This window comes from Pogona vitticeps, chromosome 2 (genome assembly GCF_051106095.1).
Source record: "Pogona vitticeps strain Pit_001003342236 chromosome 2, PviZW2.1, whole genome shotgun sequence".
Lineage (NCBI taxonomy): Eukaryota > Metazoa > Chordata > Lepidosauria > Squamata > Agamidae > Pogona > Pogona vitticeps.
Window position 1 is genome coordinate 293,518,124 of NC_135784.1, and position 144,179 is coordinate 293,662,302.

Sequence of the window (144,179 nt, forward strand, 5' to 3'; positions counted from 1 at the left end):
ATCTATCTATCTATCTATCTGTCTATCTGTCTGTCTATCTGTCTGTCTGTGTCTGTCTGTCTGTCTGTCTGTCTGTCTATATATATATCTATAGATAGATAGATAGATAGATAGATAGATAGATAGATAGATAGATATAGATATAGATATAGATTTGATTTATATCCCGCCCATCTGGTCTCGTCGAGCACTCTGGGCAGCTTCCAATATATCTATATATACAGCAAAACATAAAAATATTACACATACCTAGAAGTCTGCATTCAATTAGAACACATAAAATAATAGAACAAATAAATAAAGAAAAAGAAAGAAGAGTTAAATATTGACAGGAGGGAAGACCTGAACATATAACCATGTTTTTAATTGACTCTTGAAAGTGCGCAGCGTAGGGGCCGGACAAATCACCGGAGGAAGGTTATTCCAGAGGCGAGGAGCCACCGATGAGAAGGCCCGATTTCGTGTCCTTTCCTTCCGGGCCTCCCTCGGCGTTAGGCCCCTCAGCCTCACCTCCTGGCTCATGTGGGTGATCCGAGTAGATCTAGGTGGGAGCAGGCGTTCCGCCAAGTATCGAGGTCCTAAACCGTTTAGGGCCTTATATGTAAGCATTAACATTTTGAAGTCAACGCAGAAACGGATGGGCAGCCAGTGCAGCATGGCCAGAGTAGGAGATATGTTGGTATTTTCTCACTCCAGTAAGGAGTCTGGCCGCTGCATTGTGCACCACTTGAAGTTTCTGTGTCAGCTTCAAAGGAAGCCCCACGTAGAGCGTGTTACAGTGGTCTAATCTAGAGATTACGAGCGCATGTACTAAGGTAGCGAGCGCCCCCATGTCTAGGTAAGGTCGCAGCCGGGCAATCCGCCAAAGATGGAAAAAGGTGGTGCGGACTACAGGGGCACCCGCCCTCAGAACTTCCATCATATATACAGTACTATATACAGTATCTATATCTATAAGATCAGTGGCAAAATGGACATCGTACTGACAGCAAATGTTCCATGTGGAAAAATTCACATGGTCATATTTGCATGTTTATGAAATACTACACACTACAGGTTCTTCCCATCCTATGGGACTTTCTATCATAGGAAGCTAGACTGGGTCCTACCCGTCAGCAGCGAAATACTGTAGCAGCTAACAACATGATGAGAGTTACATACAGGTATGGTTTTGGTTCAATGGCTCCCAACCTTGGGTCCCCAGATGTTCTTGGACTAAAATGCCCAGTAGCTGTGCTGGCTAGGATTTCTGGGAGTTGTAGTTGAAGAACATCTGGCGAACCAAAGTTGGGAAGCATGGTATTAGCTTCACTGGAGCAACTGGAACTTACTTCAAAGGGGAAACTCCTAGGATTGGAGTTAACATGCATGTTAAAAACATAAGATAAGCATTAGTAATATTTACCCATAGTTTGAGTGTATGAGGAGGGGAGTGTTATTTCCAGAACAGTGAGATGAGGCTGTGCCTATGGGTTTAATGATTGCCTTTGAGTGTGAACATACTGTATGTCCAGAACCCACCATAAATTAGGTCCACTATTCTTAGTGAAGAGAAACATCACACAGTTCAAAAATAGTAATGTAAAACTATTTTTTTAATTGAAAACACACCTACAAAGTAATATTTCACAAACCAGACTGGGTATACTCAGCTGCCAACCCAGAATGGGTACAGAAAGGAGAGCATTCTGTAGTACCTGATTTCTGTAAGAAACAGAGTTAGTGTAAAAAATAATTGAAAAATATGACATGCTTTTAACACATCCCCCCATCGTTATATCACAGAAGGATAGATAACCTTTTATATGAAATCTTTGTGGTGTATTTCCAAAAATAGTATCCAATCAAAAGCAAAAACATAATTATAAAGTTACTTCAAATAATCTAATACTAACCTTTGTACACACATATTATATCTCTATAAAAATATTTCTAGTTACACATCAGAACGTATCTGTTTGTAATCTAGTTTTCTTTTCTGTTAGCACAAATAAGAAACAAATAAGAAAAAAGGAGTATCCATTACAGCATTCAGGCAGAGAGATTATTTAAGAGCTTTGCATTGTTTAAAGCAATAGTCCCCAACCTTGGGCCTCCAGATGTTCTTGGACTTCAACTCCCAGAAATCCTGGCCAGCAGAGGTGGTGGTGAAGGCTTCTGGGAGTTGTAGTCCAAGAACATCTGGAGGCCCAAGGTTGGGGACCACTGGATTAAAGCACTCTTGGTTCCTGAATGCACTGGGTTAACTCCTAACAGGTTTCTATGAAGAAGTGCTCAAGGGAAGCTAGGTGAGTAGGATTCACTATTGCTTCACTGTTACAAAAATGCAGATATACGCAATCTGACACTTTCAGAACAGTCTTAACATTTCCACTTCACATACAGAAGTGTACAAGTCAAACTATACAATACATCGAAACAGTATCACATGCTTTCCTTCTGGTGATGTAATTCCTTCAAAGCTCCATGCCTCCGCAATCAATTTGAAGATGGTTACCTCTCATGACCGATAATAAAACATAGCTGATCTGCAACCCATGGTAAGGTAAAGAGATTTTTTAAAAGAGAATCCCACTTCTAATGATGCTGTAGCTATTTATAGTTTGACCCTGTGCGTCTGCAGGAATTATTCACAGATCACTCTGTTGAAAGCATGATCCTGTATGTGTTCCATAAGATCCAAAGGTCATAGACCTATTGGCAAGTTCCCACAATGAAAAAAGGGGCACCAGAAGCTGTAGATCTGAAAAAGGGGGCTCATGAATGGCGGGATCCCTGGCATGGAGTGGAACCACTGCCACAGCATGATGACCTATCAAGCGGGCAGGTAACAGAGCTAGAGCAATGTGATTGTTCTAGTTCTGGGGCTTTGTGAAGTCTTGTTTAACAAGGCCACAGAGTGTACTGCATTGGGACCACTTGCCATCTGTACATGCTGATGAACTTCCACAGTGCCAACATAGGAGGGAGAAGGGAGGCTGCAAATTTATTCAGTAGGGAGGTTCTCCCACATCTCTCCTGTGCCACTGATATCCCTCACAAGAACACTTTTGCGCTGATTTCTCATGGAAACAAGGGTATGGAATCCATGTGTTGCAGAGAAGACCTTTGTGGTACAGTCTTAGCTGCACATCTGACTCCTGTAGCAGTTAGGTGAAGGGTTAATGTGTGTAAAGGAAAACAAGTTCCCTCCACTAATGTCTTTCTATTCTTTTTGAAGACAAACATTTCTTGCACACACGAGAGCACTGAGGCACACAGGGATCTCCCATGTATGCAAGGTCTCCAGCAAATTTAGAAATGTAGCATCGCAACGAACAAGGAAGCTGAATGTTCTTCCAGTTCTGTAGTTCCATAGAAGCACTCATGGAGTTTCTCAAATTCACAGAGTTTTTCACAGGGAGAGAAACTTGCTTTTGTTAGTTTATAAGTGACTCAATTAGACTCCCCATCATTTGGCCATTCTATAGCCATACAAATTTCTGGGCTGCTTTCATTCTTAGCATTTCCTTTCATGCTCTCCATTATTGCCGAGTATGAAACTTTTTAGAAAATGAGTTTCTCACAAATTAGAATAAACCAGCCTTGGTAAAGTAATGTGTTCCCAAGAGGTATGAAGGAGAAGGTTTGAGAAAAGTGCAATTCAAGATATGCATATGCATGCAGGAGAGAAAAGTGCTATGGTGTGTTGGATGAAAAATGAAAATTCAAGCTTTAGCTAAGCATTTTACCACTGAAGTAGGAGGAGTTAATATTGCCTCCTACTTCACACCAACAAGTCACTGGGAATCCAAACTACAATATTGAAATTCAAACAGTTGAGAATCTCAATCCCAGCCATTTCCCCTTTTCTCCAGTTATTTTGTCTCAAAATGCCATTATATAAATCACAGCTTGGAAGTGTTACTTTCTGTGGACTACATTTCCCAGAATGCTATCCAGGGATTCTTGGATTTGTAGTCTATATTTCCAAACTCTGATTTTTCCAGTAGATTGTGCAACACGTATATACCTCTCCTGTCTGGCTTCTATGACAATGAACATAAAATACATATAAAATTTTCTTTCTTCCTAATTAATCTGGGATTAAACTTGAAGCAGACAAAAACAAATTACAATATTTGATCATCACAATTTTTAAAAAACCAGCTTTACTTCCTTAAGACCTATAATATTCCTCTTTTAAAATCCTCTCCTATATTTTCAATATGTACTATGCATTTTTTGCTATGTATATATTCTTCCCTCACCCCCTCCCACCAAATATTTCAGCACCACATTAGTTCTAGTTTTCTAAAAGATTGCCCCATCTTCCTTCCATGGCAGTTGTTACCGGAAAATGTGATAGGGGAGTGGAAATTTTTTTCCTTTGCAACTCAGATTAAAATGCGTTTACAGTGGGGTCTTGACTTAAGAACGGCTCGAGTTAAGAACATTTTGACTTAAGAACCACTCTCATAGGAAAATATTGACTTGACTTACATACTTAGATTTGAGTTAAGAACTGAAAAAACCCACGTAGGAGGCAGGGAAAGTGCAATATTTGAACTTTCAGTTAACTGTTGGTCAGTGAAAAGGGTATCTGTCTGCTTCCTCACTCCTTCCAGCGTTTAGAGAGTGGATTGGGAGTCTTCAGACTGCCTGGTACTGCCTGGACTGTATTTTCCCTGCCTTCCCTGAACCTTTCTTGACCTAAGAAAAAAAGAAACAAAATATCCCCCTCTAGTGGTCGAAGGCAGAATAGCAGCTTCCCATTAGTTTCTATGGACGGAAAAGAGCAGATACGGATCAAATGGTTTTCAATGCATTCCTATGGGAAATGCAGATTTGACCTGAGAACTTTTTGACTTGAGAACCGCCTTCCAATACGGATTAAGTTCTCAAGTCAAGACCCCACTGTAGTAACAATTTTCTTGGTTTATGTACAGAAGGGAAATGACCAAATTGAGTGGGAAATCATCCTACCTGAAAGTATTCCCTACCCTCTACAGTTCTAGCATTACATAGAAATGTTGCTGAAACCTGTGAGATACTCTGTGCATCCAGCTGTCTACCACTGATTTGAATTGTAGCAGGGATTTTCAGAAGTATATCCTCCTCTTAAAGAGGTAGGAGTGAGGACTGGTTTGAAATGTTGACTGCTTTATGATGTAACTCTGAATCATAATTCAGCACTACCTGCTTGAGTGCAAAGGAGCTCACACAAAACCATGGGCTTGTACACTTCTTTCTCATTTCTAGTCAGTTGCTGAACAAGCCAACAAGATCTCTGTGTTTTTCTTCTCAGACGACTTGTTTAATAGCTACATTGCTTGTTTTAAATCATAGTTTCTGGTCTACACAAAACAATAAACTAGGAACCTGCTAAAGGAACACTGAATTCCAGTTTATTTCTCTTCCTTGTTAGGCAAGAGAAAGAAAAGAGAGTGTGGTGTGCAGGTGTATTTGTTCTCATACATGTAGTACTAAATTACGATCTGGTGCTATGTACAGGTATGGCCTCATTGGTTTGAAGCATTGACTGCCCAAAATCCTTTCAATACACCCCAGAATGCCAACTTTCACCCTTAGATGGCTAATTTTAGAAGGCATTTTACAGCACTGAGAAAATGGTGAACAGTTAAGGTTATCTCTATACCACAGATTTAAACTGGCCTAATAGTCTCTCCTGCCAGGGAATTCAATTCAATCTGTGTTTGTCAGAAAAGTGGTAAGAAGTGTTCATAAGAGTTCTCAGTGCCTTGACTTCAGTGAAGAATCCATGAAATGGATGTATATATATATTCAGCAGGGAATGACACCCTTAAAAAGGATCATCTAGACTCCCAACGTGCACAGAAAGTTGAACTGTCAAATTCCCTCACTGTGCAACTATAAATCTAGGTCAGACCTACACAAGTTATGACCCTTGGCGAAGTTGAATGCAACTCATCAGCCACGTATCAGTCTGACAATCCTCTAATTTTTGCAAATTCTGGTAGGCAGCCAAAGTGGGCAGTTTCTCCAGCTTTCAATAGGCCATCGTGCTTGGCTGGTGGGCTACATTCAGCACGTGCTTGGTCCACACTGTGCCAGCCTACTCTAGGGAGATCAACAGAATGTTCTGAATGCTTTGATAATGGTGTCCAATGAGAACGAAATCTCTGGTAGCTATCTTGAAGGCCCACAGTGATGTGGTACCCACAGTTTACTATCCCTCAGAACACTTGAGGGATGAAGACATAGTTCCTGATCCAAAGTGCATGTGTTTGTTTCCACACACATACATATACACACACACACACATATATATTAAATCTCTGGTCCTGAAAGGACAATGTGCATGAGTAGCAGTACTTGTGTTAAGTAGCAGTATTGCAGTCCAAAGAAATGTAGTGTTACACATACACAGAGATATTTGTGAGTTCTTGATCTAGGGAGTCAATGGGACTTGAAGGTGCACAGCACCAGGAATTATTGTGCTCTTCCTGATCCTAAAATATCCCATTGTGTGGAAATAAAAATGTAATATTGCCCTCTTTTGCCCTCCCAAATAAACCCCCAACAATAATATGTATCCCTACTTTGACTGTTTCACTGATCATAAAATACGGAAAAATATGTTTTAAAAAAGAATACCAGATTTGCTACTCGCTTCTCTAGGAAATAGCATCAACTGTAAAGAGTTGATTTGCCATGCAATCCAATGCACCTCTATTCCAAAGTAAGTCCCATCTGCTTGAATGGTGCATACTTTTTGACAAGAGGCATAAGAGTGCAGTCTTAGTGGTGTTAAAAAGGCATAACCATAATTTAAACAAAATAAACCCTTTACAGAATTCCTCTGCTTTGCTTCTTCAGCTTTAAGTGCGACCACATTTATACGGGTAAGAAACATGTACACATTAATATTCTTGCTAATTTGATTACAGACTATTTTCCATCCCTAAGGATGTAACATCACAATTTATTTATTTCTTAGGGACAGAATCATGTACTGCAATCATTACTAATTTAGACTATTCTCCCTAAGGGCTTTAATTAGAATTTAACAAGACATGCCAAAATGTTGTCATTCCACTTCTCTGTCCTCTTGTTCTGCATAATGTTGAGGTAAACACAACATGGCACCTGAGGTCATCTTATACTTTCCCAACCACCACCACGTTATTTACTGTGTGAACTGCAGAACTTAGAAAAGTCACACTTAAGACATCAAATCTGCAACCTCTCAGCTAGTACGGCCACTGTCCACGCTGATGGAGGTATTTCTGGGAGTTGCAGCCCCAAAAAGTAACTTTTCTAAGCTCTGAGGTTGGCGATAAAGCAAACGGCATGATGACCTCATGTTGGGGCATGGTGCCTACTTAGCAGTTACAAGAGGACGCAAAGAAGCCTTTTTGTGTTACAAACCTCCATGTCTCTCATAATGTCTAGTTAAACCCCTAAATCTTTTCAGTGCTCTGTTTGGAGAGAGGGGGGGAAAGCGAGCAAGAGAAGAATGAATGAATGAAATACAGGAAGGATCGGACAAAAGTGTGCACTTCCCATATTTCTAGTGCCTGGTATTGTAATTCTTCTGCCTCACATCTTGGTTTCGCTGTCCAAGGGCTTTTCGTTCTCATTCTCTTGCGAGATCAGCTGGTAAGGCTTCTTCATTTCATTCTCTTCTATCACAGAATTACCCATCTCAGCATCCTTGCTCCTCAGCTCGTGCCGTGATAAGTGTTCTACAATCCCAGCACCAATCGAATCTCCCAGGACGTTGGTTGTGGTGCGCAGACGATCCCTATAGGATAGGTTGCAATTTAGATAAATCAGGCAGAGCAATTGTTAGGAAACAGCAATTGCATCACAATACACATACGTAAATAGCCTTTCAGTAATATTAGGAAAGGAAGATGCATTCTGCAGTACAATTTAATCTGTGTTTGTGTTTTGTGTTTTGTGCTACAGCCCTGAAAATATTCATAGTATGCAGAACTCAGCTGAGAAGCAAATCCAGAAAGCATGGCAGAGAATTAAATGGCAGGTCCAGAATGTCAAAATATATATACATTCTGTTGGGAAGTCTTTGTGTGTATGCTACTTTTTACACAATATAAACAAATAAATGCCATCAACACAGATTGCTCTTACAAACAAATCTCTGTGGAGTTGCATCAGCTGGAGCAATTCATCATGTAACAAATTTTAGATTCTATTTGCTAAAACATTTGTCCACTGTGTTCTTTCCAACATACGGAATGGCAAAAACACCATAGTGAGAGATATTGTGATTACATATATATCTTAAATAGTTTTACTTGTTACCATTGACTCCTTTCTTTAAAGAATGGTGCACATGGGGCCCTTTGCATGTTCCCCATCCCAGTAGCCCCATGGGGTTGGACTGATAATCAGAAGCCGACACACAATCATCTACCAGACTTCTTAGCTAAACAGAACCTCTGCTCTACCATGCCAGCTTATTTTATCTAAAATGTGGGGGGAAAAAAACTCTGAAAATTCTGTCCAATGCCCGTGAGTACTATTATTATTTTAAAGAAAGACAATGCATTATAAAGGAAATTAAATGAATGACTAGTCTAGCCCGTTCCATTTTATAATGCACCTCATATTTCATTCATGAAGAAATACTCACAAAAACCAATCCACAGCAATGATAAGAGTGATATCGTCTGTAGGCAAACCAACAGATGTCAATACAATCACCATAGTGACTAGGCCAGCCTGAGGAATTCCTGCTGCGCCAATGCTGGCAGCTGTAGCTGTGATACTGTTCAGAAAAAGGAGACATCAAAAACAGTCACATGGTGTGTTTTTTCCCCCCATTTTTATAACATCCCAAGAGTCTTTCAAGCAGGTGGTTTGGAGCTAAATGATGTGCTTCCAATGATGTTTCTCACAGTCAAAAATGTCACAATGTCCCATGGGAAAGACTGGCGAATAAGCTCAAGAAACAATCAGCAACGGAGCCATTTTAATTAATAAACGAGAAAATATATTAATAAAACAAAGGCAGCACTTGTGGCTGAAACTATGTTCATAGCATAAGCCAAATTATAACTTTCAGTCCATTCCTCCCTGGCAAGTGTGTTTGTGTGTGTGCCCGTACCCTGGTTTGGTGCATGCACGCATCCCCTGAGAATCACTGCAGATTCTCATTCTCTTCACCAGTGAGGGACAGACTGAAAGTTGACTTGGCTTACACGGCAAACAGAATTTCAGTCATTAAGTGTTCTACCCGTATGCAATATAAACACTGTATCTGTCAATTAGGAAAACGATCACAAAGAATTTCTCAGCTATGTAGAGAACAAGATATCCCCCACAAAAACAAAACGAGTCTGAAATCACAGTTTCATATTGTGCCTAATTCATATTGCACCTAATACACATACAAACAGCCATAATACATTGATGAATGCATATGAATACATATGCAACCCTTTCATAGTGGAGCAGCCCATCTGGAGGCCACAAAACAGCCATGTCTGCAGGCAATGACATTAGCCATAGTGGGAACTGGAAGTCTGGGCAATGTATCTCTTAACTATTTAGAATTTTATTAAGGTCATGGAGGGGGAAGCCTAAATGGATATGGAAGGCAAGCACAGACATCGTGTGTGTGTGTGTGTGTGTGTGTGTGTGTGTAGACTTGCAAACACAATAAAAGCCCTAATCCTTGAAATGAAAAAGTAGCTTTAATATTTTCTTTCAAATACTTTCTTTCTTTTCATTTTCTATTACAGTAAGAGATCAGAGCCAAAATACTTCCCCTCCCCCTTTTAAAAATAATATGGCCTTTACTCACAATCTTCTTGATTTAAATTTGGTTAAACAATGATTAACTAAGAAAAAACGTAGTAGAGTTCTATAGCCCTACTGATATGTACCTGGGAAGTCAATTCCTTGTACTCAATATTGCCTCTAAGTAAACATATATGGGATTGTGCTATAACATGCAAATTAACCTGGCTGAAATTTGCTGTCTTACTAGTGATAAACATATAAATGATGGATATTTATTTATGCTACATTTCACTTTCACTTTCTGGCCCTCCAGACGTGCTGGTCGACATTTCTCATTATTCCTGCCAACATGGTCCCCTAATCCTTTTTTGGAGCGCGGGGGGGGGGGGGGGTTGGATAGGCTCTGGAAGCTGGTGGGAAAAGGGGGCAAAAAAAGAGACATCATCTCTCAACTCCCTTGTAAATAGTATCTGGATCTCATCCTTAAGGTGTGCACATCTCGATGCTTTAAGCCATGGATGCAAGATGATAAACCTCGCCTAGAGATGAAACATGCCATGCTCCTCATCACAAGTACACTTAGTGAAACAAAAATGTGTTTTGCTCCCACACCATGTGAAAAACTGTTCCTAGTTTCACTATTCAATAGACACAACTCAACCCTGCACATTTTTGAAAGGTTTACAAACCTGATTGTGAGAATCTGTCCGAAGTTTAGATCCATGTTATTAACCTGTGCAATAAAAATGGCAGCCAACGCCTCGTACAATGCTGTGCCGTCCATGTTAATAGTTGCACCCACAGGGAGCACAAATCTTGTAATACGTTTATCTACACCATTATTCTCTTCTAGACACTTGAACGTGATTGGTAAAGTGGCAGAACTAAAAACCAAAAAGAGGTGAAAAATTCAGAAAGAGAACATTACTGTACTGGAATAAAACCCCCAAACACTTGATATAGACAATAATGAAAACTTTTTGTTACCGACAACATGAATATTTGTTTGTGTGAATGAACCACTCAGAGCAAAACCACATAAAGAAGTCTCCTGAAATTGCCCAGAAGACTATGCTTTTCTGTAGAAATATTTCATACACTAGCTATGAGTCTATGCCTTCTAAGCTGACCTTTGCTCTCTGAATGCAATTACAGGGTTATCGTTTGCAGGGGACACTGCATGATTTTTAATCAGGAGTTTCAAATTTGCTTATAAATTTATTTTAAATTGTTTCAACTACTGATCTTTTAAACACTGTTAGGGCTTAATCATGCCTTAATATTAGCATCTTAATTTATCATACTTTTAAACATGCATGTTTTAGCTGTTGTGCGCTGCTTTGAGCCCCTTTCCTGAGGGGGGGCTTTCTCTGTGAAAGAGTGGGGTAAACTGCTCAGGTACCTTTTCTTTCTTGGGGCAACTCTACAGATTTAAAGTGTTTTCAAGCTGTGGAACTGTACCATACAGCTGTGTAACTGGTCCCTCTCTTCTTAGACATTAATTAATTAATTAATTAATTAATTAATTAATTAATTAATTAATATGCCACCCACACTACCCAAAGGTCTCTGGGCGGTTTACAACAATTAAAATACAATACAATTTAGAACAATTAAAATACAATTAAAATATATATAAAAATGCCATTGGACCCACAGCTGATATTATTTCAATTAAAAGCCTTCTGGAACAGGGAGGTTTTGACCTGGTGCTGAAATGTCATCAGTGTCAGCGCCAGACGAATCTCAGTCGGGAGGGCATTCCATAGTCTGGGGGCAGCTGGCAAAAAGGCCCTTTGTCTACAAGCCATCCCTCTTACCTCCTTGAGGGACGGCTCTTTCAAAAGGGCCCCCTGGCTAGATCTTAACTGCCGGGTAGGTTCATATGAAAGGAGGCGGTCCTTCAGGTATCCAGGGCTCAAGCCGTTTAGGGCTTATATATTATTATGATTGTTGTTATTCTTCTTCTTATAGTATTTATAATATCTGAAATGCTTAAAATGCTTGGTAATATTGTCCTGAAACAAACATGTGAATCATTGATTTATACCTAGTGTAAATGATGAATGGGAATCAGAGAAAGGATCACACTGTGAAACTAACAGAGGAAAAATACTGTTGTAGCACTAAAACAATTTGCAGAGCCTTGAAGAAGAGGCCAGACTCTTGATTTTTGCTACAATGCACCACTGCAGATAACATCTTCATAAAGCACACCCAATGAATTTAGCAGGGTGAGCTGGGTAGTCTGAACAATTGATAGATCATCCACCCTTAAGACTAGGGACGATGATGACAATAACAACAATAGTAACAGCACCTAGAGTTCAAAAGGGGGACCATTGTAAAGTGATGAAGTTATATACTGTATTTGCGTAGACAAACAGAATGTAAGTGATCTAAAAACAAAAAAAGAGGTAAATTTCTGCCTAAAGGCAACTATGCCTTGATGAGACTCTTCCTACCTTGAAGATGTTCCCAAGGCTGTGATGAGAGCTTGCAGCAAACCTCCAATAAAGACCCAAGGGTTCCTTCGAGTAATGAAAAAGTAGAGCAGTGGGAGAACAATAACCGCATGGATAAGCAAGCCAATGATCACTGTAACTGTATACATGGCAAGCTGACCTCCAATCACACCCATATCTTCCATTTCAACAATTTTTCCAGCAATCAAAAACAAGATACCAAGGGGCGCATACCTATAAACAAATCACAGAGTTAGTGCATGATGCGCAGCTATCCAAATGCAAGCCTATCCTGTGCAGAATTATACCCTACATGGAAGACATCCATTAACTACTTGCACTCAGAAAATCTCTGCTTTATTCCAATGAAATCCAACCATCCTAAACATGGTCAAACACGGTCAAGATTTCAGTTGAATATTAGGAAAAACATGCTAACTGTTAGAGCAGTATGACAGTGGAACCAGTTGCCTCGGGAGTTGGTGAGTGCTCCATCACTGGAGGCATTCAAGAAAAACTTAGATAAGCACCTGGCACATATGTTTTGATTGTATTCCTGCACTGAGCAGGGGGTTGGACTTAATGGCCTTGTAGGCCCCTTCCAACGTCACTTTTCTATGATTCTAAGAATATCAGTTTGGGATTTTGTCTTGAGAGCCTTATGATTGAAAAGATGTCTACAAGTGTCTCAACCAACCAGTCAATTCGTTTACTGAGAGTTCTGTCAAAAAAGACGTAGAGAGCAGTTTTGTTGCCTCCTAAGGATGGTGTGTCTCATGAGAAAAGAAGACTCCTTGGAAAAGACCTTGATGTTGGGAAAGTGTGAAGGCAAAAGGAGAAGGGGACGACAGAGGATGAGATGGTTGGACAGCGTCATCGAAGCAACCAACATGAATTTGATCCAACTCCGGGAGGCAGTGGAAGACAGGAGGGCCTAGCGTGCTCTGGTCCATGGGGTCATGAATAGTCGGACACAACTAAATGACTAAATGACGAAAATGAAGGATGGCATGACAGCAGCATCCAACACTTACCACATAATTAGTGCAACCAGTCGCATTATAGCCTCATTAAGGCTGTCAAAGAAGTCTCTCAAGGCCCGTCCTTGCTCCCTCATGTTCCCAATCACCAGGCCAAAGCTGATCGAGAACACCACGAGTCCAAGTGCGTTCACTCCGTTTACAGCCCCTGGAACAGGGATCATTTCTTTTCTCAAGTGAGTTAGGTTCTCTATTGCTTCTGAAACATTGTTGATAATGCCGTCAAGGAAAGATGTTTCGTTAGAATCATGTGCCGTACTAGGAGCGCGTTCCTCATAGTTGGTTTTGAACTGTCAGAGACAAGGGAAAGGATAGATATTGCTCTTCCATATTTTCCAGGTTTTCAATTGCAACTTTGAAGACAATTTATTCGAAGCCCCCTGGACAGATGAAAGTACAGTAGGACCCCTGTATCTGCATGGGATTCGTTCACAGCCTCCCTACTGATGCTGAAAAACACAGATTATAACAATTGCTGTTTTAATAGCAAACGCTACACATATAATGGTCTCTGGCTCCCTCTAGCGGGCAGTTCTGGTAACCTCATCTTTAGAAATACATATTTCTATGACTTTTCCTTTAATATTTTTAATATTTTCAGACTGTGGATTAGTAAATCAGTGGATACTGATCCCATCGATATGGGGGTCCTACTGTAATCTAACTATTTTTACTTCCTAGCATTCTAATTTTTATATATGTTTTGTGTAACAACAAGGTTTGCCTCTTCTCTGCATTTTGCCTTTGTTGTAACAATATTTAATATTTCAGCTATGCAATGCCCTGCCTTTGGATGTCCAAATGGCTCCAACATCGCCAGTCAGTGCCAAGTTAAAACGTGGCTGTTACTTAAGTGCTTGGGACCTAGGGAAATCACAGCTTGTTTTTTTCTAGTCTGTCAGTTTGTGGGTTCCAATTTAATTAAATTGTTTTAGAGTGTTTAAATAGTTTACATTAATTAAACCACTTTCCCCACTGATTATTTATTAACTCCACTTACAGCATATTGTGTTATATACCAGTTAAGGCCCACATGTGCTTAGCAGTACGGATATAGCTTTATACCGTGTTTCCCAGAAAATAAGACAGGGTCTTATATTAATTTTTGCTACAAAAAGCTGCGTTAGGGCTTATTTTCAGGGGATTTTTTTTTCATGTACAACAATCTACATTTATTCAAATACAGTCATGTCATCTTCTGGTCGCTGCACAGTGCTGCACAATGGTGAAGGGTGGGGTTTCACTTAATTGGGTCTTACTTTTGGGGTAGGGCCTATATTATGAGCATTCTGAAAAGTCATACTAGGGCTTATATTCAGGTTAGGTCTTATTTTCGGCGAAACTGGTTATTTACTGTCAGACTTATATTACTGAAGGCTCCATTATACAAGATGCCGATTTCTCATCTAGAAGCAGCAAACCTTTAAGAAAAAATAGCTGTTAGTTTATTCTAACAGCAGCCTCCCTCAGGCATCATTTGTCAAATTAATATCATTTTGCTTTGTAATTGGGAGAGAGCATAGTTTTGTTTGTGAGTTTTATGTTTCAGGCATGTAACGCTGAAAGATTTGTATGCCTTGATGGATAACACTGTAAAATAAGACCAAGCAAAGATTTCTCTTCATGTGTGACCCAACCTTATGACAGAGGCAACAAATTAAACTTCCAAATTTTCAAGCTCCCAACGAGTTAACAGACAACCCTGGGTGTAATCTAGAGATGTCAATGCTCCTATGTCCTGTCCTCACAGGAAAAGATGAAGAATTGCATCGTGATTTTTCTCACTACCATAATGCTGAGAAATTTCCCGTCCTTTTAAGTAAGAGTTCTTGTATTGGTAACAATGATATTTTACACAAATATTTTTGAGCAAAATTGTGCAGTTCGCACAAATTACATATACAGTGGTGCCTCGCTTAATGAGCGCACCGTTTAATGACGAATCCGCATAGCGACGCGTTTTTTGCGATTGAAAAACCGATCGCATTGCGATGTTCTGAATAGAACTACGCCACTAAGTTATCATAGTAAAATGCAATCAGTAAGTCATCATGTAAAAAGAAGCAGAGAATTGAAGTAATTAAAAAACCAAAAAAAACCCCAAAACATTAAAATAATAATAAAGAAAATAATATTTCCAAGATAATAAGTAAAGCCAGCAGCAAGAAAAGAATCTCAAATATATATATGTCTGGTAAGTACTACTTATTTTATCACCTGCTTACTAAAACAGTATTACATTACAAAAAGCAATCACAAAAATATCTGCAGGAAAGGAAGAATATAAAAAACTCAGATTATTTTTCATTCAATTTTCTTTGGTTCCTGAGATCTCAAAGCATGCAATGAATTCTAGGATACAGTACATTCTCTCTTTTAGTGATATAACCTACTAATTTTTACCCCATATATTCTGACTGGCTCAGAATACAATGTGGCCACAAAAATGATTTATGTCACCTAAGTGCAATAATGCATTTCTCTTTTCACAATATCAGCCCTGCAGAAGAGTGAAGAAGCTACACATAAGACTTATGTACTCCTTTGAAAGATAATCTACTGTATTCTCATTTGAAAAGAACAGCTGGCTATTACCTGTTTAAAGCAGGCTTCTACCAAATTTGGTGGAAACATGTTTCTGTGAAGAAAAAAATACAACAATTTGAGACTTCTTTGTCATCTTTTACAGTCACATCAAGATCAAATGGAGAAAGAATCAACTTATTTCAACACCTCAGGAAAATAAAATGGCACATATTTTTGGTTTATAGAGTAGAGAATACACCTTTTTGACACTGGGCACAATTGAATGCACACTGTTAGGAAGAAAGACACATTGACATCAATTGCATTTATGCCATACCTAGAACTGGGTTACATATTTACTGTCCATAGGAATGGCATTAGCTACTCTATACCTGGTTAGCATGTTCTCTGTGTGTGTTTGTGTATACCAGTACTGTATTTACTCTGACTTGCAGCAGCTTTCCAGATGCTTTTCTTGTCACTATCTTCCTAACTGCTTTAATGTGATATGCATCAGTCTGGGACTTCTGTAGACAATGTATGTACAGTATCTTATATGGTGTCAGTGGTATACTACACAAGCATCAGGAGATATCCCCCCTCTCATCTATAAAATACACAATGGCTAAGATTTAGAGTCGACCCTTTAACAAGATTATTAATAGTAGTTCCATACAAAATGTAATCTAGGTTATAATACAATGCTACCTATTTCTTGTTAATCTTGGCAATTTCCCCCCATAACTTTTGAACTACAGCAATCCTGCTACTCTTTTTTTGGTCACAGTCTATCTCAGTACGATAGCAAAACCATACTATTAATCTGATTGTTGGCATGGAGCATATAAATTCAGAGAAATAAATTTCTGCCACAGCACTGGGGCTACAATTTTTGTGCTATTTGGAACACTCCTAATTGCCCCATTGTGTGGATGTTTAGTTTGCACTGAAATAGAGCTGTAGGTGGTGTTACGTGAGGTGATCATCTTGCGATGTATTTTCTGGGTTGTGGCACTGAAATGGATGACAAGAACCCCCCCCCTTCTCTGTTTTCATCTTCTCTACCATTTCAAGATTTAAATACATTTTCCCATTGATGCAGCTCTATTCTAGATAAACAAGATACATCGGCAATATTATGTGTACTCTGGTAGTTAGATGCATCGCTGTTTCACTATGTCCTTTGCTTTATTTAACAAACCAACCAACAAAAGGAAAGTTGTTGTGGCCCATTGAATGGTGGCTGGGGGAAGACAGGAAAGGGGGCAGGAAGAGTGACATTAATTGGAAGGGGGACAAATCGGAGTGACCCCAAGACCTGTCTGGGCTTTTCTCACTGCAGAAGAAATTTCAATCGGAGTGAATGAAAAGGTTGCTCAAGTGAATTATAAAGAAGATCCCACTTAACGTAAGAATCTTTTTAGGGTGAACCAGACTGCTCCAACTTCCCTTGTCTGGACATGCTCTAATTTTGCAACTAGTATGTAGCTGGTCATTTAATGGGCACGTATCCAAAGGGAAAAAACTGTCTGCATGGTCACCCTTCTATAGATAGTTTTTCCCTACAAGATTCTATCCACAATTAATAATGACACTTATTGTCACCACATGGTCCGAGTAGACATGGTCTAGAGGGGCGGGGTATAAATTTAATAAATAAATAAATAAAAAATAAATTATTGTGGTGGCGCTGTGGGCTAAACCGCAGAAGCCTGTGCTGCAGGGTCAGAAGACCAGCAGTCGTAAGATCGAATCCACGCAACGGAGTGAGCTCCCGTCACTTTGTCCCAGCTCCTCGCAAACCTAGCAGTTCGAATGCATGTAAAGGTGAGTAGATAAATAGATATCATCTCGGTGAGAAGGTAAAACGGCATTCCCTAGTCACGCTGGCCACGTGACAACGGAAAACTGTCTTTGGACAGGTGCTGGCTCTACGGCCTGAAAAGCGGGATGAGCAACGCCCCCTAAAGTCGGACACAACTGGACTGAAAATGTCAAGGGGAACCTTTACCTATTGTCTACATCACTCTTCTACTGTATTAGTGTTTTAGAACCATGTACTCACAAATATTGCGAGGACATGGTTTGAAACTCCAGTGCCCAAAAAGCGTATGGAAAGAGCTCAGTCGGCTCATAGAACTGTCTTGTAAATCATGGTTGCTTTTATAAGGTCCAACACTGAAGAGGAGCTACGGTTCATCTCTAAGAAACCACAGACATTTCCAAAATAGATATTTATAGGCTCAATGATGGAATACTTACAACAGGAGGGGAGAACTTGTGGCCCTCCAGGTATTGTTAAACAACAACTCCCATCATCTCTCATTGTTGGCTAGGCTGGCTAAGACTGATAAGAAGTGTAATCCAGGAACACCTAGAACATTGGTCTCCAAACTTCTTGTTATCATGTCGCCTTTTTCATTTCCGAGAAACTATCACACCCCCATCTTTCTTTTACCACCAATTTCAAACCCCTCAATTTTAAATTTATTCAGTTATTTATTTTCATTTCTTTGCCACCTTTCTCCCAATTAAGGGACCCAATGTGGTTCCCAAATAATTAAAACCTCAATGAATTATGAGACTAAAAAAAACAATTAAACATATAAAGCTGTTTTATTTATTTAAAGTCATAACTTAAAATGAAAAACACACACCAAAACATAATAAAATATTATAAATAAATTTTAAATAAATGTTATGAAGAGATATACTATTTGTGAATATTTTTAAATTAAAAATATGCACAAATAGTATATCTCTTCATAAAATGTAATGAAATTTTATTAACTGTAATTCCTTTTCATCAATACAGGCATATTAGAATAATGTTCCTGCTGTGTAAATAATACTAAAGATAAAATAGGAAAAAATAGCTTAAATGTTTATTTCTTACTTTTAACATATGGAATACTCCTTCTTTATATATCTCCCAGCACCAGAATACAATCATGTTTTTGACTATATTACACTCACAGTTTCACAATCCTGTAAAAGATTTTGAGTTCTCCAGAACTTGTTTCAGTCTAGGTGGCAAAATAAAATACCACAAAATATTGTGGAATTGTTGTTGCTCCCAAGGTTTTGCCTGGTAGGTTTTAGATTTGTTGTATTTTGGCTAGTTCTGTTTTTATAATTAGGAGCAGTTAGATGGCTCAAAAAACAAAGCAAAACAAAACAAAAAACCAAGAGCAAGCCTTCAGGTTCCACAGGAGGCTTTGAAAGGATGGACACAGTTATTCTGCAAACTCATGCCATCTATCACTGGGTGGCACTTATCTTGTTTTCAACCTGATCTGCCTAATTAATTTGGGGTGTTTCATCATGAAATAGTGAAGAAATATTCAAAAAATCAAACAGATCAATAATTCATGTTAAGGTCCAATAAGGGAGGTGGTGCTGTGGGTTAAATCACAGAAGCCTCTGTGCTGCAAGGTCGGAGGACCAGAAGTCGTAAGATCAAATCCACGCAATGGAGTGAGCTCCCGTCACTTTGTCCCAACTCCATGCCAACCTAGCAATTTGAAAGCATGCAAATGCGAGTAGATAAATAGGTACCACTTTCGTGGGAAGGTAACAGTGTTCCGTGTCTAGTTGCACTGGCCACATGACCATGAAAACTGTCTACGGACAAACGTGGCTCTATGGCTTGGAGACAGGGATGAGCACTGTGCCCTAGAGTTGGACATGACTGGACTAAATGTCAAGGGGAACCTTTACCTTTACCTAAGGTCCAACTGGGTCAGCCTCTCAGCAATTAAAACATTTCAGTCATATAACGAGCCAGTGATGTTTAGTGGCCATTGGCCTGGGACTTCAGTGATTCAGGCTCAAGTCCTGATTGAGCCATGAAACTGACTTGGGGTATTGTGGCCCCTCACATTCTCACTTGACCCAAGGCCTATGGGAAGGATAAAATGGCCAGGTGTGTTTCTGGAAATACAAATTATATTCATTTAATCTATTTCAATAAATAGATAAAATGTTCATAAGGATATTTCCTTTCCTCCTTCCCCAAACGATCAGGACTCAGGTTGGCCACCAAACCTTTAGTTTTTTGAATCCTTCCTCAGAATTCTGCTGATGTTCTGCTCTAGCACACTCCTAAATTTCATCATATTTCCTCAGGCAGCATCTTACAGACTAGCACATGCTCCTGGAAGAACTGAACTATTGAATGGGATAAAAAGCTGAGTGCAAGAGGAAAAGGAAACACAAGTCATGTCAGTGGACAGCAGGGAACCACAGCCTTGGCCCCACTCTGCTGCCTTGTGTACACCCCCACTAGAGAAGGCTGAGTGCCTCCCTCCTCTGCTCTTTACGGCAGGGTTGTCTGTTTCTTGAGGCCACATTGGTTGGAGGTGACACGTGTGTGTTTTCTGCATGGGCCTGTGAGTTATGGGTGGGCCGGGCCAACACTGCCCCTTTTCTTCACTTCCTTGTTCCCATCTTTTTTTTCCCACCTCCCCACATTCCCTGGGTATGCCTTCACATTCACTCTTCAGTGTCCTTTCTTCCAGATTCTCATGCCCACTCTCCAGGGAAGGTCCTGCCCAGTTTGGAAAAAGTAATTTGAGGAGCTGCATAATTCCCAATTCTGGCTTATGAAAACGACTACCTTACAAAATATATCGTCCAACCTCTCCAAGACTGGCAGCGTTACCTTGTGTTTTCATGCCGGGTGGGGAGGATGGAAATCCCCACCTTGAGGGCCACTAAAGAAATTCAGGTTATCAGGCTCTTAGTAGGTTTGGAGTGTTTTTAGCAGCCAGGGGAAAGTCTATATTCCTGTATAGTTTGCGCTGCGACCAAACAGGCAGATGGAAGAAGAATAGACGGATCTGCCCTGTTTCCACCAGCCTGCTCACTTGCGGCCATGCAACTTCCTCATCAACTATGGTGAACAGTTGAGTTCTTAAAACTACTGTCTTATCTCTATGTTATAAGTTACAGTAGGATCCCCTTATTCAAGGGATCAGTATCTGCTGATTCAATGATCTGCAGTCTGAAAATATTAAAACTATTAAAAGGAAAAAAAAATAAAAAAAATGTATTTTCTCATTCATTACGACAACTGGCCATAGGGGGAGCCAGGGAGTGTGCTATGAAGAATACAAAGCATGGTCTTGGGCTGCTTAAGACCTTTCCTTCTGTGAGCATTTTCCTGGGAGGCGGCAGGAGGCAATGGCTCCTCCTCCTCCTCTTGCTTGTTGGTTTACCTGGAGGTAAAAAAAAAATCAGTATGTGGGTTTGAAAGTATCAGCCCGACGATCTAGGTAGGAAGTGGGACAAGGCCGTCTTTAGGGCCAGCTGGCTTTGACAAGCCACTCAACATGGAGGTGAGCGGCCCTCCTGAGGTGGCAGCAGCAGCTTTCGTTCTCAGCCCTCCCTTCGTGTAACCGTTGCGTTTGTGTGGATCAAAGCAAAGCAAAAGAAAACCGTGCTGCTTATATATCGCCCATAGTGCTTCAAGCACTCTCTAGGCGGTTTAGAAGTTAATTATGCAAGCTACACATTGCCCCCCCCAGCGAGTTGGGTACTCATTTTACCGACCTCAGAAGGATAGAAGGCTGAGTAAACCTTGAGCCGGCTACCTGGGATTTGAACCCCAGGTCGTGAGCACAGTTTGGGCTGCAGTACAGCGGTTTAACCACTAGGGCCGAGATTCCTGCGGGCTCCTTTGCCCCGAGGACTTGTCTTGACCTTCCAGATCGTTGGTGAGGGTGGGGAGGGTGTTTGCTACAATCCCTCTTTTTTTTCAGCATCCCAGGAGGGTGGTGCTTGGAACCAATCCCTCCTGGATATGGGAGGGTCTTACTATACATCCTAATATTCTAGGATGAAAGTACCATAGTGAAATAAATGACAGATACATCTAAAGGTACCCTTGTGATAATTATATATCCAGGTATATCCCATCACTAACAGCAGGTGTGAAAAAGTATTGGAACCGTAACTCACACCAATAGAAAATGTGGCCTTACCTGATTAAATCCAGAAAGGCATCGGCCGCTGTCACTTGCACAATCTTGCCTTCTCGGTGCATTTTTTCCTTTGATCCTTTCCCAGGATGGATTATGATCACCATGATTATTCCAATAAAGACAGCAATGACTGTGGTGCTCATGTAGTAGACGACTGCTCGGAGTCCCATCTTGCCTGATGCTTTGCTGTCCAAGGCAGCAACTCCTAATGAGCGGAAGTGCAAAGTTAGTGTGTACATCTCAGAGAACTGCGAAGAGGGTAAAGCAAATGGTTTTCTGTGGAAAGATGACTTATGATCCATCTTATGTGTTTTTAGGTAGAATACTGTAGCACTGTTCTTTTCTCCAATCCTTTACACCTCAAATACAATACGACCTCAAACTGGTGTATGAACAGAAATTGCACAAAGTGGTATGTTTAAAACTATTATGATACTACAACAAACTTGTGCAAGATGGCACCTCCCAGATGTGATGGAACTCTAACTACCACCATCCCCAACCACCATTCCCATGGTGTCTGAGGACAATGGGTGTTATAGTCTAAGACCTCTGGAACATGCCAAGCTGGGGAGGGCTGTGTTAAAACATCCAGCCACTTTTGTTTTGCTTAACCTTACTCTTATTACCAATATATATCTTCCTCTTTAAGTTGCAGTTTTAAATAAGCACATTAACCTTTATATAAAATGTTCAGACATGGGTTCGGTGTGATATATTTACAATATGAGGAGCAGGAAGATATATAAAAGCTTCCTACATGAAGGAGAGTGAAAAACAGTTTGAACCTTTGGCCTCTCTTGGTCAGACCAAAATGGCAAACTTCTAAGTAAGTGGCCAGCAGCTTTTGGTCTCTGACCCAGACGTCACACAGACTTTTAAAATGAGTATGGTTTGTGAAAATAAGAAGGAGGAGGAGCCATTTTGATGTTTTCTTTCAGATTCAAAGCATCTGCTGTCCAGCAAACCAGGGATACATCAGGGTGGTTGGCATAGCAACCTGTGAAGCCAAGTTCTCTTTTATCTTAGGGTTACAGTAGGCGATAGGAATGGGATTTTTTTTGTAATTCCAGGACTCCTAGCTGCACAAACCTCCACAGTTTGGGACCACGCTACTTGTAGTAGTGTCTTTTCCCCAATCTCATCAGCCCAACCACCAGATCCTCCCAGGCTATGTTCTTCCATATTATCACTCTGAGGGAGGCTCTAGAGTCTTCCCCATGGAGTCAGGCCTTCTTCGTTGTGGCACCAATTCTATGGAACCAGCTTTTGGTGGAGCTACAGCTGGCCCTCTCCCCGCTAACGTTTAGAAGACAGAATAAAATGCTGCTTTTCAGGGAGGCCTTCTATAACAATGTTGTCTGATCCTGTGCCTCTGTTTTTAGCTCTTACAGAGAACAGTGCCTTGAACCATTGGTGCTTTGATGGTTTTTACATTTTTAAAGGGTTTTACACATTTTACAGTTATTTGTCTTTTTAATTGTTTTGAACCCCCCAGAATAGTGCAGTGAAGTAATGGGGCAGTATATATAACTAATGACATAAAGTAAGTAATCATATAGAATCCTCTAGGCAAACTTCTGGGACTGGAAAAGAGAGAGAAAAGAGACGTCTTCCTAATCCCATTGCCTGTTTCACTACATATGCTCAGCTAGGAAGCAGAAGGGAACATCCTTAGTCCCACTGCTCATAGAGAGTCACCTCCCTGATCCATAGGAGAGTAGTTTAATGAGAGGCTCCCCTATAGAATCTAATGGTAGTGAAGTTATCCATTCCATTCTGTATCTTTTTTCTTACATGGGTAGTGGTGTTCTCATGGCCATGTTTCAGGGCTGAGTGAGTGAGAGATAGTGCAATTTCATCAGGGTGCCCAAATTTCTAATTTCGATTCTGTCCTTAATATAAAATTTGAAGTCCTGTTAGACTCTTTAACGTCAACCACAAGCCATGCTATCATATATCACATAACAAAGTTTTAAAGAACGACAACAACAAAAAATGAACAAATAAGGGTAGAAACTTTGAATTCCAAAGTAAACGCATGTGAGAAATATACTTCTAATTATTCATTCAAAAGCAGAAGGAAATGGGCCTAATAGCCTATAGGTAAAACCAATAACAACATAATCCAATTAATATCAGCCTTAACATACAAATATTGTGGGAAACAAGTTGACAGGAGGGAATTTTATATATATGAACAGTATATACAAGGAGAAAAGGATGGCCCATGACCAAATAATGATATGACTCATTTGAGCACCAACCTGTACTCCAAACCCAAGGTGAAGGACTCACCTAGATAAAGAGAGTACAGTTGCAGGCCCTGACACTACCTCTGAGCCTGTTCGCCAAGAATTGCTTGAGCCAGAGACCCCACCAGACTGGGCCTTTAGGGATAGCACCCTTGGATAAGATGCCTCCAAGGGACCATCAGAAACCTATGCTTCAGAAACTCGTACTCTGTTGTGCCTGCTCAAAATTGTAGGTAATGCCATCAGATGGGAGTTAGCAGACAGGTGGAGAAGTGGCAAGCTGTCAACGAGACGTCTACTCCTAGAAGGGTTTCACTTCTCAGGAGGCACTTGGAGCTTGTTAGAAAAGGTTGGCTCAATTAGTACATAGAAGTTCTCAAATGCCGCCCAGAGACCTTTGGGTAGAGTGGGCGGCATATAAATAAATAAATAAATAAATAAATAAATAAATAAATAAATAAATAAATAAATAAATAAATAAATTTGAAGATTGAAGCTCCATTGTAGAGGATAACCATCTATGGCGTTCGCCCTTGTAGCCCCTGCTTGTCTTTCCCTCACAAAGGCTCATGTCGCGTTTTCCTATCACTGCCACCAGTGGATTACCTCAATCCACACTATAAATAATGTTTGTCTGAACACTTGACTTGTGAGCAGAAACAGAACTTATTGAAGTGAAGCAGACTGAATAATAACAAAAGTTTCTCAGATAAACATTATATACAAGCAAATCATCAACAGTTCTCTCAGTACATACTTTTTTCTCTTGCTATATCATTACCACCTTCTCTACCTATTTTCTTAAACAGTTTTATCTCTCTCAGTATGTTCCCTCTCTCTCTGACTAACCAGCCCTATCTGACTCCTCCTTCTCTTGCCAAACCTCATGTAGCTGCTGACTCCGCCTCTCCAGTCCTCTCATAGACTCATGCAAATCAGCTCATGACTATGAATGGCATGAGTGACGTTGGGCGATCATCACACAATCTATGCTGGGAAGCCAACTCTACTGTTAATGCTAGTGGCAGTGTTAATGATTAGTGATGAGCACGGCAAAGATTTTCTTATTAGTTTCATTTCAGCTACTTTCAGAGGAATGCCTCTATCATTATCATATTTTTTGTGCTCCAGACCTTTTGTTTTATACAAAAAGGAAAACCTCTTATAGGTAATTTGTTTTGTGTTTCCTAATTTGTTTCTCCCAGCACTCCAAAAGTCCTACACAACCCTTTAGAGCTATTTTTAAAAGGATGGGCATGGCACTAGAAAACTGATATCATCCAAAAGGAGGCAACAGTACAACCAATAACAGCATATACCCACACTGCCACAGTCACACATTCCACTCTTACACCCCAACACAGAAGCAAATAAAGCATTCCCAACCAAAATATACCCTAAACAATGAAGAAAAATAGCAAAAGAAGGATTCAATATAGAGGCACAGAGGCAGGCAGCACAAACCAAGATAGAGGGTACCGGGAGCTCAGCAGCACACAGTAGTCCCATCCATATGAACAATTACATCAAAGAACACCCCTTACTGGGTTCCAACCAATCTAGGTCCTTTTAGAGATTCAAAAGCCCACTCCCCCATATATTCTCACTGGTTGCTGATAGCAGCACTCATGATGCTGCTGGATGGGAAAGGATGAAAAAAAGCTACACAAAAGAGAGAACATGACAGAATCATGAAATGCTTTTGCATATCTCTTTTGTAATCATGACTCATTTGTGTTTTAGAGGCTTCCTTTCAGCACTCAACAAAATGCCATGAAACATGGAAAAAAGAGACCCTCTTTCATGTTGCTGATCTTTCATTAAAGCAGGAAATACCCATGGCTGTTAATGACCAATGTTACTAAGTCTTTAAGGTGTTACAGGGCATAATGTTTCATGGAGATGCATTGCAATATTGATAAATGCTCCTATTTCTAAAATAATGATAATGACAATGATAATAGAACTTATGGAGCTCAAAGGGGCAATATGGTTCATTGAATCCAGCCCCTGTCAAGAAGGCACTCTGGGGAATCAAACTGTCAACCACAGCACTGAGGTATCCAGCAGTTTTTAAAGTTCCTATAATGATTTACATCTCATCATTGTAAGGCATATATGTATTTCAAGGCAGCATATGATAGTTAAAATCCCAAGGAATATACAATAGCTAAAATCATTGTGCTACAAAATATCACAATAATAAATGGATGTGCCTAGATAAGGAGTGCCTTTTCAGTGGTGGAATCCTATCTGTGACCTGTGTACCTCAGGGAGACTCATCTGGTTCCCACATTAACCTTTCTGGCACCAGGTGAAAATTTTCATTTCACCAGGTGAAAATCTTCTTATCCTCCTAGCCATTTTAATAACAGTTTTCCTGGCATAACAATCTTTTACTTTGTTGCTGGTTTTCCATCATCATCATCATCATCATCATCATCATCATCATCATCATCATCATCATCATCATCATCATCATCATTCAGAAAGACCAGGCACAATCAATCAAAATCATAAAAACATTGACTGGTATTGCATAACAAATATAAGTTTTAATCAAAAACATAAGTATCTGTTAAATATCAATGTAGTCTATATATTGTTTCTCATGCTGTTTTTTTGTAGCTCTGATGATGTTATTTCTGGAATCTGTAACTGCTTATAATACTGTGTGAAATTTCTTGATATTGTTCCCAAAGCCTGGATTACAATGGGGAACAATGAGATATGTTTCATCCATAAGCGAGATGTACTGATTGCCCAATCTCTGTTTTTAAAATTTTTTTCCAATTCTTCATTTTCAACTCTGGCATTCCCAGACATTTCTTTGTTCTATTACTACTACGACTGGTTTGTTACGTTTAAGGTGTCTATCAGCTTGGATCCAGAAATCCCACAAGATCTTGACTTCCTCATTATTCTGACACCTTCTCTACCTGATGTTCCCATGGGTTTTTGAAGACTGGGAAGTTATTTTTTTTCCAATAATGACCAGAGCATGTCTAATTTTGTAATCTGCTTGTACAATCTTTGGACATTTGCAAATGAGGTGTGACACAGTTTCATCTTTTTCTTGGCAGAGTTGACATTTGCTGTTAGCATTAATTTCTTGAATTGTAGCTTTTGTAACATTAGTTTGGAGTGGTTGTACTGGTGAAGCAAAAATGAAGCTTTCGGTTTCTTTTTTCCTCCTGTGTTACTTGCTGTATTTGCAGTAATCCACAGCCTCCAATTGTTCATGGTAAATATCTGTCCACATCACTTTTTGGATGTAGTGCCTGATGCATGGACATTATTTTTCATGTTTTTGGATCCAATTCTTCTAATTCATTTTGGATTCAATCTATTATTCCAGCTGGGTATCTAATTACTGGAACTGCCCAGGTGTTTATAGTTTTAATTGTATTTCCACCATTTAATTTTGATGTTAAGATTTTCTGTAGTTTTTTGATATCATTTCCTATTCCTTTCTATCAGTTCTTTAACTTTTACATGTAGGATGTTGTCTGCTTCTAGTATTCCAAGGTAGTTATAATTTTCATCGTTTCGTTTAGTCATTTAGTCGTGTCCGACTCTTTGTGACCCCATGGACCAGAGCACGCCAGGCCCTCCTGTCTTCCACTGCCTCCCGGAGTTAGGTCAAATTCATGTTGGTAGCTTTGATGACACTGTCCAAACACCTCGTCCTCGGTCGTCCCCTTCTCCTCTTGCCGTCGCACTTTCCTAACATCAAGTTTTTTTTCCAAGGAGTCTTCCCTTCTCATGAGATGGCCAAAGTATTGGAGCCTCAGCTTCAGGATCTGTCCTTCCAGTGAGCACTCAGGGTTGAATTCCTTTAGAATGGACAGGTTTGTTCTCCTTGCAATCCAGGGGACTCTCAAGAGCCTCCTCCAGCACCACAATTCAAAAGCATCAATTCTTCGGTGGTCAGCTTTCTTTATGGTCCAGCTCTCACTTCCATACATCACTACAGGAAAAACCATAGCTTTGACTATTCGGACTTTTGTTGGCAAGGTGATGTCTCTGCTTTTTAAGTTATAATTGTCATCATTTGATAGTAATTTTATAATATCACAATTTTTAAACTGTATTCCATCTAGTTTTTGCATCTTGCCAGGCTGTATAGACAGAGCTGCGTATTTGTCAATTCCAAATTTTATTTGAATATCTTCACTAAATATTTGCACTGTGTTTAGCTGTGATTCTACCTCCAAGGCACTTTTTGCATATAGTTTTAGTTCATCCATGTATTATTGATTTTTCTTGCTTGTTCTGAAATATGGTAGCCCAATCCAGTTTTATTTAAAATTACTGACATGGGGACTAGTGAGATGTTAAACAGTAATGGTGGCAAAGAATCCCCTTGCAATATTCCTCTTTTGATTATAACTTCCCCAATTTCTTCACCATAGGCCATTAAGATAGTTTTCCATTTTCTCATGTTTTTCTTGATAAACTTCTGAATATTTTTGCTCATCTCAGAAATTTTCAGACAGGTATCAATCCAGCTGTACAATAATGAGAGTCAAATGCCTCTTTAAAGTACTGTACAGTATATCCAGGCCACGTTAAGATTTGGTTTTTGTCTTTCTGAACTCTTTAGTATCATGTAATCAATAAGCAGCTGATCTTTCGTGCCTCTGGACTTTTAAAAGTTCATTTTCTGTTCAGTCGGGTTTAGGAAGTTTTCAGTTAAATAATTACATATTGATCTTGCAAGTACTCCTGTGAGCAGCTTGAACACTGTTGGAACTCATGTAATTGGTCGATAATGACTTGGTTCATTACCTTTGTGAGGATCTTTCATTATCAGAAATGTGCAGCCTGTTGTCATTCAATCTTCAGTTGTAGAATTTTGAAGCAGGTAATTAAATTGCAGTGCTGTGCATTGATGGAGATTTGTTAAATGCTTTAACCAAAATCCATGCTGCTCTTCTGGTCCAGGTGCACTCCAGTTTTTCACAGTTCACTGTCCTCCTAATCATTCCAGTTGTTATCACAATATCATCCATATGTTCTCCTTGAGTTTTCTTTACAAATGTCTTTAATTCATGAGTCATTTTTATTATGTCCAGTTGGACTTTCCCAGATTTGTTTCCAAAATTTTAGAGTATCATCTTTACATGCAGTATTTCTTTTGCTCTATATTTCCTCCTAGTGAATAATTGTTGGTTATTTCAAAATTGTGTGTTTTCCCTATACTGTATTGTTTCAGGGGTCTATCATATCTTTAATTTTTTTTGCTGTAGTTGTTAACTGTTGGTCCATAACTGCAACAACTCTTTTCCTTTCTAGGCCATATCTTTTGCATAGTCTGGCTTTTACTTTTATTTTTAAGTTTTGACTCTTTCAAAAGTTTTAAGTTGCTGATGTCTGCACATTTCAGCAAAGCCTGTGTCCATGGACGAGATCATGATAATGATCATCATCATACTTCAGTGTTCCTCTTTTTGTGGCTAGTTTTACTTGTTTTTTAATGTACTCTAGTTTTCAGTATGGTTCATATATAATATTTTAAGTGATTTTAATATTTTTGTTATTAGACAGTTTAAAAGTATAGTAAATAAATGGAAGAAAATAATACAAATTATTTTACAGATGTAACATTTTTAAAAGGCAATTAGATGAATTCTCAGAGAAGCCTATTATTAGCAATTAGCTACTGTGCTTGGAAAATTAGCTAACATACTGTGACATGCAGATGCAGCAAAGCCGATTGGTGCCAGGTATTAATTTGTGCCATGTTTCCTGTGTTCTTCGTTGGAATGATGGTGTCTTAAACAATGGCAAGCTCCTCCAGTGTCAGACTTTAGGAGCAGGTTGCAATTACTTGTAGGATCGCGGAAAGCATTTTGTACATGTTCTGATGCAGCCTTATCTTCCAGTAATACGTTCTTCCCCTAATTCCTTGGCATTGAAACCAGGTCCCACAGTAAGACTGTCCGGGCTCCGAAAAAGCCCCAGACATGCTGCTCTTCAGGCTGCAGGTCTCAAACTCAGCAAGTCTCAAGTAACAAGAAACCTTCGGCTGCCCAGCTCAGCGGCACATTTCCTGCTTCTCACATCTGCCAGGGCAGGGCCCTGCTGTGGGACCTTTTCAGAGACCAATTTAACTCTTTGCATTAGCCCACCTTTTTTGCCCACGGTACTAGAATGTGCCACACAATATGCTTTTTGAAGGGAAGCTATGGGAGTAATTTATCTTCTTTATGTGTGCTAAGCAGAGCAGGAGGTAGGGACTAGCAGGGATTCACAGCAAACCATAGAACAGTGATTAGTAACAGCTGACAGCCCCAGACTAAGGCCCTTTCTCTTGGGCTGCCTAATTGTGTTGCCCGAGGACAAAGGAGGTACTGTCCTGGTGCCCAGAATCAGAATCACAGGAGGACAGAGAATAACAGCACAAGAATTTCCAGTAACAAAACACAGCTGATACCTGCTTAGGAGAGACATGAAAAGACCATCTTTTTGTGTGTGTGTGGATGAGACATTTAAATCAGCATGTTGTTCTGTAAGAGGGTTTTGTTTTGTTTTTCTCACTAAAAGGTTTTGTTTCCCATTCACAAAAAACTCAGTGACTGGAGCGAAGGCTGCAGTCAGTTCCTACCCAAGGCTGTCTACTCTTGAGAAAAAGAGCCCTGAAGCTGATGGTTTTGCTGTACCGCCTAATGTTAAAACAAGTGTGAGGCAATTACTCTGGTTTAATGAAGGGCGAGTTCATCACAAGAACTTCTTCAGCCAAGCCATCCAATCTCTAAGGGGACAGAGCAATTTACCACAAAAATGAATGTCCTTGTTAAAAGCACATCTGAAGCAAACTTTTGACACAGGAAAAAATAACAAAGAGTTGAATCTGCTTAAGACACAATTGATTCTATCATTGGTTACCATATCTTCCACATAAGATTTTCTGGCAGAACTACAGCAAATATATATGGATTTTGTGCAGCCAGGCAATATTTATTTATTTGTTCATTTGTTTGTTCATCCATTCCAATATTATTCTGCTCCCATTAGTGTCACAGTACTACTCTGAGTTTTGGTTACAACTCATAAACAGAAAACAAAGATAATACTGATAATGCCTCATATTTCTAAAGTGGTTTTCGCTGTGTGCCATATACATTGGCCCCACCCATCCTTAAAACCGACCAAGCTCAATGCATTTTATTTATTAGTTACATGTATACCTCACCCATCCTCCTATTACAGTGGGGTCTCGACTTACGAACTTAATCCGTATTGGAAGGCAGTTCTCAGGTCGAAAAGTTCTTAAGTCGAATCTGCATTTCCCATAGGAATGCATTGAAAACCATTTAATCCGTATCTGCTCTTTTCATCCACAGAAACTAATGGGAAGCTGCTATTCCACCTTCTGCCACTAGAGGGGGATATTTTTTTCTTTTTTCCTTTTAACCTAAGATGACTTAGCTTTTAAAAAAAGGAAAAAAAGAGTTCGTAACTCGAATCTAAGTTCGTAAGTCGAGTCCATATATTCCTATGAGAGCGGTTCGTAAGTCGAAACGTTCGTATGTTGAGCCGTTCGTAAGTTGAGACCCCACTGTAGATTGAGGTGCCATTTATCATCACAGCAATCCTGTGAGGCAGATCAGGCAGACAGTGGTAACAGATGAGACAACAGCTTTGTCATTAGAGGTGGTACATCTTTAATATTTATTTTGTGCCAAGTTGCTAATTAACATATTCCTGTTCAGTCAGTGCGAGATGTGGGGTTATTTTGCAAGTTAACTGAACGGACACGAAAACTTTAAAGCAAGGCATATTTGGAGGGATAATGACTTATCACTCTCTAATTGCAAAGCTGAGCACCTTGTCTATTTCTGTTATGAGAGAGCATCAATGGCCTTGTCTCTGTGGCAGCGTGATTTCTTGTGAGTCAGGTCAACACTCTAATTACTATACTACATTGGTTCTCCACCAAAGCAGTCCTATTGGAAGGGCAATAAGCAGAGATTCGAAGTTATATCAGATAAAGAAATAACTCTCCTCCCAGAGGAGGAGTCAGGGAAAACCTGATTATTTTGCTAACACGCTCTTTAGAAAAGAAATTGCTTGCTGTACAGATGAGGAATATCCTTATACTAAAGATACCTTAAAATAATCATTAAAGTGAGTTTAGCAGTATTAGCCTCAGAGAACCCAAAATGTAGACTACATCCTCCCCCCAGTTATAGAAACTCGACTAGCTGCCGATCAGTTTCTAGGCACAATAAAAGTACTATATTTTTTTCACTATAAAGCCCTAAATGGCCTGGGTCCAAGCTATTTCAAAGACTGTGTCTCCCCTTATGAGCTGTCTCAGGTGTTAAGATCATCAGGAGAGGCTTTATCTCCCAATCCCACCACCTTCCCAGGTGCATCTGATGGTGACAGAGGAGACAGCCTTCTCTGTTGCTGCTCCCAGACTTTGGAACTCCCTCCCACAGGAGGCCAGACTGGTGTAGTTGTTGTTTTTAGCTTTAATATTGCCTTTTAATGATGTAATCTGCCTTTCTGTACTCATTGTTTTCAGCTTTAAATATTGTCTTTCAATGATGTAAGCCCCCTTGGGCCCTTTTTGAGGAGAAAAGCGGGTAAAAATATTATAAACAGACAAACAGAAAAACAAATGAGTCTGTCTGGACAATAAAAGGGTTGATAATTAGTAAATCAGACGTTTCTGATGTTCCTTGTTACAGTATTAAATTCAATAGCTGGAGTTATTTCTCCATTGTTTAGACACAAGCTATAGCAATGATAAGCAACAGTGTGAACTTTGGCAATGTCCAACTCCATGCCTTTTTAATAATATAATAATTTATTACTTTGCTTTTAACTTTGTTTGTTTTAATACTGTAAGCTGCCTTGGATCCTTATAAGAAAGGTAGGATATAAACAAACAAACAAACTAGATAAAAAAGAACATTCTGTTCAAATTCGGGGCACTGTAGGTTTAGATATGAGGAAGGGCCTTGAGGTTGAGCCCCCCCCAAAAAAACACTGCACATTTTGCAGTCATGGCAGAAGTAACACAAAGCTTTTAAGTTGCCACATGTCCAAATCATTCCACAGAACAGGTATGTGGAAACAGCAGCTTCTAAACCATTTTTTGGGGGGACCAGACCCCTATGAAGCCTCCTGAACCCCCCGAGTTCAAAAGACTGAAAGCAAAGATTGCTTTTTGCATAATGGTGCCGTCCCCTCATTGCCCCAATTTAAAACTAGAAGTGGGCATCCAGTCATTTGGACTTTTTAAAAAACCTTTGGCCACTTCTGGCCCTATCTGGGCCTTGTGCAGCTTGCAGCATCCCTTATGCCTGCCAAAGCTGCCCACTTTTTCTGGTACAGAATGGGGGCTGGAAATATTTCTCCTGATGGGTTGGCTTCCTCCCCATCTACAAAGTCCTCGTGACAAAGCCACAGTTGCTGCCAGATGCCAGGACACTATTAGCCCTGGTGGTTTATATGCTAGCTGCCTTCCCCGCTTTGGTGTCCTTGAAAAAAATTTACCATAACATTCCTTCCACATTTGTGACCTGTGAATGGCATAGAAAATTGAGGCGTCAAGCTTCATTCTAGGCCAGATCTTACAAGTTCTTATATCTCTACTAAACCTGAAGAAGGAAATGAAAACCAGTAAGGTGGCATTCATTTGAAATTGAAGCCATGGAGTTTTTCCCCTCTAGCTGTAGGCAGGGGTCAAGGTATTACATAAAAACCAGATTTCCAGGTCCACAATCAGGCATTGCATTCTGACATCAAGAAACGAGGGTCAGAGTTCATGGCCTCACTGGGAAAAAAAACGCTGGCTGGTAGAGGGACAGCAGCAATTCTGCCTCTAATGAGAGATGAAACTCAACAACCATTTCATGATGCTCCTTCAAAGGAAATTCCACAGTGAAGGGTAAGGGAGTTATGACCATGATGGTGTTTGTTGTCTTTTATCTGTCAAGCGCAATGAGACTGGAGAGAAGCATTTCTGGAACAACAGGGTGCAGGAAGTGGAGAAGAAAATGAACGCTGAGGACAAAGCACCAAACACAGATATCGACACTTTATGGTTAAATACACTCATGGGGGTGCAGGATAAGCAGACATAGTAGCCTAGTTGCCATGGGTGGGCAAAATAAGTTGAACAATAATGGGTAAAAATTAGAATAAAGCAGATTTTGGCTATAGTTCCTAATGATAATAGCTGTTGAACAGTGGAACAGTCTTAGTAAATGGTGAGCTTCCTGTCACAGATAAGTGTTCTCAGGCTTGAAGCCTTTGTTAAGATGGAATGCTATAGTTAGAAGTTTCCTCCAAGGAATTGTGGGTTAGGCAAGAAAAACCCCAAACTCCTTCTGAACTTCTGTGATTCATAAAATTTGACAAGAGACAGTGAAACGTCTCTTCAAAACACCAATTGGGCAAGCAGATGCATGGCATCTGGAAGAAAATCCTTCTAGATCATGGAAATTATATTCATTTTTTATCCACATGTGCTTTTCTTCCAGCAAGATAAATCATGGCTATTTCCCCCTATTTTTTTATTCACATTGTTGCAAGACTTTGATTTATATTAAGTAGCCGGCAATTTACAATAAAGAATATAGTCCTAGATCAATCTTCCCAATTAGCTACCTTTCAGAAGGGCCGGACTATAGTGCCCGTCACCCCATCCAGCACAACCAGTCCCATCACTGGGATAAGACTAAGAGTGGCAGTCTTGGAAAATGTCAGGTTGGGAAAGCCCTAATTAATGTTTAGCTGTGCTAAGGAATTTGATTTCAAGGGGTACTCTTCCAGAGGATGAACAAATTGCAAGCATTCATAAGATTTATTAATTCAACTATAGCTGACTCACTAAAATTTCAAAACATACCTATACATGAACAGCACCCATAAATTCTTAAAGTCTGAATAAAATCTATGACATTATGATGCAGGCTTATTTCTCCTGAAATTTTGTTTCAATGGCCCTTAAGCCCTCAGTTACGACTATGAATATCAAAGATCTCTCTCTCTCTCCCCACCTCTCTTTCTTTTTCTCTTTCTTTGTCTCTCTCTCTCTCTCTCTCTCAGACATACATTTTCTCATTCTTGAAAGGGGAATTTTGATACTTTGAGAGAATTTTGATACTTTGAGAGAAAAGATTTTTCTACAAGATTTTTCCCATTTTTCATCATTAGGCACAAGAACAAAACATCTATGTAAAAACCCTGTAGTTCGTCTCAAAACCTTGTACTACAATTAATCTTGTCTAACAGTGAAAAAACACAAACTCTTGTAAGACTGAAATAAGCAGAGATTGACGTGTGTACTTGGAATGCTAAATACCTTCTCCACCTTTGTTTCAGAGTATGGGGCTGTCTGAACGGAGCAGAATTTCAAACAACTTGCCTTCCTTTATATGCGTGCTTTACGAAGTTTATGTCAAGGAACCTCTTCACAGTGTAATGGATACCAGGGGGTGCCCTCTAGGGTACACATGCAGTGAGACTGGTCCCATTTGTCTCACCGTGGCCATACATACCAGTAATGAAGGATAAGCTATAGGGTCAGAGTCAGTATGTGGAATATCTGCCTAGCTGCCTGCATCCAGTGCCCACCAGAGGCCAATCATTGATATTTGCTCTAGATTCCATATAATGTTTCTCCCTCTGTTCCAATCAGCACAGAGCAGCTGAATCTGGCAGCCTCCATTTTATTTTCCCACAGTGCCCTAGACTTGTAACCTTGCTACATAAGGGACAGTGTAGTAAATTTAAATGGTAGCTCTCTGCAGCTCAATACTGATCAGGATTCTTCTCCTGTCAACTGCCACGCATAATTGCCAGGACTCAGTTCTGTACGTTCCACATAAATCTAATGATGTCTATAAACGGAATCTTTTAGATCAGCGGTCCCCAACCTTTTTAGCCCCGCGGACCAGCTGGGGAAGGCGGGGCACCCCCTGTGCTTGTGCGCATGTGCAAAGGGCGGCGTAGCACTCGTGCCGGCACTTGCACAGGCACAAACAGGCTGTGCAGGGGGGGAGTGCATGCGGGGGTGGGGAGAAGTCTCTCTCTGCGGCCCAATCTGGCTCAGTCCATGGACCCGCACCGGGCCATGGACCAAGGGTTGGAGACCTTTGTTTTAGATGAACCACAACAGATCAACTGAGTGTAAGTTCAAGAGAAGATGGCAACAGTATGGAACTGTGATATTGTTGTTTTATATAAAGAAATCCAAAAGCAATTTAGCTGCAAAACAAAAATGTGCTATAGGTATCCAGATAAACCCACATGATGCAACCAACACAACCAGGTGTGTAAGCTTTATAACAGAAGAGAGTGTTAGGCCCTCATTTTTCCCAAGGACTGAGAGAAGTACCAGGATGCTGGATCTGATACATAAAGATTTTCGTCACTATGCATATATTCCACCGTCTTTCATTACTGTACACTGTCCATTTCCAAAATGTATAGGGAAATCTTTATCACCCAAGCATGTTTCATTCTAGTTCAGGAACATACAGTAAATCACTAATAGTTCTCACACATTTCAACAGGCAGTTCACATTGCGAAGTTCCAGTTCTTTTCTCTTAAGTTTTCATGCAATTGCTATTAGTAACTTGAATATTTCTATTTCATCTAGAGTTATAAAGAAATCATTTTGATGTGTTCAATGACTGGTGCACCTTAAGTCAATTATCTAGTCATTTGATTTCTGTTCACAATTATGGGCCATGCATTCTTTCTGTTGAGGTCTTGGGGAGCCTTTTTGGTTAATGTACTCTTCCCTCAGACACCACAAACACTCTTGGGAACTTCGCTATACAAGAGAGATACAAAAGCATCGAAGCATTCACCCAGCAATGCAGTCAGTTCAAAGCCATTTAAACTTAAATTATAAAACACTGTTAATCCAGCAAGATTGCTTTTTACAATCTTGTTTGTTGTTAAGATGGAGCTGTATGAGTTCCCTAATAAAAATTGCCTCTGGAAAAACCATAGGCTCTCTCAGGTGCTTTAGCATCTCTTTGGTATTTTCAAAGGTTTTAATATACAGCACATCATCTATTTATCTGTAAGACTGTGAAATTATCGCTTTATCTACAGAATCCTAATATTCCCCTTTAATTTTGGTCCGTGCTTCTGTTGGTCTTTGTAAACAATCATACACATTTAAAGCTCTGAGGTCAAACTGCAGACGTTTTTCCATTGAGAAAAATTCAGAGGTGTTAACTTGGGAAGTTTAAAACAAATTGTGTGATCAAGACCAAGACAAAAGAGAAATTTTATTTCTATTTCTGATCAAGTTAATTAAGAATCTCAGAAAAGAAACTGCAGTTCTTTCTCTGCATTCACATATGGGGTTAGATTAGGCATCCTTCAGTCTCGAGAGATTATGGTAACATGCTCTGTATGGAAGACTTGGAACAGCATCTAGTGTAGCTGAGAAGGCCAATTTGAGAGTGACAATCCCTTCCACACTGAAGACAAATCCAATCTGTCCCCTGTCCAGATCCCTGATTTTGCTGCTTTCATCACTTTCTCTTTGCCTCGGCCTACTGGACAAGGGTCTCTTCAAATTGGGAGAGGTCACAATGTGCTGCCTGCCTCCAGGCTGAACACTCAGATGTCAGGATTTCCCATCTGGTGAGGTCCATTCCCAAGGCCGTCAGATCCCACTTGCAGAGATGCTTGTATTGCAGCTGTGGTCTCCCTCTGGGGTGATTTCCCTGCACTAATTCTCCATACAGGAGATCTTTTGGAATCCGATGATCAGCCATTCTCACAACATGCCAAAGCCAACATGAACGTCACTGTTTCAATAATGTATACATGATAAAAATTCCAGCTCAATCTAGGACTACTCTATTTGGAACTTAGTCCTGCCAGGTGATAACAAAAATCAGTCGGAGACAACGCATATGGAATATGTTCAGCTTCCTCTCCTGCTGTGCACAAAGAGTCCAGGACTCTGCAGTACAGTGGGGTCTTGACTTAAGAACGGCTTGAGTTAAGAACATTTTGACTTAAGAACCACACTCATAGAAAAATATTGATTTGACTTACATACTTAGATTTGAGTTAAGAACTGAAAAAAAAACCACGTGGGAGGCAGGGAAAGTGCAAAATTTGAACTTTCAGTTAACTGTTGGCCAGTGAAAAGGGTGCCTGTCTGCTTCCTCACTCCTCCCAGCGTTTAGAGAGTGGATTGGGAGACAGTCTTCGGACCGCCTGGTACTGTACTGCCTGGAGTATTTTCCCTGCCTTCCCTGAACCTTTCTTGACCTAAGAAAAAAAGAAACAAAATATCCCCCTCTAGTGGTCGAAGGCGGAATAGCAGCTTCCCATTAGTTTCTATGGACGGAAAAGAGCAGATACGGATCAAATGGTTTTCAATGCATTCCTATGGGAAATGCAGATTTGATCTGAGAACATTTTGACTTGAGAACCGCCTTCCAATACGGATTAAGTTCTCAAGTCAAGACCCCACTGTACAGAAGTGTGCTCAGGACACAGGCTCCATAAACCTGGATCTTGGTATATGCTATCAGCTTCTTATTGAGACATACTGTCTTTGTGAGTCTTGGGAACATGGTAACTGCCTTGCCAACACGTTTATCCAGCTCAACATCTAGGGAGAGATTGTTGAGCCAAGGTACACGAAGTCATGAACAACCTCCAATTCTTGCGTGGAGATGGAATAGAGGGAGGTGAGTCCACACCCTGGCCCATGACTTGTGTTTTCTTCAGGCTGATTGTAAGTCCAAAGTCTTGGCAGGCCTTGCTAAAATGATTCATGAGCTGTTGGAGGTCTTCAGCAGAGTGGGCAACAATGGCTGCATCATCAGCAAAGAGGAAGTCCCACATGCATTTCAGTTGGATTTTGCTCTTCGCTATCAATCTAGAGAGATTAAAGAGCTTTCCATCTGATCTAGTGTGGAGATAAATGCCTTCTGTTGCAGTTCCAAAGGAGTGCTTCAGCATGACAGCAAAAAAGATCCCAAACAGGGTCGGTGCGAGGACACAGCCCTGTTTCACTCCACTTCAGATGTCAAAGGGATCTGATGTTGAGCCATCAAAAACTACAGTGCCCTTCATTCCCTCATTAAAGGGCCTGATGATATTAAGGAGTTGGAGTGGGTGTGGAAAGAAGAAAAAATACAAACAAAGACTCAGGACATTTCATAAGCAAGATCAGCACTGTAAAACTCAACCCTGGGGACAGGCTGATTCATTTTGATGTAATATCCCTGTTCACTAAGGTACCAATAAAGGACATCCTGACACTCATACAGCAGATCTCTCCAGAAGACATCAAGGCCCTCTTCCAACACTGCCTAATGACCAGCTATTTCCAGTGGGCTAATGAATTCTATGAACAGACAGATGGAGTGGCCATGGGGAGCCCCCTCAGCTCGGTTATAGCAAACTTCTACATGGAGCATTTTGAAAAATTGCCCTGGCCTCGGTACCCCTCGCACCCACAGTCTGGTTCTGATACATGGATGAAACCTTCGCAGTTTGGAACCACAGTGAAGAAAAATTGGAAGAATTTCTCAACCATCTCAACAGCATCCACCCAAATAAACACCATGAAAAAAGAAATAGAGGGCCAACTCCTGTTCTTAGATGTCATGGCCCTACGTAAAACTGACCTCCGACTGGGACACAAAGTCTACAGAAAACCCACCCACACAGACCAGTACCTACACAAAAACACCAACCACCACCCACAGCAAAAAAGAGGCTGAATCAAAACACTGGTAGACCGTACAAATTGGAACTGTGAAGCTCAGTTTCTCAGCACTGAACTCAATCATCTGACTTGGGCCCTACAGGCAAATGGCTACTCCAAAAATGAAATCACAAGAGCCATCAAACCAAGAAAACAACACTAAACTGAAGAAGAAAAACAGCCACCCACAAATAAAGTATTTCTGCCATACATCAAAGGGGTAACAGACCGCATGGGGAAACTTTTGAAAAAACACAACCTACAAACAGTATTCAGACCAACCACAAAATACAACAAATGTGACAGTCAGCAAAGGACAGAAGGGACCCCCTCACCACTGCAGGAGTATACCAGATACCTTGCAGTTATGGACAGGTATATATTGGAACTACAAAATGAAGCATCCACACCAGAATCAAAGAACATGAGAGACACTACAGACTAAAACAACTGGAAAAATCATCAGTAGCTAAACATGCCCTAAAACAAACTGGACATGAAATTCTGTTTCAAAATACTGAAATACTGGACAACACCAGCAATCATTACGTCAGACTGCACAGGGAAGCCACCGAAATCCACAAGCACCAACAGAACTTCAACAAAAAAGAGGAAAGTTTGAAACTCAACAAAACTTGGCTCTCAGCTCTCAAAAATACAGCGTACAAAAGGTCAATGAACTCTACCCAGCCACAAGGACCAGGGATCACTGCACACAAAAGACCAGCTAATGACACCCATCAACCACAGTGACAGATAATCTCTCCTTCTTATCACAACAATACACCTACAACAAGACACACTAATCACCCATCTACAGAAAAAGACAAAAGCCCATCTCACAGACATAAATACTCCACTCCCAAGCCAACTTCACCAGAGCACAGAGTGCTGTCCTCTGAAGATGCCGGCCACAGAGACTGGCGAAACGTTAGGAAGAGCAACCTCCAGAACACAACCAAAGAGCCCGAAAAACCCACAACAACCATTAGATCCCGGCCATGAAAGCCTTCGCGAATACAAAAATACAAACACTTTGAAAAACAATACCCTAAAGCTATCTGTATATATCTCTGGTCTCTAGGCCCACAATCTGTTGCAGAATTTTGAATATCTGGTAAAATTCCCCTTTTCTAGCAGTAGAAGCACAGAGATCCCCAGAGTCTAACCTTTTTCATTAACTGACACTTGCAGTTTTAATAATTAACTCTGAGACATCTGTAGGAGAAAGAATGAAAACATGTTTTACTTAACAGTTGTTCAAAATTAAAGATTTGTGTATGCGGCTTTCTTTACTGCACATGTGCTTAGTAACCAACCAAACAGATCAACTGCAAACAAAACACTGCCACCAACCATGAATACACTCAACAGAAAAGTGGGGTCCTCTTTGAATAGAAAGGCTGGAAGGAACGATTGGTTAGTGCTGGACAGACAATCACACCAGCCTAGAAAAATCCCTAACAGTCACACAAACTATATATAGCATGCAAGGTTGCAAATAAAACTCTAACACCAACACCTAGTATACAATGGTTCCCAACAGATCATGTTTTGCCATAGATTTGCCGCTGCCTCTGTAAAGCTAGACAACAGAGAAACACGTCTATTATTTCAATCCTTCTCACTTAAGTTCGGGGATTGTTGGTAAGTGAGTGGAACTTATTCGTACCTTCTTTCTGCAGTTCCAAGGCTGACATTTGGTTTGCAAAGATGTTTCAAAATGTTAACATTTGTGTGCACTTAATTAAAAAGAAATGCAGGAGACCATATTTGCCAAGCAACAATACATGAAAGAAAAGAGGTTTTTTTAAAAAAGGCATAATATTATTGTTGGATGTTGGAGTCACAAAGAGCAGATGAAAATATACTTTAAGACACTGCAAAGTCTGACTGCAAATCATAATAGTCCAAGCCCTACCTAAATAGCAAACTCTCTTTTCCGCCACCCTCTCTTTTCTTTTTAGAAATCCTTTTGTTTCATGTAAAACAGGGCTCAGTGTAGCTAAAAACTTCAGTGGAGGACTCTGAATTAATTTTTAAGAGTGTAGGTTAAAATAGCACTATTTACATCGCTGGAAGCTTCCAAGAGCAGTAGAGTTTGTGCTGGTCTATCCATCTATCTATCTGGCTGAAAATAACAATTTCTGGACCTAGTGTGTCTGGAGGCAAAAAACTGTCTCCCAAATCTGCTGAGATGAGATGGCCCACTTCTGGTTTATGTAATGCCAAAAAAAGGGCATAAAACACATTGGTGGAGCATATATGGCATGACCGCGCAGCCATATTATTTTAGCTCTAAAAATTATTTTGTTTCTTTGGTGCTAAGCTTCTAATGAATGTTCCTAAGAAAAAAGATCATGTCAAACTACGTGTCAGCTGAAGTCTAGCTGGTGCAACTATGCCATGTAACGGTTGATGATACCACCACCTAGCATCATTAATCTTTATTTTAATTTCATTTAAAACTTCCTATTCCTCCCCTTCAGGTTCTGTGGCTCTGTTGGGATGCAATCTGCCCAGGGGAAGCCACTGTGATCCTTTGGATGGAGGGGAAGCCTTTAAAATCCCTGTTGGTGGTCCTGCTCTCTATTTGTCTGAAGAAGGGAACTTGTCCACAAAAAGTTCACACTGAAATATAGCAACTAGTCTATAAAGTACCACAATGTTTTTGTCTTTTTCTCTTTTTTCTTTTTCTTTTTTGTTTTTTACCTGTTATGCTAGCACAAGGCTAACATAGCTACCTCTTCTAAAGCTACTGTGCTCTATGCTCACTGATAACTTTGTCCCATAGCAAAAATGAAGATTCTCAGGTCATCTTGACAATGAAGGACCCAAATGTCTCCTCGGGGGGGGGGGCTTGTGGTTCAAAAGGTTTCACCACGTGCCCTTTTAGCTTAGCAAAACCTTGTAGATGTAACAGCAGGCAAACCAAATTTGTGATATAGCAGATTATCTTTGATATTGACAGCCAGAATTTGCTAACTCTGTCCAATGTATCCTGTTCTCCTGAAGTGTTAGGATTAGAAGGTTTCTTTATAGCAACAAATGTGGTTCTTATGTAAATAAACCAGGAGTGAGTACAAGGAGAAATTCTCTCTTCTCAAGGGTTAATGCTATGCTGATGGAAGGGAGTTTCCACAGTATACCTCATGACCAAAGGTGATGTCCATGTAGTGCTGGAGTTTTAGAGTCCATGGCACATACACTTCTGTATTGTAATTTTTACAAGGGTTCAAGGGAGAGAACATTGCACCCAGTTCTCCTATAGTTTCCTGGTAAATCAAAAGTAGACCTTCTGGAAAATATGTCTAAATGGGAATAGCCCTTTTGTCATTAATGTCACAAGTTTTAAATATAGAATAATCGATATTAGATGGAAGATTCTCACAGAAGTTCAGTCTATGCAGTAGACTATTTTGATGTCTAAACGTGCGTGTGTTCTTTACAACCAATTGATCAATTAATGTTTGACCTTAAGAAAAATAATCTAAAAGGGTAACAGTAGCAGTAGCAAAATGCAGAAGGAAATTGGTGTAGCCGTGAGAAGGGAAAAAAATCACTTGGTACCTGTTACTAAGCTGGATACAATGAGAGGCAAAACCAGCATCTGCAACATTCTCATTAGGAGTTCACCCGGGAAGGAAAAGTACTTCACCTCTCGATAGCTGAAGTGGTACGACCGAAGACCAAATCCAAGGATGACGCCTAAGAAGAAAGAAGAATCATGAGACTTCTGTCTTAAACAAAAATTGCATAATTACAGAGGTTCTGGGCAACTATAAATGAACAGAGAGCTCACTGAACTACACAAGAAAATGAGTGCATGCATGCATGCATGCATGCGTGCATTCATGTCTGTCTGTCTGTCTGTCTGTCTGTCTGTCTGTCTGTCTGTCTGTCTGTCTGTCTGTCTGTATGTATGTATGTATGTATGTATGTATGTATGTATGTACCGTGTTTTCCCCAAAATAAGACAGGGTCCTATACTGTATTAAATTTTGCTCCAAAAACACATTAGGGCTTATTTTCAGGGGATATTTTATTTTTTTCATGTACAATCTATGTTTATTCAAATACAGTCATGTCATCTTCTGGTTGCTGCACAGGTGTGGAGGGCAGGCTAACATGCTAAAATCACCAACAAGTCAGATAATAAAATAAATGTTTCAAATGTGAACGCCAAGATATAACAGTACTTTATAATACAATTTAAAATTATAAAATGGCAGGGCAATGGTATAAAAAAGCATAAGAGGTTGCCACCAAATGCTTCTCTGAACAACTCTGTCTTTAGCAACCTTTTAAAGGTAGGCAAGGAGGGGGCCAGGTCAAGCTCGACCGTTCCTTGGTTCCAAAGTCAAGGTGCTACAGCCAAAAAGGCTGTGCTTCTTGTTGAGATTTCCTGGCCTCTTTCGGCATGGCCACCCAGAGCAGCATTGCCTATGTGGATCTGGAGGCATTGGCTGATGATCTAGGAAAAAATGCTCCATCAAGTAATGGAGTCCCAAACCATGAAAGGCTTTATAGGTGAGCACCAAAACATTGAACTTGATCCAGGACATCACAGGTAGCTAATAGAGGTGAGCCAGAACTGAGATGGTGTAGTCAAAATTGTCCAGACACATTGCTAGCCTGGCAGCTGCATTCTGTACTTGTTGAAGTTTCTGGGCCAGCCTTAAGGGAAGCATTGCAGTAGTCAAATGACTGCATATTGGTAGAATGCTCATGGCTTTCTGCAAGGATTCTGCAGAACTATAGGTGCGTGAGAGAATTCTCTTTCAGAATACTCTTTTACTGTATTTTACAACTGTAGTTCCCAGGGTTCCTAGAGAGATGGAATGGCCATTAAACCAGGTTATCTGTGTGCAAACATGCCCTGAATTGACTTGTGTGAGATGGGAAATCCTGACATAAACTTCAATTTCATTGATTTGCACTTTAATGGCCCATCACTGAGGACCAGTACATGTTAGTCTCCTGCATGCAAAACCATGGATTTTCTTTTCTGGCTTGTCTGTGGCAGTTTCTCGTGGCAAGTAGGTCATCTGACTTGTTCACCATGGAGAGATGTGAACCTTTTGCACATTCGTGCGGCTGCCACAAGCTGGGTGGTCTTGTGCGGCTGCCTGGAAAATCCCCAAAATCACATCCATGCCAAACGTACAGCTTGCTCCTTTTTTACTCTGAGTAGAAGAAAATGACTGTAGAAGAAGCAATTCTATTTTCAAATTGGAAGGCTGTGTGCATCAACCATATGCCGACGAAGAGCTAAATCCAATTGTTAGTCTCAAGTACAGTAGACCCATCGAAACAATGGGACTCACACAAATAGTGACTTAATAATTAAGAGCCCCACTAATTCAATGGATCTACTTTATTTGGAACTATCCATTGGATTTAGCCCCAACATTGCAATTCTATACAAGCCTACACAGAAGTAAATCCTATTGAACTCAAAGGGACTTACTCTTCAATGAATAAATGTAGGATTGCAGCCTAAGGGTGGATTTAGTTGTGCAATCTTGTTGAGAAAACTGCTTCCAAAAGTATGAGTAGAATTTAGCATGAGGGCCAAATTTAATTTCTAAGACATCATCAGGAAAGGGGGGCACATTTTGGTAAGGGGTAGGGTGAAATTATACCATCTCAAATACCCAGAGACTGGACAGTCAGCACAAAATGATCACACACATTAAGTTAATTGTCAATAATATGCAAAATCTAATTAAACTGCTATGTTACTATCTCCAAAGCCTTATCGGACTGACAGTGATATTTTTCATACATTATTTGAATCCCATCTTGCCCCAGTTTGAGTTTTGAAGAAAGGGAACAGCTGCACTAAATTTTTGAAAACCTAGTTTTCCATCCACCAATAATCATTATCTTGCTTCACTTTTTTACTCCCTCTTCATCTCATCTTCTTACTCTCCTGTCTCCTTTTAGTTTCCATTAGGACTCTTCATCAGGGTGGTCAATGCAAAGTGAGAAACATGAAGTCTTCCTGCAGTTACACTAAAGTTCTTTTAGGGACTGCCAACTTAAAAACAACAACAACTTTGAGATGCAGTTGTATCAAGTTTCACCAAAGGGGGTGCAGAATCAGTGTTCCCTCTCAATTTCTGCCAACAAAGGACTGCTTCTGTGCTGGCTGAAAGTGGAAGCTCCCCGAAACACAGCAATTCCTGTATCTGAAAATCTAACCTAAATTGAACTTGTATCCTTAGCATGCATTTAGGATGATTTTTAGACTTTTCTGTTTCTTTATCTCCTCTGGCCTACCATACCATAAACTCTGTGATGAACAGCCAGTGTCCTGGAGGAGTGGCATTTTTAATATTTTATTATGTTAATACAGATGTTATCTGACCCTGGTATCTGGATATTGCTCATGGACTAAACACTGGTGTATTTTTTCTCTTTGCACATGAGGCAGGTCAAGATAAAGAAGAGGGGCCTTAGCCTGTGAGGAAAAGTGCCTTCTCTCACTGAAAAGTCACACTGGGGCATTTGGTTTATTCGAATATAAGTGGCTGCAGAAGCCAGAGATAAATGCCTTGTGCTTGCAATTACATTTGAAGTACCTGTAGGTGGTGCAGTTCAAAGAAACTGCCTTAAGAACGCTCTTCTTCCCAATTACTTTCTCATCTTGCAGGTCAAGCTGTTAAACACCCCCCCACAAAAGGACAAAAAAGACTGCAGAGGGGGGAGCTGTTTTAATAAAAGAAATGGCAGCTTAGGGGAGCAGAGGCTTTGCAGAGAGGTGAATACTAGCACAATGCATGTGTATGCACACTGTTCCCCCTTTTCCTCCCCCTCATTACTCCTTACCCTCTTTCACCGCACTCTCTCTTGTGCTCCCTTTGCTTTCTCCTTCCACTCTTTCCCTCATCTTCCTCTACAGATAAGCCCCACCTCCCCATCCACACATGGAAAAGCCCTATCAAATCTTTCTGGAAAGTAATATTACTAGTGTTAGGAAGGGGAGTAAAAAGTATTTCAATGTCAAGAATGGCATGTACAAAAGTTTAAGTGGAGAACCACGTGCCCTTGGCTAAAATGAAGCCCCCTATAAGGAGAGGCTCTGGCCAAATGACCTTGCTGTTTCTGACTCTCCTAGGGCCTGCTCCACATCAACACACAAATCTAACAACACACACTTCATACCTTGGCTTTCAAGATCAGTCAAATCAACCACAGTGTTTCAAGGGTGTATCATCGCCTTTGTTAGTTAATTAGAATTTGGATAGATGGATTACATTATTTGCCGCCACAAATTCCAGCCTAATTTCATTATTTACATAGAGTATATACCCCATTTGTCTTCCAATGAGTTCAAGGCAATATGCATAGTCCTTCTGCTCCTCCCTTGGTCCTCACAATTTAAAAAATGGCAATGTTACAAAAGGTGCCATTTTAAAGAATGGCAATCCTAATGCATTTTGTTCATGCACAAAAGCATTGTAACATAACTCAATAACTTAGTACCTTAGTGGCTTTGCCACTAGTTGGGCAGGATTGAAATATAATTATAAACTAACTAACTAACTAACTAACTAACTAACTAACTAACTAACTAACTAACTAACTAACTAACTAACTAACTAACTAACTAACTAACTAACTAACTGATCCATTGACTGACTAGTTTTAACTTTTAAGAACCCTTACTCATCTATGTTAGCTAATGTACTGCTTAACCGATAAGGGTGAGATCAGACAACAATACAGGATTGCATTGGACTGTGCCAGGAAGGGTTGCTTTGCTGGGTGTGATCTTTAAAGCAATCCTTCTGTCCACACGTGATCTGGTCCTGATTATACCAGTCCAGTTCCCAAAAAAGATCAACCCTGCCACTGGACCAAAAAGCCTGGATTGGACACAAAGGAAGGTCAGACTGGTTCCTGCATGTAATCTGGTTGCTGGAAAATAGATGGAACCAGGCCATGCCATAGGCACTCCAAAAAGCAAGCAAAATCATCATCTGATCACACCCTCATTCAACTATCATACATTAATGCCAAGATTTGGAAATAACTGCAAATTTTCACTTTAGGTTTTTACTGCCATTAAACCTTAGGAAAGGTTTTTCAGCCATTCAGAATGAGAAGAAAGGAGGGGAAACTGCCCAGCAATGATGCCATGGAAAGGCACTGTGTTTTCTTACAATGGGGAAGGGGGAACTCAGGATTCTAGATGGAAACCACAGGGGAGTCAGAAATGGCATGAGGTCAAAATCTGCTGGGAACATTTCTGGCACAGAGTTTTAGGCAGCACAGATGGGAAAGGGGAAAAAGCTCTATCACATTAGAAGACTTCCACCAGTGCAAAATTCAGTTTAACCCTACATTTTCCAGAGATGCTATAAGCACTCAACCAGGCAGGATTTTACAAAGGAACAGAGGGCACTAGCTCTATGTACAGTGCACTGCTAGAGTGCTGTGTTTCAAGGGGCACACAATTATGGCACTGATGTGCGGAACATTCTTATGTTCGCCTTCACAAATACATTCTTATGCTTTGTTCATGTGTTGTGGTGTTTTCCTTTTTTTAATTAAACAAACATCCAATCTACACAACATAAACCTAAAATACAATTACATACACATGAAACACCAGTGCCACCTTCACCCTCAGGGCTGGTATTAACAATTTATTTTAAAATTCATTCAGTCCATTTTCTCTCCAAAACTTCATTGTTTCTTCCCCCGGCATATGACCCTTCCCTCTCCGAAATACATATTCCAAGAATACACTCCATATTTTCTTAAAATCATTATTTTCTGATAGGCCTCTTCTTATTTTCATATCACATATCAATTTATTATTAATTGCCATATCCCATAATTTTCTATAGGAAAAGGTTCCCAATGACATTTAGTCTAGTCATGTCCGACTCTAGGGGGTGGTGCTCATCCCCGTTTCCAAGCCATAGAGCCAGTGTTTGTCCATAGACAATTTCTGTGGTCACATGGCCAGCACGACTAGATGCAGAACACCGTTATCTTCTCACCCAGGTGGTACCTATTTATCTACTCACATTTTTACATCCTTTCGAACTGCTAGGTTGGCAGGAGCTGGGACAAGCGACGGGAGCTCACTCCATCGTGTGGATTTGATCTTACGACTACTGGTCTTCTGACCTTGCAGCACAGAGGCTTCTGTGGTTTAACCCGCAGCGCCACCACATCCCTATAATTTTCTATACCATTCCTCTAATTTAAATTGGTCATCATTTTTCCAGTTTCTTGCAAAAATTAACCTTGCTGCCGTAACCATTATTACAATTAAATCCTTATTTTCTTTCAACATTTGATCTTTCTTAACCATGTTCAATAAAGCCATTGACAGGAACATTTGAATATTTAATCCAGTTATTTCCCTTATTTCTTTAAAAATTTGCATCCATTCTTTCAATCTTACTTCACATAACCACCACATATGTACCGTAAATATGTCCCCTTCTCTTTTCTGCACGTCCAACATAGTAATGATACATTGTTATTTCTTATATTCAGTTTTACTGGCGTTAAATACCATCTCCATATTACCTTATAACAATTTTCCTTTATCCTTAGAGACATGTGCATCATAATTCTTTGGTCCCACATTTTATCCTATTCTAGCTGACCCAAAAAATCCCCACACCCAACAATTAAACAAACAAAAAATTACGCGAAAGGCCATAAAATGACAGTCTAGGTCTGGCCAAAGAAAATGGCCTTTCCCATATCCTACTGAACTGTCCCTCCATCACAACTGGGATGTACTGTACATTAAAGCCTTCCTCTGTGAGCTCCTTTGGAAGGAGACAACACCTTAGGTATTTTAGAGCTAAACTGTTTAGAACTACTAATAAAGCAGAAGATGTGAAGAGCTTGCAAAAATGATGGGAAGAAGCTGGTTCTAATCTACAGTTCTTAATTTATAACTATAAATAGTCTGTGAAACATTCATAGAAACAAAGTTTAGGGCTGAGTAAAACCTCGTATTGAATCACTAAAAAGGTACAAACTAGACAGGACTTCTATACTGTACTTTCCCAGAACTCATCATTAGGCAAATGAAGCATTCTAAAACACTTGAAAAGCCACCTTGATATCAATCAACCCAGAACTTCATTTTTAACTCTCGTCAAGAGAAACAGCAGAAGAGAGACTTCTAAAATTTGTTGTGGTCAATTAAGTAACTTCACGGGTTTTACAGATACACTCAATAAACAGGAAAAATCAAACATTATTTAGGCCATGTTCACAGATATTGTAAGATCAAGCAGTGAGCTGAATGGATTATTATCAGTCATAAAATGTTGATCAAGGCCCTAGGATTCTGGAAATGCAAGGAGCTCTGGAAATGCACAGTCACTTTTCAAAAGCACCAAATATCCAAATGTGAAAAGCTTACAAGGAGCCCAGTCCTTCCTGTTCTTGAATAATCTGTTACACAAGTGTACTTCACAGAAAAATAGGGATGCTTACAAAGCACACATGTACTTAAACAGCATTCATTTGGTTTGCATTTGAATACAGATCAATGTAATTCTTCATACTTCCTAAACTAATGTGTGACCTGGAGCATAATTATCCTTCAGTTTTCACACTTTTCCAAATTTTACCATACAGTTCTCCAATTAAGCCAATGCACATAAACATGTTTGGTATTTGGGAAAAAAACCCATATAAAATGAGTGCACTGGAAAAACAGCATACAAAAGGCATAGGAATTTCTTGCAAAAATGCATACGAGGGAATATACTAGGGAACACAGTAAACAAAACTGTGCAAAAGTCTGTTAAAATATATTATGCGAATATATGAGATATTTTCAAAAATCCCAACACTGAGGCAAAGGAGACTGGAATGAAACTATAACTGAAAAAAAAATGCAGACATCATAGAGATGACCCAGACAGCTTCATCAATCCCTCATAGTATTCAAAAAGCACTTCGCGCATGGCAGAATTAGACCTGAGAAAATGAGATCTGGAACAGCCCCTTCTCAGTAAGAGTTTCAGGTTTCCAAATAATTTGTGTGCCCTTCAATGAAACAAAGCCTCGTAAAGAAATCCCTGAAAGCTGTTCTACAGGTTTTCTCTTGACCTTTGACATCAGCCAGTGGGGGTAGAGGGGTGAGAAGCAAACATTCAGAAAGAGGACAGGAAAAGCACACATTTCCAGAGAGTGAAGAAATTCCATGTCATCTTGAAGGCTTTCATGGCCGGGGTCTGATGATTGTTGTGAATTTTCTGGGCTGTTTGGCCGTGTTCATAAGGTTTTTCTTCCTAACATTTCACCAGTATCTGTGGCTGGCATCTTCAGAGGACAGGAGTCAGTTTGTTAGATAGTTGAGTATTTATAGCTGTGGGATCAGCTTTTGTCCTTTGCAGGAGATTGGGTGATTATGGTGATCAGCATACATACCTGGCCACAACTGCAAGGTATCCGGTATACTCTTGCAGTGGTGAGGGGGTCCCTTTTGTCCTTTGCTGACTGTAACATTTGTTGTATTTTTGTGGTGGCTCTGAATACTGTTTGTAGGTTGTGTTTTTTCAACAGTTTCCCCATGCGGTCTGTGACCCCCTTGATGTATGGCAGAAATACTTTATTTGCGAGTGGCTGTTTTTCCTCTTCAGTTTGGTGTTGTTTTCTTGGTTTGATGGCTCTTGTGATTTCATTCCTGGAGTAGCCATTTGGCTGTAGGGCCCAAGTCAGATGGTTTAGTTCGGTACTGAGAAATAGAGCTTCACAGTTCCGATTTCCACAGTCTACCAGTATTTTGATTATGCCTCTTTTTACCTGTGGGTGGTGGTTGGAGTTTTTGTGTAGGTACTGGTCTGTGTGGGTGGGTTTTCTGTAGATCTTGTGTCCCAATAGGAGGTCAGTTTTGCGTATGACCAGGAGATTTAGGAAAGGGAGTTGGCTATTTCATTTTTCCATGGTGAATTGTATATTTGGGTGGATGCTGTTGGGATGGTTTAGAAATTCTTCCAGTTTTTCTTCACTGTGGTTCCAAATTGTGAACGTTTCATTCATGTATCAGAACCAGACTGTGTGGTGCGAAGGGTGCCGAAGCCAGGGCCAGTTTTTCAAAATACTCCATGTAGAAGTTTGCTCTAACCCACTGGACTCCCCACGGCCACTCCATCTGTCTGTTCATAGAACTCATTATTCAACTGAAAATAGCTGGTCATTAGGCAGTGTTGGAAAAGGGCCTTGATGTCTTCTGGAAAGATCTGCTGGATGAGTGTCAGGTTGTCCTTTATCGATACCTTAGTGAACAGGGATATTACATCAAAACTAATCAGTCTTGTCCCCAGGGTTGAGTTTTAGTGTGCTGACTCCTAAAACTCAAATTCCATGTCCCTGGTTTTTCCTGAAGAACAACGTCTTAAAAGAAACCATTCAAGTTTGCAATCTGAGACTGAACTGAAGACTTGAAAGATGGCAGATGTGCATAACCACTTAATGAAACAAAATACTAAACTGTTTGTGTTCATCTCACACTTGCTTCTGTTAAACGGAAAATGATTAAAGTGTGTCTTAAAAGGCAACATCATCATGTTGCTGTTAGTACAGAGACGTCTTGTTTTGACCACAGGTCATACAAATTATAACAATATATCAAATAAATTATTACAGAATGTTAGAATTACAGATGTAGAAACCAATTTCAAACATAAACACATCCTCAAGGCAACTCAAACAAATCCCACCATTTAATTCACATATCCAAATAATGGTTTATAACACTGGAGCCCAAAAAATATTCCCACCACTTCGCCAGAATCATCACAATTTAGGACTTCTCCTCAAAAATGCCGATGGCAGTGGGAACAAGTGGCAAAGAGTCAATAGAAAAGGAGGGTCAAGGAAGTGCAGCCCCACTGCCCCCTTGCAAAACTTTAAGAGCCTCATTCTGTTAACGCTGTGCAATTGGATCTCGATTTTTGCACTTAGGTTAGACCTCTGCTGATTGTGCTGGGGATTAAAGACCGACCTGTCATTCGGTAAAAGAAGTATGGGAAACAGGTTGGCAAGTTAAGTCAAAAAGGAAAATATCTCTCCCTCGCCAAATTTAAATCATGACATTGTAAAGGATGGAATAGCTGAGCAGTAGTCTGGGGACTGAAAACGACTCTTCCTTATCTGGCGCCTCATAGATGTCTGAGCATAAAACGGGGTATAATGGGAATGCTATGCCGGCTGGAAGAATTATGGAAGTTGTAGTCTGACATATGTCCAGGACATCAGATAGAGGAAGGAGGAACTAGGTTCTATGAACACTATCTCCATGCATAGCTTCTGGTCCTTGATGCCTGTTTAATGGGGTAGCCTGTCTACAAGCTAGGTCTCAGGAATGACAACATCAGAAAATGCCACAGGGAGATCCTGAAAGTGAGAAGGGGAGCAGGCAGCAAGACAATGTGCTGGTGCCTTCCCAGAAATGAAAGTTAGCCTGAGAGGGAGTTCAATAACTACTTTGAGAATTGTGCCAAATATGGCAGGCCCAATGACTCTTGAAAAGCCATGTTGGGAAGGGAAGATATTTTTCCTCAAGATACTCAGTCTGATGAGTTAACAAAGCAAGGACAAAGAGTTCTGTGGGTGTGGACCTGTAGCCTTTGCTCTTGGGCCCCCTTACCATTAAGAAGCACATAAAAAACTCATGGAAATTATGACAAACTCAGATGAGGTGATATGGGAAAATTTAAGAATAAATTCAGTAAATGGTGTTAAATTGCTCTGTCAATGCATTTGACCGTTCCTTTGATTATAACTTACATGACCTCTGACATGGCGAGCACATCCAGGAGCAAAGATGAAAGACTCCATATTCAGCGAAGGGAAATTAAGAACTAGGTTCAGGTTCAGAAAAAAGTAATACACACTTCTAGAAATGTAGAACAAGGTGGAGGTTAAAGCAGAGAAAGTAGGGTGGAACTGGTCAGACAATCCCAGTTGCTCATTTATGGGAGCATTCCAAAGCTCCATCACAAGAAATGATCTAAAGTTTTAACCCACTGGCAAATACCAGTAGAGGACTACACCCAGTGGACACCTTGTGCATTTCTATCTCTTCTACTTACTGAATCTCTTTCCTCAATTCACAGCCTAAAGGGCTACCAAGAAACCACTTGTTTCATCTCCTGATTCTGAATGCTTTAGCTGCTCTCACTTCAGCATGAAATATTTATTAATTTATTTGAAACAGATGGAATTAACATATTTATGTAAAGCAGAACAAACCAGACAGAAAAGCAGGCAAGACTGTTAAGGTGTCTCTTTGAAAGAAACAGAACTACTGACTCCACCTAAGTCCCTTGCCATCTTGTAACTAAACTACGGTATGTAAAGGCATTATCCGCACACAGCTCTTCAACTGAAAATTACAAAGACCCAATAGGACTCTGTTGTAGTGCCAGACATTGGACTACAACTCCAAGCAGTCTGAATCAGCCTGGAGAAACACAGAGTAAAATCCCTAAGTATGCCGGATGGTCAGTTAGCACTGAAGCTCTTACATGAAAAGTTCACAACCTGGCCTTCTTTAGTTGCGCCCAGAAACAAACAAAAAACTGCTGAAACATCTTTTAGTACTGGCAGTATATGCTAGCCATCAGGGCTAACAATCTGGCTGCTGGGTGCTAAAGAAGACCGGATTTGCAAACTAATTTCAAGGGAACCTAGTGTACACCTCACTGTCATTGACAAACCTGGAAAGTACTGATGGAAAAATGTGGCCTCGTGCACTGAGTGTCTGTGGGGAACATATTTTCTATCTGCCACTAGACTTAAAGGCTCTAAGCCATGAGGGAAAAAGCAACTGAGACCACCTTTTCCTTCTTGTTATTTCCTCTGTTAGCCATCTTTCCTCTTTCCTCCTTATTCTACTTTTAAAGACAGACTAGTAGCTACACCCTATGTATATACAGTACCTAAAAAGCCATGAACTAAAAAGAAAAGTGTCTTGTTTCCCTTAACCAAGAAGCATCCAGACTGACCATTTTTGCTTTTCTAAAGGAAAAAGTGAGTCTGGGCAGATCTCTCCACACTTTTCACTGACAATAGCTAAATTCCAAATCCCTCCAACAGTCATTAGGGCATGGATAACTAGATCATCTGTGTCCAAGATGAGATGTACTTTATTGAAATGGTATCACAAGAAACTATAGATCAGTGGTCCCCAACCTTGGGCCTCCAGATGTTCTTGGACTTCAACTCCCAGAAATCCTGGCCAGCAGAAGTGGTGGCAAAGGCTTCTGGGAGTTGTAGTCCAAGAACATCTGGAGGCCCAAGGTTGGGGACCACTGCTATAGATATCATGGGCATCTGACGAAAAACCAACACTCCAAGGCTGGAAATATGACCCTTCAGAGGAACGTAACGCTGTCCAAATAAAGGTGTACACCATTACTCAGATCCCCTGAGCCACCCAATTTAACAGTAACTTCAGCTTGTCTTATCTCTATCCAAATCACTGACTACAAGGAATTCTGCAAAGAGTAGGCAGGTGCCCACCTGGGGGGGGGGGAGCCCACTCAGTTCACAAGTTAGTCCAGCAACCATAGTCCATAGTCTTCACAGGGTGGCTTAGATCATAAATACTACACAACGTACATATTCATTAAATCATACTAAATATAAGCAAACTTGAATAAAATGCATCTCAAGAAAATACAATAAAAATATTTATGAACAAGTGAATAACATACAATTTTTTCCAGTCAAATCATATAGAAAAATAAGCACTAATGAAGGGCCCAGCAGCACTGCCTTCTTTACTACATCTTCATCCCTCCCATGTCCTGACATGTGGAGGGAGAGAGAGTAACTTTTGCAATTATAAGCTTTCTTGATTTCTGTAGGGTCCTTGCAGAATTTAGAACCCAGATTTCTTAGGGTTGAAATTGCACAGGGAGACCTACATGGGTAGACACAGGGACCTGTTACATTCACTTAAGGACAAATTACACATTACCTTTGCCATGTAGATCTAGCCCTGATTGCAGGTGATTTTCTTTTAACAAACTGCTGGCGAGGAGCCTTGATCTAGACTGGGATCCTAGCATCAAAGGATCTTTAACGTTTGGTTTGCCACTGGGGTTCTGATGGAGGAGGGTGTGTTCTTAAAGGAGGAACTGGTTATTTCAATTGATCATTTTTGGGGAGGGGACAGAACAGATGTTGCAGGTATACACAAAATATTACAACCCCATAAGGCTCCTGAGCTGGAATTTGCCACCACACTCCCCCTACAAGCAGTTTATAAAATACCATATAACTGTACAGAAGGGCAGAATTACACTATATAGCAATGGCAATGTGCTGTTTGGCCTTCAGATCCCAATGGAAGGTTACAGAAATAATAAATTAGTAGGCAAATTAGAGGGCAAAACTGAGAATTTCATGGACTTACTCTCAGGGAAATGTGTATAGGATCACACGTTTAGTCTATTAATTGACCAGTTACACTGAATAATGATTCAAGTCCAACACACTCAAAAAATCATTATTTCACTCTGGAATGAAATGTAATTAACAGCTGATTGTTCTAGCTTTTCTAAAGTCTCCTACGTTCCAGGGGATGCAGCCAGGATACACAGAAAATGCTTGAACAAAGAGAGTTCAAAGGGGAGTGGTTTCTAAAAAGCTATGTAGACTAAATATAAGAATTCATTTTTGTATGTCATCCAAAAGGATGTCTGCTGAGGCAGAGAAGTGTGTCAGAAAAGTGTTATCTTAGGTTGAAATAAAGGTGGCTTCTTATCCAAAACAAACTAGAACAGAGAAACATGGCCGAGAGCGAATTAGAAGCATGATTTACTGACTTGCAGTGTTGTACTTATTGAGAACTGTGCCCCTAACCAAAATCCTGTGGATTAGTATAGTAAATTGCATTAAAGTAGGCCTACTGAATCAATGGGGATTTAGTGAGTTAACTCCTTCATAGGTTCCACTGATTCAAATGGGCCTACCATTACTTCATCAGAGTAAATCACAGTCAGAGCAGGCCCATTTGAATCTATGAGAATTGCAGAGAAGTTGACTCACTCTCCTTTAATAGGACACACACTGAATCCAGTGGCTCACTTCAAATGTTACAGTGGCTGAAATCCAGTAACATAAAGTTAGACCATTCTGAGATGCATATAAACTGGCTTGATACCATAATCAGTCTTTGGCTTGATTTGATAAGGTGGTTAAATTCAATAAACGTTAGACCAGGCACTCGATTCCCTCTGTGCACACAAGTGCATGGCCATGTCTGTCTCTGTGGCCCACCTATGATCCTAGAGTAAATGAGACATATCATCATCATAGAACTTCAGAGCTAGAAGGGACCCTAGAGATCAATGAGTCCAGCCCCTGTAAAGAAGTCACAAAGGAGTCATCAAATTGGCAGCCTCTGACTCTATGGCCAGATGCCAAAACAACTCAGCATAATGACAGCGCTGCATACAGAATGTTAGTGCAATGTTACAACAAATCGGGGGTGGGTTAAAGAGAGAGAGAAAAAGCTGACAGGTAATATAGAGGTTTAAAGCCAAAAATCTGTTGTAAGCCGCCCAGAGACCTCCGGGTAGTGTGGGCGGCATATAAATTAAGTAAGTAAGTAAGTAAGTAAGTAAGTAAGTAAGTAAGTAAACAAACAAACAAACAAACAAACAAATAAATAAATAAATAAATAAATAAATAAAAGAAACACATACATTTATGCTGTCCTTACGGTGTCTAAATGAAAATTCACTTCCTCTGCTCTTCCACTGAGGAACAGAGGGAGTGTTTAATTTGCCAGTATCCTGTAGTGGCAATGCTTATTAAACCACTTCATAATATCAGAAATTCCTAGAGGAAAGAGACAGACCAAACAGGGTCACTTGAGCCCTGATATACCATTTGCATGCAAGGACCACACCAACTGGCATATTACACCTCTACGTACATGATCCCAAGCAGCCCTATTTTAGCCCATTCTAAAAGAACCCAAGTAGACAAACCGAGTAGTTTTTACAGAGATAATGCCTTGCTCCAGATGTGGTAGGTTTCACTGAAATCACCACCCTATATCAAAACATGGGCTCTCTCTAATCCATATGCTGGGCCCTTCTGTTGACAGGACACATATATTGTGAACATTTGCCACCCCAACCCCGGAATAAAGACACGAGACAGTAAATTGGATTAATTACAGGCCACACTTTATTTAAATAATGTATTCAGGAAAATTGCCTTTCGGCCAGTAAAAGAATATGGGGGGTCAGCTGTAGTGCGGGGATATTCCCATACCCCCTGATCAATAAATGGGCGAATCCCTGGCCCCCAAGCTCCGGCAGTCCCAAAACCGCAGGATCCTGGCTAGCCACTAATAAACACCCCCAGACCTCAAGACATCTTTTACTGATGACTGTTGGTCCGGAAGTGGCCCAGTGCATCCTCCCCCCACAGGCACTGTAATCGCACGATCCGCAATGCCGGAAGGTCAGATGCTCTGTTGGCTTACCTGATTTTACAAATTGGGACACACCGAAATACCGGTTATTTCCACACTACCCGCCAGTGCGACCAAATTAGTTTCCACCAAAAGCCAACAACCCTCATCCAGTGTGGGATAGGCGAAAAATCGCCCCATCCAAGGCCAATCAGGATGAAGGTCAAAAATTCCTATCTGGCCCCAGATGGCGACCAGAAAAACTCACATGAGATTTAAGGAGGGCAGGTGGATGCCGGGAAAGAAGAGGACAACATGCGCTGGGTGAGTCACCTAAATAGGTTCCTCTCCCCACCCAACCGTCACGTGTCCCTGTGATGTCTCTGCATTTTCCGGGATGGGAGGCAAATGACACTCGCTTGCTCAAAGTCTGTAGACTTAGCAGCGAGCTAAATCTTGCAGTAGAAAGTACTTCCTGTTCTTTACCCTATCATCTAGGACTGGTTCAAGGCATTTTGATGACTGAGCTGGTGCATCATCCTGAAATCAGCCAACTGTTGCGTCACAGGAAACAGAAAGCACCTCTCCCCATCCTTAACAGTAAATCAGTTACAAAATAACAATCAAATTGGTGACCTTTCCTGACAATGAAAATCTGTATCCTCAGGCTGTAATACCATTACTGCTAAATGCAAGGTTTGGAAGAAGCCTCAAAGAAGAGGAACTGTATAACCAAGTAGGAACTACTCAGTTTTGTATTACAATGATTACATATCGCAATTCACTGATAGATTTCCTCTACCAACTGTACTGCATAATTCCCATTCCAAAACAACTCTGGATTTAGAACCATAAAACAAGAAGGTTGTAGCAGGATTGTGCACAGTACTTACTAGCCCTGAAGCCCTGTATACATCTGCACCCAACAGTCTAAGCTACAAAATCAGTTCAGGAGATACTGTCTTTTTGCTAAAGAGTAGCCAACGAAGTGAACTACAGCTGCAATGCAAACTACTGAAACAAGCTTCAGATATTCATCTAATATAAAGATTTTCAGATGTACTTTCAAAGCTAGGCATCTCTTTCCAAATTTCTTTAAACTCTTTTTGTGAAGACAATAGTCTAGTAAGTGTCTGTACATTGGACATTGGCTAGTTACTATCATTTACCCCAATGGCAAATCTAATGACATGTTCATGAGGATCTTACCATGAGAGTCAGACACTAAAGTTGCAACCCCTGTACTTATTTAATGCTCCACCACTCTGAGATGTGAGACTTGCTTCTAAGCAAAAATGCCTAGGATTGTGCTACGTAGCAACAGGTGCCTCCATCAAGCAGTAGTAGGTGGCTAAGATTTAAAGGGACTTTTTGAAAAGGTACAGTTTGACAACAGGGCTTAAAATTACTGTGGTTTTGGCTTCCTGCAGTTATTTTACACACTGATACTGTTGTTCAGCACAAACAAGTTGTAATCTTAACTGGGACAGCTCTGCTTAACATTTATTCTTCAGGCGACTGATACATATGATTCAGACGGTAGTGGCCTCATCTTGTCTTAAGATAACACAACATTCTTAAAAACTCTGCATTACTGCGGACAAGGTACCATGCTGATCTGTGCTGCTCAAATGCTCCCCTTAGAACCAAGTTGCTTATCATGATGTCCAAACCCAGCACCCTATCTTATCTCTCCCATAGTTTATTTCTCTGGCTTGTCATGAGATAGCAAAGCTGGGGTGCCAAATTAAGATAATTACAGGTAATTATAAGCAAATCATGAATGTCAACTGCATGATTTGTTCTGTCACGCCCCTTGGTAATGGAGTAACTGGACAGTGTGCATTAGAATATTGCGAACAATAAACCAGGTTTCTGCCATAAACTCAGTTTATTTCAGTGTCTGTGAATCCAGTTGATTTCTTTGATTCCACTTTACTGTGAGGTTGTACTACCCACTACAATGTTTCTTCTGCAAGATACCATATTTTTCCATGTGTAAGACTATGCTTTTGTCTAAAATCTTTAGACAAAAAATTGAGGGTTGTCTTATACGTGGAAGTAAGCTGAGGAGAGAAAACAAAAACAAGTGGAGGGGAAAGCAGGGATCAAATGATCCTCCAGCACTTTGATCCCTTCCCCCCTAAACTTGTTAAGCCCCACTTAGATTTCTTAATTTTGGATTAGAAAAGTGGGAGGTGTCTTATACATGAGGCGTCTTATACATGGAAAAATATGGTAAACCTTTTCAGCCTGGCTTAAGCCATTAGGTTGTTCTTATTCAGAGCCCTTATCAAAGCTCAAGGTGCTTATTATCAGCTGCAGAGTTGTACCTCTCTGAATGCAAACATCCGTCTTTTCCCTCACCGCCTCTTTTCAATTTTTAATCACAAAGAATCATATCCAGCATAACTGGCCTCCCTTTTCAGAAAAGATTTTTGACATGCCATGAGTTCCTGATTAGAATGAGCAGTATTTACCCATCAAGAAAATGTTCACTTATGTCCACCCTCCCCCCAAATTTTTCAAAAGCAACACTCCATGAACACAGATACCAAATAAATATTAAACTTTAAGGCCCCATGAAACTGCTTGTCCCCCCCCCCCCCTGCAACAGAACCTATGCTCTTTGGAATATCTAAGCAAGTTCCCTTCCATTTTTTACATAATGTAAAAGAAACCACACTCCTATGAATTTGTCATGACTGGCCATGCTGAATGAAAGATCCTGTGAGTCATAGTTCAAAAATAATTTTTTTCCCCAAGCTTTGAATTTGTGGCTGCAACAGCTAGCATGGCTGTGGGATTTCACACATGAGCAGCTGATTAATCCAAACAATTTGGTTGTTTGTGGACAAACTCAGAAAGTAATTCAAACTCCACCCCACCCAATTTGATTCCTTTTTCTACACTGCAGTTAAGTCAGTGAGTTGTTCCCCTCAAAGTTGGATCTTGTAACTTTCACAGCTGCCCCTTTGCTTGCGGACGCCAGCTTCTAATGCTTAACATGGGCAACCTTTGTGGCCAACACCATTCATTCGCTGAACATTTTTTTCCAAGTATTTCATTGAAATTCTGGGGGAATCAGAAGATAACATCTATTCATGATATCCAGAGAAACATCTAAGGGCACACAACACTGTTACATACATAACCTGCTAAAGCAAAACAGTTCTAAGCTTAGTAACTATCTGAATTGGACCCCATAAAAGCTACATTTCACTTTCTGAAAGAAGCAAAACTCTTACAGTTACACCATGATAAACATTTTCAAAAAAAAAAAACAAAAACAAAGATTATGACATTAACAAGATCATCTAAACATGATCTATACATGTCAAATCCTATTCTACTCAGAAGTCTTTTGTGGAAGAAGACTGGGACTCAGAAGGGCAGCAATGAAGGAACTAGAAAAAAATCATCAAGTGTAAGGCTCTGTCATTGGAGACTAAGACTATCCATGCTCTCGTATTTCCCATCACCATGTATAGGTGACAGTAAAGCTGGACAGTAAAGAAAGCTAATAGGAAAAAAAAATGATTCCTCTGAAATGTGGAGCTGGAGGAGAGCTTTGTGGATACTCTGGACTGCCAGAAAGATGAACAACTGGGTCCTAGATCAAATCAAATGTGAACTATTTCTGGAGGAAAAAAAATGTTGAAACTGAGTCTGTCCTACTTTGGGCTTGTCATGACAAAGCAAGATTCTCTGGAAAAAGACAATAATGGTAGGAAAGATTGAAGGCAGTAGTAAAAAAGGAAGACCAAATACAGGATAGATTGACTTCCTAAAGGAAACCACAGGCTTGAGTTTCCAAGAGCTGAGCAGGGCTGATGAAGACAGGACACGTTGGAGAGCTCTCATCCATAGAGTCACCATAAGTAGAAGGTGATTTGATGGCACATAATGACTACTCAGGAGTAAATTCCATTGCATTTGGTGTGCTTACTCTCAAGGATGTATGTATTGGCTTCAGAAAGTCATTCTTTCTGAAGGACTATGTCACACCTCCGTCTGAACGGGACCCGTAGAGACCACCATATTCTTGTATAGGTCCTATATAATGATTAGGGCTTGTGCAAAAGGAGTTCACACCAGACTGTGCCACGACAATGTGATTTCAAATGAGTGGTTGGCATCAAAGAGTTTTCAGAAGCTGAACATCTTTTTTTTTCTGAACCAGTCACTAATGTTACCCTGCTTAAACTCCAACAAGAAAATCACTAAACGGGATTGTGAATCAAATCCAGTTAGTTCCATTGACCAGAAGAAGCACACTGTCTGTCTTGTTTTAAGAAATATATCCCAATGATACATGCTTGTGCGCGCACACACATTAAGACTGTATTCTGGCTGCATAGCTCAGAGAAATGTAGCACAGGAATTTGATTTCCCACTGTGCCTTATAGGAGAAGAGCCAGCTTTTGTGGCCTTGGATAAACGACAGGGTCTCAGAGTCCCCCAGAAGAAGGGAACAGTAAACCACTTCTAAGTATTTTATATGGAGGAAACTCTGGACAGGGATATTATAAGTCAGAATCTACCTGACGACAAGTAGTTGTTATTTAAGCTGTATATTTTGAAAATGACATGATGAGGCAGGGAAAGGCTAATGTTTGAGAAACGTAAGCCCAGTATCTCCACGCCAAGCAGAGCTGGTTGTATAGTTCTTTGGATCCACACCTGAGTAAAATCTTATCTGTAGCATATTTAAAAATAAAAAGAATACATATATATTTGAGTGTATTGCAAACACAGCAAAATCATTTACCAAGCCAAGCCCCCCCCCCCCTTCTTACTGGAGACATTCAAAGCATGAAACCTTTGAAATACGGCACTGATCAACTTTGTAAACAATAACTTATCAGGCTGCCTTAAGTCACCCTTGCACAGGTAGATCTCCCGTGTATGACTGAATTACTGGAGTAATACAAATAGCATTATGTCTGACCTTGGGCATGTGGCTGCAATTTTTAAGTGTAAATAGAAAGAAGCTAAACATTTGAGTTGTACATTCTCGTTTCCATTGAGCGGGTTTATTCACCATCAAGAAACACCGGAGCCTGAGTCACTCTAGTTATTCTTCAGTTCCAAGAGAAAAAGTTCCTTAGGGAATCAAGTAGGCACTGAAGTGAGGTTGCAGCTGAATTTTTTTTATCATTTTTAAGATGGGGGAGAGCTTGCAGTCTGAGCAGGGAGATCACCTCAATGGGAGCATCCCTCTGCTCAAATCACGGACCCTGCCCGGTGTTAATAACCATTGAGAAAAAAGGGGCTTCTAAATAAAGTCACTTTTAAGAAAAGGATCAGCAAAACAATTCAGCAACTTTCCTTCCAGTTTTGAACCCAACTGCTTTAAACAGAGAGCACTGTAATGGCAACCAGAATTGCAGCTCTGGCTATCAGTAATGAACATTTCTTCAGCTCTTGAACAACACAGAAAGAACAAAGAGAATTTTTTTCCCAAGCCAGAACGTTCTTCTGAATAAGTTAAAAAGTGAGCAGCAGGAAGCTCTGTCCAATGCATGTTTTTCCAGATTACTGTACTTTGTCAATCAAGTTACTCACCAACAATGACAGCAATGATGGTGAACAGCACAAAAAAATTCCTCAGTAAGTAACTTTTAACATCATCCTTCGTGATGCTCTGCACCTTCTTTTTTGCCATGAGTGTACGTTTCCGAACTCCTTGCTGGAAGCGCTCCATCTTGTTGCCTGATCTTGTGTCTTCTCCGTTACTTTTCGTCATCTAGGTCTCAGGGGGGGAATCTTCTTTATAGTTGTATTCTAAAATCTCCAAGGATAAAAAAGTGGGGGGAGGTAATTCTTCCTCCTTGATGAGGGATAAACGAATCCTAAGGAATGAGAGAGAAAGAGAGAGAGAGAGAGAATGAATTGAAAGAGAGAGAAAAAGTGAAACGTAAATATCAAGAACTGGCTCTGAACTTCAAAATCATAATCTGTTACAGATATAGTGATACATATTTTAGAAACCAGATTGTTCAGAAAGGCATTTTTAAATATTGGCAAGAAGAAATAATTTACACAAAACGGCAGGTGGTTTTCTTAGCTGCCTAAGTTATTAAAATGGGTCATGATGATGTTTGCTTCATTGAGATGATTATTTAAGCTACACCAAGAAAGCCAAATTGATAATTCAGTGATGTAAACTAAGTTGTGGGTTTTTGGGGTGTTTTTCTTTTTTTATTAAGGCATTGCCAGAAATATGAAATAATATGGAAGGAAAGAATAATTTGTACATGAAGAAGCATCAGCACAAAGTTACAGCTGAGCATTTTCCAGTGCAATCATATCCCCACCAAGTTTATTCACAGGTCCACTGCATTCAGTGGATCTGATTCCAGGTATATAATATAGTATACAGTATACTCATTAAAGTGTCATTTATTTCAGTGACTGAGATTGAAACACAGAGATAATACTCCCACTGAAATGAATGGCACTTAATGTTTGCTGGCCCATTTTTTAAAAGTTTCTTTGAAATTTTATTTGTTTCACATGACATTTATGAGACTAAAGAGAGAGAGAGACTAGTTTACACAGCCTGTTCTGTGTTGTGGGCACATTCCAAAAAAGCCCGACAGAGTAGCAGAAATATCATTAACAAATGATCCAGTACACCATCTCATTTAAGCCACATAGAGAAAAACAAATGCACCAGATCCATTCAGCTAATTTTGAAGGATGTTCCAACATCCTTCCCGCCCCCCAGCCACTAGCTTCTTATCTGACTTCTATGGTTGTTAGCCTTCAATCCATACAGCACGAACTGGAATTTAGGCTACAGCCATCTACATACTTACCTGATAGCATATCCCACTGAACTCAATGGGATCTACTACACAACAGATATACAGAAGATAGTGTTATCAAACCCGTATTTGATGACCGCTGTTCATTTTTTACGCTCACAGAGAACTTGGAATGCCAAAACATACAGTCGAACCCACTCATTCCAAAATTTATTCCAGCTTTATATATAAATATTTACATATATGTATATAATTTCTAAATATAGACCAGTTTCACCTTGGCAATTGATTAGATTATTTAGTACAGCTATTAATGTTCTTTCCAGGAGGGAATGTGCCGAGGTGGACTCATAAAAATGAGATTAAAGTTGAGCAGAAGTTCTGTATACTTTTCCAGTTACTATGTTCACAACTGAACATATTTTGGCTATAGTAAATAACAGAAGCATGGTAGTTTAATAGTTTGCAAATCCCCACACACAATATCTGTCACTTCCACTTTTTCTGTGTTAACACCTCCCTGCAAATGCTACACTTTTTAGGATGTAGAAAATATTTCCATTACCAACTGTTTACAGAAATGTGTTTTTATCATGGTATGTTTCAGAATCATTTTTAGGCATCCCATTAAAAAGAGGAGAGTGCTATCAGGCACATTCCATCGCACAGTTAGAACAATCCCCCTCCTGTCCTGTTTATTCTTATTTATTTGCAATTACAATCAAAGGAGGGGCAAATGAAAGACACGTCAATCTGAGATTACATCCATTGCGCAAACGAACGACGGTGGAAAGAAGGGGGGGGGGGGAGACTCAATTTAAATCAATAAGGCTCTCACCTTTCCAAAGGGTAGAATTCTTCTAGAAGGCAGATGGAGCAGCAAGGTAAGATTCCCAGAAATCTCTATATCTATCTATATATTCTTTAAAGAAAGAAATGAAGGGGGAGGCTCAGGCAATGCAGAAGGGGAAGCGAACAGCGGCGAGAGGTATGCGGTACTCTGCCGATTGAAATTTACAAACCGGAGTAACTTAAGAAAAGGGGAGGAGTGTACAGCCAACTCGGGGGGGGGGAGCACACACGCGCGCACACACAACAGAACTGTGTGTGTGTGTGTGTGTGTGTGGTGGGGAGAGCGCCGAAAGCTGAGCTCGAGGGCTATTGATGAGTCTTGGCACGCAGGACCCGGGGCTGCTTCTTTTGTCTCCCCCCTTTAGACCACTTTCACGCTTTGTCAGTTCAGCTTCATTATAAATGCAAAATCTGGATTTAGAAAGACTCGGGAGCGCCCACACGGACTCTCTCCGCTTTCACCCTCCCTTTTATGAGCGACATGCCAAACGAGAATATAGTGCATCCAAATATAATTACGCAGGATTTCCTTCACGCTTTTAGGGACTATAAAAAGAAATGTATGAATATACTCCCTATTGACTTTCTATACGAGAACATGAAATGCGTTGTTTTTCCTGTCGGTTTATTCCCCCCCACCCCACTCCTTAATAGGTGCCTCTTTTATGAAGATTGGTTTGGAGGCCAGACAACCCGTCTTCAGTTTCTCAGGCGTGAACAAGAACATCGAGAGGAAAAAGAGCGAACACGAACAAGAACCGTTCTTCCTTTCCGTCTCCCTCTCGTTGTCGTTACATTACGTGCAAGACAGGACTTGCTCTGTAATTTTTCTTTTAACTCCTTCAGAAGTTGATCGAGTCCCAGCTTAAATTTCAGCTAGAAAGACTCCTGAAAGGTATAGAACTAGAAAAACGTTCGGATTTCTCTCTTGGTTTGAAATGCACACATTCACGTTTTCTGAACTTGCAAAGTGCATGTTTGCCCGATGAAGATGTAAAGTAATCAGACCAGGTTTGAGAAGAAGGCGGATGCCTTCTCCATGTTAAGTCCAATAAACGTCGTCCTTTTCACCCCAAAAACCACGGATCAACAATACTGAGCCAATCGTGGTGCACTGGCTAACAGCAAACTCATTCTCTCAAGTGGTGACTCTTCTATAGCCGAAACAGTGTCATCCTCACAAGTGAGAGAGGTAACTTCAGGTTTTGAGCAACCTCAAGGTTTAAGGAAGTACACCTAGCCTAGACTCTGAGGAGGGGACTCTGGAACAGCCCCATGAAAAGTGAGAGTACCATGTGGTTGTTGTGGGTTTTTCAGGCTCTTTGGCCGTGTTCTGAAGGTTGTTCTTCCTAACGTTTTGCCAGTCTCTGTGGCTGGCATCTTCAGAGGACAGCACTCTGAAGATGCTGGCCACAGAGACTGGTGAAACGTTAGGAAGAACAACCTTCAGAACATGGCCACAGAGCCTGAAAAACCCACAACAACCATTAGATCCTGGCCATGAAAGCCTTCGCAAATACGATACCATGTGACTTCAAACACTTGAGTGTTAACCAGAGGAATGGAAACCAGGGAAAGAGGTGCGTTGGAGTACAGTATGATAAAAAAAATAGGAGGGATGGAAGGAACTCTGAAGGGTAAAGCCACCTGTTGCGATATTTATTTATTTATTTATTTATTTATTTATTTATTTGTTTGTTTGTTTGTTTGTTTGTTTGTTTGTTTGTTTACATGATTTTTTTAGCCGTCCCTTACCAATGGTCTCTGAGCAGCGTACAGCAATATTAAAACTTTAGAAAAACATTATTGTGTTGCAGATTCCAGTTGTTTACATCATAATTTGAGCAAACAAAGCTGCTTTTTAAAATCTGATTTCTCTTTTCATAGAGGCATTTCTGGGGCAAATTTATATTTAATGTATATTATTTATACTATTTATTAACTAAATTTATATCCTACCTTTCCTCCATTGAGCTCAAAGCAGGACACATGGCCCTTCTTCCCCGTCTTTATAGTCACAATCTTGTGAGATAAATCTGAGATAGTGTGATTGACCCAAAGCGTTGCATGGCCAAGTGGAGATTTGAACTCAGATTTCTCGATATGTGGTCCAGCACTCTAACCACTATGCTCTATTGGCTTAGCAAAAGAAGTGCTAAGCCCACAGAGTGTGCACAGACTGCACACAAAGAAGATTCATTAATACTTCAAGTTTTTTTTACAAAATGGAGTATCTAGTGGTGTAAAACACACACAAAAAAAGAGTCCACCCCACCCCCAATCACAGTTATTTTATTTTGTTCGTTGTGAGGAAATTTAAAACTTTCCTACACAAATTCTTTCTCTATCCTTAACAGAATTGAGAAATACTTTTATTAAATACAGAACACCTTGCATTAAAATGGTTCCCCAGTTGCCATGCCAGATGCTTCATGACTTTGCAGGTAGGGACAGAAAGTCTAATCTGTCAAATGCCCTGGTCCACCAGACATTTCCAGTATGGAGAAGAACTGCTGTTTCATCAGTGCTCCATCGCTAGTCAAGTCACATTGCTGGTTAACTGTTACCCTGGACTTTCAGGTATGCCCATAGCACACAAACACTGGTAAATTCAACCAACCTCATAATGCTTTAGGTGCAGCACTAATAGTGAAATGTGTGTCCCTTGTCCAAGGAGCAGGTTAGTATGATGTGGAGAACTCATTACCATCAGCTTAGCCATTGCTTGTTAAATTGGCCACAGCAACTATGGAGGTGATGATGGTGTGAAACAGCTGTGATCTACATATGTTGAAGGATTCTATACACCAGGGATATCACGTAACTTGTGATCAAAACAGATGAGGATCATTTAGTAGAGAAACACAATGAGCATGCTGTCTCTTTGTTGCTATTCCCATTGTTGCTCATGAGTGGGAGTGGGTTTCCAGTTGCCTTTTCTTCATGTGTAGGCTCCCCATGCAATATAGTACCTGGAGAAAATTCCACATTGTTTGGAGAGTCTGCATGCATGGAGTAGGCATCCTTCAGTCTTGAGAGACTATGATAACATACTCTGAACAGAGGTCTTGGAACAGCGTCTAGTGTGGCTGAGAAGGCCAATTTGAGAGTGACAATCCAACACTGAAGACAAAGACGATCTGTCCCCTGTCCAGCTCCCTGATTTTGCTGGTTTCAGGACTGCCTCTTTGCCTCGGCCTGCTGGACAAGTGCCTCTTCAAATTGGGAGAGGCCGTGATGCAACGCCTGCCTCCAGGCTGAACGCTCAGATGTCCAAGTTTCCCATCTGTTGAGGTCCATTCCTAAGGCCTTCAGCTTCTGCTTGCAGATATCCTTGTATCTCAGCTATGATCTCCCTCTGAGGCACTTTCCCTGCACTAATTCTCCACACCCGAGATCTTTTGGAATCCAACCATCAGCCATTCTTACAACATGCCCAAGCTAATGTAGACATTGCTGTTTCATTAATGTATACATCCCAGTTCATTCTAGGGCTACTCTGTTTGGAACTTTGTCCTGCCAGGTGATACCAAAAATGGTTTGGAGACAATGCATATGGAATAGGTTGTGTGTTCCATATGAATGGAACACACACCCTATTGCATTAGTCTCTAGTTTCTGGAAATTAAGATTAGTTATAAAAGGGGTAGGATTGCTCATAGTTCCCACTTCCCTCGTGACATGTTATGTGCTGTTGAGTTGCTTCACACTTAGGGTGACTCTATGAATCGGTGATGTCCAAAAGGTTTTGCTCAGGTCTTACAAACTAAAGACTATGGCTTCTTAACCAAAGCAATACATCTCAATTTGTACATTTCTCCCTGTTGCTTTCCACCTTTCTTGGTGCCGTTACCTTCTTCAATGGGATTTCCTCTCATGATCTGGCCAGTGTACAAAAAGCAAGTAGAGCTGTTTTACCTCTGAATGACAGTTCAGGTTTGATCTGCTTTAGGACCACTTATTTTGTCCTTTCAGTGGTCAGTGAATCAAAATGGTTCATTTCCCTCTGTCTGCTTTCTCCATTGACCAGTTTTCACAAGCCTTCATACAATAACATGCATGCTCTTGGCCTTAGTCTCTAGAGATCTATCCTCACACTTAAGGATCTTGTCTAGTTCCTTCATAGCTCCAAATCTCAGTCTTCTGATGTCTTGGTTGCAGTCTCCATTTTGATTGACTGATGAAACCATGTACAGTAAATCTATAACAATTTCAGTTCCTCCATTGCCAACATAAAAGTTACATCATTTTTCTGTAGTCATTATTTTTGTCTCCTAAATGTTCAGCTGTAATCATGCTTTAGCATTTTGTTCTTTCACCTTCATCAGCAGTTTGATATCATTGTTGTGCTCTGACAGTAATGCAGTATAATTTGCATGTCATTACTGCTGCTTCTCCCACTATTTTTCCTCTACTCCTCCAGCAGAATCTAAATTACTACTACAGCCTCATAAAACAGCTTAAACAGTTCTCAGCTACATGACCAGTTGGGCTTCTACTGTTAATTGTTTCTGGGTGACCATTTGTGAAGAATAAAGACGCAAACATTGCAAACAGCTTTGTGTATATTTAATTTATATATATATATTAATTAATTAAAAAGCATTGAGTTTAAAAAGCAACAAGAGTAGATTAGAGCAGGGAACAAGGATGAGGAGGGAACAGCCCTGCCTGAAAAATATGTGCAAAGCATCTGTGAGCAATGTATTGATACCATGGACTGGAATCCTAATAAGTTATTGCAAAATACATTATGTACTGCACCGAGTGGTCTAATGCCTTCCTATTGGATCAGGAGTTGTACAGAAAACTTTGTATTGCTGGTATGTGGAATTAACTGGCAATTTCATCTGAAGAAGAGAAGCAGTTGTTTTAATGTTAAAACCTCCAAGTTAATTTTTTAAAAACATTCATTCCTAAAGGTCTTTCATATTCCTTTCTGGGCTGTCTACAAAGTTTCCCCCAGACAAATAACGGATACACTGCTAAGCCTTTTCCATAACTGTAACAGTTTTAGAACTCTTCCATTTGGTTTCAATGATAATGTGTACCACTGAATGATAGCTGTGTGATTTATTTATACAACCCTGTCCTTCCATAACTTGCTGACCTTTTCTAAACAGAGGTTAATTTGTTTTGGAGTACGTATTTTCTGACCTACAGATAATTCCAGAGTACTGAAGTACTAGCAGAAGGATTAGGGTTAGGGTTTAATGTACACGTGTTACAGTTTCTGAACCACTGAGAATTCTTATGGGCCCAGCCTAGTGAAAACCAGAATATGTCACTTGTCCTTCATGGTGTTAGGGTTTTTCGCAAAAGAATGTGGAACTTTAGGAGGCATCCCATATATTACATTGTCTGGGCTCAAAAGGTATCCCAACGGCAAACCACAATAGATCTCTTGGGACAAACTTTGACTAAGGCACTCTGCATATACTACTACTACTACTACTACTACTACTACTACTACTACTACTACTACTACTACTACTACTACTACTACTACCAACAACAACAACAACCATCACCATCATCATGGTGAGTGCCCAGGAACTGAAATTCAGGGACAGCTCTTGAAATGATAATAGAATGCTTCCACTACAGGTCTGATTCCACAGAGGTTCTGTGGGACAAAAATGTGCATGAGAGTTAGGATGTGATCAGATTTATCACAGGTTTTGGACCACTTTTGACACTGTCAGGATCGACGGCATGTGAGATCACTGGTATCAGAGCAAAGCAGCACTGGTGGATGTTTCGCGTTCAGGAAGGAAATGAGAATATTGAGGAAACCATTTACATCAGGCAATAAAGTGTTACTTGGTAGGATTTTTCAGCTGAGATTGCTGAAATGTACCTATCTTAATTATCTTTAGTTAATACCTATTAGTGATAGGGTCATCCCCTGCTGAATAAGTTCCTTATAACTTTTCCTCTCAAACCAGATTTCCTTGAACTTTTCTCACAGTTAGAGATTCCTTTCCCTTAGATCTTCCTCTCTCATTTCAGGGATGGCTTTTTGCAGGGAGTGGCAAACCACTTCTGAGTATTCCCTACCTGGAAAATCCTGAAAACAGCTGCCATACGTTAGAACTGACTGGATGACACATTCTTTTTTTCAGGAGCTATTTGTCTCAAAATCCTTCTAGTTATACCTCTGCCTGGAATGAACAAGTGATGTTGCTGCTTCAAAGTTTTACCATAATCGCTCTGCGTGGTTCCTAGCACCCTAAGCAACAAATACTCATCTGCAGTCTTTGTTAATTGTGACCATAAGGACCAAAGGCAGTTCCTCCATGAGAAAACATGACAATATTTGAGGCTGTTCAACTCATTAAAAATGGTAGTAGGGGGAAATTTCATAATAATAATAATCATGCGCTGTCAAGTCAATTCTTTTCAGAGTTTTCCAGGTAGAGAGCCATGTAAAATATCCATGGTGTGGAGAAAATAGATAGGAAGCAATAGGAAGCAACTTTTCGCCCTGTCTGGTAACATTAGAACTTCAGTCATTTGTTGGTGGTGAAAAATGGCATTCATTTATGCAGCTAATCATGTGATTCTTAGAAAACCAAATGGTTCATGAATTCCTGTTGATTTTTCAGCAGCAAATACAGTATAGTGTACATGCAAAGAGCAGAAGTTGATTTGAAATTATTTAATTATTGTTTTAATTTCAGATTCTGATATGTGAATTTTATTTTATATTTGTAATATTGCTTTACTGTTTCATCATGTTGTAAACTGCCCAGAATGGCCTTAGACTAGATGGGTGGTATAAAAATAAAATAAGTCACTGAGACAAAACTTAAATTATTAAAAACTTAATTATTGATATTCGTTTATAGAGAACATAGGTGTGTGTATCTCACCCCAGAATCTCCCCTCTCCGCACTCCATCAAAAGCCATCACTGACACAGAACATAACATTAGCATAAATTTGGAAAATGATAGATGTGTACAGTTTTGGAATTATTAACCACATTAACCAAGAGATGTAAAAATCATTTGCAGCACTGAACCTAATTTAAGAGTGCTTGTAGCTCAAAGTTGCTTTGGTAGAAATGACTGTTGTAGGAACTCTTTAGCATTTGGACATTTCTTTGGCAGGAGGGTTGGATATTGTCTATTGTGAGAAAGAAGCAGACTCTGAGAAAATATGCAAATTTTTAGCACGGGGAAATGCAGCTTCAGGTTAAGAAAGCAGAAGGGGAGAACGTCTACTATACTATATATGAAAACTGTGTGTCTCTAGTTATTCAAGCTGTATTCTTGGAGATTATTTGAAAGCATTCTATTCTGCTAATTGTTTTCTATAAATTGTAATGCTCTGTTGGTAAGTTGGCAGCCGGAGAGTTTGGTACTTGTATAGAATGTTCTCATTATGGTGAGAAATAATTTTCTCCTCGGGTGGGCTAGACCACAGGAGAGGAACAAAAGAGCCTTGGGGCCAAACCCTTGGACTACTGAGCCATTGAGGAACACAAGATAATATTAGGAAACTGAAGTATGACCAACTGATCTCCTAGGAAAAGAGAAAAGAATAATGGAAGTAAATATTTTAAAGGAGGTTATAGCTTTGGCTCTTGCTGCTGCAGATTCCATCCTAAATGCTGGAGTTTTTAACTTATAAAAAACCCTCTCACATTGATTGATTGATTGATTGATTGATTGATTGATTGATTGATTGATTGATTGATTGATTGATTGATTGATTGCTTTGTGAAAAACTCCAACCCCGAGAGCATGGGTAGAACAGCAAAAGTCCACCAGTAGTGTCCCAGTGGCCAAAGCCAAAGATGAGGAATGTTCATCACTTCAATGCCAGAAAAAGCTCCAGCCTCACCAACATTGTGGCACCCGAGATACCCTACAATTTCTGCAGTGTCCACCTCCACTTATCTAAGGTGCTGATTGCACAAACGCCAGTGCGAAAGCAGGAGGACTGCCAGCACTTGCCAGCCACCTCTGCTTGGCCTCACTGAAAGACTCTACTGTAAAAGACACCATAAATTAAAAAGTACCATATTTTTCTATGTATAAGACTATACTTTTGTCTAAAATCTTTAGACTAAAAATTGAGGGTCATCGTATACACGGAAGTAAGCTGAGTTGAGAGAAAAACAAGTGGATGGGAACGCAGGGATCAAAGTGATCCTGCAGTGCTTTGATCCCTTTCCCACTACACTTGCTAAGCTCCACTTAATTTCTTAATTTTGGGTTAGAAAAGTGGGGGGGGCGTCTTATACATGGGGGCATCTTATACATGGAAAAAATGATATTTGGTTTCTGACTGCTGAGATTAAACTATTGTGTCATCATATTATTAGGAATATATTTTTTTATAAACATGATGAGATCCATAGCCAGAATTCTATTGGTAGTCCAAATTGATGAGACCCATTATACCAGTGGAATTTACGCATGAGTTTCTGTGCCATTGAATAATTGATTCAGTGATGTAGATATGCCCCATTGTGTCTCCACAAGGAGGTTACACATATAGCCCTGCTTGAGAGCCAATGGCATGGAAGAAATGCATGTCTTGTTGCACAACAGAATTAGTGAAATAAAGTAGATAAATGCTGAGGGAAGAACCTTAACATGCCCTCATTTTATGCTGGAAGTGTAAAAAGTTCTTAGCAGAGGTAGAATGAAAGGATGCCAAATCTTCTTGACATGGCGACACCCAGTCCTTTTACTGAAATTCAGGAAAAGTCCTTAGTCTGCTTAATGTACTAAAACGGAAAAGACCCTGTGAGGGATGAGACAGGCACCTTAGAAAACAGATTCTAAAAGGCAATGTAATGGGGAAAAACCAAGAGACAAGCTAATTAAAAGTGTTCTGTGAAAGCCTGGCTCCAGAGCCTCTCCATCCAGTTCTGTCTACCACCCAGTGTTAGCTGAAAACCCGTGATTTCTTGGCAGGGGATCTGTGAGTGCATCCCCATTTAACGGTATTCCGGACTCACTCCGTTCCATACGCTAGGAAATCCCTTATTCAAAGCAGCCATTCATCTGACTCAGGATTCCCTTTCTTTCTTTGGAACCAGAATTTAGTTTCATTAAACCTGAGATGGGTCACCATATGGAGCGACAAGCCGTTGCTAGGGGAGAAACAAGTGTTTCCTTTACACCACTCTTTTTTTTCCCAGTGAGTCAGCAGGCAGCATACAAACTGGGGTTCCATACCTCACCGTGTTCTCATCAAGCACTATCTCTTTTCCTTTGCTGCACCTGACCCTATGAATGGGATGCGGATGACAAAGGCCAAGGTCAAATTGACCTTGTTGTGCATCAGTTACACTCGCAGGACATTGTGCCATTTCTCTGTGTGCAGCTGTTGTTGTTTCTGGATTTTGGGAAGCTCTGATAAAGTTTTCAAACTACCGTATTGCCTTATTGAGGAAGCTCAGCAGCATAATAAGCGGGTCTCAACTGGCTGCATTGAAATGCAAATCAATGTTGCTTTGGTTTTTCTTTGCAAAGGAAGGTACTTTCTCCACTGGCTCCTACAGAATGTTGCCTCCTTAGCCTCGCTGTAAGGCAGCTGAGAGGGAGAGGGTGCTTCCCCCCCCCCCCCGTAGTGGGGAGAGGATAGGGCCAGTGTGCAATGCAATTGCGTTATGGTGATATACAGCTCTTACAGTGAACACCACCCCAGGGCAGGTGTCTTTTCCACAATTGTAAGCGACTCGCCTGGCCACCCGCCCTGTGAGCCAGAGAGATAACTAACCGGCCACCTTCTGGGACCAGATAGGAATTTTGGACCCAGTCCCCCCAATTGGTGTTTTGCACAAACTCATTCCGTTTCTCATGAGACATAGGGGCAGATCAGGGGTGCTATTGCATTTAAATAGGTGACAGTCTGGCGGGTCATGTGGGAAGCATGGATGGCCTTCTGAGGCAGCCTAGGGTGACAACCAATCTCAATTCATGAGAATCAGGAGGGAGATGGGCCTGAAGAGGCCTCTCCAATTCAGACTGGCTGGGGCAATGCTGGCTGGATGCAGCACAACCCCAGGGCAAGGGACTCACCAAACCCAGACTGGAGTTGGGAGGGGGCTAGTTGGTCCACCTGCTCCTGTTCCTAGGTTTGAGACACTACCCTAAGCCCCAAATCAGTTCAGAAATTTAAATTACTGCTGCTTCCTTTGTGTAGCAAAGTGACACTACCCAAAGGAAACGCCCAGAAGTCGACTCCTTTTTTAAAAATCAGTTAACAATTTCTCACCCCAACACAAAGCAACGGTCAAGGCTGTTTTTCAACAAGTGTGAATGGTAGTGAGCGCAAAAGGGTATCCTGTAGACCATCTTGACTGCTGCCATTGGTGCTGTCAACATGCAGGCTGTGCTTTGTTAAGTAAAGTTTGGCAACCTTTTTTCTGTTGGCAACATAGGCACAATATTGCAGCAATACTGGGCCATTTCCTGGCATTTTGAATCAAGGGTACAGACGCACAGTACCCTACATTCATGAACCAGAGGTTTTTGTAAAATAATTGAATTGTCAATAAGCAGAAGATCTTACTTATAGTGTTGCTTTAAGCTTGGAAAAGTTGCTTGTTTTTTTGTGTGGCTTTTCCCCCCCAGCATAACTGGGACCATACTAGATATTACAGATAACCCATTGTTGGAATGTGTAATTACTTATATACTGTTAGACATCTGATTACTGCAGCAGGAGCTATTTGTGCCTTCTGCACTTTGCAACTTAAATTGGTTACATTTGTCACTGCTATTGGGAGGTAAATATGTAGTTCGCTTGCAAATATAAATGGTTCAAGCACACATCATTTCAGCTTCCACAGATGTGTTATATAGAGACCTTTGGGTAGTGTGGGCGGCATGTTAATCAATCAATCAATCAATCAATCAATCAATCAATCAATCAATCAATCAATCAATCAATCAATCAATCAATCAATCAATCAATCAAACAAACAAACAAACAAACAAACAAACAAACAAACAAATAAATAAATAAATAAATAAATAAATAAATAAGTAGTATGTATCATATAGTTCAACATATATCATATTGACCACCAGGCTCAGTTTTAGCTACTTTTCCCTTTGGTCATCTCACATTTCTGTTGCTATACATTTCTTGTATAATCTGTTCAAAATACCTCCAGCCACTTTTGCAGTGTTATGAAATTACTCTGTAATTTTCCGTGGCTCACCCCTTCTCTCCGCAGCCCCTTTCTGGGTGTTCTTTCACCCTCTAAACTCAGCGACTCTTGTCAGTAACCTCACTCACTTTGGGATAAACAGCCCATTTAATTGCTCTCTGAGATCTTAGTGTGTAATCATTTGGATTAATTAAAAACCTTGCTGTTGTATTCCTTTGGTCACTTCATGCATAATTCCATCTGTATTTTAAAACAGTTTATTGTGTACATTTAATACTTTGCAAATGTCATTGTTTCTTAGAACCTGAAATACTATATTTTTTCCATAGAAAGCAGGTTTTTAAAGAGAGAATGGCCTGCAAGCATTTATTAACTCAGCTTGTTAATTAACTTGTAGACTTGAAAGACCCCACACACCATCAAAGTTCAAAGCCATTCATGGTGGCAGACAGTAGAAGACAGAGGAATCTATTTACCAGATTGCCATCAGAGTTCAAAAAAGCTGGTGTTTAGGATTACAATACCCAGAAGCATCTAGCCAACATGGACTAGGCAAGGTGATTCTGGGAATGGTAGTCCAAAACATTATCGTTCCATGCTCTGAAGGCCATTTTGTACTTGTTTCATTGAAATTTCCAGCAGAGTTCATTCTCATTAATTCAGTTTGTGCAAGATGGCAGTTTATAGATCATGATTTTGGATTAGATCTGCCTAATTCTTACTCTACTATAAGGAATGGTATCCCAGATTTTTCTGCTTCAAGTCACCACTTTGCCATGCCTAATCCACATTGTTACAATAACTTCTGCTTCTTCCTGATGCGTCCTACAGCAGAGGTCATCAACCCCTGGTCTGCGGCCCGGTGCCAGTCCGTGGATTAGCTGGAACTGGGCCGCGGACACAGATCTCCGTCCCCCCCCCCACCATGCGGCAGCCAGCCTGGGAAGCGCCCTGATGCACGGCTTTGTTTCTTTGCATGATGGCTCGCTCGCTCCCCACCCTCCCTTCCCAGGGAGCAGCCGGCTAACAAGCCAGCAAAGAGTCAAAGCCCTGCGTCAGGGCACTTCCCAGGCTGGCTGCCCCACGGCAGCTTCCCCATAGGGAAGGGGCGCTGGGGGAAGCGTTAGCATGAAGGCCACACACCTGCAAGTGTGACACACCCACCAGCAAGCATGACACGCTCACCAGTAGGGGGGTGCCCCACCCCCCCAACCGTGCATGGAGCACACATACCCCAAACGGTCCACAGACCAAAAAAGGTTGGGGACTGCTGTCCTACAGGGTTTGCTAGTGCTTGATTGCCCTGTTCAGACCTGTGTTGTTGGTGGTGCTTTTCATGTTTAAACCTCCAAGGCTTATTTATTTACAGTGGTGCCTCACTAGACAGTTATCCCGCATGACAAGTTTTTTGGCTAGACATTGACTTTTTGCGGTTGCTATAGTGATTCGCAAAACAGTGATTCCTATGGGGGAATTTCGCTGGACAATGTTTGGTCCCTGCTTCGCAAACCAATTTTTGCTAGACAACAATTTTGACAGCTCCCTCCGTCCTCGCAAAATGGATGTTTTCGGGACCTACGTTTCACAAGATAGCTATTTAAACAGCTGATCGGCGGTTCGCAAAGCGGCTTTCCTATGGCCGATCTTCGCTAGACAATGACAATTCTTCCCCATTGGAATGCATTAAACAGGTTTCAATGCATTCCAATAGGGAAATGCTTTTCGCTAAACAATGATTTTGCTAAACAGCGATTTCAGTGGAATGGATTATCATCGTCTAGCGAGGCACCACTGTATTTTAAAGAACAGGAACACTTGATTGTTTAAACATTCTTTCCTAAAGGTCTTTGAGCTTCGCTTCTGGGGCTATCTGCAAAGTTTCCCCAAGACAAAGAATGGATACATCCTTAAGCCTTTTCCATAACTGTAACAGTTTTAGAACTCTTCCATTTGGTTTCAACCCTACTGTTCAAGATAAACTTCCCAGAGAAGAGGCCATTCAGAGTCCACAGTGGGATATTCCTACATTATAATAACTCTTTCACAGCACTGCAGTTCTCAGTACTATTCACTCTACACTGGCACCTTTAACACAGCACAATGAAAAGGTCTTTATTCCTTTCTTCAAAATGCCCATGAATTACTTCCCGCCAAGAGCCGTGCTCAAGATGCACAGCAGCATTCAAAAACAGCATGAGAAATTCCATTATTTTTAAGGAGAATAACTCAGTTCTCATTCATCCAACTAACAGCTGTGTAAATAGGAAAATGTTTGCAGGACACTTCCTATTTATCTGGAGGGCTTTCTTTCACACACACTGGGTGTCTCATGTATTTGGAGACATAGAGATACAGTAAGAAACATTACATTTGTCTCCATACATGTTCTTGCAGGGGCATGTATAACATCTATGTATATCTATGAAGATAAGGCAAACTTTGCAGATGATATCCTTTCTTGAAAGCCCTGGTGGATATTTGATGTTTCATGTAAATAAAAGGATTTTCTTGTTCTTAGATTTTAGTCAGATCAGCCAGATGTCACAATTATTAAGTCACAGAACTGTAAATGAGTTTTAGAAGCTTCTTGTGTTCTTACACACATCTGTAATATTTACTGTACTGGAAAGAGGACTTTTATGTAACTATGGACACTATTCTGGAGTCAAAGTGGACATATTCCCTATGATTAATTCCGCCCCCAATTTACAGGGATTTCCTGGGAGATACACACCTCAGCACTGAGACGTTCAAACTAAATCTGTATGTACTGATCAAAGAATAGTCATAAAAGAAGGTACGCAAAATGGAAGACAGGTACGTGAGGGAAATTACACTCCAGTGGGAATCACATTGATGTTCTGGTAAGGCCTGCATCACTTCTCATTGCGAATTGTAGCTGATGGGCAAGATATCAGGACATATCTCAGTACAACAGGACCCCTGGGTCCGTGGAGTCTGTATCTGTGACTTCTGTTGCAGGCTGCAACCCAGCCCACCGTGCGTATGTGCACACCACAGTGTCTATGTACGCATACTCCTCCTCTTACCCTTCCCTCTCCAGTGAGTTCACTACTACTTGCAGTTTCAGAAATCCGTGGGGGGGGGCTTGGAACCTATCCCCCCACAGATGTGGGGATCCTCGTGTAGCGCAATGGTTTGTGTAACCAAGCACGCTACTAGGAAATACTCTGGAACCTCATCAATTAGCTAGAATCAGCAATGGCACTTGGGGCAAATCGTATACAAATATTTATTTAATATTTTTATTGAAAATAATTTTATTCCACCTTTCTCCTTCAGAAGCACCCAAGGTAGCTTACATCATTAAAAACACAATATTTAAAAGCTAAAAACAGTACGTATACAAATGTTAAAAAAGAATTAAACAAGTATATTTAAAATGATAAAATCAATACTAAAACACACTTTAAACAAGAGAGTACTGTATAATGATCCATAAAAAAACCCCTCTCAGACCACCAGTTATTAAAAAAAAGACTGCCTGAAGAGAAAGGTCTTTGGCTGCTTGAAGGAGGACTTCAAAGAAGGGGCCAGTCTGTTCTCCTGTGGGAGGGAGTTCCAAAGTCTGAGAGCAGCAACAGGGAAGGCCCGCTCCCATGTCCCCACCAAGCGCGCCTGTGAGGGTGGTGGGACTGAGAGAAAGGCCTCCCCTGATGATCCTAATGCCTGGGCAGGCTCATAGAGGGAGATGCGGTCTTTTAGATAGCTTGGACTTAAACCCAAAAGAATTCTGCTCATGATGACTAATATATATTCTACCACTTGAGGGACCACTCTTGTAAAAAACTGCCATGGTAAAAAGTTTTAATGGGAGAAAGAATGAAAAAGTGTAGACAGTTTGGGGGGGGGAACTCCCCTGCAACATTCAAAACATGCAGTTTGGGTATTTTAAAAAATTACATTATGCCACCTGTGCATTTTAAGATCATTTGTGTCTATCCTTTTAAAATCTTATGAAAATGAGAAACATACCGTATTTTTCGCACCATAAGACACACTTTTCCCCACAAAACAGGGGGGTGGAAAGTCTGTGTGTCTTATGGAGTGAAGAAAGCAGATTATATTTTCCTGTTTTCTTCTCCTAAAAAATTGATGTGTCTTATGGAAAGGTGCGTCTTATGGAGCGAAAAATACGGGCAAGTGCTTTTGAAGAATATTTGCATATGGTTTGAAATACCAGAAGGAGGTTATTACCTCCTTTGTTCATTATTCCAGGTAGCATGGAATCTCTAGTCTCCTTTGCCACATGCATGGTTGATGTTCCATAAATCACATCTTCTGGGAGGAAGTGACTATGTGGTGGAAACCTCTCATGCCTTGCATCCTCAGCTCTTGCAGAGTCCATGAGAGGCAGACTTTCACAGCCTAGTTGAAATGTGGAAACATGGTAATTGGCTCCAATGGATCACACAGCTTAAAATAAAATTCCCTATGAAATATTGGTTCAGTCCAAAGGGGTGGGACTAAGGAAGAGCAGGGGAGTGAATAGAGTTTTAAATCAGAAAGAGCAGGAGAGCTGAAAAGCCCAGAGCTGCTGTTGCCACTTAAGACTGCTGAAGCCGTTGCCAGTGTCAAGGTTCAGTAGAAAAGACACCAGGACCCAGTCCAGAGTAACCCCACAGGAACAAGTTAGAAACAACCCCACAACCCAAGCAGAGACCAACCAGCTAAGGTTTTGAGTCCAAACAGCAGCCAAGTAGAAGGATGATGCGAATTGTGGTCAGATAGTCCAGGAGTCGAAGCCAGGAGGAACAGTATCAAGGCAGCAGGTCCAGAGAGGCAAGGCAGGAACAACAGGGTAAGCAGACACGGCAGGAACAACCAGGCAGGCAGGCAAACCAGGAACCACCAGGCAAGGCAGGAACAAGGAGGTTGGCAGGCAAGGCAAGCATAACAGCACAGCCGGAGATCTCATGAATGGCCCAGCAGCTGCTAAAAGGCCAGGGCCTAAGCCTGCAAACACCAGGCCACTCCTGGCTCAGTTTGATCCTGATCCTGCAGCTCCCAGGGCAGTACGGGCCAGATCCTGACAACCAGCTTGGTCTAGGTGTAATTCTTATATGTTTGTGTTGGAGGGGTGAATCCACATAATGAATTCATGTATATGCAATCAAATTGATACTTTAGGGTTTTGAAGATGCCACATGTGGAGCTGATTCTTCTAGGAGCTGGGCACCCAATCCAGTTGAGAAAGCTGCGTTGGATTTTTATCTGAATCCAAAGGGACGCTCAAAACCTTGCAATTCAACAAGTAACTTTGATATTGGTGCTGTTGCCTGGGACTTGGGTGCACAAATTGTAGCATTTTGTTCTTGTTATAATTGCTCATGTTGTCTGTTATATAACTGAATAAGGAAAGTCTCATTTTGTGAAATTGTGTTTGCAAGGTTCATCACTATATATCCAAGGAAGCAAATAGCAAAAAGTGTTACCCTGGCAGTCTTTAAACATTTGGAAAGCCGATATGCAGAAAATATTTCTGTAGCTCGAGAGAGTAAAATCTGAACTAACTGCTTCAAACTGCAAGAATGGAGATTTTAACTAAACATTAAGTTTTTAATCAAAAGTTGGACGGCCATCTGTCAGAGATGCCTTAGTTGTGGATTTCCTGCTTCACCAGGGGTTTCACAGGCCTTTCCACTTTAAAATTATGGGATGTTCCCAGCAAGCAGTGAGACAGCTTCCTTTCTGAACAGGAAGGTATGGCAGAACTAGGCCTGTTAAGCACAAAGTATTGATGGCTAAGCTTTCTTCTTCTTCCAGGTGAGCCATATTTCAGTCTTTGTAGGGTCTGTCTGGTGGAACTCCCTGAACTCCCCCAGAATGGAGAATTATGGGATTTCTAGTCCAGGAAATCCAGAAATCCCATGCTTAGTTTTGGGTTTGAAATATCAAACTTCAAAATAATAATGACTAATATAATAATGACTTATAGACCAATTGAAAACAAAGCACAGCAAACTCATTTGCAAATTGTTAGGTGACAAAAGCTGCTGCTATGTACTCAGATATGTTCAGGATGCTTTGCCTTGTCTGATAATGGACTATCTGTAACATCTGTTTTTATGCTCAGATTTCTATGTACTTGAAGCAGGAGTAAGACATACAGGCCAAAATCCTGTTGTGCAGTGTAAACAAATTTGTAAACTTTGGTCTGTTCCTAACCAATAAAGAGCTCCTGTTGTGATTCTTCGGGTTGAATGTGCCCACTGGTTTAGTGCATATGTGGACCACCACCCCCAAGAATCTTGGCAGGGGCTCGTTATTTACTACTGAAAGACAGGTGTAAACCTATGACTTTGCTTACATTATGCTATAGGATTTCAGCTACAACGTTGAACTTTCCAAAGAGTCTTTATAATTAACAAAACCAAAACACCAACTTTGCAATATATTCATGCCGTTTACAGAGTTCAGCATCCGTTGTCGTAGTTCTGGTCTGCCCACATCCCCTGCCAGGGTGAATCTTCTTGTTTTGTGTCACTTCTTCCCAGTAATTCCTTTACTTGTATATCATGTTTTACTATTTTTTTCTAGTAACTGAATTTTCCTTGTTTGTCATGCTCTATTAGATTTTTTTTTTACCGTAAATCTCAGAATTCACCAGCCAGCATGGTCACAGGGATGACAGAAGTTCTAGTCAGGAAAGGAATGTTTTTAACTCTGGGCTAATGTTAATTATGACTTAAAATCCTTAAATTCTGCTTAAGTTCTATTGCTTTCAATATGCTTTCAAACAGTCCATTTCAACAGGCATAATAACTACAAAAAGTATTGTGATACCTTATAGACAAACAGACTTTATTCATTCATTCATTCATTCATTTGACTTATACGCTGCCCACACTACCCAAAGGTCTCTTATTTCAGCGTGAATTTTCTTGGACTCTACTACCTGAGAAACAACCTTGGTTTTGGTCATACATGATTTCAAGAAGTTCATTTCTTTTCTGAATCGTTATTCCATGCTTGATGTCCAGTTCCTACACAGCTTATTCCAGGGTGTCATTAATTAGTGTTGTTTCCAAAGAACAATGTAGACTACATATGTTGGCTGTTGATGACACACTGGCCTTCCTCACCTTTTCAAAATTTCCTCCTCATCTTTGGTAGCAATTTGATAATTTGAGCTTATTAGGAAGCCAGTTAAGACATCCAGCCTTTAAATTTTGTCTGCCTGTAATTTTATTAGACATCACACATTAGTTCCCAACAGAGATATTCGCATGAGTTTTTCATTAAAACATCTTTATTCCCATATGGGAATATAAATTCATAATTAATTAGTGGCATAATTACAAATAATTGCTGGCATAGTTTTTAAAAATTACATTGACCTTTCTTAGAAGAAAGTATGCCAAATATTGAGGTCTTTTCCCCCTCTTCACTTTGGTTCACCAACAGAAAAATATAGTGGAGAAAATCTCTACTCATTTAAATTTTTTATAACTTTGTTTTAAAATAAACAAACAAAAAAACCCTGTCAATGTGTTCTGTGGGGAAGAAAAAGAACCTTCTGCTCTCATCATTCTGCTGGAAGCTGAAGAATGCAAGACCATATGTAGTAGTGAATAGACTCTAGCTTTCTCCTTCTGTCTATAGATTGACATAGTTTCTGTTTTCTAGACTTAGGTCCTGGGTGAAGAACTACAAAGGTATTTATTTTTATTTTATTTCGTTTAAAATAGTTTTACCCCACCTTTCTCCTAAAATATGACCCAAAGTAGCTTACATAAGTAAAAAAGACAATATTTAGAAGCTAAACAAGTTATACAAATGTTATACAAATGTTTAAAAACAATTAAATAAACATTCTATTAGAAGAGTAGCTAAGGACATTACCAAAATAGATTTAAATACAAAAATACAAACCATCCCTTTTTAAAACCCATCTCAGACTGCCAGTCACTAAGGGAAAGTCTACCTGAAGAGAAAGATCTTTGCCTGCTTGCAAAAGGACAGCAAAGATGGAGCCACACCAGCCCCCTGTGGGACGGTGTTCCAGAGTCTGGGAGCAGCAACAGAGAAGGCCATCTGTTCCCACCAATCACTCTGGTGAGGGTGGTAGGAACCAAGAGAATGCCCTCCTTTGATGATCTTAACACCTAGGCAGGCTGGAGTGTTTCTCATGTAAAGAAACTGTTTCTCATGTAAAGCAAAATCATATGGTATAGGGATTGGAATGTTATTTTCCGCCCCAATAACTTCATTTTTTTCACTATCGTGGCAGTCAGATAGCTGTTATCAAAGAACGAAAGAGAGAGAGATGCAAACTGCTGTACTCTCTATTGCCTAAAGCAATGTGTCTTGTAGGTTTTGTTGTCTGACAGATCAAACAAACCTAAAAAGTAGAATCCACAAATTTTGTAGTGAATAAAAGAAAGGTTATTAGTTGGACAGAAACTGGTCTCATACCAGCACTTGGATGTTTTTTTAAAGGGAACTCATTATTTCACACAGTAGGCTGGTTATTCTTGCTTCATCTGCAATCATAATTCCTTGCAATGTATGTTATTGACAGAGTCATCAATGTGCCATCAAGTCAGAACCAACTCATAAAAACCCTACTGGGGCTTTCAAGTTGAGTGAAATATTTAAGGGCTAATTTTACCAGTTCCATCTCCTTCAGTAAATTTCCATTGCTGAATGGGTGTCCAAACCCAGATCTCCTGAGTCCTAGTACATCATTCTATCTAGTACACCACACAAGGTATCAAACTATAGTACAGTGGGGTCTTGACTTGAGAACTTAATCCGTATTGGAAGGCGGTTCTCCAGTCAAAAAGTCTGTAGGTCAAGTCTCCATTGACCTACAGTGCATTGAAAACCGATTAATCCCGTAACAGGCCGTTTTTGTTCCATTTTGGTTTTTTTTCTGGTCTGTAAGTCAATTCTCAGGCTGCGAGTCAAACCTAAATTTTGCGGCCAGAGAAGTCTGTAACTCAAAAAGTCTGTAAGTCAAGCCGTCTGTAAGTCAAGGGTCCACTGTACACTCATTGAATTGGTGGTGAATGGTGAGCCTCAGGAATGTAACTTTCTTCTGTGCCAAGCCATCTTTTTATAGATGTGAAAAATAAGAACTGGTACTCTTGAACAGAATCATGTCCCATGTCTTCACCCATGTATGCACCTACTCAAGTACCAAACATACAATTCAAAATACGATCTAAATATTCTGTATATTCCTGCATGAGGTACACCCATCAATGACAAATATGGTACAATATGAAAGCTCTGATATAAAGTTTTCAGGAGGTCTCCATAGCTTCTAGACTTCGATCCTGCTCCATCATTGCCCATCACCTCCCTGCTAGTTATTGGGAATCAGTATTCAAAGATGGTTCCTGCTTTCATTGCTTGTGCACTTTCTGGAAACATCTGATTGGCTTCTGAAAAAAAGAGAGAATACTGATTTCAAGGGAACATTAGTCCAATCTCGCAAAACATTTTCCTGTGTTGTTATGGTCACCTTTATACCTCCTTGCAGAAATCCCCCCTTTTTTCTTTATTTTTGAATTTATTAAAAGAAAGCAAAGCAAAGTGTGCTGCCTATATACCAGGATGGAAGGCTGAGTCTGAAGAGAAAGATCTTTGCTTGCTAGAACCCATCAGGATTGAAATCAGGTTGTGAGCAGAGTCTTTACTGCAGTTTAATCTCTGCACCACGAGGCTCCTATTAATAAACAGAAAGCAGACTAAAGTAATGTAAATTACATAGAATTTTTAAAAATCCCTTCAGGTCCCAGTCCAGTGTCTTTTCTGCTTCTTAAGCTGTCAAAGGCTCAGCACTATGACTCTCGCTGAAATCCAGTATGAAGGCGCAAATAGAATATACCAGTTTAATCCGTGGAACTTATCCAAGAGTTGACTCACCATATCTCCACTGATTCAATGGGCCTATTCCATTTGCAACTTACGACTGGACCTTCAGCCTGTGTATAAAGCCAAACTTGGAGAAGTTCCATTATAGGTAACAATTTACAAATCCTTCAGATTTCAGGAGTTGTAGTAAAATAATAACAGCCAGTTTCCCCAAGCTCTGAGATAAAGTAAATTCACCAATCTTTTGTTTGCTGTTTGCTAGCCAAGGAATGAATATTAAAAGGTTTCTAGTTTTTAAAAAACAACAACAGAGGAGCCAATTTAAAAGATGGAAGTTGCATATTAAATAGCTTCAGACGGCTGGAGTGAGATATCTAAATATTTTATCTCTTTGTGAATAGCTGTAAAAACCAACTGGTTGGTGTGTGTACTGAAGAGGGGGGGCAGATATTAATAGTTGTCATGGCACCCATTGTTGCCATAGCAATTGTAAACAAATTAGTTCTGTGATTGAAGCTCTGTTTGGTAAAAGAATTGCCCGTGGGCAATTCCTGTCATTAGTGAAGAGTGAAGGATTTTTTTTTAAAGAAGCGTGTTCTCCCTTCCAAAAGGGACTCATAATAGAGTGCTTTTGAGAGCCTTTTCACACTGTTGGGATTGCTGGATGCCAACCAAACACGATCTAAGAGCTTGCTTCCCATGAGGATATTTGAAAATCCTGGTTGTTTCCAGCCAAAGCCAGGACTCTGCATTTTACAATGATTATTACTACGTTCCTTACACAGAATTCTCTTCTGCACTGATCGATGTTTGAGGACGACACCAGCCTTGAAGTAATGCCATTGGATTGGTACATGCAACAATCTAGAACAAGTCACACGAAGGATGGGGCCATTCACCATAATTCTGCTCACACATTAACTAAATCTCAGCTTGGAACATTTATTTCTTTATTCATTCATTTATTTTTATTTATTTATCCATTCGACTTGTATGCTGCCCGCACTCTATAAGAGTCTCTTGGGATGCATGTACTTCAAAAAGTAACTTTCCCAAAACTCTGACTGGGTGGGAGATTTCTGAATGTTAATTTGAACCTGTAAACAAAGCCTGTATGTGTACAAATGTGTTTCTTTACTTTAATTTTTTGTCAATATTTTCATAATACCTGTTTGTTTATGAAAAAAAAAAAAAAACAAGTCCTTCTGTCTCAGCCACAGCTCAGATTAGGCATCCTTCAGTCTTGAGAGACTATGGTAACATGCTCTGAATAGAGGACTTGGAACAGCGTGTAGTGTGGCGGAGAAGGCCAATTCAAGAGTGACAGTCCCATACCGAAGACAAATACTGTACAATCTGTCCCCTGTCCAGCTCCCTGATTTTGCTGGTTTTGGGACTGCCTCTTCAAAGTGTCTCTTCAAAATGGGAGAGGCCATGAAACACTGCCTGCCTCCAGGCTGAACACTCAGATGTCAAGGTTTCCCATCTTTGAGCCATGGCTCAAAGACCATGAAACCTAGGTACCAGAAGCTTTGTGTGAATACTAGCTAGATCTTGGAGTGTACATATTGGGATTATATCATTTTTTCTAAAAAATATGGGTTTTTTAATTGTGATCAATGGATATATTTCTGAAGCCTGCAGTACCATCTTCAGTTGCTATACATCGGAGTCTCTATAAGTAGTCAAGATGCATTTCTTCACAGGGCGTCACAAAGACAGCTTCATGTGATGCTCTCTTCTGCAGGGTGAGGAGGAGTGACCAGGTAGGCAAAGAAGCAAGTAGGTGGGCAGAGGTGTGTGAGAGCAATCAGAGGCACAAAAGCAGGCAGGCAGGTGATTGAGTGAGGGTGGATGAGTGAGTGGGTGAGAGGGCAAGTGAGTGAGGTGTGGTGATTGAGTCATGGAAGGGGTGATTGGGTGAGTGGGTAGGCAAGCAAGTCTAAAAGGGTGGGATAGAAATCTAATAAATAAATAAATAAAATGAATCAAGTGGGGTAGGAGGGAAACCAGACAGCCAAAGGGGTGATCAGGCAGGCAGTGGTGGTGGTGGTGGTAAGAAGCATTTCAAAGAAACATGATGTAGTAGTGATAGATTCCATTTATCCTGATATCTGTTGGGCAACAAATTCTGCCAAGTATGGCCCTTCCAAGAAATTCTTGGCTTGTGTGGCTATTAATTTTCTCCTACAAAAAGTGGAGAAAGAAACTAGGGGACTAGCTGTCCTTGACATGATTATAACCAGTAGAGATGACTTGGTGTAGAAAGTGGCAATAAGTGGAACTCTGGGCAAGAGTGACCATGTTCTACTAGAATTCTTGATTCCAAAGGAAACTAAAGCAAAGTGTTGCCACACATATTGCTGGATTTCAAAAAAGTCAATTTTAACAAACTCAGGACAATGATAAGCAAGGTCCCATGGCAGAAGAAAAGGAATCCAAGAAGGGCAGGAATTTCTAAAATGGGAAATTCTAAATGTACAAGTAATAATTCCAACAACAAAAAGGTGGACAACAGCAAAAAAGGCTGGTGTGGGTTCACAAAAAGCTCAGAGAGGACCTGAAAACAAAAACAAAAAAAGACACACATAGAAAGTGGAAGGAAGGACAGGCTAGTAAGAGTATAGAAAAGTAGCAAGGAATTGCAGAGATCACATTAGGGCGGCAAAAGCTGAGAATGAGCTGAGGTTAGCAAGAGACACTAAAAGCAACAAAAAAGCATTCTTCAGGTACATGGGTAGCAAAAGACAGAGAAAATGTGACTTGGCTACTCAATGGATATGGAAAAATGATAACAGAAGACAAAGAAAAGGCAGAGGTGCTAAATTCCTATTTTAGTTCAGTCCTTTCCCAAAGGACAACTATGACTCTCCAGACAATTTTGGAGTGCTGGTGGACAGGACAAGATCGCAGCTGCGGATGACAAACAAATAGTCAAGGAATACCTCAAATCTCCAGGGCCAGATGAACTACATCCAAGAGTATTGGGAGGAGCTGGCTGAAGAGCCCTCAGAACCACTATCCATTATTTTCTTAAAATAATGGGGAATGGGTGAGGTTCCAGATGATAGGAGGAGGACTAATGTCCCTATCTTCAAAATGGGCAAAAAAGGAGGAACCTGGGAACTACAGACCGGTCAGCCTGACATCAATCCCAGGGAAAATTCTGAAACAGATCATAAAAAATATACTAGGTGCCAACATGGATTTGTCAAGAACAAATCCTGCCAGACTAATTGGATCTCAGTTTTTGATCAGGTAACCTCCCTGGTAGACAGTGGGAATGCTGTAGACATAGTATATCTTGACTTCAGCAAAGCTTTTGACAAAATGCACCATGATATCCTAATTAGCAAACAAACTAGGTGTGGGCTGGATAGATCAAGTGTCAGGTGGATACACAATTGGCTACTCGGAGGGTGATGATTAATGGGTCCTTCTCTAACTGGGAGGAGGTAACAAGTGGGGTATCCCAGGGCTCAGTCCTGGGCACTGTGCTCCTCCACATTTTTATCAATGGGCTGGATCACAGAGTACAGGGAATGCTAATCAAATTTATGGATGACACAAAATTAAGTGGAATATCCTGGAAGACAGAAACAAAAAATTCAAAATGATCTGGATAGGCTTGAGCACTTTGAAAACAACATAATGAAATTTAACAGGGATAGGTGCAAAGTACTTCTAAACACATAGTTACAAGACCTGGCTCAGCAATACTACGAGTAAGACCTTGGAATTGTCACAGATAACAAGCTCAGTATGAGCCAGCAGTGTGATGTGGCTACAAAAAAGTCTAATGCTCTTTTAGGCTGCATTAACAGAAGTATAATCTCCAAATCCCACAAGGTACTAATTCTCCTCTATTCAGCATTGGTTATCCCTCATCTTGAGTATTGTGTCTATTTCTGGACACTACACTTCAAGAAGGATGCTGACAAATTGGAATAAGTCCAGAGGAGGGCAACAAGGATGATCAGGGGGCTGGAAACCAAGCTCTATGAGGAAATACTGAAAGAATTGGGTGTCTTCTTGAGAAAAGAAGACTGAGGGGAGATATGATAGCACTTTTCAAATACTTGAAAGGTTATCGTTTAGAGGAGGGGCAGGATCTGTTCTTGAGCATCCCAGAGTGCAGGACATGCAACAATGGGCTCAAGTTACAGGAAGCCAGATTTTGGTTGAATATCAGGAAAACCTTCCTAACTGTTAGAGCAGTATGGCAATGGAATCAATTACTTCAAGAGATGGTGAGTGCTCCAACACTGGAGGGCCTCAAGAGAAATTCAGACAACCAGCTGGCAGGTATCCTTTGGTTTGTATTCCTGCATGGAGCAGGGGGTTGGACTTGATGGCCTTTAGGCCCCTTCCAACTTCATTATTCTATGATTCTATTATGACCACCACCACTTCTAGTGATCCATGGAAGCAGTGGCCAGATATTTACCCCACCATGTCATGTCCTAGTCTTCATAATGTCCAATTCTAAAGGCTGTTTCTATTCAATCTTCCTTTCTCCCATTGTGTAACTAGAAAAGTTCTTTCTTTTGAACTGTAACTTCCAGAATCCCCAGTAAGCATGGCCACTTTTGCAAACCTGGCATGTATTGCTCATATATTTCATCTATAAGTGGATTCACTGAAGTCGGATTGGCAGGAACACTTTTCTGTGCGTGAAGGATGTGAGGAGAGCTGTCCAAGTGCTGTACAACGGGCTGAATAAACAGATGGTGTATTTGAAGCCAGTCTGGCAATTCTCTGGAATAAAAATTGCAACAAGTGATCATTGCTGATGCTGTCAGGATGAGGGCTTTGTTAGAAAAATTATGCATTGCAAGCACTATTAATGGGCCATTTTATTCTTCCTAGGTGAAGTTTGGTATTTCCGTTACTACACATTCGCATCTGTTTGCATTTATATACAATACCAGCTTTTTAGATTTTTGTGTTTCCCTCTAACGCAACTGATTTGAGTCCCAGATAACAACAAAAGGACTACTGTGCATTGTTCAACTGGCTGTGCCAGAGCTCTGTCACATGACAGGGTTACATTTCTAAAGACGGATAACCAAGAGACTGGAGGGGAGAATACTCTCCAGTACCTGGTCAATGGGTGCTACTACCAGGCTTTGCAACATACAAGCACACATGGGCACACATGCACATGTGCACATAGTGCTTGTGCCAAGGCAGGTCTGAAAAGGATGAGCAATAGGATTAGGTTGCTGTTCTAGTAGCTAGAATGTAAAGCAAACCAAAGTGTGCTGCTTATATATAGCTCCATAGTGCTTAAAGCACTCTCTGGGCACTTTGCAATTTAATTATGCAGGCTACACACTGCCCCCCTCCAGAAAGCTGGGTACACAGTTTACCAACCCCGGAAGGATCAAAGGCTGAGTGAAACTCATGCTGGCTACCTCGGATTGAACCCAGGTTGTGAGCAGAGTTTTGCTTGCAGTACTGCAGTTTAATCACTGCACCACGAGGCTCCTTTTCTAGGTATGTGAGATGTTTAAAGAATAGTTTACCATTGCCATACCCTGGAGAATTTCCATGGCCAAAAGGAAGTTTGAAGCTGGATCTCTTGAGTCCTGGTCTGACAATTTATCCACAACACCCATATTGTTCTCAAACACCAGATTGCTCTTGTTGTTGCATGATGTCAAGTCACCTCCGACTCATGATGACCCGATGAATGAGTGATCTCCAACATGTCCTGTTGTCAACAGCCCTGGAGAGCTCTTGCAAACTCAAGCCTGTGGCTTCCTTTAGGGAGCCAATCCATCTCATACAGTATTTGGTCTACCTCTTTTCCTGCTCCCATCAATCCTTCACAGCATTGTTGTTTTTTCTAGACAATCCTGCCTTCTCAAGATGTGCCCAAAGCAGGACAACCTGAGTTTCAACATTTCTGCCTTCAGAGATAGTTCAGGCTTCATTTTAACTATGACCCACTGTTTTGTCTTTCTGTGGTCCGGTGTATCCACAAAGCTCTCCTCCAGCACTATAATTCAAACAAATATATATTTTTTCTGTCAATTTTCTTCACTGTCCAACTTTCATACCAGTGCATGGTGATTGAGAATCCAATAGTATGGATGATCTTGGTCTTGGTCTCCAGTGACACATCCTTACACTTGACTAATTTTTCTAATTCCTTCATTGCTGCTCTTCTGAGTCTCAGCCATCTTCCGGTTTCTTGTCTGCAGTCTCTATTTGGATTGATGATTGAACCAAGGTATTTAAAATCTCTAACTATTTTAATATCTTCACTGTCAACATTAAATTTGTGTAGTTCATATGTAGTCATGATTTTGATCTTCTTAATCTTCAACTGCAGTCCTTATTTGGCACTTTCACTAAATGTTGTTTCAAGTCCTTGCTACTTTCTGCCAGTAAAATGGTGTCTGCATGTCCTAAATTATTTATATTTCTTCCACCAATTGTCACTCCTCCTTCATCTGAATCTTGTATGGCTTTTCATATGATACGTTCTACATACAGATTGAACATATAAGGGGGTAAAATGCACCCTTGTCTGACACCTTTGCCTATAGGAAACCATTCTGTCTCTCCATATTCTGTCAGGTAGTTTCTTGTCCACAATACAGTCTATGCATTAGGAGAATAAGTGCTGAGGCACACTCATTAATTTCAGAACAACCTATAGTTTCTCGTAATCCACAAAGTCAAAGGCTTTGCTGTAGTCCTTTAGGGAGTCAATCCGTCTCATACAGTATTTGGTCTACCACTTTTCCTGTTCCCATCAATCTCCCATCAATCTTTCACAGCATTGTTTTTTTTTTTCCAGACTAAAGCATAGACTGATCTTCCTCTGAAATTCTTTGGTGTGCTGTCTGTGAGGGTCCGCTATTCTTCACCTCCCCCGTCCCAAATAAAGCTGTAGACACATTTGAACCGAACCATTTGTCTTCTTTATTTAACTGGGGTAACGGGATAGAAACGTCAATCAACTTGGGGACAAACTTCTCCTGTTGAAGCAACGGTTCATACAGGGGCACCCAATCTTCGTCGAACGGATTACTTGACTTCGACGCCCATGGGCCAGCCTGAACCCGTGAGGGTTCTTCGGGATCGAAGTCTTCTCTGTCGGTTGTTAGTAGAGGGGTCGTCTCCTCGAACCCTGCGTATCCCCAGGGTATGGAGGTCTCTGCCCCGGGTTGTTCCCAAGGTCCTGGCGATAACCCAGTCTCTTCAACTCCTCCAGATGCCATCTGGTCTTCTCCTCTTTCTCTCTCTCTACCCTTTTCTTCTCCTCTACTAATTTCCTACGCCACTCTCGGGTCTCTCTTTCTCCCCAATAAGAGGGCCGGACTCTAGCCTCATTCCTCCTCCTCTCTTCTGCCTCCTCTTTCGTCAGGCAGACTTGTTCCCATTTACCTGACCAGGGGTCTTGGATAGATACCCACTCCCATCCGCTCTCATTCCCTAACGGTCGGTAACTGACTTCCCCTGCTGCTCCCTCCTCAGGGTCCTTCGTCCCCCTCCCTGCCCAGACCCGAGGAGTCTGGGTAGATATACTTAACCCCTTCACTCCCTTCTCTAAATCTCCTGTGTCCACGGACTGGTGTAACATCCGGGGTGGGAATGGCTTGGGAGCTGTCTGCGTGCCCACGGAGGCTTTGGGGCGAGACGGCACTCCTAGCATCACCTCTCTACCCGGGTCACGGGTGTCACACATCCCCCCCTCCGAGAGTGCCGCTCGCTCTTCCGCGCTTCGCGCCCACGGACCCTGCCGAGAAAAATAATCGACATTAGTATGCTCTCTGCCTTTTCTGTACTTCACTCGGAAAGAGAACGGCTGTAATGCTAGGTACCATCTGGTTAGACGCGGGTTGGTTTCTTTCATTCTCTCTAACCACTGTAGCGGGGCATGATCTGTGACCAGGTCAAAGGGCGCTCCTAATAAATAGTATTTAAGGCTATGAGTAGCCCACTTAATGGCTAGAGCTTCTCTCTCAATGACAGCGTATTTTTGTTCCCGGGGTGACAACTTCCGGCTTAAATACAACACCGGGTATTCTACCCCTTCTTTAACCTGAGATAGGACAGCTCCTATGCCTCGGTCAGACGCATCAGTGAAGAGGGTGAAGGGTATATCAAAATCAGGTGCAAACCTCACTGGTAACTCGCATATGATCTCTTTTAAGGTAAGGAATGCTTTTTCTTGGGAAGGGCCCCACACTACTTTCACCGGGGCTCTTTTCCTTGTCAAATCAGTGAGTGGGGCAGCTATCGAGGCAAAGTTAGGCACGAACTGCCTGTAATATCCTACTAGACCTAAAAACTGCTGGACCTCCTTCTTTGTCCTGGGCCTATACCACCTAGAAATTTTGGTTACCTTCTCTTCCTGGGGTTGTATTTCTCCTTGTCCTACTTTGTAACCCAGGTACTCTACCTTGGGTAACCCAATCTTACACTTTTTGGGGTTGACAGTCAACCCTGCTTCCTGTAACCTCTCCAACACTCTTCTTAAATGGGATAGATGTTCTTCCCACGAGTTACTGAATATAATAATGTCATCGATATAGGCAGCGGCACAGTCTTGTAGGGGTTCTAAAACTCGGTCCATTAAGCGTTGAAAGGTGGCCGCTGCGCCATGGAGCCCAAATGGCATCTTTTTAAATTGGAATAACCCTTTAGGGGTACAGAACGCTGTTTTCTCCTTATCTTGGGGGCGCAACGGAATTTGCCAGTAACCTTTCGTTAGGTCGATTGAGCTCAGGTATTTGGCTCCCCCTAATCTATCCAATAGGTCTCCCACCTTAGGCATGGGGTATGCATCGAACCTGGATATTGCATTAACTTTACGAAAATCGATACAAAACCTCAAGGACCCGTCAGGTTTGGGTACCATCACTGGGAAGCTCCTCCAAGGCCCATTGGAGGGCTCAATCACCCCCAACTTTAGCATTTCTTCTACTTCGTCATTAATTACTCCGGTTACATGTCTGGGCCATGATCTCCCGCTAATCCTTACTACCTCCCCGGGGAGGGTCTCAATATTATGCTCTACCAAATGTGTACAACCCGGCGTGGTGGAGAAAACCCGGGGAAAATCTTCCTTTAGGTGTAACGCTTGATGTTTCTGTTCCCCAGACAACAGGTCTCCTATAACCACATCACCTCCTGCTGTGAGCTCTTCTCTATCCGGCCCTAATTCGTCGTCCACCTCAGACCCGAACAATGCCTCACGGTCAACCCATTCTTTCAATAGGTTTACATGGAACACTTGGGTCTTCTTCCTTCGGTCTGGGGTTTCTACTTCATAGTCTACCTCATTTATCTTTCTTAACACTGTATAAGGGCCGTGCCATTTGGCTAAAAATTTGGAGGTGTCAGTAGGCAATAACACCAACACCTTTTGTTGGGGTTCAAAACTTCTAGGCCTTACTCTTTTGTGATACGAGGCCTTTTGCCTGGCTTGGGCTTGGCCTAAATTCTCTTTGGCCATCTCCCAGGCCACCTGCAGCTGGTTCCTCATCTCTGCTATCTGCTGCAGCACCCCCTTTGAATGATCCTCTCCTTCTTCCCATCTTTCCCTAATTAGATCAAGAATGCCTCGGGGTCTTCGTCCATATAACAGCTCAAAAGGGGAAAACCCCGTAGAAGCCTGAGGGGCTTCCCGAATAGCAAACATCAAGGGAGCTAAAAAAGTATGCCACAATTTGGGTTTCTCTAAGGACAATTTCCTAAGCATCCCTTTAAGGGTTCGGTTAAACCTTTCTACCAGGCCATTAGCCTGAGGATGATAGACAGATGTTTTTAAAGGCTTGACCCCTAGTAATTGCCACATCTGTTTAAAGGTTAGGCTCATGAAATTGGAGCCTTGATCTGTTAGCACCTCCTTTGGGAAGCCGACTCTGGAGAATAGCTCTAACAACTCTTTTGCCAACACTTTAGCCGTTGTAGACCTTAGGGCCACAGCCTCGGGGTATCGGGTCGCATAATCAATCACTACCAATATATATTGGTGTCCCCCCGTCGACTTATTGAGGGGTCCCACGATATCTAAGGCGATTCTGTCAAAGGGCCGGTCTACCAGGGGCATAGGGACTAATTCTGCCCCCGGTCCTGCCTTGGGTTGCGTCATTTGGCAATTGTTACAGGACCGGCAAAACTCCTCCACATCGTGAGCCATCCCCGGCCAAAAGAAGCGTTGTTTCACTCTGTCCAATGTCTTCTGGGTAGCCAAATGCCCTGCCACTGGTAAATCGTGAGCCCAATGCATCACCCAGAATCTTAAGCCCTCTGGGATTACCAGTTGAGCCTCATCATCGCTGGACGCCTTGTCAATGTGATATAGCAAGCCTCCCCTCATTTCAAATCCTTTTTCCCCCTCAGGGGTAGTCCCCTCCTCCAGGGCTCGTTGCATGCAGTTGGAAAGTCCTGCATCATCTTGTTGAAGGTTTCTTATCTGTTCTCTAGACAAATTCATGACTTCTAACTCTCTGGCCTCATTTTCTTCTTGTGCCCAGCCAACTTCCCCAGGCTTTGAAGTCAAAGTACTCAGTCCCGGCCAGTCTCTCCCTAACAGCATTTCACGGGTCATCCCGGGGACTATCCCCACTTCCATGTTTCTTTTCAAACCGTCCACCTCCACCTCAGCCTTTGTGGTAGCGTATTCTTTGGTATCCCCATGAATACATCGAATGACGGTAATCTCTGGCAACAGTTCGCCCTCTAGCTCTTTTACTAGGGTCTTACTGCAACCCGTATCCACCAAGGCCTGTTTAACGCGGCCATTGACCTTCGCTTCCACTACCCACCCCGGGTGGTTCTCTTCACCCACCTTGGAGGCGCCGGTGTACGCTTCTGCCCAAGCACACTCAGTCACTGGGCAGTACTTCCGGATATGGCCGAACTGGCCACAGGAAAAACAAGCGGTCATTTTGTCTTTACCCAGGTTCCAGGTCGCCGCCTGTTTTGATGCTGCCGGATCACTAGTGACGGTTGGCCTAGGTACCCGTGTTCCCACTGGATTCGCGTACTCGATCCGGTCCGGTCTGTTCTTTTTGGCCCCCGTCTGTCCGGCTCCTCTGGTGTCCGCTTGCCCGCTTGGTTCCGCCATTTTCTCTCGCGGTTTAGCTCCGTCTCCTTGTGACGCAGTTCGCATTTGCCACGTGTCCTCAGCCTCTAGGTAGTCTTCTAACAGCGTTACAGCGCCCTCTAGGCTAGCAGGTTTATTCTTAATGACCCAGTTACGAGCCCCGCTGTTTAGCGTCGAAATTAGCTGCTCCATAACAACTATTTCTAAGACCTGTTCTGCTGTCTTCCCCTTTGGTTGAATCCACCTCGTGGCATTGACCCTTAATTTTTGGGCTAGTGTTCTGGGGTGTAACCCGGGTTTCAGCTTTAGCCCTCTAAACTTTCTCCGGTAAGCTTCCTCATTTAAGTTGAGAGTGTTCAAAATGGCCGTCCTCACTATGTCGTAATCCCCCGCTTCTTCTGGGTCCAGGGTATCTACGATTTCTTGAGGTAACCCTGTGAGATACGGGGTTAATATGAGGGCCCATTGATCTTTCGGCCACTGCGCTGAGGTGGCAATCCTCTCAAATGTGTGTAAGAACGCTGCAGGATCATCTTGAGGGCCCATTTTCTGTAACTTAATGGGGGGTCGTGTCGCGATGGGTTGTTTCTGTCCCGGGCTCTCTTGGGTCTGATTTAACTGAGGGGGTCTCAGCTGTTCAATTATCATCCGTTGCTGGTCGGCTAGCTGTTTTAACAGGACCTCTTGCCCTTCCGTTATACGTTGCATCCATTTTTCTGCGTCTGTGGGTTGCGGGGGAGGCCCCACGTGCTGGGCGCCAGTATGTGAGGGTCCGCTATTCTTCACCTCCCCCGTCCCAAATAAAGCTGTAGACACATTTGAACCGAACCATTTGTCTTCTTTATTTAACTGGGGTAACGGGATAGAAACGTCAATCAACTTGGGGACAAACTTCTCCTGTTGAAGCAACGGTTCATACAGGGGCACCCAATCTTCGTCGAACGGATTACTTGACTTCGACGCCCATGGGCCAGCCTGAACCCGTGAGGGTTCTTCGGGATCGAAGTCTTCTCTGTCGGTTGTTAGTAGAGGGGTCGTCTCCTCGAACCCTGCGTATCCCCAGGGTATGGAGGTCTCTGCCCCGGGTTGTTCCCAAGGTCCTGGCGATAACCCAGTCTCTTCAACTCCTCCAGATGCCATCTGGTCTTCTCCTCTTTCTCTCTCTCTACCCTTTTCTTCTCCTCTACTAATTTCCTACGCCACTCTCGGGTCTCTCTTTCTCCCCAATAAGAGGGCCGGACTCTAGCCTCATTCCTCCTCCTCTCTTCTGCCTCCTCTTTCGTCAGGCAGACTTGTTCCCATTTACCTGACCAGGGGTCTTGGATAGATACCCACTCCCATCCGCTCTCATTCCCTAACGGTCGGTAACTGACTTCCCCTGCTGCTCCCTCCTCAGGGTCCTTCGTCCCCCTCCCTGCCCAGACCCGAGGAGTCTGGGTAGATATACTTAACCCCTTCACTCCCTTCTCTAAATCTCCTGTGTCCACGGACTGGTGTAACATCCGGGGTGGGAATGGCTTGGGAGCTGTCTGCGTGCCCACGGAGGCTTTGGGGCGAGACGGCACTCCTAGCATCACCTCTCTACCCGGGTCACGGGTGTCACACTGTCATAACCAGCTGATTTTGGCAAGAGGACCTTGAGTGTCTCTTCCTTTTGGAATCCAGCTGCAACATCAAGCATTTCTTGCTCCATATGAGATAAAAGCCTTTGTTGGAACACATTGAGCATCATTTTGCTTGCATGGGAAATTAAAGGAATGATCCCAGTTACTGCACTCCTTAGCATCCCCTTTCTTGGGAATTGGAATGTATATTGAATGTGTCTGTGGGGCATTGTTTGTTTTCCATTCCATTGTTTTGTTGGCATATTCTTGTTAGGATTTTGACAGGCTTGAAATAATTCTATTGGTATTCCATCTAGCCCTGGTGATGATTCATTTTGTATTCGTTTTCAGCTATATTCTAATGTTGGATATTAACAGTTCATGATTATTACCACAATCTATTCCTCGTCCTGTTTTGACAAAGAGAATACAGCTTCTCCATCTCCTGCTTCTCATTACGTAATCTATTTGATTTTTGTATTGACATCCTGATGATGTCCACATCTGCTTGGTTGCCTGAAGCAAGTATTTGCAAGAAGCAGATTGTTGGATTTTTCAGAACTATATGAATCATTCTTCTTCTTCATTTCTGTCCCCTAGGCCAAATTATCAAACAATACTTGATTCTGCTTTATTCCTTACTTCTGCCTTCCAACCACCTATGTTTATAAGCATGCCATAGACATCAGATTACTCCACAATAAATTAAATACATATTCTACAGGAAAACTATGTTGCTTTAGAGTTACTAGCAATGCATATACAGTATATTTAGAATGTATATCAGTGGGGCTAACTTCTAGGGAAATGCCCACAGAAATCCAGCCTAGGAGGCTGAGGAATGCCCTGCTTTGAAACCTGCCTTTATTTATTTATTGCATCTGTACCCCGTCTTTCTACTACAAAGAAGTGCTCAAGATGGCTTTATAAAAGAATACAGTAAGAGCAAAACTTGCTTGATAGATGTGAACCACTTTTTCTTGACAACTTTTTGCCTGCCGTGTGAAGGTAGTACTAATACTGCCTTTGTAAGTCAGAGATGGGGAAAATTTTACCTCCCATATGGTCTGTATTACCCTTGGTTCTATTGGCTAGAATCTGAAGTCTGAAACATTTCAAGGAAGTCATTTCCCCCCATATTTTTGTAAGGATGAAAGCAGAGTAGAAAGCCCTGTATAAATGACTTTAAAAAAAAAACAGCATACATACTATGCTATGTATTGAAAGCAATTCCTACTGAAACGGTAGATCTTACTTGTTTGTTTGAGACACATGTGAAGTTATTTTTGAAACAGCCAACATTAGAAAGCTATATAAAGCAAATCTAAAACAATAACACAAGAAAGAAATTTCAAAGTCATATATGTCCTCTAAGGGAGAATCTCAGAATTTCCTAGGTTATTAATACTGCAGTAGAATCATGAAACTCTGTAACAAAATCCCTTTTATTTACCTGTATTTTGTCAAAATATGTATTTGGTATCAGGCAGGAGAAGAAGGCGTATGACAGATCTCTTATGCTCTTTCTAGCTTTTAAAAGTTCAATTAGCAATAAAATACTCCATTCTTGAAGCCACCAATGAATGAAAGTTTGAAAACATCTGAAATTTGTGTTTAGTATGCAGATCAGATGAGCTCAAATTCAAAAGAAGGACATTAGAATTCCGGACAGCTAGTCTTGCCTGGCTATGAACAGAGAACAGAGTTGAATGTTGAAGTCCAGTCGTTCAATTCTGGTAGTTAATCCTCCCTCCAAATGTCTATTTACATGTCAGAAAAATCTAAAGGACAGGAAGTACAGAGGCTGGTTTTGAATGTTTGCCTTTAGAATTCCCCCTTTCTTAGGAGGCAAGAATTGCACATTTGTGAAAATGAATACATAGGAATCCAGTTTAGTTATGTACTTCCAAAAAAAAAAAAAAAAAGCCAGAAAGGTTTCCCATTTGTTTATGTACTTTTAAAAATTTGGCCAGTCTCAGTCAAAGTTAAAGACTTGCAAATCACAGTTTTGGTGGGAGAGTTAGCCATCTGTGTAGATCTCTCATTGAAATCAAGTCATTAAATTAGCTTATTTCTTCTGTGTGTATTTTGCCTTTCGTCCACAAAAGAAAAACAGTATCAATATTTCTCCTTTCCCTCCTGTGTTTTCTCCACTACAACCCTGTAAGGAGGTCTGTGCTGAGAGAGCATGGTATTTGGCTAAGGATTACCCAGTGAGCTTCATGACTTGAATTTGCCTGTTGTTGTTGTTTAGTCGTTAAGTCGTGTCCCACTCTTTGTGACCTCATGGACCAGACTGTGCCAGGCCCTCCTGTCTTCCACTGCCCCCCAGAGTTGGGTCAAATTCATGTTGGTAGGTTCGGTGACACTGTCCAACCATCTCGTCCTCTGTCATCCCCTTCTCCTCCTGCCTTCACATTTTCCCAACATCAGGGTCTTTTCCAGGGAGTCTTCTCTTCTCATGAGATGGCCAAAGTATTGGAGCCTCAGCTTCAGGATCTGTCCTTCCAGTGAGCCTACTTCCTCCTATACAGAGAACTTTAAACCCCTTTTAAGCCTTTGAACATGTGCAATCTAGAAATCAATTTGGTATGGACATCTCTGTATTTCATTGTCTTTTGTGGAAACCTAAGCATAGATCTGCATCCTGGCTGTACTTTCATTTTAAACTGAGACATTTTGCTTTTTTCTTATATACATTTGGGAGAGTTAAAAAAACAGGAAGGGGGGGATTACTGCATAGGGATTTAAACATGGAACCTCCTTTTCCTAGTCTAATTGGACTGTATCGCTACAGAACATATGCAGTTGTTTGGATAACGTTCAAAACAACACAGAAGGAAGTTGGGAAATGAACACAATGCTATTAAGAAGAGGTCATTATGTATCCTGCGGCTCCTTGCAAGACTGTGGGGCACAAGCAAGCACTTACTGATGGGACTGAGTGGTGTTGTGGAGCCAGGAGTCACCGGTTTAACTCCTGAGATCTTTTAATGTAGCAGGCATGGTGATATCATGTGTGACTCTGTCCAGCTTCCTTGTTCGCTCCGAGTTTATCTGCAGCCCTTACAGTAACTAGCCACTGGTCCCATCACCTCCTGGGAAATTGAAGGGGAAGATATGGAGGCGGTGACAGATTTTACTTTCTTGGGCTCCATGATCACTGCAGATGGAGACAGCAGCCATGAAATTAAAAGACACCTGCTTCTTGGGAGGAAAGCGATGACAAACCTTGACAGCATCTTAAAAAGCAGAGACATCACCTTGCCAACAAAAGTCCGAATAGTCAAAGCTATGGTTTTTCCTGTCGTGATGTATGGAAGTGAGAGCAGACCGCCGAAGAATTGATGCCTTTGAATTGTGGTGCTGGAGGAGGATCTTGAGAGTCCCCTGGACTGCAAGGAGAACAAACCTATCAATTCCAAAGGAAATCAACCCTGAGTGCTCACTGGAAGGACAGATCCTGAAGCTGAAGCTCCAGTACTTTGGCCATCTCATGAGAAGAGAAGACTCCTTGGAAAAGACCTTGATGTTAGGAAAGTGTGACAGCAAGAGGAGAAGAGGACGACAGAGGATGAAATGGCTGGACAGTGTCTGCGAAGCAACCAACATGAAATTGACACAACTACAGGAGGCAGTGGAAGATAGGAGGGCCTGGCGTGCTCTGGTCCATGGGGTCACGAAGAGTCCGACACGACTAAACAACTAAACGACGACGGTTTTCTCTCCCAGCCCCAAGCTCTGCAGCATTCAGCCTGAGGAAGAGTTCTGCAAGAGTTGAAAACTTGCCTGATTTTTTTACCCTTGCATGGACCCGTGAATTAAACCCTAGGTTTTAGATTCTGCACAAGGCTGACACAAGTTTGGCGCTTTTGTTTCATTCTTTTTGGTTTTGTTTGAATATGGTAAATATCTGCATGTAGAAGATGCCGTTCCCACCATGTGCTATCAGGGCTGCTTGACACCTTTTGGAAATATGGCTTAATGACATTTTGATACAAAGTATAGTTGCTTTTGCACAGATTTGAGTGATGGACTAGGATTCAGGAGTATGGATGGGCACAAACAGCTGGTTTGGTGCTTCGTGCTGATTTGTCCTTTGTATGAATACGTATCTGGTGGTTCCCAGCCCCACCTTCTCTGAGACAATGGCCCAGCTTCTCTGCCCTGCTTTGCTCTGAATGGCACCTGATGGAGGAGGTGGGGCTGGGAGGTGCCAGTTTGGACCTGTTTGTCCAAATTGGTGGTTCATACTCATCTCTAGTCAGGAGGCCTGGATTCAGATCCCCACTCAGCCATAGAAGCTCACTGCAGATGTGGAACTGGTAAAACCACTCTTTAAAATCCCACTTACCTTGAAAACTCTATTAGGATCATCATCAGTCTGTTCCAACTTGATGGCACATACTGTAACATAGAAATCCCCTCATAACTTTTAGCCCTAAGCCAGTGTGGGCAACTTTTGTGGATCTGCTTCTGGAATTTTCCAGCAGCCACACAGGCTGCTGAAAGGGCCAAAAAAAAAAAAAAAAGCAGGGGTGGGAGAAGAACAAAACAAAATGAGGCAGAGGTAACCAGAAGTTTGTTTCTAATTTTGAGAAATTACTTTTGCTGCTAAATAGTGTGGGAGACTATGACCTGTTGAAACGATGAGTCATCAATCTTTGAAACTGCCAGGAGTTGCAATGTACCACCCCCCTCCTGAAGAAATATTTTTGTTGTTGTGAGAAGTCCAGGAAAGGGCATTGGGAAAAAGGAAACTTTGATTTGGGGCCTACAGACCCTGCTGCATACTTTGCCCAACTATTCCTCAAGCTGTAGATTGCTTGGCTTGTTCATAAATTTAGCCCTGACAGGAGTTCACAACAGACATTATCAAAGAACAGCTCTGTAAAGTAGACCAATGTTGCAGATGGAACCGAGGAGTAGCGTGGAGCCGAAGGCTGAAGTCTTTTACCACTTATTGAGTTTGAGACTGAGGTAAAACTCAACTGAGTGACCCGCCAACTCATTCTCGTAGCCACCCAACAAAGAGATGAGTTCATGTAAAAGACACATAGAAGACAATTAAAAGTAAGCACAAACAATTATACCCTTCCACGTTCTGCTCAATTTCCCCCTTATGCTTCATATCCCTTTTTCTGCGGGAACCCTCTCTGCAATTTGGCAAGGGATTTGTGCTTCCATTGCCATAGTAACCACAAGGCCATGTGATACTGTTTGTGTGCAGCATCTTTTGGGAAGGCACGGCAAACCATGGGAACCAAGCTGTGGACTTCTATTAGAAGCTGTCTATGGTAATGACAAAATCAGATCCAATGACTCACTCCAGCAACCAAGAGAAAAGGTTTTAACAAAAACCCTGGAAGCAGCCAAGGGCTTCTGCCTCCTTAACACTGGCTAACATTTCTGCAAAACGACAACAGAATTACTCCAGTTGTTAGTCCCAACTGGAGTAGATCCACTGAACCAATGAGAATGTGGCAAGTCAAGATTTATATGAATTTCATATATTTTGTGGGCATTCTGGGACCATATATCTTGGCCAAGGCCATACGACCTGGCTCTTCAATGGGAAGACCCAGTGGGGAATTGAACTCTTACCCTGACTGCACAGCTAGTGCTCTGGCTCACAAAGCACTAGCTATGAGAGGTAGAAGTGGCAACTTATTAGCTAGCAATATTTTGCTTCTGTGATTTATAACACAGCATTTATACCAGAGTAACTAACTGTCACATACCGCACTGATGGTACCTGTCTGTCATGGGTTTGGAGGGAAAGTTCCATCCTATGGGGAGTGGAAGGCGGGACATCAGGGGGGAGGAGCTGTACTGTATATATTTGGGGAAGTCCTTCGTAAGGGAGCTGACGTGGAGAAGTGGAGCTGGAGTCTGTGGGTCAGACTGGGTACAACTGTTCGTTAGATAGTACATACCTGATAGGTTCAGGTTTCTATCTAGGTAGCCAGAACGGATAAGTTCAGGGTCTGTGCGATACCTTAAAGTGTTCCGTGGGAACAAATCTGTTGTATGTGTATGATTGGGACTATCCCAAGCTCCAGTATCCTATTTACCTGATCCTTTTATTTACCCTGATTGTTTTTTCAATAAACCTTGTTCTCTTGTTTATTAAAATCCATTCCTGGTCTGGGTGACTTGGGAGAGCGAAGGGTTGGTGGCAGCATAACTACAGGGTGGGATACTCCAGTAGGTCTGGGGTTGTTACATTTGTTGGTGTCCAGCGGGTGGGATACGACTGGTCCAGTTGCCCAGTGGTCCAGCAAAGCCTTGGCTAGTGTGCCCAGAGCAAGGGGGGTCTAGTCAGGGAAAATCTGAGGGCGCGTAGGTAATCTTCTAGGCTTACCTCACGGGGAGGTAGGCTAGTGGAAGAACGTGCAAACTCAGATTGGGGGACTAGATTAGGGAGCTCTGAGGCAACCCATTTTGGCGGGAAAGGGCTGAGGCAAAGCTGCGTGAAGTAACAGTGATCTAGCCTGTCTGCTGAGAGGCCTAGCAGAGGGGGTGGATTCTGTCTGGCAACAGTTGCAAGTGGGTGCTGGAGGGACAGCAGCAGTCTATAGAAGGCTGTTTCTGAGGCAAAAGGAAAAAAGTCGTTTTATTCTGAGGCGTGACTTTTGAAGGCAGCCTGTTCTGGGGGGGATTATGCCCTTGACTCGAAGCCAAATGGCAGAAATGGGGAAAGTGAGAGAACCACAGGGAGACCAAGGTTCTGAGGAGGAATTTGGCTCAGTGCAGGATGAGAGCACGGGAGAACTGACCTCAGAACTCAGAAAAATGCTCCTAGCCCAACAGTATGAACTGAGGGTGAGGGAAATGGAGGAAAGGGAAAGGGAGAAACAAAGACAATTTGAAATGGAAAGGGAAGAGAAACAGAGACAGTTGGAGTTAGAAAGAATGGCGTTTGAGCTGAAGAAGCTGGAAATAATGAGTAGAAATAGGAATAACAATAATAATGAGGGGAACACAGGGAATGGGGAAGGCAGCCTGTCAAAAACTGACTTGAAGAAATTCCCTGTGTACAACAAGGGAGATTGCCCTGAGGTGTTCTTTTCCCTCGTGGAAAGAGCGTTTGTGGACTTCTCAGTAAGGGAAACTGAGAAGATGACCATTATGCGATCTTTAATCAGTGGCAGCCTGGCAGAAGTCTATGCAGAGATGCCAGTGGAACTGCTGAAAGACTTCGCTGAGTTTAAAAAACTGGTGTTTGCCCGGCATGGGATAAATGCTGAACAGCTGAGGCAAAAATTCAGGTCACTCACAAAAAAATCAGAGCAGACTTTTACCCAAGTGGGGGCCCAACTGGTGAGGTTGCTAGAGAAATGGCTGTCTCAGGAGGGGACAGAGACCTTCCAGCAGCTCAAAGACCTGATAGCGCTGGAACAATTTTATTCAGTCCTGCATGGGGAACTAAAGTTCCATGTGAGAGAGAGGAAACCTAAAACTGTGACAGAAGCGGCAGAGATCGCAGATTTTATTTCCCAAATAAGGAAGCCCTTAGGTGCTGAGGGGAAAACTGTGGGTAAGCCCAAAGAAACCTACAGCCGGTACTCTCAGGGACCAGGGAAAAACCAGCAAGGGGGAGGGGCCCATGTTGAAGGGAAGCCCTCTGACATGAAACCACAAAGACCTCAGATTTTGGAGGGAAAACCAAAACCAGAGGAGAAAGACTCAAAATACAGCAGAAAATGTTATTTCTGTCAAGGAAAGGGCCATCTAATCTCAGAGTGTGAGAAATTAAAGCAGCTAAAGGGAAATTTGCCTCATGATTTGAGTGGAACCAAGCCAAAAGCTGTGTTCTGTGTCCAGACAGAGCAAAGCTCCTTGCCACTGAGGGAGCCTGTTGCCATGGCGACTCACTCTGGACCAGTTACATCTGCTGATCAGGCTGGGGAAAATGGTCCTCTTGTGGAGGTCAAGCGCTGCTTACTAGTTAGGACAGATTCGCAATTGTTGGAGGCCGCTGGGGTGGACGTAGGAATACTTGACCATCAGTATAGGGGGCTAAGGGATACTTGTTCCCAGGTGACCCTGTGCCATCCAGACATTATTCCTAGGAAGCATATAATCCCAAATGAGAGCCTGAAGGTGGCAGGGATTGAGGGGCAGGTGATCTCACTGCCAGTAGCTGAGGTACCTGTGAGCTTTCAAGGCTGGAGGGGAGTTTGGCGTCTAGCGATTTCATCGACTCTGCCAGCAGCTGTGCTCATGGGAAATGACCTGGCTGAACATGTGAAACGGGTGCTAGTGATTACACGCTCACAAGCTACCACGGGGACAGTTCAGGGGGGTACTGAAGAGCCCGAGGCTGAAGCAGATGAGGGTAGTCCCGAAGCTGTGGCAGAAACCTTAACCACAGACAGCAAATTTGGCCAAGAGCAAAAGGCAGATGCCACTCTCCGAAAGTGTTTTGAAAAGGTGACAGACACCCAGCTAACACCTGAAACCCCAGCGAGATTTCGCGAGGAAAAGGGAATTTTATATAGAGAGACCCTGATGAATATCTCAAAAGGGGGAGATGGGATCAGAAGTCAGCTAGTGGTACCTGAAAAGTATCGCCCCATGATCTTACAAAGGGGGCACTCTGACATGTTTGCTGCGCACTTGGGGGTGAACAAAACACAGCAGAGAATCACACAAAATTTTTACTGGCCTGAAATAGGGAAGCAGATCAAGGAGTTCTGTAAACAATATGATGTGTGTCAGAGGCAGGGGAATAACCGTGACAGGACCAAAGCGAAGTTGTGCCCTTTGCCTGTGATTGACACCCCGTTCAAATGTATAGGAGTGGATATTGTGGGACCTTTGCCCAAGGCCACAAAGAGGGGGAACTGGTTCATTCTCACCATTGTGGACCATGCCACGAGGTACCCCGAAGCCATTCCCTTGACTAACATCGAAACTAACACAGTGGCAGATGCCTTGGTGGGGTATATGTCCAGGATGGGATTTGCCTCAGAAATAATCACAGATTTGGGCACATCGTTTACATCAAAGCTCATGAAACGGTTATGGCAAATCTGTGGAATTAAACACAAGGAAACCACTGCCTATCACCCCGAAAGTAATGGGTTAACGGAGAAGTTCAATGGGACTCTGATGCGCATGATTAGGGCTTACTTGGCAGAGAATCCAAACAATTGGGACCAGAAGCTGCAATCCCTTTTGTTTGCTTACCGATCAGTGCCCCAAGCCAGTACCGGGTTCAGTCCGGTTGAACTTTTGTTTGGGAGAAAAGTAAAAGGTCCACTTGATTTAATCAAACAGAATTGGGAGCAGATCACCCAGGGTGACCCACAAGATGTTGTGACGTATATAGACACTTTAATGAATGACCTGAAGAGAAACCTAGAGCTAGCAGCAGAAAACCTGCAAGCTCAGAAGGTCAGACAGAAAACCTGGTATGACCAGAAAGCCAGGGAGAGGCACTTTAACCCAGGGGAGGAAGTGCTTTGGCTTAGGCCCTGCAAAGAGAACAAACTGCAGCTCAAATGGGCAGGACCATACAGGGTCATTTCCAAGATGTCGGACCTGAACTACCTTATAGAACAGGAGGAACACCAAGCACGGAGGGTGGTACATGTGAATGCCCTGAAACCCTACTACAGAGGGGAACAGAGGGTTTTATTTGCCATAAAAGCAGCTGAGAGTGAGGAAGCTGAATTGCCCTTCTGGGAGGGTAGAGGGGAAGTGAAATACAACCCAGATGAGGTGAAGATCAGTCCTGCACTCACCCAAGACCAGCAGCAAGAACTAAAAGTGCTGCTCACTAAATATCATAAGGTTTTTTCGAATAAGCCGGGGATAGTGAAGGGAGTGATGCATCGGATCCACACAGGGGATGCACCCCCGCAAGCAGTATCCCCGTACCGAGTGACGGGACCCTATAGGGACAAGGTGCGGAAGGAGCTGGACGAGATGCTTAGGGAGAACATAATCGTCCCCTCTTCTAGTCCTTGGTCCTCTCCGATAGTCCTGGTGGACAAGCCTGATGGGAGCATTAGATTTTATGTAGATTACCGGAAATTAAACCGCGTAACCACTCCTGATGCCTACCCAATGCCCAGGCTAGACAACCTGATTGAAACCATAGGGGGTTGTCGGTTCATTTCATCGTTGGACCTAGTAAAGGGTTACTGGCAATTAAGGATTGATCCCAGGGATCAGGAAAAGACCGCATTTTGCAGCCCTTTCGGTCTATATGAGTTTAGAGTCCTTAGTTTTGGTCTCAGAAATGCACCAGCCACATTCCAAAGGCTGATGGACCAGACCTTAGCAGGGCTCAGTGACTTTACTGTGGCCTACATTGACGATATAGGGATCTTCAGCAATACCTGGGAAGATCACCTGAAACACCTGGAGATAGTGCTGCAGAGGTTAAGTGCAGCAGGGCTAACAGTAAAGGCAAGCAAGTGTCAGCTGGGTAGCCCAGAAATAAAATACTTGGGTCACATAGTAGGGGGAGGAGTGATCAAACCCCTAGAGGCCAAGATAGAAACAGTTCGTGATTGGCCCAGACCCAACACCAAGAAAAAAGTCAAATCATTTCTTGGGTTGGTGGGCTACTACAGAAAGTTCATCCCGAGGTTTAGCGAGATGGCGACTCCGCTGACTGATCTGACGCGGAAGAAGACTGATGACCGCATCCCGTGGACCAGCGACTGTGAGGAGGCGTTCCAGAGGTTGAAGGAGGCGCTCATCCATTATCCAGTGCTGCGTGCTCCCGACTTCGACCGGGAGTTCATCATCTACACCGATGCGTCTAACAGCGGGGTAGGAGCAGTTCTTTGCCAGGAGGATGAAAATGGTGACCAGCATCCAGTGTCCTACCTGAGTAGGAAACTCCAGAAAGGTGAGAGACATTTGGCAACCGTGGAAAAGGAGTGCCTGGCCATAGTATACGTGATTCAGAAGGCCAAACCTTACATCTGGGGAAGACATTTTGTTCTGTGCACTGACCACTCACCACTGCAGTGGTTAAAGACAATGAAAACCCATAATAGTAAACTTATGAGGTGGGCTTTAAACCTGCAAGATTTTGACTTTGAAGTGAAGGTGGTCAGAGGGACAATGAACTGTGTTGCTGACGCCTTGTCAAGAAGACCCGACGAGTGAAGACGGCGAAGAAACCATGGACTGTGTATATTGGTGACCAAAAGTTAAATGTACCTGTTTATTGAACAGGCTTGGTTTGTATTAATAAAGGTAACTCAATGTATTGCAAATATTAATGTATAAATGCATAAGTGATATGTTTGACCTAGAGTGAGTAAGTATGGGTTATGGGATTGTATTATAATGTATAACTGTTTATGTGTTTTGATCCTGGTTGTTTTTTTGGAGAAAAGCACTTTAGCTTTTCCCCCATAAAACAACTTATAAAGGGGGGAGGTGTCACATACCGCACTGATGGTACCTGTCTGTCATGGGTTTGGAGGGAAAGTTCCATCCTATGGGGAGTGGAAGGCGGGACATCAGGGGGGAGGAGCTGTACTGTATATATTTGGGGGAAGTCCTTCGTAAGGGAGCTGACGTGGAGAAGTGGAGCTGGAGTCTGTGGGTCAGACTGGGTACAACTGTTCGTCAGATAGTACATACCTGATAGGTTCAGGTTTCTATCTAGGTAGCCAGAACGGATAAGTTCAGGGTCTGTGCGATACCTTAAAGTGTTCCGTGGGAACAAATCTGTTGTATGTGTATGATTGGGACTATCCCAAGCTCCAGTATCCTATTTACCTGATCCTTTTATTTACCCTGATTGTTTTTTCAATAAACCTTGTTCTCTTGTTTATTAAAATCCATTCCTGGTCTGGGTGACTTGGGAGAGCGAAGGGTTGGTGGCAGCATAACTACAGGGTGGGATACTCCAGTAGGTCTGGGGTTGTTACACTAACCAATAGGATTCTGATCAGTTAAGAATCAAAACCAAATCAAATATTCAAGGATAGAATAAATGTCAACCTCTGAAAAAGACAAATAATAAAAATGAGCTAAAATGAGAGAGGAAACCCAACAGCTAGTAACTAACAGTGGCAAAGACAGATAATAAAACAAAGTTTAAAAGGACCAGCAGAAGCAGCATCTTCTGGCCTGCTGTTCACCAGATTTGTCAAGTAGATGCCAGGTGAGTGTGTCTTGGGACAATAGTCTGCAAATGGAACCACTGTTAAAAAGACCGTCTAATTTGTAGGCATCTCTTTGGACTTCAGAGTGAGGGAACAATTCAAGAAATAGCAACCACCAAGTGTATACATTTGAGAGTACAGCCTATTGAGAGGGGAGGAAAGTTCGTATTTTTCTCTGGTATCATGGTCCAAGTAAAAATGCATTGCTCTAAGATAGCATTCACTTCTGCCACTGAACCTAGAAATGTTCCCTCATTGAGAGGTAAATGACCTTCAGGGTGTGTGTCATTTTCCTCAAGAAAATCCATAGGAAATGAAGGAAATAAAAGGAAATGTTAATCCCCTTTGCTTAGTGTTGCAGGCTGAGCCTTCAATTCCCCCACCATCACTTCTTAATATTTTCCCTAAAATAACAGGTAACATTCAGTGCATTAGCACAATTCATTTAGCATCGAACTTGAGCTCAATTAGACAGTGTATGGGTGGGGGAGTAGATGTTCAGACTTGCTGGTGAGGAATCTGGTTGTTTGCTCCTTGTAGAGTCTCCAGTAGAAAAGGAATAGGGCACGATCCAAGGGCATCAGGTGGCGTCATGGTACCCAGCTCTGAGCCAGACCCTCATACCCTTTCAAGGATCCTACAGATTTGCTTCAGAAGCAGAATTCAGGATGTCCAGATTAAAGGCAGAGCGGTCACAATGTAGGGAATCAGTGCAGAGAAACCATATCATAGCCTGCAGCTATTTAACTGTAGTACATACTACTGTATTTAAGTTTAACTTTGTATATTTTTAATTTAATTTTTTTTTAAATTACCTTTGCAGAAATTTTGCCTGCATATTTTCCCTCTTACATCTTCAGAAATTAAAAGGCCAGAGCAATCATCCCCAATCTGGGACCCTCTTGAAGTGTTAGACTGCAATCCTTGTCTTCTGTATCAGGGCTGGGTGATGTCAAAAGGTGGGGTGCTGCACTCACCCGTCCCTGGATGAGAAAGAGAGAGTATCTGGTCTCACAACTATCACCTCTTCCAATGTTTTTTCTTACAATTTTATAAATTGAAAATTAAAAGCCCTTCTACCCTCTAGTAGTAAAATATATTTCATTAAAAAATTGGTCAAACTTATTCTACAAAACTAAAATAAAAATGGAATCTAAACAGTTGGGGAAAGACCTGGAATATTCCTAAAGGGACCCATCCCTTAGAACACCTGTTCTCAATGGGGGCTGTATACATATTTGAAGGGGGCCACAGATTCATCTCCAAATGTTGTATTCTCATTTGCACACAGCCGAAGGCTTTCCTTGTGTGACAGGGGGCCTTGGAACCTGAGAAGAGCTAGTTGCCTTAGGCTTAGAGGTTCACCTATGTCTGCAACCCTCTTGAAGTTAAGGTGTCAGCTGAACCTTGAACCCTGTAAATTAAACAGCTCCCTACCTAGGAGCTCTCCTAGGTCCTGAATTACCCTGCCACTGTGAAAAAAGTGTGGACCTTGTGCATAATCTAAAGATAAGGCTGTCCGATTTAGGCTACTAAATTTTTACAAAAAGATGTGAACATCAGACTCAGCAGGAGTTTTCATCAAGCTAAGCATTACCTAGCTGGGAGGGAGGGGCAGAAGAAACCATCACATTCCCAAATGATTTCCAAGGCTGACCGTTCAATTCTTCTCAAATTGAACTGTTGGTCCATCTAGCCATCTCAAGGAGGAGAAGTGGGTGGGAAAGGCAGTAGGTCAGTGGTAGAACACATGCTTTGCATGTACCAACTCTCCATTTCAGTTTTCAAGTATGGCTAGGAAATGGTACGTCCTGCAGTGATGTTTCCAGACAGAATTGACAGCATTTGGCTAGATAAACCAACAATGCAACTCGATAATGAAGCAGCTTCCTATGTTTGGATTGAATTTCCTCTAAGTCCTTGCTTAGCTCTCCATGTGAACAGGATAGTAAGATGTTTTCATATATTATGGCCTTGATGGCCAAGAGAAAGTGTTTCTCAGCCACAATGGGATAGGCATAAATGTGTCTAAACTGAAATCTTGAAATCCACATGATGGAGATGACTTTAGCAGTGACTTGTCTGCAAGGACAGCTACTTATTAAAATGGATTTGTGAGCTAAAGTCCAAAAAACAGACTATTTCCTGGAAGGCTTCTCTTCCTCTTCTCTCTTCGTCCTCACCCAAATTTTTGCTGCTCTTTTTTCAGACAAATGACTTAAATTACATCATTCCAACTTCTGTCCTGCCGGCTGTTGTTTGGCAAGACCTTTTGAACTATGCAACAGAGAAACGTAAAACGGCATTATCCCTCTTGATCTGTAAATAAATCTTGTATCTTTTATTTAAACTTGCTGGACTCCTGAAGGTAGATAAGGGAGTGTTGGTCCCTGTGGGACAGTGTGCATTGATACTGAGACGTGGGATTGGAACCACGCGGGGTCACGCTGAGGACACAACACAATGCCAGCACGCTAGGACTGTCTGATTCTCATGGATTAAACTTCAAATGAGCCATCCCCTTCAATTAATGTTGAGTAGAAAATGGCCACAGCTTGTTCTTACATCCGAAAACAAGCTGTCATTTGGGGGGAAGAGAATCCTGTGGCATATATTGTCTTGAGGTTATTATTAGTAGGAAAATGGACATTACTAAGGGAGGAAACGTGTTAAACTTACTTCCCATTCTCTCTGGAAGCAAAAGAGTGCAGCAAAAACCTCAGCTCAAAATTCCCTGCCAAAATCATGAAACAACAAGAAAGAAAGAAAGAAAGAAAGAAAGAAAGAAAGAAAGAAAGAAAGAAAGAAAGAAAGAAAGAAAGAAAGAAAGAAAGAAAGAAAGAAAGAAAGAAAGAAAGAAAGAAAGAAAGAAAGAAAGAAAGAAAGAAAGAAATTAATTTTAAATATTCAGCAGTGGAAGGCAGAGTTTTTCAAGCTACATTGCAGCAATCATTCTAATGAGGGAGACTGGCAGAAAGATAGCCCAAGCTAGAGAAAAGTTTCAGTTATAAAGTAAACTGGAGGCAGTACAAATGAGACATTCTTACCCATGACATCCACTCATTCTGGCCTCTGGATGCTGTGAGGCTACAACTCCTATTATCACCTGGCTGGGGCTGACGGGAACTGGAATCTATCAAGATCTGGAGGGTGACACTTCCTCTTTTGCATGCATTAAATGGATTTTGGCAGTTCTGAAGGACTAGGAAAAAAAACTTGCCGAACTCAAGAGACTACAGTGGCACATGTTACATTCCAAGGTGCTTCAAACCAGTGTTGTGTCTCTGATATGACCCTTGTTTGAACAAGTAACCATTCATAGAACAAGCAAGCAAGCAAGCAAGCAAGCAAGCAAGCAAGGAAGGAAGGAAGGAAGGAAGGAAGGAAGGAAGGAAGGAAGGAAGGAAGGAAGGAAGGAAGGAAGGAAAAGACTAGAATGAGGGAAATCTATATAAATCTAAATAATAATAATTTAAAAATTAAACTATTTAAAATATAAATACAAAAGTATAAGGAGTCATAAGGTAGCACTATATTTGCTATCTGAGGAACATGAGTTAGAAAGTCTGGGAATGTTGCTTGGTAGGACTACAGGTCTCAGAAATTGGTAGGACTACAACTCACATTATGGAAGTTGTAGTCCAAGAGAGTAACATTTCTAAGCTCTGGAATTAGAGTTATACCCTGTTATACAATGGCAGCTGTGCCTTCTTACATACCATCCTTTCAATTTCTATTTCCTGAAGAACTTGAGTATTTACAGAAATCACACAATGTACTTAAGTGATTAATTGAAAGGATTAAAGAGGATTACGTGTGTTACAGTGATTAATGTATGCAAAGTACTTGAAGATAAAAAAGAAAAATGAGAGCTCTGAGCAGTTTGCTGCCTGATATGTAGAATGTATTCAGCTTTTCTGAGAAGACAATTCAGAGCTGAGGTTGATGGGGTAGAAGGTACAGCAATCAAGGGTGAGCAGCACTTCGGTGAAAAGTGAGTACAGTATTCCTACACTCATATAGAGGCATACTTGCACAAACACTGAGACAGACAGATATGCAAACATTCATGCCTACACTCAGACAGAAGTGTTTGACTTCTGCTAAGAAGGCAGACAGGAATTGGAAGGCTGGGATAGTTATTAAGCTGCAACTGCTTTGGTATGGTGCATATTGGGTGGCAGCACACATATTTTGCAAATTACGTTGAAAGAATCCTATATGCATTATCTTCAGATAGTCCTGGGGAAGACTTTTCCCTGCAGCCCTGGAGGGTGAGAATGAACAAATAATACTGAGCTAGCTGAACAAATAGTCTGGCACAGTATAACACAGGTTCTTATGGGGTTTTTTTTTTTTAGAAGAAAAGATCTACTGGAAGAGACAATAATGCTAGGAAAAGTTGAAAATAGTAGGAAAAGAGGAAAATCTAAGTGGAGTGACTCGAGAAGGGAGGTGATTGCCATTAGATGGAAGGCCTGAGCAAGACTGTTAATGGTAGTACCTTTTTGCAATCATTAACTTAAAGAGTAGCCATAAAGCTTGACAACACATAACAACTGTTGTGGGATCTGCAGGGGAGATCTCATTCCTTCTTCCCATGGTACTCCATGGAAAGTTTCCATACAACTCCATGTGTAGTGAGCCTCGTAATGTAACAAAACTGTAGCTGAAAGGAATAGTGGACTATGACACCACTGTAGAAATGAAGCTTGCTTTCTGCATGGCATCCAAGATGTCCTCCCACCCCTTTTGCACCCTACTTGTAGATTCATGCTATATAAGAACATAAGAAGAGCCCTGCCAAGGGCCCATCTAGTCCAGCTTCCTGGATTGCACATTGACCCCACCAGATGCCTCTCGGGGCACACCAGGCAACTAGATGCCTGTCTCCTGATACCCCTCCCCTGCATCTGGCATTTAGAGGTACCTTCCTTTGAAGCCTGGAGATTGTACATCCCCATTGTGGCTTGTAACCTGCAATGGACTTCTCCTCCAGGATTCTGTCCAATCCTCTTTTAAAGGCATCTAGGCCAGATGCCATCACCATATCCTGTGGCAAGGAGTTCCCCAAACGAACAACACGCTGGATAAAGAAATATTTTCTTTTGTCCTCTCTCTCACAACACTCAATGTGAGTGGATGTCCCCTGGTTCTGGTACTGTGTGAGAGGGAAAAGAGCTTCCCTCTATCCACTTTATCCATCCCCTGCATAATTTTATACATCTCAATCGTGTCCCTCCTCAGGCACCTTTTCTCTAGACTAAAAAGGTCCAAACGTTGTCACCTTTCCTCACAAGGGAGGTGCCCCAGCCCGGTCATCATTTTAGTCACTCTCTTCTGCACCTTTTCCAGTTCCACTATGTCTTTTTTGAGGTATGATGATCAGAACTGTATGCAATACTCCAGGTGTGGCCTTACCAGCATATTGTACAATGGCATTATAACATTGGCTGTTTTATTTTCAGTCCCCTTTTTAATTACACCTAGCATGGAATTGGCCTTCTTCACTGCTGCTGCATACTGGGCTGACACTTTCATCGAGCTGTCCACCAGCACACCAAGATCTCTTTCCTAATCCATCATGGACAGCTCAATACCCGTTAACTGATAACTAAACTTTTGATTTTTCGCCCCAAGGTGCATTACTTTACATTCTGCTATAATGAAATGATTTTGCCATTTTGCCGCCCACTCTCCCAGTTTAGAGAGAGCCTTCTGGAGCTCTTCACAATCCTTTCTGGTCTTCGCCACATGTAAAAGTTTCGTGTCATCTGCAAACATGGCCACTTCGCTGCTTATCCCTGTCTCCAGGTCATTTATGAACAGGTTGAAAAGCACCGGTCCCAGGACAGATCACTGGGGCACACCGCCCTTCACCTCTCTCCATTGTGAGAGCAAAACTGCCCAATCTACAAGTAGGGTGCAATGTTGGGTCCTTTTAAGGAGAAAGGCGAGGTAAAAATATGTTGAATAAATAAAGAAATAAAACTCTTCTTTAGAATCCTGGTGCCCAGTCTAGGCTAGCTAGTGACAAAGGAAGGATTCTTTATTTTTTCCTTTATTTCTTAGTATTTGAATGTGCAGCTAATCAGGAATAAACAGGAAGTCTTGCCTGATACCTAGTCTCACATTCTTTTGGCACCAAGTGAAGACCTTTTTATTCTACCAGGCTTTGAAATACTTCAGTAGTTTTCCTCGTGTCAACTTTCCACTTAATCATTTTGTATTGATGCCTGGTTTTAATTGTCATCTTTCTCATTTTCCTACATGCCACCCTTGGAACACTTATACTGGGAAGCAGCATAGAGGCTGACCTACGAAACAATGAGATTAAAATTAATGAACGAAATTGAATGAAATTGTTTCTTTGCTAGGGCTCTAAGACAGAAAATTCTAGAAAATGTATGAGACAGAGAAGTAAACATGTATGCAAAAAGATCCCACTAGACATGATATGTCAAGAATACCCAAACTACAGTATGAGCATTTTAATATAAAGTAAAACTCAGATCAGTTGTAATGTCTACAGCAAGAATGAATGCAATGAATTTTGTAAAATATTCATGAAAATCTGGGAGAAGATAGATGCTTTGTAAAATTTTATTTTATTTTTGTTATCAGACTCCCAAACTTATCAGAGCAGTTGTCTCCTGGCATTCCTTACTGCAGAACGTAGCACTAAATTATCAACAAGTCCTGACATCTTCTGTTCTTGGTGACCACTATGTCTTCCCCTTTTGTGCAAATTAATTTTACTTTACATTAAATTATAATACATTAAATTATAGTGTATTTTCAATATTGCATTCTGTTTTTAATTTAGTGTTGTGTGTTGCATATTTGTAATTTTCTGGCATAATCGTTTGGCTAAATAACTTTTCAGTCTTGTAGCAATTATGGCCCCAATCCAATAAGAAGTTTAAAAAATAAAACTTCCTGGGGATTTTATGTCATTGTGGGAAATCAGCATCTTTGGAGTAGAAACAGAGTGGCCTGCAGGATGACTCATCTACTGAAACACTAAAGGGGACGCTGAACGCTGCTGAAAAGTAATGAGACAGTCTTTGTCTCTTCTTGCTAATGATGAGAGCCATTCATAACAACATCCTCTCTTTAGTCTCATCTTTCTCACACTCTCTTTCTCTCTCTCTCTCTCACACACACACACAAGAACACACGTGTTCCACATTTCCTCCTCCTCCTCCTGCTAAGGAATGCAAGCACTTGCATGATAATAATCTCTAGGTATCAAGCAGAAGTGCAGTGGACTTACTTCCCAAAATAACAAGACTAGTTTAATTTTATTAGCATTAACCCATCTTAGGTCCACAACTTGGCTACATGAAGCATCTCAACTTGGATTGTTCATCTGTCAATTGCTTGTCACCTGCTCTTTGGTGCACATACTGTATATACAACCCTCTCATTCCAGTCAAACAGGACCCCTGCCTATATACAGAAACTTTATAACAACCGATTGCATACACCAGCAATCATTTGCATACGCCAGCAATCACCACACCTCTAACTTTTTGTTGGGGACCTACATTTTCTTCTCCCAATAATGATTCCTAGTTGTTCTTTCCAGGACTGTAGAGTAGGACCCCTTCAAATAATTGCTTCCTCGCCTTTCTAATCCAGAGAGACCTCTCAAAAGGTCAGTCTGTCCCTCACTCAGTGTGGTTGTCCACCAGAGTCATTTCAGACTCCTGGTTCTTTGGAAGCAACATCGTTTGCCTTTGATGAATTTGGAAGCTACTCAGTTTGATTCAGTACTGCAGCTAAATCTTGATTTTTTTTTTCTGCCTTCTGCTGACTATGATGGGAAATCAACAAATGGCTAGAAATTGGAAGTAATGAGTTACAAATTATATAGTTAGCATAACTAGATTAAAAAATTGTAACAAGGCATTACAAAGTAACTTTTCAAAAGTGGTTCATAGGGCCAGAATAAAGTTAATTTATTGGGTTGAGGAATAATTTTAAAAAGTTATTTTCAAAAGTTAGTTTTAAGGAATTTTACAGAGACTCAGGTGCATTTTGGCAGGAACGTTTCAACCCATTCATTTACCAGGATTACCCCCAGGAAAAGACAGTTACACAAAAAACTAATGAGCAGTACAACAAGCAAAACAACAAGTTACTTTTCTAAAATTATAATGACTGAGGCCAATGCATTACTTTGACTGCACAGGGAAGCCACTGAAATCCACAAACACCAGCAGAGCTTCAACAAAAAAAAAAGAAAGTTTAAAACTCAATAAAGCCTGGCTCCCAGCACTGAAAAATACAGCCTGCAAAAGGTCAACAAACTCAAGCCAGCCACAGGGACCCATGATCACTGCACACAAAAGACCAGCTAACGACACCCATCAATCACAGTGACAGATCATTTGTCCCCCTTATCACAACAATACACCCACAACAAAAAACATGCTGATCACCATAATCACCCAATCTCCTGAAAAGGACAAAAGCTGATTTCACAGCTATAAATACTCAAGTATCCAACAAACTGCAACAGAGTACAGACAGAGTTCTGACTCCTGTCCTCTGAAGACACCAGCCACAGAGACTGGTGAAACGTTAGGAAGAAAAACCTTAAGAACACGGCCAAACAGCCCGGAAAACCCATAACAACCATCAGATCCTGGCCGTGAAAGCCTTCGGGAATACGATTTTCATTTACTTCCTAAGGTAATAAGAATCCACCTTTTTCATGCTCAACCTTTTGAAAAGGTTCCCTTATTTAATGTAACAACACACACACACACACACACACACACTCTCTCTCTCTCACACACACACACACACACACAAACAAAGTGGCACTTTTAAAGCTAACAAACTTATTTCAGGCTAATGAATTCGTTTCAGTAAGCCTTCAGTGTGGGCTTATTCCAGCATTGTTTGAATCATTTATTTTGGTGTACTGTTGCCCTGACTTTAATTCTTACTCTCTGTTGGTGGCACTTTCCTGATTGGTTTTGTTTCCTGTTTAATTGTAAGTTGCATTAATTTTTAAAATTTGATAACAGCAGCAACAACCGTAATAACAGTATGTTCAGCTTCACTTCTAAACTACACTTGCAATTAGGTTTCTGACATCAGGTCTGTGAAGGTCATAAACTAGTTCCATGGTCTAAAATTAAGTGGAATATTATCATGTCTCTTGTGTTTGTTGACCTAGTCTAGACACATCTATTCTGATTGACAGCTGGTCTCCAGTTCTCAATCAGAGAAGGATCTTTACCATCATCTGTAATTTGATCCATTTTCCCCCTTAGAAAAGGTTAAGGATAAATTGGGACTTTCTACATGCAAACCATGTGTTGTCCCCCTGAGCTATGATACCTCCCTTCCTCCTATGGAAGAGGATAACAGGAAGTTCAGATAAGTCCTGATTGGTCATTCTGTGACCCAGAATCATCAACAAGGTTTCAGATGAGAAACTAGCTCTTCCCCCTCCCTTGACATTACGCTCATGCAAGCAATGATGTGAACAGGAGTGGTTCCTGCTCAGATGTATGCTCTACATGTGACCAAGAACTCTGGGTTTTTGCTCGCATGTAGAGCCTACATGTGAGCAGGACCCTTTTCTGGACATTTTGCTACTCTCATGAGGACAGGACTAGCTTCCCACCATAACTGGGTTAATTAATCTGGATTACAAAAAAATAAATAAATGGCTGAACAGATCTACAGTAACATTACAAACCGAAATCCCCCTTCTTGAGGGACCAGGGTGAACATGGGGCCTCATACATCAACATGTATTGCAGATTTTCATCCCACACCTTACCCTGGAGGAGAATAAGTATAATAGCATCATTCTATTGAAACTGAGAAAATATCAGCAGAGAGTAATAGCAGGAAGAGAGTAACAGCAGAGTAAAACAAGCTAGTTGATACACTTGGACAAACAAAAAGAAATTTGCATGGAAGAAAATCAAATCTGTGGCAGGGGAACTTCCTGGGGAACAGCATTCTATTCTGATTACCTTCCTTTTCTCTTCAGATGGAGAAGGATATGAAGAAGGTCCACAGAGGACAAACGTAGTACTTAAGGAGGCTCATCTGAAAGGTGGAAGGCCTTGAGATATCCACATTTCAAGCCATTCATAGCTTTAAAAATAAGTTCCAGGATTCAGAGACCAACCTGACTCACTGGATAGTGTCAAGGTAGAACTCCAGAGGTCAAATCCCCCCCCATGGAAACCCACTAGGGGTTGGTGGCAATGGGAAAACCTTTGTCTCAGCAATACTCCATGGCAACTTGCTGGCCAAATAACGAGTCACTATGCTCCGAATATAAACTTCTTATCCAGCAGTTGGAAGCAACAGATCTCAATACCTGTGAATATACCATATGTTTCTGTTGGATCTGTAGCGTTTCCATGCATTATCTGAAAAGTTATCTCAAGCTAGATTATATTTTCCACTCCAGCTTTTGTGAATCAGCTTTATGTATCTGGTGTTAATGGTCTTGCAGAATATTCACCAGCCCAGAAAACAGAACCTACAGGCACTTGCCCCCCCCCCCGGGGTGTACAATTAACTCCTTCCACTTTCAGAAAAACATAAATATCTTCCTGTTTAAAATGGCACTTGATTTATGTATTTGCTACATGTGCTCCTTTTAAGTCATTTTACCACCGTGGCTTGGAAATGGGTTCATAGTGGTTTATGTTATAATTTATTGTGGGCTTTTTGTATATTTTGGGTTTTCACATTTAATTAGCAATCTTATATTATAGTGCATTTTATTGTTACATTGTTGTTAGCCACTTTGGGTGGACGTAATTTTGGAAGTGGGAATAATAACAGTGATATTGAGAAGGATGGTGATGAGTTTTATGAGAAGGAAGAAAGGTAGAGTATTTCTTGTCATTTTTGTGGGAGCAAATCTGGTCTCTTCAAAGTATGTGCAACAATCTTCCTTATAGTTATCAGATCATTTATGTGTCTGCATCCGTGGTGTGCATTTTGTTTGTATGAGTTAACAGAAAACTATTTCTTCATCTGAATTCTGAAGGGCTGTTTAGCAGAATTGTGCATTGCGGAAAGGTATGTAGAAACTCAGTTTGGAACTTAACCAAATGTTGCCTTGTTCTGCCACTTAATCTGTAATCTCACTGTGTGTGTTGAATAAGGAATACATTTCGAGCAGCACCAGAATGGATATTTTAATTTGTCATGAATCTGTGGGCAGACCAAGTTTTTAAGGCTCTCCGTATGCCAGAATATCTACAAAACAATGACAGAAGAATTTCGCCTTCTGTACAAGAAAGAGAAATGTTCACTTGCTTTTTTGGCTTTAGACAGGGGCTGCATTCTCAAAAAGAGGAGCCAAAATTATGAATATAGCAAGTAATGATTTTATGTGGTTTGCCTCTCAGCCGAGAAACGCTTAAAAAACAAAACAAAACAAAACAAAAAGCAGCCCAATGTGATGGCAAAAGCCAGGGCTTGTTTAGTAGCACATAAGCACCACCTTCCGGCAGAGTGTATGCTCAGACAGATATACTGTAGTTGTAAACCAGGGGGATTCAGAGGCCAGGCTTTAGATTATGGAAGCAAGACCCTTGTTTTGAGAGCCCACCAAATTGTGATGATCACAAAATTGTTAGTACATATTTCTTAACAATAAAGACAATGATTTCTTTATCTGCTGTTGGCAGAAAAGATCTAAATGATTCTTTGTTTATTTATTTCAGAGTACTCAACAATTTAAAATTATGGACATACATAAAATATAGGTAAAAATTAAAACAAATTTAAATTTTAAAATAGTTAGGCTACTTCAATAATGTTATCTCAGCCAGGGCTGAATTAGAATGATGCTAAGGATTTACCCTAGAGGTTTTTTTTTTTAATTTATTTATTTATTTATTTATTTATTTATTTATTTATTTATTTATTTATTTATTTATTTATTTATTTATTTATTTATTTATTTAACTTATACGCCACCCACACTACCCAAAGGTCTCTGTGCGGCTTACAGCATTTAAAATACAATAAAAAGACAAAATAATTAAAATGCAATTAAAATAGATAATCTAAAAATTGCCATTGGACCAACAGCTGATATTATTTCAATTAAAAGCCTTCTGGAACAAGGAGGTTTTGACCTGGCGCCGAAATGTCATCAGTGTCGGCGCCAGACGAATCTCAGTCGGGAGGGCATTCCATAGTCTAGGGGCAGCTGCCGAAAAGGCCCTTTCTCTACAAGTCCTCCTTCTTATCTCCTTGAGGGATGGCTCTTTCAAAAGGGCCCCCTGGCTAGATCTTAACTGCTGGGTAGGCTCATATGGAAGGAGGTGGTCCTTCAAGTATCCAGGGCCCAAGCCGTTTAGGGCTTTATATATCAAAACAAGCACTTTGAATTGGGCCTGGGCAGCAACTGGTAGCCAATGTAACTTAAACAGAATCAGCTTGATATGTTCCCTGGTGGCCCCACCACTCACCAGTTGCACAGCTCAATGCTGGACCAGTTGCAGTCGCTGGACCGTCTTCAAAGGCAGCCCCACATAGAGCGCACTGCAGTAATCTATGCAAGATGCTACCAGTGCGTGTGTACGGCCCTACCGCTTGTCCAGGTAGGGCCGTAGCTGGTACAATTTCCGCAGGTCAAGCAAGGGGCCTCTGGCCACCGAGTCCACCTGGGCTTCCAGTGTTAGACTGGGGTCCAGAAGCACCACCAAGCTGTGGACCCTGACCCTTACGGGGAGTGTAACCCCATTCAGGGCAGGGAAATGGCCCTCCAGCCAGTCCGGTGAAGCACCCACTAACAGCACTTCAGTCTTGTCTAGATTGAGTTTCAATTTATTAACCCTCATCCAGTCCATTATCAGGTCCAGACACAAGTTCAGCACAGAAAATGCCTCACCTGGATTGGTGGAAAACTAGAGGTAGAGCTGAGTATCATCAGCATATTGCTGACTCCTCAGCCCAAACCTCCTGATGACCTCTCCCGGCGGTTTCATGTAGGTGTTAAACAGCATGGGGGACAGTATTGAGCCCTGAGGAACCCAATGACATAAATGCCTTGGGACAGAGCAACTGTCCCCCAGCACCACCCTCTGGACACGGTCAGCCAGGAAGGAGTGGAACCACCGTAAAGCGGTGCCCCCAACTCCCAACCCAGCCAGCCTATCCAGATTACACCATGGTTGATGGTGTCGAAAGCCACTGAGAGGCCCAGGAGTATCAATAGGGTCACATTCTCCCTGTCTCTCTCCCGGCAAAGGTCATTGTACAGGGTGACCAAGGCAGTCTCCATACCAAAACCTGATCCAGAAAATCCGTTTCATCCAGCAGCGCCTGGAGTTGCCCAGCCACAACCCGCTCCAACACTTTGCCCAAATAAGGGATGTTCGCCTCTGGTTGGTAGTTAACCACTAGCATTGGATCCAGGTTAGGCTTTTAAAGGAGTGGACGAATTACCGCCTCTTTCAAGGTGGTAGGGACCACTCCCTCTCTCAAGGAGGCATTCACGGCCTCCTGGACCCAGGTGCAAACCCCCCTGGCAGATCTTCCAGTTAGCCAAGATGGGCAAGGGTCGAGTGGAGTGGTGGTAGAACGGACAGATCCAAGCACCCTGTCCACATCCACAGGTCTCAACAATTGAAACTCATCCATTAATTCTTGACCTAAGCATGGCACACTGGACAATTCTCTGATTCTCCAGTAATGGTGGTGTCCAACCCACTGTGAATCTGAGCGATTTTTCCCTCAAAATGGATGGCAAACTCATCACAGTGAGCTGATGAGCAGTCCGGGACCTCCACCAGATTTCCTAGTTGAAGAAGATCCCTGACCATCCGAACCAGCTCTGCTGGATGACTTTCTGAGGAAGCAATACGGCTGGAGAAATATTGACATTTTGCCAGCTGTATTGCTACAAAATAGGCCCGATAATGGGCTCTTAAGTCATGTTCGATCGGACCCCCAGCGGGATTTCCTCCACCTGCGCGCCAGCTGTCTCCCCTCTCGCTTCATTGCCCGCAGTTCAGAAGTATACCAAGGAGCTGTCTGGGCTCTGCGTGCATCGAGAGGGCGCTTAAGCACAATAGTGTCAACTGCCTTGGTCATCTCCCTATTCCATAGGGTGACTTGAGCTTCGACAGGGGCGCCGACCATATCAGACAGATAATCCCCCAGAGCATTCAGGAAACAATCTGGATCCATTAGTCTCCAAGGGCGGATCATCTTAATAGATTCCCCACCCTTGCAGAGGGGAGAAGAAGCTAATAGACTCAACTTGACCAGGAAGTGGTCTGACCATGACAGTGGGGTCACGACCAGCCCCTCCACATCCAAACCACCATCTTCCAGTCCCGTTGAGAAAACCAGGTCCAAGGCATGCCCCTTCTCATGTGTCGGGCTGATGACACATTGAGACAGCCCCATGGTTGTCATGGCGGCCATGAAGTCCTGAGCCGCCCCAGTCAAGGCAGCCTCGGCATGGATGTTGAGGTCTCCCAGCACCAATAGCCTGGGGGTCCTCAACAGCAGGTTGGAGACAACCTCCGTCAGCTCAGGCAGGGAGACTGTTGGTACGCAGCAGGGTGGGCAGTACACCAACAGAATCCCTAATCTGTCTTGCAAGCCCAACACACAATATAGGCCCTCAAGGCCTCCTCTCAAAGGGATAGAAAGTTTTTGCTCTCGATAGGTTTAGCATAGCCTCATTTGGCTTAATATTTAGAGTTTGAGATGTTTGAACTTTTCCTCAATTTTAGCCCTTGTCTAGGGGGTTGGTGTCTATGATGTGGATGGGCTGAGTGATATAAATGATTGCCTCCACTTGACTGTACATTTTAAGCATTATAGTAATGCTTTGGGATGATTTTCTTTGCTATATTTGCATCCTACTTCTCCTCCAATGAGATCAAGATGGCATACATAACTTCCCTTGTTAACCTCACAGCAACTACTCTGAGAAGGAGGCCATGTCAAAAGAGGACAGGTCATCTGCAGAACGTCAGGGCTCACTGCAGGCTTGAGCAGTCTGGACTTGAGTCTTGCAAATGTCCATCAAGCATTCTGAATACCACACTGAGGGGGCGCTCTCTGACATATTTAGAATTGACTAGTGTTGTTGTAAGGTATACAAGACACCTGGCAGGGCATTTCAGAACCCAACCCCAGAATATGTTGCATTATATAGTTCTGTGGCAGCCACATTGCCATGAAAACAATTTTTAAAGGTACAAAGTTGGAAAACAATTTCCAACAAGGATGTCTGATACAAAGGGTGATGTTTGCATGGGAAAGTACAAAAACACACTGATGTACAAAAACACACAAGAGCTTGGCATATGAGCTGAGAAAAATCACAGAGGATGAAACAGACTGGATTGCGAGTCTTTGTAAAATGTTTTAAGAATATAAAGTGTTAAAACGTTTTTGAAGAGTACATATTCCTTGTGGCCTATATTTATGCCCCATATATAATAATGGGACGATTGTCTTATTACATGGCTCCCAAGTTGAGGCAAAAGTAAAAGGAATACTGGCTGAAATCCTGTTGTGCAATTGCGCAAAAGGTGCAACTTTTGAAAATGAATTGCCATATGTTAAGAAAACTCCATAGATATTATCTGTTGCCCATGTGACTTGGTGTGTAACAGATAATGTCTATGGAGACATCGTAACATGCGGCAATTTGTGTCCACAAGTTATGCCTTTTATGTAACTGCACAATATGATTTCAGCCAATGAGTGATACACAATAACTTTTTAAAGTTGATTTTAAAGAGCTTTTAAACACATTTTAAATGAACTTTTCAAGTTTTATGCCATTCCCTTATCCATCCTAAGTCACAAAACAATATATTCATTTGTTGTATTATAAATGTATTTCCAAGGGACAATTTCCACTAGAGGAAGCTAGAGAGTTATTTCCCTGTATTCTGTTGGAAAGGCACCACAATGAGTTAATAACCTGCAATCGGTGGTAACCTCGCCGCTGAGAAACAACAAGTTATGCCATGGTTCCTTCTCAAATGTAACAATCCAAGCTTCTACTACACTTTTATTGCTGAGGTGGGAAAGGGTGCATTGAGATTTTGTGCCTCGTATGTCAGAGCAAATTGTCAGGATTTAGGTACAGTACTACATAGCTTCATGAAGGTTGGAGTGTCATGTGCTGCCTTGCCTCAGGCAGCAAAATGCCTTGCACAGGCCCTGAATATTAGCAACATAAAGACAGGTTAGATATGCCAAGAAGGAGCCCTCCTGAGGAGGACTCAGTGCCATATTTTTTAGTGAAGTGCCTAAGTATGTTTTGTGGGACCATGAAATAATAAGCAGCTATAATTACGTATGAAATCTTGTGTCCTGCAGGGATGTGTCTTTGAACTGTGAACAAACAAAGTCCTCTTGGCAGGACAAAAGAGGCTTTAAATATTTCAGCAAACAGCCACGCCACAGGGAACAGTTTCTCAAAGGCCCCCCCCCATTAGAAATGATGGCAGCTAGACAGCCTGCATCTAGATTGTGCTGGCAGAGCACATTATTTTTATTAGAAAAGCTTTCGTTCATTTAACGGTTTCAGCTTGCAAAGAGCAGATGTCTTAAATTAGTGGGGCACCCCTTAGGTGCTTCCTGCTTTTGCAGGTGGCAGAAAATAATAAGCAAGGACTCAAGGCTGAAATGAGAGGGGGAAGTTGTCCCCTTTCTCTCTCACACCAATTGGTCTCTGGGATAGATATTGATTCAAGTTTAAAGAAATCAACAAGGAGCTCAAAAGTTGTATGAGCAATGTAGGCTATGGTACCTTACGTCGTCATTTATTTTTCTATTTATTTTTATTCATATGGCTTACTGTTGCTCCAGAACTTCAAAGCAGTTAATGTTGGCCTCTCCATAGTCTCCCAGTCGGAGGCTAATCAGAGCTATCCTTGCGTAGTTATGAAAATTCTATGGTATTGGCTTTTCCCATGGATAAGGCTGTTTGGTCAAATACTATGATACTTTGCATTGCATTTTATAAAGTGTTCCTCCCCTTAGTCTGCACACAAATATTCTCTGCAATTCTGAAAAATGATACAGGTCCAAGCAATTGGTCTCTTTCCTAGAATCTTCTTCTGGTTTAGTCTTTGTGTTGGGAGAAGCAGAAGTCAGGAAAACAAGCAGCAGGAGTAAGGAGCTATAAAATTCTGCTTCCCTGTACCTGGTGGTCATCATCTATATCAGTGGTCCATGAGCTCGTAAGGGAAAAAAAAAGAGGTCAGCGGTACACATATCTGTAACAGTTCTTCAAAAAAAAATCTTCAGTTTATTAATGTGGGATATTGTGCTTCTGTATCCATGATTCAGAAACCCAGGAAATGGCCCACATGTCCGCTTTGCCAGCAGAAAAAAAGATGCCAAGCTTTACATAGCAAAGGGTAGTCTAACAACGCCAACAGCAGCAGTCAAGATGGTCTATATAGCATAGGTTCTTAACCTGTCGTCCACGGAACCCCAGGGGACCACAATGTCCTCACAGAGGGTCCATGAAGGCTTGAAGAAATGTTATGATCTTTTGCAGTTAAAATGGAAAGAAAGAATGAATGAAAGCAAGCAAGAAAAGCAAACATGGAAGAAATCTTAATTTCTCTTGCTAGTTTGCGTAAAACTTGATTTTCTAACCTACTGCCTGCATTAAAAAACAAACAAAAGTAAAAGTCAGTTTTGGAAATAACTGTTTGATAGCAAATAAATGTTTGATATTTCTGTACAAGGTGTGAACATGCAAGTGAGTCATGCTGAGTGGCTAAGAGACAGTCAGCTAAAGTGCAGACAGTCAGAAGCTGCAGGAAGAGAGAGTCAGAGTCAGTCATTGTCAGTGTCTGTGAGTGTTTGGAAAGACTTTGTGATTGTGTTTCTTCTTTGATTTCAGCTAATAAAACAGTTTAGTTATTGTTGAGTAAATTGACTTTTCGGTAATTATCGCAGTGAATTATGTAACAATACATTTTGGCTGAGCCTCAGAATGGATCGCTGGCTGAATTTGAAACGTAAAAGAACTGATGCTGTTGATGAGGGTGCATCATGTTCAAAGCAAAATGAAGCTTCTTCCAGCCATTTTAAAAAGCTTTGCTGTTATAACAAGGAATATCTGTCCATGAGACCCTTCATGAGACATCTAAGGCTGGACTGAATGAATCTGAAGCCGGAGTTAAGATTGCCGGAAGAAATGTCAACAACCTCCAATATGCAGATGATACCACTCTGATGGCAGAAAGTGAGGAGGAATTAAAGAACCTTGTAATGAGGGTGAAAGAGGAGAGTGCAAAAAAATGGTCTGAAGCTGAACATCAAAAAAACTAAGATCACGGCTTCTGGTTTCATCACGTCCTGGCAAATAGAAGGGGAAGATATGGAGGCAGAGACAGATTTTACTTTCTTGGGCTCCATGATCACTGCAGATGGAGACAGCAGCCACGAAATTAAAAGACACCTGCTTAAGGGGAGGAAAGCGATGAGAAACCTAGACAGCATCTTAAAAAGCAGAGACATCACCTTGCCAACAAAGATCTGCATAGTCAAAGCTATGGTTTTTCCAGTAGCGATGTATGGAAATGAGAGCTGGATCATAAAGGAGGCTGACCATTGAAGAATTGATGCTTTTGAATTGTGGTGCTGGAGGAGGCTCTTGAGAGTCCCCTGGACTGCAAGGAGAACAAACCCATCCATTCTGAAGGAAATCAAGCCTGAGTGCTCACTGGAAGGACAGATCCTGAAGCTAAGGCTCCAATACTTTGGCCATCTCATAAGAAGAGAAGATTCCCTAGAAAAGACCCTGATGTTGGGAAAGTGTGAAGGCAAGAGGAGAAGGGGATGACAGAGGACAAGATGGCTGGACAGTGTCATCAAAGCGGCCAACATGAATTTGACCCAACTCTGGGAGGCAGTGAAAGACAGGAGGGCCTGGCGTGCTCTGGTCCATGAGGTCACGAAGAGTTGGACACGAATAAACAACAACAGGTAACATGAATAATTATAACAGCACAAAATGCTACAACTTGTGCACCCAAGACCTTGGCAACAGCAACAATACAGGAGTTGCTTGTAGAATTTGCAAAGTTCAAGGGTCCCTTTAATATCAAAGTCAGACAAAAATCTAAGAAATCTTCCTCAACTGGGTTGGGTATCCATAACAGGAGAATCTTCAAAAACCTAAAATAAAGTATCAATACAGTTGTATTAAATTCATCAATTCACTATGTAGATTCATCTCTCCAATGCAAACATATAAAAACCACACCTAAACAAAGTTGACAAGAGCCTTAGCAGTCTAAGTGGCAATAGTACCTCTCACACCTTCAGCTGTCCCGCTCTTTCTGAGATTCAAATCTCTTACTCACCTTCTTGTTCTTAGTCCCACCCCTTTGGGCTGAACCAACATTTCATAGGGGCTACAATACAAAAAAGACAGTTCCACAAAATAATTTCTCCTCAAATCACTGACTCAATTTTGGGCTGTTTTAGTTGTGTCGCTGTTCCTCTTCAGCCATAATACCAACACATTGCTCCTGGTTTTAAACTTGTTGTAGCATCTGCTTTCTTGGGTGTGTTTTCCAATTTTTATTAAACAGTTGAGCGACAGTCTGTTATAATGCGATGGCAGACATTTCACCAAATCTACATGGTTTATGTGAATCATCTTACTACTAGCATTAAAAACCGCATCAGCTATAGCACAAGAGGGCTTGTTTTGAATAACAACAGCCAGAAGGTGTCAGACTTCCCTTTCTGAGTCTGTGAAACGGTCAAAAGATTTCCTCAAAGTTTCCCCGTCCTTCACCAAACTATTCAGCCAATGTGATTTGAATCTAGTCCAGTAGTCATGCCATCTCAGTAAAATGAAGGCTAAAAATATATGCTGGCCAAGATCTGGCAAGGACTCTGCACAAAACATTCCATCTATGCATGTGTCGGGGTTATTATTCTTATACTTCAGATAGCTCAGTGGTTTAGGTATCTGGCTGCGGAACTGGAGACTGGGGGTTCGATTCCCCACTGTGCCTCCTCGGACAGTGGCTGGACTAGATGACCCATAGGGTCCCTTCCTCTGCAGTTCTAAGATAATGATAAAAGACGTTGATTTTTCATCGTTGCTGATATTGGGGAGGAACCAAAGAGCCATGTCTAAACATTAGGAATCGGGTACTAAAAATTTGCAGGTGAGATCACATGTTTGCAAAATCACTGATTGTTTTAAACTGGCAACAAAATATTTTAGAATTACCCTTGTTGACTGAGAGCAGGATGACCTGATGTTGCTTCCATATCATTTTGTTTCCTTGCCATTGTGATTATGATTACCATCCTTCCATGTCTGCATTCAGTGCTACTAAAACATGGATGTTAGCAAAAATTAAAATTAAGTCTGAGAGCAAGGAGCTGAAAAGAGAGGCAGGCTTGTTTCTGTACTAGGATTCCTGCCTGTTACCTGTCACATCTCTATACCTTTCTGTAACATAACATTTTCAGGACACCTTACAATAAATAAACATTAAAACCCTAAATACTAAATATGTATAAATCCACAAAATTAAATGCACATAATTGTTGCATAAGTCATGGAAACTGATGGAGTATAGAAACCAAAAGTTAAACTGAAATACTGTTTTTTTTATTTTATGTCATGTTATTTTTTTCAGGCCCAGAAGCAGAGACTAGTATAACAGCTGCCTATTCACTGACCAAACACACATGAAAAATGAAAGGGAGGAGTGTCTTCCCTCATCCTCTCTATTTTTGGCAAACTACAGTTAGAGTGCACTGCAGTTCGTCTTCTGTCTCCCCTACCTTGGCAAAAGGTCAGTCAGAGGAAAAGGAAAGGGTCCCCCCCCCAGGAATGGGCAGGGATGGGTGCCTAGTCTTTAAAACCACATCTCATTCAAACACTGGATTTGTTTTGAAAATGACTCGCACCTTGTATATCAGTGGTCAGGGAACAGTGGTAAATTACCCCAAATGGGATAAAAATTAAAATCCTGGGGGTAATGAGGACGTGACCCTAATCCCCTTCCCTCCCCCTCCTCCTCTTCTGCCTGGAGGGGGGTCCTCGGCTGCCCGATAGCCCCCTTCCCGCCCTCCCCTTCCCCGGCCTGGCTGCAACTGAGCTGCGGCGGCTGGCGGCTAGTAACAGACCCCGGTCGGTGGCATATGGCAGCCGAGGCAGTGGCGGTGGGGCCGGCCATGGTGGAGGGTGAGGCCGGGCTGAGTGGTCAGAGCACCCCTGCCAGGAGGAGCCTCTCATTCCAGTGCCTGGAGAGGTGGATCATGGTAGAGGGGGTGGTTGAGCCACAACAGCAGCCTGGACCAGGCTCAGCCTCCTGGTGCTGGGATGCTGCCGCCGCCTCATGCCCCATCCCTGTTCTCATTCCTGGAGGAACCTGTCAGGTGGCAGTGGCGCTCGCCTGGCTGTGGGGCTTCCTTTGGCGGCACCTCCATGCTGACCGGCCTGGCCTGGCGGAGCCTCTCGCCCTCCGTGTGGCAGCTGTTGCCGAGGCCTGATGTGGCTGCCCCGGCTAGCAGCCGCCGGAGCCAGTGCCAGAGCGGGAGGCAACGTTGGGCGCTCCTGGTGGTCAAGCCACCTGCTGCTCTTCGACAGCCACCCAGGAGACGCCTGCCAGTGGAGAAAGGGAGCCACCCCTGCGGGGCCAAGGACTGACCACGGCCCCGCCAGGCGGAGAAGAGCCAGCGGCGGCGGCCCTGACGTGGGCAGTGAGGCTGCGGTGGTGGCGCTCAACTGGCTGCGCATGACTGAGATCCTTCCTTTCAAATCAGGGGGGTAATGTTGACATATATAATTTTTTTGGGGGGGGTAAAAGGTTAAAAAGTTCCCTGACCCCCCGTTATATATGAAAAACACATCATTTACTTTCACGCGTTTCTCTCCAACTACCTGTTTGGAAGCTCTAGTTGTGACACAGATTGCCCTGTTCAGTAATAAACTGAGGAACAAAATCTCTGTATATGAAGGTTATTTCACATTTTAAAGAGTGAAAGTCAACCCACTGAGGAAAAAAAAAAATAAACAGAGCAAAAGGGGTGCTGCTCTCTTCTATCCTTTGCCAAGCAGAACCTCCACAGATATGTTGCAAACACAAACTTTATGACCCCATATAAAAACCAAGAAAGCAGAACAGCAAAGTTATCAAAAAGGTGAGAAAAATAATGTTATACTGCATTCCAGGGTGTTTATGGAGAGACCACACATGCATATGGACCTTTTCTGATGGGTATGGCTTGTTCCACTTACCAATAAAGTACACAGTGGAAATTTCCACTGCAAGCCCATCTCAACCCTTTAACCCTAAATATCCTGAACCTCTGCAGCTCCTTAGCAGAGGTTGAAATGCACAACCTTTACATTTGTAAAGACAGTGCTTGCCAATCTGCTTTTCACACTAGTCTTCCAAGGAAATTAATAGTAAATTAATAATTCAGAACAGCATTTCATAATTAGAACACACCACTTAGGTGTTGGAATCTGAATTAATTTATGATTTATTTATTTTTTTGCATTTCTACTGTTTTTTTCTGACCACATTAAAAATATGTTGTGCAAATAGAGATCATACTCATTGAATTAAGTGGTCAGGGTTTATCCTGTGATGTGTAACAGAAAAATGGTAAAATAATATTCTTGGACAATACCTTCCAGAATTCCCTGGCTCACATGACCACTTTCTAAGCTCTAGAAAGAACTGAGCAGCATGTGTACTGCTGCATTATTTATAGGCATTATATTATTATTATACCTTGTAACAGCATTAAATAGCACAGGTGCAATGCATAACAGCTCTTTCAATGGCTGTTAGCTTTTTGAAATGGCTACCAATTTTCAGAGGGCAGCAGTAGAGGAACAGGTGTTGCCTTCATGCCTGGCTTGTGAACTGTCCAGAAGCATGTGTTTGGCTAGTGGAAGTTGTAGGATGTTAGGCTAAATGGGCAATGGGTCTGATCCAACAAGAATCTTCCTATGTTCTTATCTAATGTTTGTGTGTGTGCTCTGTGACATCAACTTCCAACAATCCTAGTAGGACTTTCAAGATAAGTGAAATATTTAAGGTACGCGCACCAAATGGTTGTCTCATAGCCCGTCTTCCATCACTCCTGACTTCTTGGTGTCTTGACAAAAATCAATTTTAACAATTCCACTCGCCCAATGAGTTTCCAGGGATAAACAGGAATTTTAACCCTGTTCTCTAGAGTCCTAGTCCATCACTCTATCTACTACACCACACTGGGAATTTACTCAATGTTTACAGTTCAGTGAAGGTTTGAATGCATGGCCACCTGCCTGATCATTCCCATGGAATAAGGGTGATGAGAGAAAGAAAGAGAGAGAATAGATATTATAGAACTTAATTAGGATTCCTTTGGAATTAACATACATAGGATTGTGCTGTTGGCAACTTTAAACAAATTAGAAAACCTATGGTTGTTGTGGGTTTTTCGGGCTCTTTGGCCGTGTTCTGACGGTTGTTCTTCCTAACATTTCACCAGTCTCTGTGGCTGGCATCTTCAGAGGTTCAGAGTATTTAAATAGAGTATTTAAACAGAGTATAGTATTTAAATATGTGTATATATATGTATATGTGTGTGTGTATATATGTATATATATGTATATTCTTTTTTTTCCTTTTTATTATCTCACTGATTATTTAGTTGTATAGTTGATTAATTTTAAATATTGTTAATTATTTGATTTTATGTTAATGTTCACTTAACTATTACTTGTTTATTTTTCTTACTGTATTTAGTTTATTTCTATCTGACATGGAGAGGAGGGCCTGCCCCCCCAGCGAGGGCTCCAACATCAGTGTGATTACGGGGAGAGGGAGATATGGCGCTGGCACAGTGTCTACTTGTGTTAGAAGAACAGTGAACAGATGTTTGAAGGCTGTTCACTGTTCTGACACTGTGACCAACTGCCAGTATCGAGGTAGGCAGTCTAGCTGGCCCTCTACTCTGAGCCTGGTCCTGTTGAATGCCAGGTCTGTATCCAATAAATCCCAGCTTATTCAAGACCTTATTCTGGAGGAGGATGCAGACCTGGCGTGCATAACTGAGACCTGGATGGGTGGGGAAGGAGGGGTTCCTCTGACCCTTTCCTGCCCTCCAGGTTATGCAGTCCAGCACCAGGGCAGACTGGAGGGGCGGGGGGGAGGAGTTGCCATTGTTTATAGAAAATCATTAGAGGTTACTAGGCGCTCCTCGGTCGTGAAGCCAGGTCTGGAGGCCCTTCATGTGCGGATTGGGGCTAGGGATGGTATTGGGATCTTGCTGGGTTACCGCGCTCCCCGTGACCCAGCCACCTCCCTACCGGAGCTGGCGGACTTCGTCTCCGCGGCACTGTTGGAGTCCCCGAGACTTCTGGTCCTGGGTGACTTCAACATCCATGCGGAGGCGGAGGTATCCGGTCCAGCTCTTGAGTTCTTGGAAACCATGGCTTCCTTGAACTTATCCCAACATGTCAACGGCCCCACGCACATGGGTGGCCATATGCTCGACTTGGTTTTTTCCACCGAGTGTAATGAGCGTGGTCTGATGGTGACTGACCTTGCGTCAGTCCCCTTGTCATGGTCAGATCATTACCTAATAAAATGTAACCTCACAATGGCGCTCTCCCCTCAGAGGGAGCATGGATCTATTTTGATGGTCCGCCCTCAAAGGTTACTGGATCCAATTGGTTTTCAGGATACCATGAGAGGGATTCCAGCAGAACTGTCTGGCGCTCCTGTCGAAGCTCTGGTCGATGGTTGGTTCTCCGCCGCTACTAGGGCTGTTGACACGATCGCACCCAAACGCCCTCTCAGGAGCAGAGCTCGGCCAGGACCCTGGTATAGTCAGGATCTACGAGCGATGAAGCGAATAAGGAGACGGCTAGAGTGCGCTTGGAGAAAGAAACCGACGGATTATAGTAAAATAGCTGTCAGGATCGCAACTAACCGTTACCTGGCCAAGGTAAAGGCTGCTAGAAGATCTTACCTCGCTGACCGGATAAGCGAAGCTTCCAACCAGCAGGCGGAACTTTTCCGTATAGTTCACGATCTATCCGGAATTGGTCAGGGTGAAGGGCCTCCCACTAGCATCTCACCTGACCAATTTGCAGCGTTTTTTAAATCCAAAGTGGAGGCCATCCGCCGTGACCTTTCTCCTTTTTTAAATACAATGGATCGAGCAGAGATGTCCAGCGCTCCGTCCTGCCCGGTTATTCTCGACTCCTTTCAGCCTGTAACACCAGATTTGGTAGGCAAGGCGCTTGATCGCTGTCGGGCCACCACCTCTTCTCTCGACCCTTGCCCGGCCTGGCTAATCAAAGCAGCCAGGCCGGTAACAACTGAATGGGCCACTGCAATAATTAATGGGTCTCTCCAGGAGGGCAAGGTCCCCCTCGCCCTCAAGGAGACACTCATTAGGCCCATTAGGAAGAAACCAAATTTGGCGGCGGATGAAATTGGCAATTATAGGCCCGTCGCCAATGTTTCCTTCCTCAGCAAAGTGGTTGAGAGGGTGGTGGCAGATCAGCTTCAGGCGCTCTTGGACGAAACCAATGCTCTGGACCCATTTCAGTCGGGCTTCAGGCCGCGCTATGGTACAGAGACGGCACTGGTCGCACTGTTGGATGACCTGTTGAGGGAGGCCGATGGGGGCAACATGTCCTTGTTGGTCCTCCTCGACATCTCAGCTGCCTTTGATACCGTCGACCACGGTATCCTCCTGGGGAGGCTCTCCGAGTTGGGAGTCGGTGGCCTGGCACTTGCCTGGCTCCGCTCCTTCCTGGAGGACCGCCCCCAGAGAGCACAGCTTGGGGAGAGGCTCTCGGCCCCGTGGAATCTCAATTGTGGGGTTCCACAAGGGTCGATCATCTCCCCAATGCTGTTTAATATCTATATGAGGCCGCTGGGCGGGGTCATCAGGGGGTGTGGGGCATCGTGTCATCAGTATGCTGATGACACACAGCTCTACATCTCCTTTACACCAACTTCAGTGGATGCCGTCCGGTCCCTCCAGCGCTGCCTGGACACTGTACTGGAATGGATGCAGTCAAATGGATTGAGGCTGAACCCGGACAAGACGGAGGTCTTGAGGGTGGGCGGCCCTTCCGTCAGCGGCATAGGTGACTCCCTCTCCTTTGGGGGGACGACCCTTGCCGCAAAGAGTGAGGTCCGCAGCTTGGGAATACATCTGGACCCGGCGCTTACCATGGAAACCCAGGTGGCGTCCGTGGTCCGCTCTGCCTATTTTCATCTATGGCGGATTGCCCAGCTGCGACCATATCTTGATCGGGGGGCCCTCACTACTCTAGTCCATGCGCTCGTAATCTCAAGATTAGACCATTGTAATGCACTCTACGTGGGGCTGCCTTTGAGGCTGACGCGGAAACTTCAGATGGTCCAGAATGCAGCAGCCAGGCTCCTTAGTGGGGTGAGAAAACACCAGCATATCTCCCCCACCCTGGCTGCTTTGCACTGGTTGCCCATCCGTTTCCGCATTGACTTCAAAGTGCTAATGATCACTTATAAAGCCCTAAACGGTTTGGGACCTCAATATTTGGCAGATCGTCTTCTCCCACCCAGATCTACCCGGATCACCCGATATAGCCAGCAGGGGCGGCTGAGGGGTCTGACGCCGAGAGAGGCCCGGAAGGAAAAAACAAGAAACCGGGCCTTCTCGGCGGTGGCCCCTCGGCTGTGGAATGCCCTCCCAACAGAAATTCGGCTGGCACCCTCGCTGGGTGTTTTTAAAAGCCAGTTAAAAACTTGGTTATTCAAGAAGGCCTTCCCTCCAGTCAATTAAGTCTTTTTTTCTGTTTCTCTCTCTCTTTTTTTGGCTATTCCATCTTGGTAATTCTCTCTTTAAATTAATTGTTTTAAATTGAAATATGTAATTTTATGATTTTATATATTTTTATACTGTTTTGTTTTATTTTGTAAGCCGCCCCGAGTAGACATGGTCTAGAGGGGCGGGGTAAAAATCAAATAAATAAAATAAATAAATAAATAAATAAATAATAAATAAATACTCTACTCCCAAACAAACTGCACCAGAGCACAGAGTGCTACTCCTGTCCTCTGAAGATGCCATCCACAGCGACTGGTGAAACGTTGGGAAGAACAACCATCAGAACACAGCCAAAGAGCCTGAAAAACCCACAACAACCATTAGATCCCGGCTGTGAAAGCCTTCATGAATACATAGAAAACCTATCTTTGTGCTATGGTTTTTCACTATGATTCCTCATCATAACCCCACCCTATAGTATATCTTCACTACAACATTTCTGGTTATGAGACTGGCTATTCAAACTTTGCAACCATTTCTTATCAGCCTGGGTTCTTTTTATAGATCTGATTCTAGAATAAGTCTAGATGCTTTCTTTTAAACCTACAAATGGACTAACCACCTCAGATAGCCAGTGAACAAGCAGGTGTAGATGCCAGGTCTCGGCATGGAAGTTGAAATGCTGGGAGTCCCTTATGCTTCCCTGGTGAGAAGACAGGTCTCAAGGCAATGGGTCACTGGAGGAAAATAAAGTTTGCTTGGTTTTGTTTCTATTTTATGCAAGTCAAGGCACTCATTTCCATTCATTCGCAACTGACACTAGAGGCATTGATTCAAGCCAAATGTATTTGCATGAGTGTTCTGCTTGCTTCCCTTTCAACCTTTGCCTGCCCTGCCTCTTTGATATCACAAGGGCTTACCCTGTGACATTACAGTGGTTTTCCTCTGAGACATCACAAGGCCTCTCTCTTCTTGGTCCTGCCAGGATATCTCAAGGAATGGGGCTGACCTAGTGATCCTCCAACGTTGGAGGCATTCAAGAGAAAATGGGACAACCATCTCTCAGATCTGCTTTGAGTTGGATTCCTGCCTTGAGCAAGAGGTTGGACTTGATCAATTGTTCTATGATTCTATAATTCTCCCAGCAGGGGGCTAGTGGAAATGAATGCTAGTTGATAATAAAAGATTGCCAGTTAGTTCTCAAAGTGCAAACTGAAATTGTATAATTTGGAAAAAGATTTAGAATGCAATGTTATGCGAACTTGTATGAGAACAAACAGAAGAGCAAAAACTGAACACAGAGAGATTAACAAGATTGAGACTGCTTTGTTAATGCTATAGGCATGGCTCTAACTAATATATTAAATAGGTATTATTAAATGCAGCAAAACTATTGGGAGGATTTGTTTTTCAAAATAATCCTGTCACTTCATGCTTCCTGTAATACCAAAGTCTTGTCTTAAGCTGGATACTTGCAGATTTGATTTACCCTGTTGAGTTTTTGAGTCCTCTGGTAAAGTGGAAAGTTACAGGTATGCAGAACCAAATACCCTTAGCCATCCCAATGAGGTCAGAGAAATTGCACGCAGTGTCCTGGCTATTCTTATAAACTAGAGCAAACAAAGAACTAGCTTGTAAAATGTGTAGAAATGGGCCAGACTATCAACTGGCAAGCCATATTTTGCTTTTGTGTGTTTTCTTTCTTTCTTACTGGCATTTGCTGGGAATTAACAACAAAAAAAACCTAGACAGAAGTAGCACATTCATGGTGAAAATCATGAAGTGAACTGCTGACTCTTTTCTGGGCAAAACTTTGTAACATAAGGGGGCGCAACTCAAGCTGTGGCTTAAGTTTGTCGAAAGATGCACAAAATTAGCAGCAGTGAGGGAAAACGGAATGTTTAAAGTGACAATCAGTCTCTGTTGTTCAGCTTTGAATAGGGTCAAGAGAGCGATTACCAACCCCTAAAACTGTTCACTCATTTGTTCTGATCTTATTTACGATCGTAAGCAGGTTGGACAACAATAATTTACTGTAGATTGCTTTGAAATTCTTATACATGTACATAAATATAAATGTACTTAGCTTGAAAAGTATCTAAATTCTTGTGACTCTGTGCAAGTATAATACTCACCTATTGTCTGTTTCCTTTTAACATGGCTAAATAATCTGTCTGGCAAACCAATGCAGCATAGAGTGTCAAACCAGGACACCTGGGTTCAAACACCTGTTCAGCTCTGTGTGTGTGTGTGTGTGTGTGTGTGTGTGTGTGTGTGTGTGTGTGTGTGTGTGTGTGTGTGTGTGTGTGTGTGTGTGTGTGTGTGTGTGTGAGAGAGAGAGAGAGAGAGAGAGAGAGAGAGAGAGAGAGAGAGAGAGAGAGAGTCAAAACCACTCCTTAAATATTTTAAAAAACCTTACCAGGGTCACCAGAACTTGGAATTGTCTTGACAGTAGACAACACACAAACATTCTATCTAAATAATTTTGGATTCACTGAAAACCAGGCTATGAAACCAAGGTTTCAAATGCAAGTCGTGGTTTGTATTACAGTTTCCAGTTTTCAGAGCACAAGCTGAATTCTCTGGGCATTGCTGTGCTTCCCTGAACTTCTAGGCAAGGGAGACAAATTTCAATGTGAGTGTTGCTATATGGGGAAAAATTGGTTTTTGTCAAGACACCAAGAAGTCAAGGAGTGATGGAAGACGGGCTAGGAGACAGCCATTTGGTGCGTGCACTTTGTGCCCTTTGGCACAAGACGCTTGTGAAGACGTATTGTCGGATGAGCCCCAGGAGTCACAACAAAGGGTTCTGGGAAAATTAGCTCTATGTTGGCTTTCTGTGAATCCTCTATAAGTCAAAGCATCAGCATGGGGGTCCCCACTTGATGCTGCCTATGAACCGCGGGTAAGCCTGCAAGTGATGGGAAGCCCTAGCAGAAATGACAGCAAATACTGCAAAGGCTGAACAAAATGTAACGTTGGTCCAGCCTCCTCCAAAAAGGGAGTAGGTTGAAATGCCTCACTATAGAGCCAAGGATTGAATTTCTTTTGGGCCTTCTGGGAAATAAACCGCCAAATATCACCTACCATGTGTGTGGCTGATGGGGAGTACATGCTCTGTCACTTATGCAGCTGCTCAATCTCAGAGCACCACCAGAAGGAGGGGATGGTCAACTATTTCCAAGCAGTTAATAATAATAATAATAATAATAATAATAACAACAACAACAATAATAATAATAACAACAACAACAACAACAACAACAACAACAACAACAACAACAACAACAACAACAACAACAACAACAACAACAACCAGGAGGGTCACTATAAATCAGAATTGACTTGACAGTTCATGTGTTTTTCTTCTTGTTGTTATGGGTTGCCATCAACGTTCCCTCTAAGCCGTACGGCTGCATGGCTGTGCAGTGCTGTGTCAGGTGCACACACCCACAGCCAGTGTTTCTGCCCCTTTGGTGCTGGTCATGGCTGGAGCCACAAGGGGCAGAGCCATGCACTCAGAGGGCAGAGCCCCACCCAGCTGGGCCAAAAAGTAGAGAGAACATTGTTTGCCATATTCCTTGATGGGCTGTTTTTACACACACACACCAGATTCCGAACCCATTTACCCAGTGTCTCGTGTCCCATTTTTCCAATCAGGCTTTGATTTTGAAATCTCAGGGATTTCAGAGAAATAAAATTTCATCTTACTGACCTAGATCCTGCTGATCTGACAACTCTACCACAATCATAATAATCAGATTTGTTTCTTTTTTTCATTTGTTCTTATCTTTCTCCAAAATAACAAAGTTGACTTCTGGATCACGTAAATCATGGTTAAGCCGGTTTCCCTACTTTTCCTGCACCTCTTACTGAAAACAGAGAAACAGGACCTGCTGGTTTCTTCCTGTTTACATCTTCTAGGGACAAAGTTTAGATTCACAAGCTAAACCATACCTTTGCTATAACGTTGGGATGGTCATCAAATTGAAACCAACAAAGCACGGTTTGCTCTAAATGTTACGTCTGCATTTGACTTGCTGCTGAAACCATTGCTTTTGGAAGTATGTCCAAAGGAAGGAGGAGAAGCACGAGGGCAGCAGGGGTGCTCCTCCCCTGCCCTGCCGAAACCCCCTCTATCATCTGGCCTTTCCTTGACCAGCTCTGGAAACAGCACCTTGGTCTCAGTGGTCTTGCAACAGAAGGCATTAAGGGGAGGATGCCCACTCTGGAGGCATAATTATCAGCATCGGCTCTGGAGCTGTTGGGATTTGATTGATTGATTGATTGATTGATTGATTGATTGATTGATTGATTGATTGATTGATTGATTGATTGATTGATTGATTGATTGATTCGAATTGTATGCCACATGCACCCTGCAAGGGTCTCCGGGCAACTTCCAACATCAATTAAAACATCAGGCTTTCCCTTCCGCCATATCTTAATTTCTTATACTTTTGCCACCTTGGATCTATAATATATGTATGTTTGTTTGTTTTATTGTTTTTAAATTTGTAAACTGCCCAGAGTAGGCCTTTGGTCTAGATGGGCGGGATAGAAATCCAATAAATAAATAAATATAGAAGCAGTTTGTGTCGAGGAGAGGAAAAGATGGTTGCCATAGCAATTGCTTCTAGCAGTGGCGAGTGGGTGACAGTGGTGGCTTCATTACCATCATCTGCACTCCAATCCTGAGACAACTGCTGGCATTTTTGCAACCTCACATGGTGTCTCCAATAGGTGAGGGTGGGAGGGACCTTCCTGGGGAGGGGTTACTGTCAATCTGCCCAACAGTAACCAATCATTTCTTCTCTTCCTCTGAATTCAAAGAGAGCCATGCCTCTTTTCCAAGAGATTTCCCTTTTCTGTCCGTCTGTTGAAAGAAGTTAGTCAGTCTGTTGAGGCCAGTTGTTCAAAGCAGTTGTGTTTTTGCTTGTTGCTTTCTGTTCACTAGTAAGTAAATCACCCCTTTTCGTTATTTCTCCTAATAATGTTTTAGAGTGAGTTACTGGGACTGTGAGTGCCAGATGATGATTTTTTTAAAAAACGGGTGGACCAATTTGGTGAATTTGAAATTCATTTTGCTCTATGAATCCCTGCACTCATGCTGCAGAATTTAGCCAGAAATTCAAAACACTTTAACAGCAGCAACCTCAGTAAGGCTGATGGCTGTCCTGAACCTCTGGATCCAATAGCTGAGTAACCCCTTCCCAGATTTTTTCCTTTCTTGGACGAATGGGTCATGTATGGCATTTGACCAATTCCCTACCCCTAAATTAGCCTGCTACCCTCAAGTGCAGTGATGGATACTGTCCTGCTGACATGGTTGAAGTGGTGCTCAATGAGCTTCTATAGGTGTAGCTAAGAGGGATCTTTCTGGGCAGGGTGGAAATGGAAGCAGGTGCATCTTATCGCTTATTTGCAGTATATATATTCTACCATAAATAGTTACACACATACACTAAACAAAATTAGCTATCAACAGTGGAAGTTTTAGTTCTCAGCATATGAAAAACTCCAAACTATATGTAGGTCTATCTAATTATCTCTCTGAGCAAGAAATGCATGCCGTGTTTTCATGGAAACCTTCAGGGTTTTCCTTTTTTTTTTTTTTTTTACTATCTGGAATGTTGGTTTGATTATAAGGGACCAGGTAAAAACTGAGGTATTTCCTTTGATGTGCCTTGTACGGTGTGTCTTTCTAATATTAGAAAAGCAAGAGGAGGTAGGTGGGTTGGGTGGGTGTGGATGTTAATTCAAGTACTTGCCTGTTCCTATTATTTGAGAAA

General features: G+C 41.8%; 1 protein-coding gene across 1 annotated transcript; it reads right to left on the reverse strand.

Moving 5' to 3' along the window:
• Positions 1-1,577: 1,577 nt before the first annotated feature.
• SLC1A3 (solute carrier family 1 member 3) lies at positions 1,578-66,252 on the reverse strand. The gene is made up of 10 exons (XM_020795674.3): positions 65,769-66,252; positions 63,726-64,012; positions 43,295-43,432; positions 21,751-21,955; positions 15,836-15,878; positions 13,235-13,530; positions 12,201-12,434; positions 10,425-10,619; positions 8,624-8,758; positions 1,578-7,768 (listed from the first exon to the last, which is right to left on the reverse strand). Exons 2-10 carry the CDS (start codon positions 63,904-63,906, stop codon positions 7,564-7,566), a joined length of 1,632 nt encoding a protein of 543 aa, XP_020651333.1. The 5' UTR covers positions 63,907-64,012; positions 65,769-66,252; the 3' UTR covers positions 1,578-7,563.
• Positions 66,253-144,179: the final 77,927 nt, after the last annotated feature.

Excerpts from the sequence above, each read along its gene's own strand:
- SLC1A3 (XM_020795674.3), bottom strand. The coding sequence starts at position 63,906 with ATGACGAAAAGTAACGGAGAAGACACAAGATCAGGCAACAAGATGGAG. Across the intron at positions 21,956-43,294 it reads TGTATCCAGCTTAGTAACAG|GAGTTGCTGCCTTGGACAGC; the intron begins GTACCAAGTGAT and ends TCCGCTCATTAG. Across the intron at positions 13,531-15,835 it reads TAGAAGCCTGCTTTAAACAG|TTCAAAACCAACTATGAGGA; the intron begins GTAATAGCCAGC and ends TGTCTCTGACAG.